Source organism: Furipterus horrens, unplaced genomic scaffold (assembly GCF_987537825.1).
Source record: "Furipterus horrens unplaced genomic scaffold, mFurHor1.1.pri manual_scaffold_1, whole genome shotgun sequence".
Classification (NCBI taxonomy): Eukaryota; Metazoa; Chordata; class Mammalia; order Chiroptera; family Furipteridae; genus Furipterus; species Furipterus horrens.
In genome coordinates this window covers 195208264-195352442 of record NW_028327171.1, presented here as the reverse complement: position 1 = coordinate 195352442, position 144179 = coordinate 195208264, and the positions used below count along the sequence as shown (strand labels likewise).

Here is a 144179-nt window from a genome sequence, read left to right as displayed (position 1 = left end):
CGTGATTAATAGCAATTCCACTTGTGGGACTTCTGGGTCACTTGGCCCCCTAAGGAAAAATGAGAAAATAAAATCAAGCTAAAATGCATTTATCTTCATTTCAAGAGTATGTGTTATTTGCCTCTTTATTTAATGGTGTGCTCTATCAGTCACTGACTGGGATTGCCTAATATTCTTGTGCCTCCTAGGGGGCTTACAGTTGCCCTTTCAGTGCTTGTCCCTGGGCTAAGCTTGTCATCCAGTCTGGCTTCCCACCCTCAGGTGCCCTCTAGTCATTTAAAGACATCTGCATTAGAGGGAGAAGCAAGTATGGACCCCTTGGTCCGTACCAAAGTGTGGGATAAACTTCAAGGGCTCTTGCTTTATGTAAGTGCTATCCTAGTCTGGTGTTGGAACTCTATACATGCTTATGAGAGCTGAGAAATCTGAATCCAGGAGGGTATTCAGCCAAGAAACAAGGTCTTCCCTTAAGTACAAGTGACTTTTGAGAAAATTGGCCAATATTTACCTGGCTTATCTGGAAAGAGAAGTACAACCTCACTTTTGCATGATATTTTATTGTTTATCATGAACTTTTACAGTATTATTCATGGAGTCTAATGAGAAAACTATAAAAGGGGTGGAACTAGTGTTATCATTTTCTTTATACAAACACCTTACCTTGCCTCACTCCCAGACACTTATGCCTCCTTGTCTCTGATATTTATGGATTTATATTTAAGATATACAAAGGAATTAACTAGTTCATTGGTCATCCTAGCAGAGCTGTGAAAATATCATCACACATCCTTTTAGACAGAATGACCACATCTGGGCCTTAGCTTCTTCATCTTAAAAATAAGGGGTTGTTATTATAGGATCACTTAGCATCCATGTAGCCTTATTTCTCTATTGGCATATAAAAAGCCCTAAACAGAGTACAGCCCTGGAGCAGTCAACAGTGGGAAACAATGACCGCAACATACAAAAGATGTAGGAAATTCTCCCATAAACACAGAAGAGCAGTGTGTCAACTGGACAGGAAACTGTGTAGGAAAATAAGCACCACGGTAAAGAGAGACAGCGTGTGGTCCAGGCTGTTAGTGATGCTATGCAGACCATCTGGTTTGGATGATGTGCCCATAAAATTTGTAATAGTGATGGATTAAATCAGGTATATGAGGATACGTAGGGAGGGCATGAATGAACCCAACTGGGGGATGACTAAAGAAGATTACGCATTTCAAGACTGAACAGACATCAATACAGAAGATCTGTTACTGACAATAAGATCTGGCTTCTGTGACAGTGGTGGAAAATTCCATTTTGCCATTTACCTTGCTGGTTTCCTTTCTCAGCCTCCTTTGCTGGCTCTTCCTCTTCTAATACAACCTCAATGCACAGCTGTACCCCAGGGCTCAGTCTCAGGGCCTTTACCTGTCTCTATCTCCCATCTGTCCATCGGTTAAATAGCATCTACATGCTGAAGACGTATTTATACCTTTAGATCTGACTGCTCCACTAAGTTTCAGTTTTGTATCCAATGGCCAATTAAGCATCTCAAACTTACCATGACCAAAGTACATGCATAATCTCCTCTCTACCTCCAAACCCCACCATTCCAAATCTCCTTCCTCCCCCAGTCTCCCAGAAAATGGCACCACTTTTCATTAGCTGCTTAAATCTCAAATCTACTCATCATCCATGACTCTTTTCCCCTCAAACTTATCAACAACTTAACTGCCAATCTGGATGTGAAAGAGATCCTAAATGCCTAGTCTTCCCCAATCAACTGCCTCTTATGTTTTCCAACTACTCATTTCAAACTGGTCTACTCTCCCAAAGTTCTTGACCTTCCTGTCCCACTTCATTATCAACAAAATGTAGTTCCTCATACTTCATTAAGAAAAGAGAACTATCAGACCAGAGCTCTATGGACTTTTTGTATCTATGCCCATCTTTTCCTCCTTTCATCCTGATATGTTGAAAGAGGTTTTCCAACTCCTATTTAGGGCTTCTGCCCCACTTGCCTTCTCCCTCATCCATTCACCCATCATTTCAAACAGCCCCTACTTCGTGCCACATACGCACATGAGTCACAAAGTTGGAAAAGACATAGCCCTTCCCCCAGGAAGGTCAGAGTCTGTTGCTGAGAAAGATAGGCAAGCATGCTATAAAATAAATTCTATTATTAGTGCTGTGGTAGAAGTGTGAAGAGAACCCTCAATGGCCCCAAATGGTTCTTTAGGGCTCTCAGATAGGAAATCCTAGTGTCTCCTATATTTCCAAAACCTAGGCCTTCTCAATTCACCAGCCCCAACCCATCAAGTAATGTCATGGAAGTCCTACTGAAAAATACCACTTAACACTGTAGAAGAAAACAAAAACCTATATTCTCTGAGGTACATTTGACTTAATGGAAACAACTTTATATTTTGAAATACAAATGCATTCCATATATTTTCTTTAAGTGTTAAATCAACGAAGCATCCCATTCAATTTCAAGTTTTGTTATTTATTTCTTAATAGCAAATCTTAATTGCCATGTACCGGGAACAAGATTGTGGAACAATACAGGAAAACTCTCAACATATATTCAGGCTTCCCTTGGTAAATATGATAGAGAATATAATTACCAGCACATTGAGATTAAAGTGTGTTCATGTATGAATAACTGAAATGTCTGAAATATTAAAATTGTACCAGTTTAAACATGACATTTGGTATATGTAGTTTTCAATAGCTTCTCTCTCAACAATGAACAGTCACTGCCTGGGCATCATCTATAAGATACAAGGAATCCTCCCCAAATACTCCATAAAATGAAACTCACTCTAGAGAAAGAGAGCAGTCACTAAGACAGATCAAAAGGACTGTGTGGCAGAGATTATCACAGGCCCTCCAATATCACTATTTTCCTCATCCTTCTTTTAATACTAGAAAACTCTTTGAGTTTTAGCTGGGCACTCAGTCATTTGATACTTTATTTTCCAGATTCCCTTGAAAGTAGGTGTGGTTATGTGATGATGCTCTGGCCAATGGGATGAGAAACTTTTGGGAAGTTTCTTAAAGGGAAGCTGGTTGCCCTCAATTCCTTCTTTCCCTGTTTGCTGGCACTGGAAAGAGGATCTGATGCTTATGACCTGGCTTTGACCATGCAGCTCAGGAGAACAGTCCAAGGGAAGCCAAAGCTACAAGGCAGAAGAACCCAGTGATTACTAAAACCTCTAGAGGATCACCAACACCCAACTTGAGTCTAGAGAAAGCACCCGAGACAAGGACAGAAATTGTGACATATTCATCTATAGCATACTAGTCTTGTGAGTTTCTGTTACATTCAATGCCAGAGAAGCAGTTAATTATTTTTCATCAATATGTTTAAGGGAGAAAAAGAACCAGGTGAAGGTATATGTCACCTCTTGCTGCCACATTCCAGCAGCCCACCAGTACAATAGAAATCTAGCAGTGAAGGATTTTGTGAGCAAAAATTACACAGAAGAATTAGGGGGATAAAGCCCCCTGTGTACATGGAATGGTGAGCAATATGCTATTATTTGTTCTAAGAGTTATTAGTATGGCACTCCCACACATGACCACAGCTTATATTTCCCGATGGCAGCCTCCACATCCTTTGCTATTATCCACTGAACATTATACTAAATACATATTGAAATATAATATTTTCTGAAACAAAGCTTCTGTTGCTAAACTGATACACCCACACATTTTTAGTTTTTATGAATTGGGCTTCATTGTTGATTATCAACCCAATAAACAAACATCCTTTTGTTGCCTCATTAACAATTGTACAGTATCTCTACTCTCTTACCTACTGAGTTTTATGGAAACTGCTTCAACAGAGTAGGCATTTGTCATTGCAAGAGAAACTCCCATTTAGACATTAACTACCTTAGCTTTATTAGAAACTCATTTTCTGCAGATGTCCAGGCATGATTTGCTCCTTTTTATCAGGAAATAAATAATATCAGGTAATAGCTTCCTGTAACAGAAGTTACATCTTTATTATACCCAGGGAAATAGATATCAACCAGTAAGAGAATAGCCAGATGGCTTACTCTTCTTATCAATAAAATTTAATTTCCACTAAGCCAATTTTGACCAGGCTTATTTCTGAATAGGAAGCAGACATTTAAGATTCTTATAAGAAGCAGCAAATATGCCATCCATGAGAGTCTTAAATTAGCACTAACCCAGATGCCAAACCAGAAACCAAGACATCTTGCTTGGCACTAAGCCTATCATTCATTAAGTCCTATTGGTTCTAATCCACATTATCACCTAAATTTGCCTACTCTTCATATTTCCAATACCACACCATAGTTTAGTCCCATTATCTTGTACCTGTTTCACTGAAACAATTAAATCATGCCTTCCTGTCCTTCCACTTTGCCATCACAATGCTCTTTCAAAATGGAAGCTCATTCTGTTTAGGGTTGAACAAAATGTTCAAATGTGGTTTTAAATTCTGTCTTATTTCCTGCTTCAGTTGCTACCTCCCTCCACTCTCTATTCTTTTCCTCCGACACTATGTTCCATTTACTAGCTGACTACTTGCAGCTCCCTCAGATAGACCAAGTTCACATCTACCTCTATTTCTTTGCAAACACTGTTTATTTGCCAGAATGTCTTTCCTTCTGCCTTCCCAAATCTGCACCTTCTCAAACTTAGTAGCTAACTTCTGTTGTCCTTTGTTATATAATCTTCCTAATGAAGATTTCCCGGTCCTTGAAGACAAAACTAGGTGCCTTCCTATATGCAACCCCAGTGTCTAAGTGAATTTTGGTAAATTTTACTAACAATCAGCAACACTATCAACATTTATTGGTTAGTCATGTGTGATACTGCACAGACGATAAATTTGGGGAGAGTAGGTTATCAGGCATAATTATTACTCTGATTTCTGATTCTGACACACGTACCCCAAGCCCACTGAAATTGACAATGTCACTAATATTGCTAAGGGCATCTGTTAGGAACTGCAATAAGCTGCTCCTATCAGACAACAGAAATAACAAAGGCTTAAAAAAAAAAATAGAGGGTCATTGCTCTCTCACAGAAAAGTCCAAAGACAGTCAGTCCAGCTGGTTCTGCAGCAAATTTCTGTCTAGTTTCTCTACCATCTTCAGCATGTGACTTCCATTGTCAAGCTGCAAAATATCTCTGGGTCTCTAGACATCTAATTTGCATTCCAAATGAGAAAGAGGGAAAAGTAGGGGGGTAATTGGGGACTCTCCCTGATGCCTTACCTTGCCTTCAGCTTATAGCACAGTGGCAACCCCTCTACATGAATACAAAAAGCGTTGCAAAATGGAGTCTTTTAGTTGAGCACACTGGTGTCTCAAAGAACATCTTATTTAGAAAGAAAGGGAAAGTGAATAGTGGGTTTAAATAAGCTAGCAGTTTATTTCACATTTAGAGTGGTTTATAATCCATTCTGTAAGGAAATAATTGTTATGCTTTATAAATTCAAATTTCATGTAATCTAAGTATCAATTGTTTGGCCAAAAGAATCACAGCAGGAACTTTCAAAGCAGTGCACTTCAACTATGAAGGAGATATAAAAAATTCAAATCACATATAATCCTTCAGGAACACATCTCTTATGCAGAGGGAGGGATACCTTCATGCAGAGAACTCACTTATTCACTCATGTATTATCCACAATGAACTATTAATGAGTAACATGAAATATATTATCTTATTTGCACCTCACTTTTTGAAGCAAGATTATTATTTCCACATTGTAGACCAAAACACTAAGGCAGATAGTAGTTAAGTGACAATGCTGGTGACAGCGCTAGCATTGGCACCCAGGTCTGTCTGATGCTCTCTGTTCTGTGATACAACTTCTCCACGAGCCTCCCCCTTTCTCTGGACTAATGATTCAGTCCAAGAATAGAATTTCCATCTAATTGTGTTTGTTACATTAAGATTGAAGTGTCTTTGTGTATGAATAACTGAAATGTATGAAATATTCAAATGGTATCAGTTTAAACATGACACCCAATAACGGAGCCCACGCTGGTTTATCCTTAATGGAAAATATTGGGCATTTTATGTGTTTAAGCATTTAAGCACATGATGAGTAATTTAATTAGGTTACTCAGGGTCATTAAGCTAGAAGGATCTGTACAGATCATCTAGAATCACTTTACTCATTTTGAGATGAGAAAACCAAACTAAGGGAATTGGTGAGAGTTGCACAACCAGTTCATTACACTGCCCAGGAGAGATCTGGCCTCTGGCCCTTATTATCTCTAGGATCTCTTCCTCTGCAGCATCCTTCAGCTTTCTGTTTCCCAAATATTACAGCCAAAGGTCTTTATTGCACAGATCTATTTTATTGGGTAGATATAAATCAGAGGTTTATGTCAGATTTCAAAGTCCAGCTTAAATTCCATGGCATCCTTAAGGTACTTCATGATTTTCCTAATGAGAATTATTCCTTTTGATTTATACTAATTCTGCATTCTGGTGTTTCATTCTAGATTATAAACCCTTTAAAGACTTATTTTTATAGCTTCCAAGCACCTAGTTTACTTTTTTGCCTATACTAGGTATTCACCATGTATTTAATGAATGAATGAACAAACTAATAGTCTGTATTTCTTTAAATCAAATGTTTTCATGAAAATGTGTGTCTCTCCAGATTTGAAAATAAACAAAACTGTGCTCATTCCTCTGCATTAGTCCACATTGGACTTTATTTTTTCTATTTACCCATTTAGAGTGTCCTCCAGTAGTCCAAAAGGTCTGCACAAATAGGTTTTTTTTCCCTTTGCTCCCTTCCCTTCCCCAAAGCCCAGGACCATATCTGATATAGAGAGAACACCCAAGCACCCAATAAATGGCAGATAAGTAAATGAATCTCCTCCTCCATTACACAGACATCCATTTGAGTTTTGCAGCTTTAATCCGAGCCTTTCAGAAGCATGTACCCACCAGAAGCAAATAACTCAAACTATTCTTCCAAAGAAATTATTGTAGAATATGTGAGAACATCAAGTGTGCAGACAAACACCATGTCTTAGGGAAAATGAAAGTGTGGTTGTTAAGGAGAAAAAAGTATGAGGACGGGAGTCTTTAAAGCTATCTCGTTCACTGTTCCCACAACAATTCTGACTCCCAATCACAGCACTTCAATGGAATACAACAATAAACAGCTTTTGCCCATGCCTCTGGGGTGGTTGATTAGGCAACTCCGCTGACTTTGGCTGGACTTGGTGGGGTGGTGCTCCTGGTCTCAGCTGGACACTCTCACATGTATAAAGAGATGTATTGATGAATGGGAGTCAGCTGCCATTCAGCTGATATAGGATGTCCTTGGTTGCAATGCCCAGGCTAATTCATTTCTGTCCCAAGTGTCTCTAAGCACTCAACAGGCCGGTACAGGCACTACTGTGGAAGGAAGAGGGTAAGAATGAGAATAGTGCTTTCAAACCTTGGGTTATGTCATGTTTTCCAACAACTCATTAACCTCAGCAAGTTTTATGGTGAGCGCCTGGCCACCTTGCTCTCTTATAGGGCTGACAGGCACTGGCATTGCTTTAGACTGTGGGGATACAATCTCAAGGGAGAAAGTCACCATGAACTCCCATTGTCCTGTCCGGATCCTTGAAGCCTTGCCTCCTGAGAGGCGATTCCTGGGTTTCAGGAATTAGTGCATATTTAAAAGACAGTTTTTAAAAAAATCAATACTAATGAAATAAGGTTTCCCATAATTAAAAACACATTAAAGCAAGACCCTTGGGAAATGAAACCCAGTCCCAGTGGCGACTCTCCAGGTAGGCGTTCCACCTCTAAGGACTCACTCAAATCGGTTAGCGTGATTGTCAGAAAACAGAATGTCAACAAAGAACTTCACACAGGCCAGCATTTGATCCAGGTGCTCTGGATTTTGACAGTTCTCTCAATTCTAGCAACTCCTATTTAGACCTTCTTTTAGATGGTGTAAGTACCACTATTACTGATGCTATAAATAATAAGAATAATAGAAAAGCATGTAGTTACCATTTATTTGTGTTTGCTGTGTGTGGTAGGTGAAATAATGACCCCCCACTTCTACTTCAAAAGATGACCTAATACTCAGAAATCATAAATATGCTTCGTTAACATGAGACAGGAGAATTAAGGCTGCTGCAGATGGAGCAAAGGCTTCTAATCAACTGACTTTAAAATAGGAAGATTATCATGGATTTTCTACGTGGGCATAACTTAATCACAAAGACCCTCAAAGGCAGTAGAAGGAAGCAGAAAAGTCCTCATCAGAATAATGAGATGTGAAAAAGACTCAACCAGCTATTGCAGGCTTTAAAGGTAGAGGGATGGAGTACAGGAGCCAAGGAATGCAGGCAACCTCTAGAAGCCAAAAAAGGCAGAAAGGAAGGCAACTGTGCCAACACCTCGATTTTATCTTGAGACCCATTGGGACTTCTGAGCTCCAGTGCCATAAGATAATATATATATAGGCGTTGTTTTAAGCCATTAAGTTTGTGGTGATTTGTTACAGCAACAGTAGGTAACTAATACACTGTGCCAAACTTTAGGCAAAGTGTTTTATGTCCAATTATCTCTAATTCTGATAAACAGTAGAAGAAAAGCATAATCACCCCATTTCTACAAATGAAGGAACTGAGGCTCCTGATGTTAAGTGACTGGCTAAGGCCTCAGTTAGTAAAATGAGGGGCTGAAATGTAATCCAGGTCTCTTTGACTCCAAAACTCCTATCTCTTCTCTATTCAACACTGACCATGTAAAATTAAATCCTAAACAACCTCTGATCCTTGTCTAGATATGCACTGCTTTGACACAGCTGTTAGACTAGCTCCATTGAAGCTGAACAACACACACACACACACACACACACACACACACACACACACACACACACACAGAGTCAATTACCATTTAAAAATAGCTTCCTATCCAAATCGCCAAATTAAAATATTATTTTGGCCTAATTGGTCCTCATCTATTCACTGCATAGGATTCTTCTGATAAAAAGCATGGGGGGGGGGTGGCTAGGGGGTGACTTGTGAATGTAGCCTAAAAGCTTGGCTGAAAGCACTTTGAATCAATAAGCAAGCCAGTGCTTTGGTCTGGGAAATTTACTACAGTTGGGTTTGAAATGCTTTCTTGTTTTCACTTTTATAATTAATTACTGTGGATAATGCTTTTTCTTGTTATTTTTATAATTAATTACCAAGTATTGCTAGTAGCCAGCAACTTTTCATACATTGATTGCTTAAACATATGGAGATAAGAAATCAGAACCATAACTAGAGTGCACGTTCATGGATTACTGAAATACTCACATAAGAATTACACACTAATTCAACTACAAAAAAAAAATTGTACTTAAAGAGCTTATTATATACTATTCCTTCCCTCTTTGAGAAACATTTTAGCAGAAGCCTAGCATGGTCACCATGGCAACTATAATGCAAAATTGTCAGTAACTTTATGAATTGCAAATTTTTCTAAGGGTGTTGGGGATTTTTTTTCTACTTCCATTTTTAACCATCTCATATGCATTATTCCAGCAATATGTTAAACAAGGTTTTTGAGAACGCATGCATCATTCTGAAACAAGATATGTTTTAAACTCTCAAATTCCATTATTCTAATAAGATCAGGCTAAACAGGGAACACCTGATTTACTGAATTTTAAATTGTCCATTGTTTTAAACTGAGTTCTTAACACATTTACCACCTGCACCTTTTCTGAAGAGAAGCCAGTCACGTAAATAAAATCACTATTTTCTTCATCACTGTCCGAATCTCTCTGAGAATGGAGAAAGGGTATAGTCCCAGTTTAAAAACAAAACAAAATGAAACCCCTCAATCCCATCATCTGATGTTTTCTCCAAGTAACTTCACTTGCATGCGCATCAAGCTTTTAGTCAAATAAGGGTCAATTTTCAGTGTTTTCCTTTCTCAGTCCCATCTTCTCTCATAGATGCTTCCCTCATGATCACATTAGAGCATGACAGTGAGCCAGAGAAGGTCCTGGAGTAACCAGTTTCCCCAACATGGATGGCATACCTTGGGAGGCTGGGAACTTGCAAGGTAGCCAAAACTATCGTGCAATAATGTGAATGACTTTTAATTTACAAATGTTTGTAAAGAGAGGTGGGGTTACCCTGATAATCATAACTGGTTCTGGTGTTAGCATGGCCATTTCCTAGCTAAGTGACTTTGGATAAGTCACTTATGCTCCATGGGCTTCATCTTTCTCATCTTTAAAACAGGATCTTTATTTTTGCCCATCCATTTCACAAGACTGTTACAAGGATCACATGAGACAATGCATTAGAAAGTTACTATGCCCTATTAAAGTAGTACTTTCAATGCTTCCAAAAATTTCTTTCAGATTACGGATACTAAGAATCTCAAAAATATAAATATTCTTTATTTCAGAATTTGGTATCAAGAAGACAGGTGCTGATTCATGGTTGGTGTATCTCAGAATTTAGGAAATACATTGAAATAAAGATAGGAACAAAAAGATTAGAATTGAATTCTTGTTTTATAAAGGAAGACCTGAATTATTGCCTCTGCTCAGTTTCCAATTAGGGAGACCTCAAACAACTGCATTCAAAGCCCATCTCTAAGGCAAGTGTCCATCCATATACTTAATGAGCTCAGGGAGCAACAGCATTTTATGAAGACAAGAAAGTCTCCTGATTTGATCCTTTCAGTGTTGTTTCATAGCAAATTCCCAAGGTCAGAGGATTAATAGTTGTTTTTCTGTCCTTGAACAAGTAGTCTTCAACAAGGATGTAAGTATGACAGGAACCCCAATAAACATAAAAATTTCAAGTGCAGGGTATCAGAAAAGTATGGTAGAGAAGCTTCGGAACCAAACCTGGCTTGGTTTCCGAGAACTTTCCGTTTATTCATTTATTTCTTCATTTGTTCACTCAGCAAGCATTTACTGAAAGCCAACTATACTCTGCTCATAAAAATAAAGAAAAGCATCAGATATATTTTCACTCATGAAGAGCTCTCTAATTTACTGGGGGGAGATTATACACCCCTCCTTTCCAGTCCCAATGGCATCCAAGGGCTATGGGAACACAGAAATGGCAAAAACTAACCACAAATGGGGCAGCAACATCCCGGGGAATGTGTTTCTTGAGCTGCATTGATTAGGAGGCTCCCAGATGGAAAAAAGGTGGCGGGGATTCTGCAGAGTAGAAAGCACACAGAAAGGCTCAGAAATACGAGATTGGAATGTTAGTGACAGTCTCCAAATGGCTAGATCACAGCATGTCAAGGATGGGGGCTAATGACCAAAGAAGCTCAAAAATGGGTTCAGAGTTCATCTCACCAAGATGCAGTAAGTGCAGAAGCAATGAGAAGACCTGCATATCCTCAATAAGGGAGAGGATCTGAGCATTTTAAATAGGCAGGCCCCTTAAGGAGTAACAGAGTGGACCATAGCCAGTCGGCAGCCGTCCGTCTCGAGAGACGATGGTGTAGCTTCTTAAGAGTCTATCTGCACCGCCGAGAATGGCTGTGCAGTCCGACTCGGGAGTGACATCGTATCTGTCTCCTCCTGTGTTGAATCGACATCTTGCGATGACGCTGAAGCTACAGAGCCTGGGCAGGGTGATATGGAGGGTCTGCTGTTGCCCATGCAGCAGACCCCCCCTCTCTTCGCAGCTGAAGGGTCCAAGGGAAAGACGGAGTCAATACAGCTTGGCTTCAGGTGCACCGCAGGAGTTGCCGGTGTTGACTACAACGTCAAACCGCCTTAGGGACTCCGGCTCCGGATTTTCTGTCAGGGTTTACTCCCTTAGCCTTTCCCCTGAAGAGGTATGCCGCAAGGCAGCGGAGGTTTTTTTGGAGTCAGAGTTTTCCTTCTCTGATGTACCCTGACTGGAAGATCGAACCAGCGACACTTAGCTCGCAGGCCGACGCTCAATCCACTGAGCTAAACCAGCCAGGTTTACCATAGCCAGTACAAAGGGTCAAAGTCACTGATATGTCCAGCAAGAGAGCCTAGTTTCAACAGAGCAGACTGAAAACCCTGTGGCCTCAAGGGCATGAGACCTCTGGAAGAGGAAGACAGGGTCTGCTCGACTCCACAACTTTCTGAAGGGTGAGGGAAAGTCTGGAAAATTGTCTGCATTATCCCAGAAGGTGAATGCACAGACGACACAGTATTTCTACCTTCCCCAGCTTGGTCATAATACAAAAATGTGGTCGCTTCCCTTCACTCCGAGTAACTCACACCAGATGTTGATGCCCTTAGACTCTTCCATAGCTTCAGCTCCCAAAATCATTTCTTTCCAGAGGTCAGGCATATGGAGCTCATTAAATCCATACACCAACATCTTAACTGTGTAAAACTTTATGTTTGCAGTGCAATTTAACGTTGAACTTGATTTACAAAGCACTGCGTATTTTTAGTCCTGGGATGACAGACTGCTACTCTATGAGTGTAAAACATGGTTTGGGGCAATAAGGAGGACCTTTGGCCAGAAGCTGGAATTGGAAATCTGGGATCATGATAATCATTTGTAAAGAAGAAAGGGCCTCATGTCTTAGAGAAGGTCTATCCAACCACCTTGTTCTACAGATGAGGAAACTGAGACCCAGAGAAGTTAAAGGAGAGGCTGGCACCTGGGACTCCTCATGCTCAGTCCAATGACCTTTCTTCTCTTTCCCTTTTCTCCCTAAAGTTAAAATACAAAATAAAAGAAAATTTAAAGAAAGAGGATGGGGTCTTTCACAGCCATGGTGAAATCCATTCAAAAGTGAAAAAAATTGCCCATATATAATGTATCTTTATCTCCTAGCATAAAAATGAGAGGAAAATTGATGATATTTGTTTGAAAATTACTTGCCTTCTGTTTGATTAGTATAAAGTTATATAATATATCGTACATGGCTCTGGAAGCAGGTCTGAAAGATTAAATAACTTGTTCAAAGTCACATGGCTGGTAAGACTAAGTCTGGGTTCCTTCATCTGTAAAGTGGGCACAATATATACAACTCAAAGTTGAGTATTTCATTTAATGAACCATTGAGAGAAATGCTTAAAAAACAGTGGCCATTATCATATTTTATATATTTGGATTTGGGCTTAAAATAGTTTCCCCGGGAGACTCACCATATATTTTTTCCCATGATGAAGTCATTCTTCAAAATATTTAGTGCATTTTTTTGGAATTGCCTTCACAACTAGTTTTTACATTTTAGGAGAACATTATCCCTGTATGCCTCTATTTTGGCCAAAAAGTGTGTAACTAAGTGTTATCAATTTCACCAATGTTAGCTATGAAGCACTTTTGTGCATGTATGAAAACCAAAGACAAAAGATAAAGTGTTGACATGATCGAGGGTATTTAAAAGAATTTTCTTCATCTGGTGGAGGGGACCCATGTTTTACTTGCTGGGTCAGGCCCAGAAACCTTGGGAAAGTCATAAGTCACTGAACCAAACTCAGTTCCAGAGCTGAGAAGACAGAAAGAGGATGTGTTGATGATGCAAGGTCAGACCTCGGTAGGCTAGTATTTTCTGGAACTTTTGAGAGAGAAATACTGCCTCTCAGAAAAAATTACACATGGGTTCTCACGGGCAGAAGAGATCATTGTAGTTCTGGTAATGTTTAATTCTCATTCTGTACGAAGGTTAAAAGGAGAAGGCTTGTGAGGGCCCTAAGCCCTCATGGCCTTGAATGCAAAGCAGCCTGTGGAAAATCTGAGAAGAGCACCTCACCACTCATAGCCCATCGTCATTCAAGTTAATTTATCCATTCCCCTGCCCTGCCCCTAAGCCACACACACACACACACACACACACACACACACACACACACACACAGAGTAGACCCCCTGCCTCTGAAATTTTCAATCTAGGGTTAGCATCTTGCCTCAAACAATTTGCACCTCATACATTTTTATTCTTTGTGTTGTCATCATTATAACCCTATCATTACAATGCTGGTTAATCATGAATAAAACAATAAACAAAGATAAGTCTTTCCCTGGTAAGCACACATAATTGCAAATGAAATGAATCTTGTTTGGGCCCCTCACCATGTAAGGTTATACACCATTACAAGCAGTACTGGAGGATGTTTTATTGCAAGAGATAATTTTTCTAATTGTCATGCTTACTCCCTTCAGATTCCAACCTCATCCTGAAGGCCCAACAAAGTCACCTGAAGGGTGTCCGCAGCTCTCGCCGGCAGTAAGAACCCTAAAGTGACAATGAGAAACCAAGCCTCAGAGGGCAGGGATGTTTCTTTACCAGCTGCTGGGGATGAAAGAGCAAGGAAAAGAAATTTTGGGGTTCCTCTGACAATATATTCTGCACGTGGAAGGCTTTTTACAGGTGAAACCAGCCCACCGTACAGGCCAGATCCGCAGGAGGTGGGAAGCAGCTGGATTCTGTCCCTCCCCCGCCGACCATCCCTCATGCAACAGAGATCTCCCAGGCAAATACTGGGGCATTTTTTGGCCCTACTCAGCTATTAGAATAACGTCATTTCCGGATATTAAAAAGTCCATCTACTGAGCTGTTCTCAAAACATTCATCCCTCACCCAGTTTAAGGTTCGCTTCTCCAGGCTCAGTCTCTTCCTTGGCTGTTTTTCTACTGTGTTCTTCTTGTCACTCCTCCTGCCCCACTCACTCCCCGTGCTGCCTCTGGCGTTGTGGGGTCAGGATGGAGGGGAGGCATAGGGGCAAAGGGGCCAGGTGACCTTGTATTCTGTAAAGACATCTTTTGCGTATTAGATGTGCAAACGCTGGCTCCTCTTCACATGATGGACCTTTGGGGGTTCTTAAGAGATTCTCAACCTCCCACCACCCCCTTCCCCTTACACTAGGTGCAGCTCTGATACCACAGCATCTCTGCCGGGATGCCCTGCATCTCCGCCCCCCACTGCCCCCTACCCCACCACACACACAATGCACTCTCAGGCTGCCTAAGAAGACACCACACAACCCCTTTTTGCAGGTTTGGTAGGGGGATGCCCTCTAGGACAGTGCCTTTCTGGATGGTTCAGCCTACCGCCTTCTTCTGCACCCATTTAATCAACGGGAGACCTTGTGCATCCATGCCCTCCCCCTCCCTGGCAAAACCTAGAAGCCTGAAGGCCTCTCACCCTGCTCTCTGCTTTTGCTCTCCCATCAGTAGCAGCTCCAGGCAGCCTCCTGCCTTTGGACTCTTTCAGGCAAGAGTCAGGGTCCTGTCTCCAGGCCCCCAATATTCAAAAGGTTCACATCAGGCTCTCAAAAGACTTCTGAGTTGAGGTTTCTGAGTGTCCATGAATCATGGCCCTACCTCTCTGAGTAAACAATGACTCCAAGCCAGCAGACAACCGTCTGCCACCCCCACCCCCCACCCCCAGGGATGTGGCCATCCCCCTACCCTTCCTCCATACACTGGCCTCCCTGCATGGCAGGTGGCTCTAGCTAGGATTACAGATCATGTTTCTCTTGAGATTATATCAGCCTTTGACTCAACTAAAAATTTCAAGCGTAACATCCTTCTCAGCCATCATTTTAGGCAGTCCGTGGAGATAAATTTATGATTTCATATCTATAGCACACTCAATATGGATTTTAAGGTTAATTTGAATATATAATTTGCACATATACAAGTTTATACTCATAAACACATTTCCACCATACTCAAGTCAAAGACAGTTCCTATATATACAGTAAAATGCATCTCTGATGAATTAAACTTAATCCTGAAAACTTTGTCAACCACACATTATGTATGGTACCGAATACATTCATAAACTCTTATGAAATGAATGAGTAAGTGGATGGATGGATAGATGGAGGAATGAAATATTTTTAAAGCACCAAAGCTAGTAAGGTAGCATGGAATTAGAGATGCATTTGGTTCCTTGTTCTCCAATGTAATACTTGTGACCTTGGGAAATGTCATTTAACTTCTTTGTGTCTCAATTTCCTCATCTGTAAATAGATCTAATAATCCCCAAGACCTGCTGTGAGCATCTGATGAGATCATCTTGGGAGCTCTATTGCTACCCATGGTGGAGAGGTGTTAGTAGGATGGGGGCAGAAGCTCTGCCACTCTGCTGCTGCTTTGAACAATTTCCACGTTTCTGTGTTTCACATTTACTACCTGCAAAATGAACATTGAAAGACTTCTCTCCAACTTCCCTTAGAAGACAGTGTATACAGGGCATATAGGAGGCCCTTTGATTTCAAGCAGCAGACCTAATCAGCTGTACAATCATGGACCAGTCATGAAAATCTCTTTGCTACAAACGATAAGTACTTTCCTAGGGTTGTTGTAGGAACCAAATGTCTTAAAATAGGACACTGCCTAGTACACAGATAACAGTACTCAGAATATACACAATTATTAGTCAATAGTGTCCTGTGAGTTTCCAGGGGAAAATACCAGGGGGTTACCTCTCCCATTATTGCCTAGATTCAGTCATTTCTGAATAAGCTGAGTTGCTATGGTTACCTTCCAAAGACACCACATTTGGAAATGTGTTGGGAGATGGGGATTGATGGCAGAAGGCTTTAGTGGAGGACACAAAGCAACTTCAGCAACTGAGACATTTTAATACACGTGAGCTCTTTCCCTTGGAAACCGAAGTCACATGTTTGCCAAAATGGAAATGAACTCAGGACATAGAATTTCAGAAGTTCCGCTTTTGGCCAGCCTCCTTCCCCCATCACCAGGACCTCAAAGACAGGTATACCTGGCCCTGAACCAACTCCTGAGCATCTCAGTTTCCTCCCGCAGGAGGGTCTGGCTGTCTGAAGGATGTTGGTTGCCAGACAGAATTCATCAGATTCACTTCCCAGATGCTATCGCTTCTGATACCGAAAGAAAAATAGGTTGCCCAAAAATGGAGGTTGGAAAGGACGAGGGTAGCTGAGACACGCACAGTGACACACAAAACAATAAAGGACTATTCTTGTTAAACCCATTAGCATATATATTTAAATATTGCAGGAGTCCTTACATCCCTCAAACCCCATACTCAGTCCCTGGAGGGGCTAGCACTAATATCCCAGGCTACACTGTCCCCCACAGCAGTGTTTAAATGGTATTCGATCTGTCAAAACCAGTCATGGCTCCAACTGCTAGTGAATAAAAGTTGGCCCAAACTCGCTTCCTGTTTCCAACTACAGCAAACCCAATACCCGAAGGGGCCTCACGGGCAAGAGTATTGTATACTCAGTTGTACTCAAAAGACTCTTTCTTCCTGGTCACTTTTTCCCAGACGTCCCGGGGAGCTGTCCTGCTCTTATTTGAAATTCAAACCAGAGGGAAGTCACCTCTAAAAATACTGGTTCCCACCTGCGTTTTCACGAGGATGCAGCGCCACCTAGGGGACATTTTCATTAATTTCTCCCCATTTCTACAAATTCCGTTTTTAAAATATTGTAGTGTCCCCCCCACCCCTGAAACAACTACCTCCCTATATTAACATGAGGAAGGTATAGAAGCATCTCTGCACACACTTTCAAAATTCTGCTGCAGACTTATTTCAGCTGAAAATCCTGGCTGATTAGCTTATTACACAATGTCTACCGCCAGTAGTTGTGGGTCACATTTACAATCACCATGGAAAATTTGCTTTATTATTATAATAACTACCAATTACTAAGTACCTACTACACAGCAACGCATAAATACTTATTTCTAACATACACAATAGTCATTCAAACTGGATATTAGCACCCACATTTTCCAGATGAAAAAACAGGCTCTGGGACGTTGAAACTTACCAAGAGCTCAGACAAGGGCTGCCTTGGTTTTTCCACTATAAAACGCTGTCTCTTTATCCTATGTTGTGCCTATATAGAAGGGAGACTGCTCACTTGAATGATTATAAGTCAGAACATTCAGATAAGTACTGTCTTTTGAAGAAGTCATTTTGAAGTCTATACCGTCATTCCAAGGACCAATGCTCATTACATTTCTGAGTGTCTGTTGTGAGAACTTCCTGCAAAGCTGTGAGCTTCACAATATGGTCCTTTACTTCAGATACATGTTACGTGTTTAACAGAAATATGGTGGAGATGTCATGAGGTCAAGCAGTGTCATTTTTTCAGGCCTCTTCTCTGCAGATTTTGATTCAGTATATGTGGGACTGGGCCAGGAACTTATAGTTTCATCAAGTATGCAAGTAACTCTAATTTCCAAGGAAGTTTTAGAAATACTGGTGTAATCATGCACACGTGAGCATGGGGGTCAGAAAGATTCAGGTTGCATGCCTAGCTCTGTCTCCTTTTTCTAATTGTGCACCCCTAGGAAAGTCATTTAGTGCCTCTGAGTATGTTTCCTCCTCTATAAAATGAATATTAATATTTATTAATAGCCACTAGACAGGGTTGTGGTGAGGACTGAATGAGATTATGGGTGTGAAATGCTAGTACAGTGCCTGGCATATAGTCGTCGGCAGCCATCCGTCTCGAGAGACGATGGCGTAGCTTCCTGAGAGTCTATCTGCACCGCCGAGAATGGCTGTGCAGTCCGATTCGGGAGTGACAATCCCTGCCGCACTTGGTACAGGTGAAGGCAGATGGCTGTTGTTGCTGCTGCTGACGCTGCTTCCGCCTCGATCTTTTCTGGACCGCCTCCTCGTTGCGCGCAGCCTCCGCGCGTGACGTACCTTGCCTGACCGCGAGCCTCCAGGCTAGGCGGTCGTCTGCTTGAACTTCCCATGTGTTGAGATTGATGGAGCATTGTGTCATGTCCTTTTTGCAGATGTCTTTGAACCGCAGTTTTGGGCGCCCTGTCATCCTCTTGCCTTCTGCTAGCTCGCCGTAGAGGAGGTCTTTGGGGATACGGCCTGCATCCATTCTTTTGACATGGCCGAGCCACCTGAGGCGTCTCTCGCTAAGAACTGCATGCAAACTGCTCATGTTGGCTCGCTTCAGCACCTCGGTGTTGGGGACCTTATCCTGCCAGGCGACATGCAGGACGCGTCGCAGGCACCTCATGTGGAAGCTGTTGAGTTTCCTTTCGTGCCTTGCGTAGGTGGTCCACGTCTCGCTGCCATAGAGGAGAGTGCTGAGTACGCAGGCTTGGTAGATGCGCAGTCTGGTTTTCTCAGTGAGGCTGGAATTGTTCCACGCTCGCCGGTTCAGTCTGGCCATAACTGTGGCTGCCCTGGCGATTCTCCGGTTGACCTCCAGGTCGACTGACAGAGAGCTCGAGATGGTGGACCCGAGGTAAGTGAAGTCGTTGACAACCTCCAGGGTGTATCCGTCGATGGTGATGCATGGGGGAGTCCCCGTGCCTTGAGCCATAACATTCGTCTTCGTCAGGCTGATGGCTAGTCCGAACTCCTTGCATGCGTGGGAAAGGCAAGTGACTAGCTGCTGGAGTCCCTCTTCGGAGTGTGATGTCAAAGCTGCGTCGTCGGTGAAGAGCATCTCACGGATGAGCACCTCTTTGACTTTGGTCTTGGCTCGTAGACGGGCCAGGTTGTAGAGCTTGCCATCGGATCTGGTGTGAATGAAGACACCCTCGCTGCAGTCCTTAAAGGCATATTGGAGGAGCATGGAGAAGAAGATTCCGAACAGCGTAGGCGCGAGGACGCAGCCCTGCTTTACTCCGCTGCTGACTGGGAAGGCCTCAGAGGTTGCGCCGTTGTAGGACACCGTGCTGTGCATGTTGTCGTGAAAGGACATGACCACAGCAAGCAGATGTGGTGGACAGCCAATCTTCCGTAGCAAGCTGAAGAGTCCGCTTCGACTGACCAGATCAAACGCCTTCGTGAGGTCAATAAAGGCGAGGTAGAGTGGTTTATGCTGCTCGTGACACTTCTCCTGCAGCTGGCGTAGGGAGAAGATCATGTCCACTGTTGATCGGCCAGCTCTGAAGCCACACTGGGACTCTGGGTAGACGCGGGAAGCAAGGGTCTGCAGGCGGGCAAGAGCGACCCGGGCGAATACTTTGCCGACGACGCTGAGGAGAGAGATGCCCCGGTAGTTGTTGCAGTCACTGCGGTCTCCTTTGTTCTTGTACATGGTGATAATGTTGGCGTCTCTCATATCCTGGGGGATGTAACCCTCCTTCCAGCAGCGACAGAGTAGATGGTGGAGCGGCTGTAGCAGGACTGGTTTCCCGCTCTTTAGGATTTCTGGAGGGATTCCGTCGCTTCCTGGTGCTTTCCCGCAAGCGAGGCGGTCGATGGCTTTGCCGAGCTCTGCCGCAGTAGGTGGGGTGTCTAGCTCCTCCATGACTGGCAGGTCTGGGATGGCGTTAAGAGCAGTGTCTGTTACGGTGTTCTTCGTTGCGTACAGCTCGAGGTAGTGCTCGGTCCACCGCCGCATTTGCTGTTCCTGGTCAGTGATGACCTCACCTGTCTTGGACTTAAGGGGGGCGATCTTGGAGGGGATTGGGCCTGTTGCCTTCTTGATACCCTCATACATTCCTCGTGCGTTGCCTATATCGGCGGCTTCCTGAATGCTTCTGCACAGGTTTAGCCAATAGGTGTTGGCACAGTGGCGGGCGGTCTTCTGGACTTTGTTCCTGGCAGCCCGTAGAGCTTGAAGTGTACTGGGAGTGGGCGTGACCTTGTAAGCCAGTAGGGCCTTCCTCTTAGCCTCGATCACGGGTTCCATTTCTTCCCAGTGAGCCTCGTACCAGTCAGCGTTCTTCCGCTCTTTCTTCCCGTAAGCAATAATGGCGGAGTTGTATATGGCGTCGCGGAGACGTGGCCAATTGGATTCGATAATGTCATCTGCCGCCACTCCCTCGCCGAGTGCATCTTCCATCTTGTTGATGAATTGCTGGGTCTTAACTGGGTTGCTGGCACAACTGGTGTTGATGCGTGGGCGACCCTTCATCTTGGAGTGGTGCAACCTCTTCGGCATTATGCGCACCTTGCTTACCACGAGGGCATGGTCCGTGTCGCAGTCTGCACTGTGGTAGCTGCGGGTGAGGAGAGTGCTGCCAATATCCGTTCTTCTGGTGATGACGAGGTCAAGCTGGTGCCAATGGCGGGAGCGGGGGTGCCTCCATGACACCTGGTGGATCTCTTTGCACTTGAAGAATGTGTTTGTCACGCACAGGCCGTGGTGACACAAAAGCTCAAGCAGTCGCTGACCATTCTCATTGATCTTTCCTCTCCCAAAGTTTCCAAGGCAGGTGGGCCAGGCCATGTGGTCGGCTCCTACTCTTGCGTTGAAGTCTCCAAGGAGATAGAGAGCATTACTTCTGGGAATCTTGGATAACGCTTCGTCCAGTGCATGGTAGAACTGTTCTTTCTCTTCGGTGGTGGCGCAGAGGGTTGGGGCATACGCGCTAAGAATGCTGACTGGGCCGAAAGTTGTTGACAATCGGAGGGTAAGTAATCTCTCTGTGCCTCCTGTGGGTGGCTCTATGGAGTTAACAAGCGTGTTCTTCACAGCGAACCCAACACCGTGCTGTCTTGGTTGGTCCGGAGACTTCCCTTGCCAGTAGAAGGTGTAGTTGGTTTCTCTGATAGTTCCGTTGTCAGCCAACCGGGTCTCCTGTAGAGCCGCAATGTCGATGTTTAGTCGTGCCAGTTCCCTATCGATGACAGCGGTTTTCCTGGCACCCTTGATCCACGGAAGGTCTGCAGTAAGTCCGGGGCACATGGTCCTGATGTTCCAGCTAGCGAGGCGAAGAGCCGGAGGCTTCTTTCTTGTTGTTTGCTTGGAATTAACTGGTGCGGGTGTTTTGTGGCCCACTTTTCGAGAGGCGCCTCTCTGATCCCCACGCACCCAGTGGGGCAGGCGAGCCATGGCGAGACGGTAGCTGTCCAGTGAGGTGCGATGACCTCTCCCACCGTCAGAGGAGACCCCTGGCGCTCGTTTCCTTCGCCAATCAGATGAGCTGATAACCGGTATCTGTCTCCTCCCGTGTTGAGTCGACATCTTGCGATGACGCTGGAGTGTCCTCTCAAGTGAAACTGAAGCTACAGAGCCTGGGCAGGGTGATATGGAGGGTCTGCTGTTGCCCATGCAGCAGACCCCCCCTCTCTTCGCAGCTGAAGGGTCCAAGGGAAAGACGGAGTCAATACAGCTTGGCTTCAGGTGCGCCGCAGGAGTTGCCGGTGTTGACTACAATGTCAAACCGCCTTAGGGACTCCGGCTCCGGATTTTCTGTCGGGGTTTACTCCCTTAGCCTTTCCCCTGAAGAGGTATGCCGCAAGGCAGCGGAGGTTTTTTGGAGTCAGAGTTTTCCTTCTCTGAGTTTAGAGATGTCCTTCCTCTTTCCTCCTTTACAGTCTTGAGGGCAGCATTTACAGGCTAAAATAGAAAACTGGCAGTGTAACCTTCTAAGCAGATACTACCAATACCCTGCTTGGGTATACTCACCCAACAATAAACATCTCTTAAATGTCCTCCAAGTGCCATGCCTCGTCCGCTGCGAACCACTGCCCGGAATATACCACCAGGGGGCGCTTTTGCCATGGGGAAGTGAAAACTGGCAAGAACATGGAGGACCCTATTAGGGGTGGGAGGCCGACATTGAGAGGTTACAGGTCGGTAATAGGGCTTAGAGTCAAGAGATCAGCGCGTTAGGTTCAGGGCTTGAAGTAGAGGTAAGAAGTCAATATTAAGGAGCGGGTATTGGAAATCAAAAATTTGACGGTAGAACCTGAGGTCAGTGTTGGACCAGTATTAGGGGTAAAATGTTGGGATAAGGTTAGCGTTAAGAATTGGAATCAGATGGTTGAGGGTCCAAAAGGGCTGGCCCATCTCTCCTCACAGGTGGGACACAAGTCACTTTAAGAAGACCGGTGGCCCCCAGAGAAACAACTATGTTGTCCACCCTGAGTTCGTGTCGGAGACCTTTCCTGACTACCGCTGCTGGTATATAGTAGGCACTTAATAAATGGTTGTTATTATTGTTATTTAATCACCCATTCAGTTAATCAGATTTGCCCTATATGGCTTTTTGCTATTACCAAAAATTAAATACACAGGGAAACGATCTGAGGATATGTAAATATACTACAGTAACATGTAGTTAATTTAAAAAATAAACAACTAAAGATTCTAAGGAGAAGAGAAGAGAGACAATAGATTAGTAGTTAGATACAGAGATCTGATCTTTAGGATAAAAACATGTTCTAGAAATGAGAAACCAACACTTAAAACAGTCAGACACTTAAGAGAATAGCAAGTTTCTGGGGGAAAAAAACACCCAACACATTGACAGAAAAGGTGGAAGCGATTCAAATGTCCATGGATGAATAAAAGAATGAATGAATAGAAAATGTAACATATACATACAATAGGATATTATTCAGCCTTAAGAAAGAAGGAAATCCTGTCACAGCCACCACATGGATGAACCTGTAGGACATTATGCAGAGTGAGATAAGCAGCCTCGAAAAAGAACAAATACTGTGTGATTCCACTTACACGAAGTGCCTAGAATAATCAAATTCATAGAGACAGAAAATAAATGGTGGTTGCCAGGGGCTGGCAGGAGGAGGGGTGGGCAGTTATTGTTTAATGGGTACAATTTCGGTTTTATAAGATGAACAGAGCTCTGTAAATGGATGGTGGTGACGACTGTGAATGTACTTAATACACTGAACTCTACACTTAAAGTGGTTAAGAAAGATGGTAAATTTTACATGTCTCTTACCACAGTTTAAAACTTTTTAAATAAAGACCTCACATCGACATCAAAATCACAGGTAAATGTGAGTCTGAGGAACATCTTGCTTGGTTTGTGTTTTGAGGACGAAGAGAGCCACATGAGACCCTGCAGCTTAGAAATGTGGATAGTCTGTCCTTAAAAATGAGCAAGTGAATTCATGGGCACTTTTCCATCCACATTCCCCTAAATGTGACCCGCACTGCGTTGGTTGCCTCTGTTTTTCTTTAAAACTATATGTTTCCTGAAGATCGCCCCAAAGATATTGGACAGAAGAGGAGGCCAATACCGGGAAACCTGTTCTAATGAACTCGCCTGGGGTGGGGTGGGGTGGGGTGGGGGGAGCTTTGAGGAAAATGGCTGTAGGGCATGAAGCACCCCCAGGAAACATGGAGGGAGAGGCCTGTGTTCCCTCAAAACACTGTGCCCTGTGCAGTGCACTGGGCAGCTGGGTAGACAGCAGGCATCGAAGGCATTGCCTGTGGATGGGACTCTGTGCGACCCGTCTCGACGACAGCCTTCAGCGACAGGAGCAACAGCTGTGCCTGCGGCTTCACTTGAGTCTCAAGCTGGTGAGGAGGGCATTGCCCCTCTGTTTCCATTCTCTTTGATTTTCTTCAAGGCTGGCATTTAATAAGAGTGATGAAATATTTTCTGATGAGTGTAAGCAGCATTGAAGCACTTCAAAGTTTCCAACATATGACAGCACTGGCTTTTCATCAAGCTTAAAAATTATGACAAAATGAAAGTCTCTGTATATTTAATAAATTCCATGTATTTCTCCATTCATTGCATTTTTTTTTTTCTAGTAAAAAGTGGGATAGATTTGCTGAGACAATTGGGCAAAGTTTGATGCTATTCTTTTTTCTCTCTCCAGGATGATGCCCATCTTGATGTAAAGAGATTGTGTGAGTTGAAACTGGCAGAGTTGCAAAATGGGGAAGTAAGTGAAAATTGGGTGCAAGGAGATCGGGTAGAAAATAAGTGCAGGTGGGCTGGCATTGTTCTTCACCTGCCAGGGAAGCTTTATTGCTGCCTGGAGAAACTTCCAGAGTGAGGTTCACGTAAAACCAGGCGTCAGTGTGCATGGATATGCCTCATGGTTCTTAGTAACATGATGTACATCTCTAACCTTGAGTGAAATTCTTTAGAAATAAAATCAGGAAGTTTTAGGAAAAGATATCCTTTTTTTTCCTTTTCTTTCTTTTTTGCTCTACAACATGGATAGATGATAGATAAATGAATGGTATCTTTAACAATCAGTATTCAGATAGCAGAAGCCATTCTAGTTTAAACACAATGTGTTTTCATGTTAACTTCTGGGCATTCACAGAACTGCCTGCTCACCTGGTGATTAGAAGGACTGAAGCAGCACAGTCTATAGTCTGACGTCCAGAAATGACTCTCAGAACACCAGCGCAGAACTGGCTGTCCAGAAGAGCAGCTATTTCTGCTTATAACCTGGAAACTAGAAAAACATGACAATGCTGCCTAACTGCTGGTCCCAGAGCCACATTACCTTAGCCACAACCACCACTAACAAAATGACGCCCCATATCCCGCCGCACCGCATCTGGGGACCTCTGTTATTGCTATTCCAGAAAAACCAAATGCTCCATGATGGATGGCAGAGAAAAAAACGGTCTCCAACTCGTCTGACCTTCTTAACCGCAAGCACACACATCTGCTTGGAGGAAGCTAGGTCACATCTGGAACTGAAGCTGTGAGGGGTTTGGGAAATGTAGAGACTTCAGTTTTCTGGGCCCAAGCGCAATCATGGGCCACAAATGGGTCACAAGTGTGTCGAGAGATAAGGATCTCCTCAGCCTTCTGGGAAGCCACAAAGGGCTGGGCAGCCACAGCTCTCTTGGCCAGTAATGTCCCTAGAAAGTAACCCAGAGTGGGATCTGACAGTTTACCCCTCAGCTCCTACTGAGAAGAAATATGGGAGGCATCTGGCCTTTGCTGCTCTGCTCTGATGTGTTATGTGAAGCCAAGAATGTACCCAGTCACCGGGACAGCTACTTAAGAGGCCTGCTGCTGAGGGAGCCACTGACCATCAGGAAGAGGGACAGACTGGCTGTTTAATAATTTCATGGTAAGGTGCAGTCAGTTGGGGTGTGTGGAAGGCTATCTCCTCATAAGTAAAGTCCCAGGTAGCTTCCCCAAATCTCTGTCTTATGTTTGCTTGTGTCTATTTGCTTAGAAACAGCCAAACTACTTGCAGGATGACTACTTTTACAACACACACACACACTATAAATTAGAACTTAATCATTATTTGAAAATATTTACTTGATACGAAAAATTTCAATTGCATTAGAGATCCATTTGTATTATCACAAAAAAATATCAACGTCACATTTGTCAATGACAAAAAAGAAGAGCTTTTAGGCTCTAAATACAGTTTTTAATTTTTGAATGGTTTTAAAAATAGTATAAAATTGTTTTACCAGCTACTTATGTATCAGCTACTTATCAATGGTCACTACTAAGAATTTGAACTCTGACTGATGTGGCTCAGTTGGTTGAGCATGGTCCCGCAAAGTGAAAGGTCGCTGGTTCAATTCCTGGTCAGGGCACATGCCTGGGTTGCAGTCCAATCCCTGGTCAGGGTGTGTGCAAGGGGCAGCCAATTGATGTTTCTCTCTCACACATACCCCTCTCTCTAAAAATAAATAAATAAAATCTTCTAAAAATTAAAAAAAAAAATTTGGAGAACTCATCATTAAACTGTCTTGATCAAGAATTGCACATTAGCCATTTCAAGCATACCACTTGATATTTAATATATAAGTCAAGAAAGCAAAATCAAGTTCCTCATAAAGGAGCTCTTTTTAAATATATTTGGGAATTTTACACACAATATTTAAAATCTTTCCTAAGACTTCGGATTTAGCTAATTTTAGCTATTCCTAATCATATAAGGAAAATATAACATTTTGTTTGACTAAGTTCCAAATTAATACTTAAAATACTCTCCAGCTTAGTACTATAAAAACAGTATCATTTTCTATGTGCACCATGACATATAAAAAGTAGGGCTTGGAATGGAGTAAAAAGAGCCAACTTGCAAGATATGCCACAGAATCACATACACAACAAGCCTTCACAGCACATCTAAGAAAATTTATGTCTACTTGTCCATTAACATTCTAAGCAGAGGATAATGCTCTTGGCTCCTTTCCTTTTCAGATTAGGTTATCTGAATTTACTGCATGCACCACCCACTACCACCATTGTTCCATCACATAAAAATCCTGAAATAATTTTCAGATCCTATATGCTCTCCCTTTGAATATTGTCAAATCTTGTCCATCCACCTCTGCACAGCAAGCTCTGAAAACCCAACCCCGTGACCCCTTTTCTCTCTGACCGCCTCTTATCTTCTGCTTTGGGCCTTGTCACACATCAGGCTATCTTCTGACACACAAAATAACGGCATCTGATCCTGTAAGCAACTTGAGAGGCTCTCTGGCTTCTTTATAGCCCCCATGGTGTTGCGTGTATATTAAGCTCTTAGCGGTTATCCCTAACTGCTAAAATGCTGTTCAGGGAGTCAAACATTAGAAATGACTTGTTTTCCAATTTTAAGTGTAATATAGAAATCATTCTTGAAAATAGGAAAAATAAAGTGTAAAGAAAATTAAAATCATTAGCAATTTCATTATTAGAAATCCCACTCTCTACCTTTTTATCCCTTTCCTTCCTCTTTAATCTGTACTTTTTACAAACAAAATCTGAATCCTACTAGTTAGTGTTTGCTTTACCATTGGATATAATTGTAAAGTTTTCCCCGTGTCATTAAGTAAATGATGGCACATCCAGATTACATTTTATGAATATTAAAATTATGTCTTAGAACAGTGCTTCTCAAATTTAATGAGCATACAAATCATCTGGGATATTATTAAAATACAGGTTCTGGCTCAGTAGGTCCGAGATGGGTCCCAAGATTCTGTATGGCTAGTATCCTCCAGGATGAAGCTGTTACTACTGGTCTGTGGACCACACTCTGTGCCGCAAGGGCTTAGAAGATAGATCTATTCCATTAACGATGAACATTTAAATAGCTCTCAGTGTTCCACTCTTATATGGGGAATACCATCAACAGAGTGATAAGAACCCTTACACAGAGTGTAGGAATAATACAAATATTTACCGAATATACACAATGGATGCGAACAGGCACAAAGATGATTAAAAATCTAATTATTGGTCAGTGTCAATAGATATCAATATTTTCAAGTCACTGGATGTGTACAAAGGGCATTCCATAGGGACAGAAGGCAGATCACTGGTTTCCAGGGAAAGGAAAAGGCAAGAAGGGAGGAAACTTTTAAGGATGGTAGATTTGTTCATTATTTTGATTGTGGTGAGATATATTTATAACATATATATAGTCTGTAAAAACTTATCAAATTGTATACTTGAAATATACAGACTTGTCAATTATACTTCAACAAAGCTATTTTTTAAAAAGAAGGGCGAAAGCCACAAAGTACATTCCGGAAGGGTCGTATTAACCTACATTCCACCAGCCGCATATGAGTGCCTGCCTCATTTTACCTTTGTCAGCATTGCAATTCTTAAAGAAAAAAACAACCACCTGCTAATTTGAAAGGCAAAAACATCTCATGTTTGAATATGCATGCTTTTGATTACTAGTAGACTGAATTTTTTTTCATATTGGTCAGCTCTTTGCTCATGTACCTTTTGCAATATGTGTTTCTTATCAATTATAGGAGCTCTTTATAGAGACATGTGTCATAAATATAGCACTTATTTTTCCCCTGACATTTACCTTTGTGTCCTTGATGTAATTATAATGTAAATTGATGTCTCCGAAAGGTTCAAGAATATTTTAAAAATGCAACACTGCTCTAAATGTGTGTAAACAACAACAAAACTTATTAAAGACAGAAGATAGAATTAGACCCCAAAAATCAAATTCTTCTACAGTCACCTAATCTCTTTCACAAGGTGGATGACTTAGTGTAAAACTACATCGGAAGCAAGCCATACACATAACCAGTTACTATCTTTCATATTCTCTCCTTTGGTTGGTTAGCACAGTAAAGCTAAAAGGTTTCAACCTTTTAAAAATGGAGATGGTACTAAGATATAAAATATTTTGTAATTTCATCAAGAGCAGTAGAATTTGGATTTATCAACTCAGACTTTTTGTTTCCTTGTTGTTTCATTGTATGAGAAATGAACCTATAAAATCAAACTGGGGTTGTAGTGGTTCGTAACTTTTTGGGGTTTTTTTTTTAGTCAATTGAATAAATACCAGAAAAGGAGAATGTTTACATATTCTCCTAAAGTGAGGAGCAAATCCTTGTTTACATTAGTAATCCTGAGAAGACATGTATTGTTACTTAAACTGTTTTCTTGATTCTGAACCTTGAGTCGCACAGGATTTTCTTAGACCATAGAGCAATGAAGATGCTAACACTAGTAATACTAGTAAAAGAGGAATGAATGTCTTAGCTGCCCTGTCAGGTGGTGCAAATGCAGGAAACTACTTCCCCAAAAGGTAGTTACAAGTGTTCCTAAACTGGTCCAATCCTTTGAATATGTCATAATTAGCTGTTAGAAGAAACAGATACACACTGAAAATTTAAAGAATGACTCTTAGTCTCTTTATTAACAGAATATTTTCAACTCTTGTTCTGAAGTTTGTAAGGGTTAAATCACTTGACCACATGCACAGACCTGGATGATGTCCAGAGTCTGGAACCAGAATTCAGATTCCCTAAGACTCGAGCTGAAGAGCAGTAGAGGGGAAATAATGTAGCAATCGGTGATGTGGCTAAGACTGCAGGAAAAGAAAATTCTTTTGAGTTTTAACTTCCTCATCCATCAAATGGGGGAGGTGGACTAAGGGATTGCTGTATTTCCTTTCGGCACGAACCTTTTCTAAATGCAGGCTGGATATGGCGCTGAGACCGCTGACAGATGCAGTCACTTTGCTGGGGTATATTTACTGGGATTTCTCAACTTCTGTTCTTTCTCCTGAGTCCATGTCAGCTCAGGTGCAAACTCTAGCCCTGCCCTACTACCTATGTAGTGTTGGGGAGTAATTTAACCTCCTGTTAGAGACCTAAGAGAATCCTAAGAGCAGCTGTACCTAAAAGAGAATTCATTAGTGTTAAGATCATGAAAAGAGAGAATAAATGTGACCACTTAGCAGTGCCTGACATAGAGCAAGATATCCAGTAACTGCAGGTCTGTATGGGGTATTTTAGTCCGTCCAGGCTGATGTTAACAGAATGCTGTAAGATTGGGTGGCTTATAAACATCAGAAATTTATTTCTGCAGTTCTTGAAGTTAGAAAGTCCATGATCAAGGTTCTGGCAGATTTGGTGTCATAGACGGTCAGGTTCTCCCTGGGTCCTGTCACAGGGCAGAAGCAAAGAGAGAGCTCTCTCAGGTCTCTTTTAATCCAATTCGTGAGGGCCCCACCCTCACGGCCTAATCTCCTCCCAGAGCACCACCTCCAAATACCATCACATTGGGGGTTAGGTTTCAACATACGAATTCTGGGGGGACATAAACGTTCAGTCTTTTGCATGGGGGTAAATAATACCAGCTTCATGGCACTCAGGCTTCACAGGTGAAACTACTGTCTCCCCAGTGAGTCCAATACGAGGTAGGTATGTGTACATTAAACTCGAACACACACAGACACACACAGACACACACGCACACACACACAATTTAGAAGTCTTTACAAAGTAGCGGGAAGGGGAAAGAGGAACGACCTCAATAATGACAGGAGTTCAGGGGATAGCAACCCACAGATGATAAGTTTCAGCGAACTTGGACTCCTTGCCATCTCTGTTATCGCATCTGTGTTTCTCTTAGCACACAAACCACCTCCACCTAGAATGTGACAAATGCAGACACCTGTTCCTCACCCATTTCTAACCAGCTACTGGATCAGGGTACAGATATTCCCACAGTCCATGGTTTGGGGGATGGGGGAAGCAGGTGATAGGTTTAAGGTACTGTGCATATCTATGGTAAGTTGGTAGCTGGCTAATAGCTGTGCTACTGCCACAGGGCAAAAGGTGTAATGACTTTCAGGATGTATCCTGACTGGTGAAGTAGCCAAGGGAGGTGAAGGCCCTCCCCGGAAGCCCCCTGTGAGGGGAACTCTGGCCCTGACTAAAAAATGTGAAGAATGTAAACAATAAAAGGAACTGGCACATGCAGCTCATTATGGGAGGAGTTGGAGATAAGGTCACAAAGGAAGCTGAACGTCAGGATTTAAAAGGGTGGCCAGCCACAAGAGGGGGAGCGATAAAGAAGAGGCCATGATGTAGGAGTGATGAGCAAGCAGCTAAGCAGTTTGGAGTCAGGATTCAGCTGTGCAGCCTGGGCTAGTGTGGAAGCAGGCACGCTGCTGCTTTGGTCATGCCAGCTCCAGCTGACTCCGGAGCCACCAAGGACTCTGCCTTGCAGACCCTGGCTCTGTCTGGACTCTTGGAACTCGGGACATACAGAGAACACTCCCTTAAGACTTGTGCCTTTCCTGGACTTCATCATGATCCAGTGGAACATGGCACATGCTTTTCTGGACTATTACATGGAGGCGGAGGACAACATACCCCAGACCCTGAAGGAGACAGCTGACAGATAAGGAATGGGTAACTCTTGGGCTTGGTTTTGGCTTGTAGTCTTTTGGGGAGAAAGGCAAGTGCTGGATCTCATGGGAGAACAGGGCTCCAAGCTAAAGTGCTCCCAGCCCCCTGAAGGTTGGAATATTGTAAATAAAGACCTGTTTCTCTCAACACTAATTGTTGGGTCACACACCAAGGTGCCAGGTGCACAGGCCCTGGGTTTGCTTAGTTACACTACCTCATTTGTTCTTACAGTCTACAATTTGAGAACTTGGTCCAATTGCTATGTGACCGATGCTTAAAATGTTATCAATGCCCGAGTCCTCAAACAGCCTATAGCAAGAGTATAAGCACACGGGTCCAAACACCAGCTCACCCGCAACCTACTACAACTAAGAAACCAGTTTTCAACGCATCAAAACTAATGAGGAAGAGTAAAACCTACAGCTCATGAATTTGTCAAATATCTGGGCAATAGAGGGGGTAGTTATGTTACAGAACCCCTGGGCTGCTCCAACTGAAAACAAACCCATGGGCTCTTTAGTTAGGGGCCCGATTGCCCGCCGCCAGAATTATAACTCTCAACACCAGAGTTTGGTGAAAAGAAAAAGAATTGTTTATTTGCACATAGTTCTGCCTCCCACTACCAGACCTGGCCAGTCTTAGGGAGTCAGAAACACCGTTTCCCTACTTCCTAGACACAGTTCAGCTTTACCAGTAGCTGCCAATCACTCAGTTCTGATTGGGGAGGTCCTTTCTGTGCTGTGGTGCCCTCCAGCTCTCAGTGCAGGACCGCTTGGATTCTCAGCCTCCTACAAGGAGTACACAGGCACCTAGGCTCAGTGTGCTTTTTCCATACCGTCCCCTGGTTCAAGTCTCCTCCCATCTACCTGAGGCTTTGGATGCATTAAAGCCATTTTGCATTAGAAAGACACTAGCCACCAGCCTCAGGCATGTGGAGGCATTCTAAAAGCTGCATCCCCCGGCTGCAAACTCTGGGGATTTTTGGACTCCCCTGTTTCTGTAACAGTTATAGCTGGAAAAGTGACCCCTCTGGAATTTTCTCAGCATTTTCTAAAATACCAGTGATAACAGTTCTTCCATTCTTAAAATTAATTTTAACTGAAGTAACACTTTTTATTATGTTGAGCAGTCAAGTGAATTCCATGGACAACTGAACTGCAATCTTTTATTAAAATTATTTTTACAAATTTTTATCTCCTAATATGAAAAAGTTGTTTCTCACTTTAACATGTGCTTTGAAAATTAACATCAGCAGTAGAAGGGACTTCAGTTGAGTAGATTTCAGACTTCAAAAATGTTACTGCATCCTTCATCTCTAGTTTTTCCATCTCCCAGTTATTAACCTTACCAAAGAAAGAGGAAAATAATCAGTTTGCAAGAAAATGATGACACATAAAATAAAAGCTAGTCCCTAGATCCAAACATTAAAAAGCTGACTGCTTTTTAAAAGCAAATGCTATCTTATAATTACTCACATTATTAAAGGCTTAGTTAGACTGTACCATGGTAGAATGCTCTAACACTGAAAATTATTAAAACTTGAAAGGTCCCCTGAAGGGTGCAAAAATTTCTTTCTTGGGATAATTATCCCCAGAATATCTATAACAGTCAATATGAAAAAAGGTCTTAAATAGTAGCCCATTAAGAGAAAGGGGCCATCTTAACCTCAGAATCCACGTGTAATCCATTTTTGAATTCTTAGGTCCCATAATGAAGATTAGGATGTTACATTTCACATTATGTACAGGACCAACAAGTGGCATTTAGACAGATCCCAACATTAACATAAATATAAATTCACTGTCAAGTTCTTGCTCCATACATCTGGAGAGGCTGTTCAAGGAAAGCAAAGAGGAAGGACTCGTGGACATGCACAACAGTGTGGTGATTGCTGGGAGGAGGGAGGCATAAAGGGACTAAATGGTAATGGAGAAAATACAATAAAGGTTAAATCAAAAAAGAAAAAGAAAAGCCATGGTGCTTGGAATAAAAATGAGCCTATGAGGGAAGAGGAAGAACCATTCTCTTATAACCATCAAGCTCTTTCTGGTGATAAACATCCTATACCAGCCTCACACTGGCCTGTGAAAACAAAACTTTAACAAAAAGGACTAAAGTTGATCAATTGTAGCATTTATAAAACCCCTAGTAAATGATAGCAATCACTTAAGTAGAAGTCAAATCATGTACCAGGAAACAATAACTAAAACATTTATTTCGATACTGCTGACAATTCCCCTACAATCCTAGTAACCAACTTCAACTGCAACATGCCTGGCAGAATGAACATCAGTAACTGAAGAATATGTCAGTTGCATTTTTTTCTTACCAAGATCACATGAAAACCCATTACTTTCAAATGACGCATTTTCATAGCAAGGAATCCTCTGGGGTGGGTTAAATCCAAACAGTAAGTAGATCTAGGAACACAGAGTATAGCTAATCTGAAAATGAAAACACACAGTATGAGAATAGTTACTAATGAGATCACCATTTACAATCTTGCGGTATTCCTGTTCTTTGGAGATTTCAAAGTTTAGCTCTCCACTAACCCCAGTCCTCACCATTCCCTACTGTCTTCTTAGTCCTTCACTTCCTTGGTACTTGGCTTCTCTACATATCCCATTATATGAAGGCTGCTTTAGTAACCAAAAGCTTATAAAAATGCTTCACAAAGTTATCCCTCAATCATCTTTAATGATTCCTGGCAAGGAAATGTTTCAAATACAAAAGCATCTATTTTAAGGCCTTGCAAATCTCTGACCTAAATATAATTGCTTATACCACTAGTAGAAGTATTGATGTCGATAATACCAAATGGTAAATGTCCTTCTGTACAGACTGTCTCCAGAGAGAGAGCATTTAAAAACCAGAACAGGGAGACCAAATGCACAGAAGAACACACTAAAAGACAAGGCTTAAAAAGATAAAATCTGTATGCGTAACAAAAATGTGGAACACGTATTTGATTTTTTCATTGCTCTTGGCCTTTGGGGGAAAGAAAAGACATTTGTATCACTACTATCTTCTGTTTTACTCTGGCTGTTATCTGAGATAACAGATAAGAGAAAAAAATTTATATTTTTAAAGGAATGCTCAGATTCCTCACTCCGCAGTACTTTATGCTGAAAGCTACAACGTTATATTATCATGCCCAAACAGTGGAGAACTTGAAAAAGAAAAATGATCTTTCAGTGATGTCAGGGAGAAAGCCTTTGAGGGGAGATGGGCAACAGGCCCAGAGAAGACAGCGGGTGTGAAGACGGCCGGGGAACAGGCTAGCTGCGTGCAGAAAGAGGGGAGCGTTACAGAGCTATACGTGCATGGGGGCGGGGAGTGGGGGGAGTAGGCAGATAAGAGTTTGAATCCTTACAGATTTTTTCTGTACTTCTCTCTACCATATTTATGAGCATGCCCTATAAAGCAACAGAGGATTAAGTTCCCTGGGGTCAGGATCCACGTCTGACCCCTGTGTGTGCCGCCCACAGGGCCCAGCGGACCTTTCCACAAAGGCTGCTGAGTACCGGGCGTGTGCAGCACCAGCTGATGCACCTCCCTACAGGACGGGACATTCTCAGGGTGTGGCAACACATTTCCCCCAGAGACACCCTACCTGTAGCGCGTGGGTCAAGGAAACAACTCAGGTTAACTTTGATGCGGTTTCACCCATATACAATATAGCCTAATGAAAAAGCTAAAGTTTTTCTATCTTTACAGAAGACTTTGTGGAAGAGAAAAATATTTATTGGGTACTTGATTTTTGCAGATGCCTTAATTCTTTATAATCACTATTACATTAGCTCGTCAAAAGTTTACACTGCACCGGTAGTTTCAATTACATGAACTTTTTTTGAACTGTTTAGCTTTAAAACTTAATTTTTAAAAATTGCCTGTTTCATTAAATGACCCAACTCTAGACCACTGTCTTCAGCCATTGTGCCCACACTTAACACCTAAGGAGTGGATTCCTGGTTGAGAAGTCTCCTGGTGTATTACAAGTTCCATACAAATACAAAGTCTTAGCATTGTTACTGCTATTTAATAGGAAGTTTTTGAAAATTAAGATGTAAAATAAGAAAGTTTAGCAAATGAACAGATGTTAAGTAACCTTTGAATATCTGTAGCAGAAGTTACCACATTCACATCAGAAAGTGGAAGCACTTGACTCCTATTAGAATCCATTCTGATTTCAAAATCTGAAAGAAAACAATTGATATTAATTTTTCAAACATGGCTCAATATGATTTTCTGTTTCAACAAACCCTACTACTACCAATAACGATAATGGCAGCAGCTAAAATATATGAAGCTTACCAAGTGCCAGACACTGGTCTGGATTTTACATGTACAATCTCATTTACTCGTCACGGGAACCCTAGGAGGCAGGTACGACTATTACTGCCAGTTTGTGCATCAGGAAGGGGAGGCTGGTACGTGGCTACAGCCACGGCATGAGCTGCGTGAGAACCCAAACATGGCGGGGCAGCTCCAGAGCTGGCGCCGCACTGCACTAAATGCCACACGCAGCTGCTGGTCTCTTGTCAGAAAGAAAGGAAAACAAACAAAATGAAATAGACGGAAATCATATCAACGTCCGTACCAATCAGATAATTGTGTGGCAACTCTACATTTTCTGAGAAGTATCCCTTCCCCAGGAGGTTACTGAGCACCGCAGCAACCTTTGCATTTGGATATAACGGTGTGGGCGGCAGCGATGGCAGGGCTAGGTCGGTGGCCTTGTGAGAAGGAACGTCATCAAGTTTTAGACAAGCAGCCAAAATACGCAGCCTATGAACATTCCTCTTTTGGTTACCTAGAAGAGAGAGAACATGTACTTAAGAAAAAACATTAATGCCACAATTAAGAAACTGTATCAATGCACCTACATTTCTGATGGCTTGTTTCTTATCAGAAGGAATCCCTCTGTATCCCCCTAGTTCCCACGGTGTCTAGATGATCAATACCCTGTATTTGATAATGTATTATGGTTTAAAATATCTTTCAAGGTGATTCACTCTACACGCTTCATTGAAGAGATGAGGAAATGCCCAGGAATGTTAAGACAACCCGTGATCAACTAAAGGCAAAGCTGACACTAGAACCCAGGTCTCCTCACTCCAGGCTGCCCTCCCAACAGGTTGCTTGAAAAATCTAAACGTGATGTTCTCTCTTCTCAATTCAACTTTGTAATTTCATATGTGTTTTTTAAAAGAACTTATACTACTCTATTCTCGGACACATCAAATTTTGTACACCTAGCCTGATAACGCTTTTTTTTGTTCAAAATCAACAATTTATTTGGTTCCTGGAGTAAATAATTCACCACTTTGGTAACTAGTTGGTTTCTTGATCTAACACACTGTGCCTTCATTACAGGCCATGAGGGACGAGGTACTTATAATTGAAAGAGTTGACTTAATTTGGCTTCAGAGGTGACACACAAGGATGAAGAAGTACAAACACCTCGGCTCAAGGCATAAAGTGTAAATCAGGAATGATGATGCTGTGTTTCTCACTGCTGCCTTCTCTACGACCTCTGACCTCACCATTACCCGTCCTCTCCTCAGCAGAATCTGTTCTGCATGTCCTCACACCAAGCCAACTAAGACACAGTCAGAACCACAAGGCAGCTAGTGGCATTGCTTATTTCAGTCACCACTGTGCCCTGACATCCTACCTGACGTCAGCAGCTCACTGATGATGTCCTTTTGGAGAAGCTGATTAAGAGGAGCCAAGGGAAAATGGTTCATCAAGCAAAATGAACACACAGCATTCAGTAGGTTTTCAGAAGTGATGTGGTGGAGGTAACCAGTCAGAGCACTGGCCATAAGGCTGAGGAACCTTCAAGGCAAGGAAGAAAAGTCAGCTTTCAAATATCAAGAGAAGATACACTCATGGTAGGGCAGGTGAGGATGCCATAGAACCAATGGCTTTATGGAGTCCAAAGAAAGAAGATTTAAAAATAAATCAGGCTTGAAATAAGTATTCACATGTCTTTTTAGGTCAGGTAGCTATCTCATAATAAATATATAACTCTCGGTAAAAGTTAGCTACCATTGTCTTGCACAAGGCAAGTGTTTTACAGGTTTTAACTCATTCAATTCCTATGAAAACTCTAGAGGGTATATATTATTATTTTCCTCATAATAAAGATGAGAATACAGGCTCAGAGAGGTTGAGTAACTTCTCCAAGAAAACACTGCCAGGAAGTAGCAGAGGTAGCACTGGAACCCAGGTTGTCAGACTCCAGAGCCTTTTACCCATTATACTAGATTTTTATCATGAGTATGTCCATAAGGCCTGGAACACCACTGCAATTTTATAACCAATTAACATCCTCTGGCTATCATATTCCGAGTTTTAAAAAATCATAAGCCTAATCCTATCACCCAGTATAACAAAGCCATTAAGCACAACAAGAAGAAAGATCAAAATTAGGGAAGGTCACTTGACCAGGGCGGCACTGCTCATAAATGGCACAAATACCCTTTGAACCCAGGTCTGTCTGACTCTTAGGGCATAAGCTGTATGTCATTATGTAAGACGAATTTGAAGGACATGCATAGTACTGTGATAGTGCACAGGACAGGAAGTAAACAGATAGCTCTGGGATAAGGAGAATTTCAATAACTGGAAAAGATGAGGAAAGCGGAAGTCATCTGAAACTGAGCAGAGAAACGGAGAGCTGACAGTGCCCCGTATCTGTCTACAGTAACTGGCTAGCTAGGCCAAAACACTGAGACGTGACTCTGACAGCAGGGCAAGTGTGCCCTGAAGTAAGCCCTTATTAACGATGCGGCTGGAAAGGAAAATGTTTGAGGTCAACTGGGAGTCCGTGAGTAGGAGCAGATGGGTGAGGAAGGGAGCGGGGGGGGGGCAGAGGCAGCCTCAGTAGGACTGTGGGAGTTCCAACGGGATGGGGACAATGTCATGGTTCTGCAGACACCAGTGAGTGGCACCTACTAACTGGTAAGGATCGAATGCGCAGCAAGGACGGGCAGGGCCGCAGGTGACTGAGTCTGGAACCCCAGGGTGACCACCTCTCCAGGCCCCTCTCATCCCGCCCCTTATGCCTCAGCAACACCAGCCCACATGTTGTGCCTGCACGTGCTCTGCTGCTTCCTTCCTCCCTGGCTGGAACATGGAGTGCTTCCACTCAGAAAGTTCCTTTCCGCTCATCTTCCCTCCTATCCAGCCATCTCCTAGGATATACGCAGATACCATCGCCTCCAGGCGGCACTACTTGGCCTCCACCTTGACCCTCCACTTTACCACGTGAGCTCTGGGCACATCCCTGCTCAATGCCCGTATGTCCTGAATAAAACTCTATCACTCCAATTTATGTGTCTGCCTTACTAATCACACAGAACCCCTGAGCAAGAAGGGTTATGTCTTTTTCATCTTTGTCCTAAGTACCCAAGGGCCTGGCACACATTTTCTGACTAAATGAACAAATACTTAGATGAGGACAGGAGGAGGATGAGCCAAGAATAATGATCTAAAAACTCACCAAGTTGTACACATTAAATATGTACAGCTATTTATATGTTCATCATACCTCAATAAAGTGGTTTAAAGAAGTCACTTTGCATGGTGGTTGCTAAATAGTAAATAACTGCCAAAAAAATAGAAGCCGACTTCCAGAATTATTGACCACAAGACACTTGTGGGATCTAGAGACCATACTGCAATCCACAGAGGTCCTCAAGTTCAGGAACAAACAGATGACCAGAGACACAAATCTGGCCGTAAGTACAGATCGAGAAGAAACCAAAGGACTGAAATAACAGTTTAAATGTTAAATGCTTTCTCCCTTAGGTTTCAGAGCCCAGAAGATACTCTGGATTTTACATACCTTCTTTCCCAGGCCATTACATAATTAAATGATTCATGTATAACATGTAGATATACAAGGTGTTAAGCCAAATTTTCTACCAATTTCCTATCTAATGCATCTCATCTAGTCAACTCACTCCCCAAGTGCTTTGAATCATCCTGCTTCTAAAACCTCTGCCATTGCAGCCTAAGGCGCCGGCTTCCTTTCTCCTTCCTCCACATAGCACTGGTGTGGTCCCTACCATTTACCCCTTCCTCTGGAGGTACAACACTTGCCTCCTTAACTGGACTAGGATGGAGAGGGAACACAAACTCCTTTTTTAAAATATAGTCTTCAGAATATCAAATTCAAGCAACTGCACGTTCACAGGCATTCAGATAATTCTAACGGATTAATCTTGACCTGTAGGCCATATCCTCTTTCCCCCATTTCCCCAAAGGAGAAATGCTGAGGTGGGAGAGCGAGGGTCCCTCACTCTCAGCACTGCTGACATTTGGGCTGGATAAGCATGCTTGTGCTTCCACCCACTAGAGGACAACAGCACTCTCGTCCCTACCCCTCTGCCCCCGTATGAAAACTAAAACTGATGTCCCCAGATATCAACAAATGCCCCCTGGAAGGCAGTCTTCCCCCAGTGAGAACCAGTGGTTTAAAGGAAAACAGAGAAGACAGACAAAAGTATAATGTTCATGAATCACCCTCTGTATGATCCTGCTCCTGATGTGTTTTATTGTATGTTCAAACCTCTATGTGACAACCTAGAGTTACCTTTGTTATTTCTCCCTCTGTTTCCAATATAACAATTTTATTGGACAAGGTTATTTCTTAAGATGTCTACAGCTGAAAAACTCCCTATCCACCTAGTGTCAGTCCTTCTAATCCCATGGAATCTGTGGGTCTGTTTCTAAAGTTTTTGTCAGAAGGGAGGGAGGTTGGGGGATTGGATGAAAGAGTGTGAAGGGATTAAGCAAAAAAAGTGTGTGTGTGTGTGTCACAAAGACACAGACAACACAGTATGACAGTCACAGGGGAAGGAGGGTGGGGGTAGGTGGAGGTGGGCAAACCGGGGGGAAACAGGGATGGAAAGAGACTTTGCTTGGAGCAATGAGCACACAATAGTGTGCAATATTGTTTTATTGAATTATACACTGAAAACCTATATGGTTTTCTGAGTCAATGTCACCCCATTAAATTCAATTTAAAAATAAAAGATAAAGTTTCAATTACCACTCAGGTTGACAGTACTAGTCAAGAAAGTATCGGAGGTACATGGAAGGCAGCCTCAGAAGAAAGCCAAGCCAGAGGAGTAGAGGGAGGTTGAATTTGGAGGACACTTTTCAATCTTCATTATTGTACATGCCTGTTCTGTGCCAGGCTCTGTACTAAGTTCAGAATAACAGGAACCTGGGTCTGACTCTATAGTTTTCCAGCTGAGGAGCAGAGACAGACTTGTTGACAAAGAATGACAACTATAGGTCAAGTCTTCCCTGGAGAGTTGTGTAAGATGTGACAAGCACAGGGACTCTGAGGGACAGTGGAGGTGGGGGGGCAGGAAACACAGTATAAACTATGAGTCTCTCAGGACCAGAGAGTGATTACCTGCCACAAAGATGGGCATGTGACCCAAACTCAGCCAATCAGATTCTCTCTTTGGGAAATCTGATTCCTGAGGGAAAACCAGAGTGACAGAACACAGCTGAAGTCAAATCATGTGAAGGCAAAGAGATGGCCCCTGGGTGACTCTTGTCATGGAGACCCTCAGAACTGCCTCTGGTTGCTCCACCAAGGCCTGTGGCATATACTCTTTTTTTTTTTTTTTTTAAATCCAACAATTACTGTGTGCCAGGAATTGTTTTAAGAACCTGACATAGGTCAACTCATTAATCCTCACAACAACCCAATGGATTAGAAATAACTCATTTCTTATTCCCATTAAACAGATGAAACAGAGATAAATAACTTGCCAAAAGTTAAGCGGCTAATGAATGGAGCTAGGTTCCAACCTAAGCAAAATGTTGCCAGAGTCTGCTTTTAACAAGTGACATTTCATATGCATTTCTCGTTTTTAATGAACCCTAACTGACTTAGAAAGGAAAGAAAGATGTGCTGGCCGGTATGTCTGAGGAACTGCTGCATGGTTGTGGGTAAAAATGCATGGTTATGGGTAAAAATGAAAAGAATAGAAAGCAATAGTTTGGAACCAAATGAATGGTCAAAATTGAACTATGAACTCAGGAGCTGAGGGAATAAGCTGAGAAAGTTTGAAATGACGACTCTTATTTCATTATATCACAACTATATCAGAAAGGACAAAGAAGTAAGCAATACAAAGAACAACAAAAATTTTAAAAAGCTCTGTGTAGCTTCATAAGTAAAAAATACTATGCTTTATTTCTTGACATGAACGATGGCCATAGATTTATCTACCTGTAATAATTCACTGACCTCGTGATGATTTGTAATCTTTTCTATAAATATGTTATGTGGCAATAAAAAGTGAAAAAAGACTAGTACATACTCTTGGGTCTGGCACCTGCCGAGGTGATTCAGAGAAGAATATACATTAAGAATGGAGACAATGTTCTTCATGTTTAGGAAGTCAGGTTCATCTACCACTTTCTTCATAAATAAGTCCATCAAACCAGCATGTCGAAAGGCAAGATTTTCAAATAAAATGAGGAGAAAAAGAACCTTAAAGAAAAGAGTGAGTTGAGGAAGAACTTTTTAATAATTATAGCATGTGAATAATAATTTATTTAGATCTCAAAAAATTTAAACAGCAAAAGGACTCTCCTGGTCAAGAGAATATTCCCTAAAGAAGGAACAATTATCTTTTTCTCATAAAATCTGTTCCAGTGATTTTTGAGTCAGGTACTAAGTTAATAAGCAACCTCTTTTTATAAGCAGAAAACCAGAGTATACAGTGGCTTCCATGTATCCGCTTCATTAAAAATAGATCCTATCCTACAGGCTTTTCATACAACAGACCTGAAGACTGCTTTAAATATACCTTTCCTGAAGTTTTTCAAAGTGACCAACTCAGTTTCAAACTGCTTCTCCTTCCAAACCTGGACACTTCCTAGATTCTTACATATCAGTGATAACTGAAAATTTTCTATATTCATTATGAATTTCTATAAATGAGAACAGGATGAAATAATATGATTAAAATTTCCAGTTCACTTCTCATTTCCCTCTTGGTCCTTCTTATGATTAGTAGTTCTCTTTCCAAAATCAATGTCTATGGCAAACTCAATATTTTTCTTACCCTCCAAAGTAAACTGAACCTACTGACCTAACAGTTATCACTGCTTAATTGCAAAAAGTTTTCACCGACTGCTTCTTTCATGTTTATATTGCTAACACAGCACCTGAATTTAAAGGTCCTTACTCTAGAGGAAATAAGCAAACATTCCATAACTAAGAAATAGACATGATCATTAAGTGATGACATTTTGTTCTTCAAACAGCACAAGCCTATCATGTCACCCAGATTTATTATTCTAAATCTAATCAAAAAAGAGAAGAAAGACAGAACTAATCCTAATTATCCAAAGTACCATACAACCTTTTAAATAACAAATAGAAGAGCAAACATTGAACAATATAATTTTTATTTCAGATAGAAAAAGTCAAAAGATTGAGTGATACATTAACAGGTAACTCCCAGACAAAAATGATAAGAAGCTAATTTTTCAAAAGTCAACTTAGCATTAGAATATTCTGTTGTCTCAACTACTATAAAGTTGATAGAGAAGTACCTAGAATACTAAATAAATTAATACACTTCTTGAATTTGTTTCTGAGGTTTATTCTAGCCTATTAACATACTTACTTGTTTCAACTTCCAGATGTCAAAAGTTGTGGTCACATAATCTGCTATTTCCTTGAAAAGATCTAAATTATGGTATCGGAGGTCTCTGCAAGACTGCACTATGTTGATCAATATTTTAATAGGACATCCATGGATATTACCTTTAAGAATCAATTAAATAAACAAACAAAAATTACCAGATAGTTTGTAATGGAAGATCGAAGATAGTCAACACTCAATAACTCTGCTTTGTTTTTTAAAAATATAGCACAGTATGGTATAAAAGAAAAAAAAAAATACAGGCAAAAATAAAATTTTGATCTAACCATATCATCAGATATTTTTATATGTAATAGCAAAGTTCTTAAAACAAACAAAACAAATAAAGCCCAAAGCAGTTGATCAGGTGCTAAAAATCATGAAAGAAAAATTTCCCTTACCTGTGACCATCTTACTGCATTCATTCAGAAGTATAATAGAACGGTGATCCATGGCAGCTAGTACCTCAAACATGTGCTGGCTATTCAAAATAGAAAATCTGTCTAATTCCCTCAAAGCTTTCATCTAAAGAAAACCAAGATTAAATTTAATGTATCATTTGTGGTAAAATAACTTATTTAGTTTTATATTAAATAAAAAAGGATAAAATTTGAGCAAAATGACTCATAGAAATTTAGAGTACATATATATTTATATACCCGAATTAAATATAAATCTACTTCTATTATTTCACTTTAATAAAGTTAAACACATAACAAAGCATAACAATATCCCCCTAAAAACTGACTATAAGAAGTAAAGGTAGATCACAGGAAATATTTTTTTCAAAGCGCATCCACTAGAGAAAATTCCAGTCTTTACCTCCAGTTTCCTTTTAAGAGAAATAGGTGCATCTTTTCCAATACTTCTCATCACAGCTTGCAATGTGGAGACATGTTCTATTTTCCAAATTTGTTGATCAACTAGTATCCTGTAATCAAACACAATACATATCACAGACCTAGAATCTTAAAACCAGAAGAGAAATCTTAGAAGTCATTTGGTCCAGCTCCTACTTCTAGGCAAGAAATATGAGGCCTACAGACATGATCTACCTGCCGAAGATAGTGTAAGTAGTTAATGAAAGATCCACTAGAACTATGTCCTCTACATTATTCTGCTATCTTTATGAATGAACAAATCACATCAGATTATAGTAAGATATCCCAATGCACAGTCAATGCAAAAGGGAATTAAGTATTATTCTCACTGGCTTACGACATTTTATCACTTGCATCAATTTTGTAAATTATAAAACTCGAGCTCCTTTTTAAGCCAGGCCAGTGTTGTGTAACCTCCACATAGTGTCCAAATAATCATTACGAATTGAACACCTGTCACTTCTCTCCCAGCTCACATCGGAACTATATCTTAAACTTAGATTTCAATGTTACTCTTGCCTTTCTTTCTTATGGTGGGCCCCAAAAGCAGCATTATTTCCACTTTTACCTGATCCAGAGCCAGATTTTTAAGCTTAATAAGGTTTTAAAGACGATAACTACCACCCAAGTTTCCCCAAACAAAAAAATAAAGCCGTTCAGCTTTCAGCTGGGTTTTGATTTGACATATTAGAGCAACAGAGATTGCCACATAAGGGAGTTCTCACCGCAATCCTGCTCGAAGAACATCCACATTCTTGCATGGCTCCATTGCCTCTAGAACAGTTGACAAAACTGAAAGACATTTCTCATCACACTCATTGATACGTTCCTATTGAAATATAATTACAAAAACATTACAGATGATGAACCCATAGTAGACTATTGTGCCCATGCAAAATCACTGAACTGATGCTTTCAATTAAAGGATTAAATATGAAACCAATAATTCATATAGAGTCAGTCCTCAATAAACAGCATCTTTGGGAAATGCCATACATAGGGAATTTTCCAAGTAACTAACGCATACTCTTTTATGCATTAAAATGTCTTAATATTCACCATTATCACTGAAAATCCATTTGATATTGATTATATTCCTCCACTTCTGAAATAACTTATATCAAACATTATTTTTACCTCTTCTTAGGACCCTAGGTCATCATGAAACGAGTGGTTAAAAATAAATTATTTAAATTATTTAGTTATGATCACTGAATTTAGAAGTCTGAGATGTTCGCTTTCAAAAGGAAAATGATTATTTTAATAAGCTATCCTTCCCTCATCACATCTGGTGTAGTTTCAGCGACATCAAACAGGACACTGACTCGCTTGTTTAAAATAAAACATGTCTCCCCCACCAATTTTATCCTTCCAATCCATTCTCCACTCACACAGTGACCTAAAATACAAATCTGAGCATCCCAACCCTTTGCTTAAAATATTTCAATGGATCATCACTGCCTACAGGATAAATCCAAACTCCTTAGCTCGACACAAAAGGCTCTTTGATTTCCCTTTTTTCCAGCCTCAGGTCTTGCCCCTGTCCCCCTAATCCCTCCTCCATGACCACCACATTCACAATTTCCTCCCCACTCCCTCACATACAACCCCAACATTCTGTACTTCAGCCATACTTAACTACTTTCAGCTCCCCAAACTTGCCAAACTTTTGCTCTGGGATGAACATGCAATCTTTTCTGCTTGAAAATCCACCCCATTCACTGCCAGCCTCTCACAAACTGCGGTGCATTCCTTGGATTCAGCTTAGACATCATCTCCTACTGGACTTGAATCCTAGCTCTACAACGGACTAGGTGTTTGTTCATTCATTCAGGTATACTTATCGAGTACCTACAAATAGTGACATTAACAGATATGTGACCTTGGACAACTTTTTTAACCTAAGCCTCTATTTCCTACTCATTGGTAAAATGTGAGTAACAGTACTTATTTTAAAATGCTACACTGAGGATTACATGAGGCAATGCTGTTTTCAAACATATCTCTGTCTCAAACACTTAATCCTGTATCCTTCTCCCCCATCTCCTCTTGCCATCATGAAGGTCTTCCCCTGACTAGACTGGAAGCCCATTATATATATTCTCCTAAGACTCTATATTTTTGTTTCATTGCACTGAAAGGTCTATGTGGCTATTATTTTGTTCACAATTATAATCCCTTGTGCTCAGTACAATGCTTATAACACAATTAATATATGACTCAAATAAATGTTGGTTCATCTTGTAATTGCCTAGGAAATATATATATTCCCTCTAGATTATAAGGGCAAGATTTGTGCCTTCTTTATCTTTATATCCCTAGAGCCAAGTACAGTAACTGATACATAGTTGACACCCAATAAATCCCTATAAATGTTTATGGCATGAATGGATCCACTAGTTGTATGACTTTAGCAACTTGCTTAACATCACTAAGTCTGTTTCTCCATCTGCACAACTTAGGTAACATCAACTTTGCAAAGGTGCTGAAAGGGTTAAATACAATTATGTAAGTAAAAGGTGTAGGTACTCAATAAATATTAGTTCCCTTCCTTTTTCTCCTTCCTTCAACTGCCCAACTTTCCTGTATATTTTATATCGCTCCTCATTTTAGCTTATTACTCACTATCACTCAACTCTGGAGACGAAAAATGGGGCAAGCTTTCATAAATTCCCATAGCAAAAGGAAAGAAAGACCTAGCTAATTTAAGGACTCTAACTCATATACAGAAAGAAACAACTATAAAGGGAACTACCATTTCCACTGATAGTCTCTGTTTCCCCTCATTATTTCAAGATATGCCAAGACTACATCTCTATTTCCTTTCATTCTTTCAACATATGCAAACCAAGTCCAAAGATATTTAAGTCTCCTTCTGAATTTACCTGGACCACCCTCAGCAAAGTTTGCACCAGCAGAGTGTTCTGAGGAATACCCAGCTTCACCACGGCGAGGACACTGAACAGCAGGTGGTCACAGTGCACGACCTTGGCGTCTCTCATCATGTGCTCACACAGCTGGGTAAATGCAGGGTGGTTCAACATCAGATGTTTTTCAAAGCGTTTCTGGTCTTCGGACATCCTTTTGGCAATTGTCCACATTGCTGAGAAATACTTACCACTAGGAAATGTAGGTGCTTCTGAAAATGTATCTAACACATCACTCAGGGAATTACACTCCTGAGACAGTTTTCTCCAGCTGCCAGGGGTTGGCTTTGATTCCTTGGTGAGAACATCTTCATTGGAGGCCTCATGATGAAAGTTTATTTTCTTCAATCCGCTATCACAGACAGGTGACTGTTTTGAGTCCAAGGACAGTCTTTTAGGACAAAGTAGTCTGTTGACTCTAAGGGCTGCTACAGTGCCTCTACCCTTTGTTTGGAAGTCATCACCTCCTGATTTAAAAAACAAGGCATCCTGAAAGAGATACCTAATAGATGACAGCATTCTATCATCGAAGTTATTTAAGAGATTTCTTGGGTTCCAGTTTGAATAAACAATTTTTGGTCTGCAAAATCCCAAACGATACGGCCTCACAGTTCTGCTTGTTGGAGCTAAAGTGCTGAACTGTCTGAGGTTCCATAAAAACGGACCTGCTCGGTTATTCATTTTGCTATCCTCTCACACAGTACCAATGGCTGTCAAGTTGTCAATAGGATACAAACGTCGCTTCTACCAGTGAAGGAGAAGACATGCTGTTGTGTTTTCTTCCTGTAGGAGAAGGGGTTATGTATGTAAGGAATAAAAACTGAAGCGGAACTTTTACTTAAGTAAACGAAATGCATTCAAACAGAGACGGAGTGGGAACCTAGGGAGATATGAAAGATTTACACTAAAACGGTAAAACTCTTTTACTAATATGGGCTTCCTCCACGTCTACCACAATGAGTACAGTCTCAAAGGGACTAGGTTACTTTGGAAGTAGTCTTTGTATAAATGATCTTAAAAAAAAAAGAAGTGGATTTCTAGTAGAAAAGTGTTCCCCAAAGCCTCCTCTCCAGGGGACGGATTTTACGTTACCATGGCCTTGGAAATGTCTTCAAAGAAACTTCAGGGTTTAACGTTGGTGGATACTTTTTAACATGAGGATTTAGCAATCACCGAACCCGGATTATTAAGAAGAGGGATTTGAACCAAGTAGACATGTGCTTGGTGGGGACACAACCAGCCAGTCTCCACTAGACTTCAGAAAGTGTCAGGAGTCTGTCCTTCCGCAACTAGGCCATCCAGTATTGACCCACCTCCCTACACTTAATGCCCGGTTAATTCCTGAGATCCGTCTCCGAAAAGCAGTAAGTATACGGTGTAGCACCGCCAACAGTTCCGCCTTTGATCGTCCACGACTCACCTTCGATCAGGACCCCGTGGTTACAGTCAGGCACAGCCAAGCGGCCGTTCCCGCGAGCTGCTCGTATCGCGAGATTGGACGGATCCTTCATCGGTCCAAAAGTGCTCGCTCGCAGCGATTCGAGGAGCCACTTAGTGATACGAAAGCCTACCAAAAAGAATGGCTGGCTTTCTTAGCTGCAGGGTTAGGACGGGGGGAGACCTCAGAGCTTTTAAAGGTTATGTATGATCGTATACCCCAGCATCTAACTTTTTCTACTGGGCGCCAGACCCCGCGCTCAGCGCCAGAGTGCGCCTGCGCCCTGCCGTTGGCGGCGTGGTTGCCAGGAAACCGTCAAGTCGCTGTTCCCACCTGGGGATCACACAGCTTCACCATGGCCAAATTTGTGCTTGCGGGTGAGTGATCCCTGCGTGAGCCCGCACATCGCTCAAAACAGCGAAAACTGCTCGTCTCCTACGGCCACTTGGCAGTGATCTTCTTAAGTGGCTTCTATTCTAGCAACTTCAGTCTATGTGGACCACTTCAGGCTTTCTCACGCAGGCATTCAAAGATGTTTACTGGGCGGTGACCCTGTGCAAAGCACTGCCGGACACGGGAGATGCAGTTGGGGGGAAAGATACGGCCCTGCCTCGAGGAGCTTTCAGTCCAGTGGGGTACAGAGGCATGTGAACAAGTACTTTTGATACAGTGTGATTAATACAATGAGGGTGAGGTGCACAGGGCTGGGGGGTGGGGGAAGTAAGGGGTGAAGTACAGGGGGGCCTTCCAGATAAAGGCACAGAGGCTGCAACCCTCATGGCCTAATAGACCATCTGGAGAGGAAGTGACTGGATCTGAGGCTAGAACGGGAGCTGGAACCGGCTTCTCAAGTACACCAAGCAAAGGTGTTTGAACTGTATCATGAAAGCAAGAAGGAGCCATTGAAAAAATTTAAACAGGAGAATATCCTTGGTGAGCTTGCACTTTTGGAAGCCCACATTGTCAGAAATGGAGGGGAAGGATTGGGAATGATAACTAACGTCCAGAAAAGCACTGAAGAGGCTTTTACTACAGCTTCTATGGTACCTGCCTCCTTCCCTTCTCAGCAAATTTCTTAAGTGCTCTTCTATCCCTAGGCCCTCCTTCCACTCAGTCTGATTTCTACATTTGCCTCCTTTCCGAAATAGTCCTCACAGAGGTCACCAATGCCTTTAGAGAGTCTGTCCAGTCCTTGTCTTATTTGACCTCTTTAATGAATTGCCATGATTGGCACCTCCCATCTTCCTGAAAAATCTATTTCCTTTGCTTCTTTATTCATTCAGAAGAATGTTTTTGAGCACCGACTGACTGTATGCTGGGAAAACAGTGGTAACCATACAAAGAATGCTGCATGTGAGCAGCGTCAGGGCAGAGTTCTATGGGAGCAGTGGCAGAGGACCTTATTTAGTCAGGGGGCTTCCCAGAGGAAGTGATTTTTAAGCAAAGACCTGAAAGATGAGAAAGAGTTACCTAGCAGAGAGGAGGTAAGAAGGAAGAGAGTAATTTAGGCATAGGTAGAAGGAAGTGGGGTTGGAATGAGAAGAGCTAGCTTGATATTGATAGAGAGTATACAAGTAGAAGAAAACTGAAATAGATTTAGTAGGACTGGAGCAAAGAGTACAAGGAAAAGAGTATTGTAGCCTGAGGCCAGAGTTAGGTAATGTAGATTCTTGTGAGCCATGTTCATTATTTTAAACTTGATCCAAAGTACATGGAAGGTTTTTGGAAGGGGAGATATAATCACATTTGCATTTTATCTGAGTGTTATCTCTGCAATGTGGGAAGAGAAAGACTGGATGCCAAGAGCCCAGTTAGGTGCTCTAGTCCAGTAAGGAGATAATGGTGGCCTGACCTAGGCTGGTAGGCAATAGAAATGGAAAGAAGTGGGTGGATTGAAGAGATGTTAGGAAGGCAGAATCCATAGAACTAGTTGTCTTAACTGGGTGGAGGATGGCAGGTGAGGGAAAAGAAAGAGTTAAAGTTATTCCCAAGCAGTAGTTTGGAAAATGGGTAGATGAAGGGCTATTGACAAAGTAGAAGAGCAGGCGTGATACCTGGATACCCTTAATACTCTTAGATAACTGGGTAAATGGACATGAAGAACATAAGAGAAGGAGCAGATTTAGTGGGGAGGTGGTGGCATAATTCACCATAGATATGCTGAATGTCTAGGGGACAGTCAGAAGGAGATGAAAGAATACAGGAAGGTATAGACTGAATAAGGAGATGGGTCTGAACTGGAAATACAGATTGCTGCTCGAAACCAGGAGGGTGGCAGAGATTGGCCAAAAAGAATATGTAGGGTATGAAGATAAGATAAGAAGCCTTGCAGAATACTTACCTTTTAATGGGCTGATAAAGAATAAGAACCTACAAAGTATAGTGAGGAGTGGCCAGAGAAGTAGAAAAAAATCTTGGAGAATGCCCAAACATAATGGGTGTTCCAAAAGTGTAGGAGGGGGCCAAATACTGCCAAGGGTCAACAAGAAAAGAATCAAAAAGTATCCATTGGAGCCCTGGCCAGTGTGGCTCAGTTGGTTGGAGCATCATCCCGAAGACCAAAAGGTCGTGGGTTTGATCTCCTGTCAGGGCACATACCCCAGGTCCAGGTTCAATCCCCTAACTGGCCAGGTACCCAGAAGGCAATGAGTTGATACTTCTCACTCACATCTCTCTCTCTCTCTCTCTCTCTCTCTCTCTCTCTCTCTCTCTCCCTCGCTCTCTTACTCTCTTCCTCTCCCTCTCCCTCAGCAATGAGAAAAAAGTCCTCTGGTGAGGATTTTAAAAAAAGGAAGTATCTGTTAGATTTGGTGACCTTCTGGAGAATTATGGGAAAAGCCAGATTGCTACAAGATGAGAAATAAATGGAAGTGGAGAACTGAAGATGGCAAGTGTAGAGAACTCTTCCAAATTTTAATAAAAAAAGAAAAGTTTTAATAGAAAAGGTCAAATGGAAGACAATAGCTATGGAGGGCATAGGCTTTTTGTTTTTTAGTAGATAAGAAACTTAAATATAATTATTACATTTAAATACAAAGGAAAAGGGTAATTAGAAACAGAGATAAGATGCAAGAAAGAAGGTATAACCAAGTGAGCAGAATCAGTGAAAATTCTGAAGTCAGAAGAGGGTAGTAATCAGAGCATAAGTGGTAAGACGACCTGGACAGGAGGTAGGATCCCTCTTCCGTTGAATAGGAGAAAGAAAGAAAGGGATGAGTCCAAAAGAAGACAGGCTTGTGCATGTGATGGCAGGAGATTGAGGGATTTCCAAACTGATGCATTTTTCTATGAATTGCCTTTATTTTTGTAAAGTAGAGAGCAAGGTTGTCTCTTGTCTTTTGAAGGTCCGGAAAAATGTTGGAGGGAAGAAAAAGTTTTAAAGGAAGTTGACAAAGTCTGGAACAGCAGTTGTGGAGAAAAGAAGAGAATGTTGCTAAGGGAAACGGATCTCTAGGCAGAGTTGAGGGCCAGCTGAGGCTGGTGACCATGAATTTAATGGCGCCCCTCTGCTTGGGTCTGCCATGTTCCTCAGCACAGACAAGGCAGGTGAAAGGCCTTTATCAGGCTGATTTGTCAGAGCACAGTGGAGCAAGATAATTTAAGACATAAGCCAGAGAGTGGTTTGGATTCATGAACGATGGATTTGAACTAGACAGGGAGGCTACTAGACAGGAGGAGGTCGAGAGGGGATGAGGACGTAGAATTCTGTCTCCATGAGATTGGAGAACTGGTAACTGGGGAAGAATGCTATAGAGAGACTTCTGCACTTGGCTCCTGCCTATCAGACACCCAGTGCCATGCACAGTGGTAGCTTTAATTTCCTGTGTGTTGATGGCACCAAAAATCTACATCTTGAGCCCTTACACACGGCTTGCACTTCACACTTATACATGCAGCTCCGTGCTGGTCACATCCACTAATATATACTACAGATACCTCCAACTGCACTTGTCTATAATTAAACTTCTCACCTGTGATTTCTCTCTGCTAAGCTCAAGGTCATCTACAAAAGTCAGAAAGTAGGAAGTTATTCCAGACTCTTCTAGCTCCCTCAAATTCTACTTCCCCCAAAACTCCCTGCCACATACATCAAATCCACATGTGATTCTACCACTTCTCACTTCATATTTTGCCTGTTCATGGCTACCAACAAATAGTTCATTGTTAGCAGTTCATGCTTAATTAGTAGCATGGAAGCCTCTAAGAGGAAGTAAATTCTGACATAGTACTGGAGGAGAATGAATATTCAATAGTCTTTTTTTTCTTTCCACATCTTATTACTTAAGATTCTGATCTCTTTTCTGCCAATACAATAAAAATCAAAACTTTATGCGGTGGCAACTTACACTATAAGTCTATGTTATAAAATATCGCTATGTGATTAATTCTGTAATTACACAGCATGATAATTTCTGTATAGTAAAAGAAAGCATTGCTGATTTAAACTCTTCTAGGTAGCGCGGATTGCCCATATTATGCTAAAGCAGAACTTCTAGCAGACTATTTACAAAAGAATCTTCCTGACTTTCAGATATATAAAATTACAAAGCATCCTCATGTTTGGGAGGTAAGAAGCCTTTATAATTTGTTAAACTCACTCACACACACATACACAAATGTATTCTAATTTGATTAATATTAACTAGTATATCAGATAGGCTTCCAGTAACTAATGTTCATGTACTACTGATATTTTACTACTAATAAATCCTCACTTATCGGTCTCAAAACATTATTTCCCCCCTAATAGCTAGTAGAACAAATGAGACCTTACTCAATAAGTAGAATAAATGTGGCTGGTGTTTTATCCACAAGAATCCAGGTAACTTATATTGCACTTTTAAACATTTCGTTCGTATTCATATTGGTTTCTAATGGGATGAGGTGCTTGTTTATTTGAAATACCCTTCCTTGGGACTGGCTTTCCCCAGAAACAGACTGAGATGGAGATTTAGGTGAAGGAATTTCCTTTACTGAGGGGGGGCAGGTGCTCTTGGGAACAACATTCTGGGAAGGACTAAGGGCAGCAGCATTGGACAAGGGAGAAGTTGAATTGCCCTCCAGCTGCAACAGAGGGCTCAACCCACCAGACAGGGAACTCTGAAGCTGGGTTGGCCCTTCAGAGATAACCCTAAAACAGGCGAGGGGGCTGGGCTTTTGTACTCCCCCAGCTAACAGTCACTGGATGCTGGTTGCCCCAGGAAACGATTTCACTTAAGGCAAGGGAACTTCCTTGGCTAAGATCAGTTGCTGGAGGGAGACTCAGGTAAGACACTGAGTGTCTTGGTCATGAAGGGGAGATCTGGGCTGCAATGACAGGATCTGTGACAGTTTACCAGTCATGCCTTTGGGATTCACATGCTCTGTATAATAAGTTCATACCATCTGGAAACAGCTCTTCGAGGATTCTGGTTTGCCTGTCTCCCTAGGAAAACTATAAGGAGGTTAGTCAAATGAACTAGAGCCTCCACTGCACATGTTCAGGGCTGTACCAATGCTCATCACCTTTCTTCTCTACTATTTCTTACAGATTGCCTTCACCCTCTGATGGTCAAGATGACTTACTAGCTGCAATGACCTATACCTGCATCCTTAAGAGCCCTTAGCTCTAGTCTCCATTCCCTTTTCAGGATGTCACTGCTGCACTTGTCCATTTGCTATCAGAATTGAGCAAGATAGTGCTAAAGACACACCTATAAATCATCTAGATAACAAACATTCTTTTCTGCTCACACTAGGGAATAGCTGTCCTACATGCTACTGATCACCAGGACCAGTTATCTCTTCTGGCATGGTAACTTCCTTCTTTGCCTGCTGGTCTCTTTGGGACAGAAGTTCAAAGTGACCAAAGGGCAACCATAACTCAAAGTTTAATGGGAGTCTTCCTGATAGAAACGCCCCCCACCCCAGGATTTAGAACCTGCAGACCCACAGAGTCTAGAGCAGGAGGTGTCTGGGAAGCATGAGTTCCCCACGTGGGTGACTGGAAGTAATGGTAAGCAGGGTCACTCTTGATTTCACTCTGGTTCCTAGATTCATGCATCCTACTTATTGGGCAGAACACTATATTGATTTGTGGTATTTATCGCATCCTGAAAGATGGTGCCCTGACCTTGCAAGGCGTCAGTCTCCAAGCCGATGCCTGTCCCTTCAGTGGGCTGTGCCGTCCCTCTATCAGGCTGCTTGGGCCAGTGGACCCCTTGGTTATGTGCCCAGCACCATGCGTCCTTTACACTAAAGTGGGTTCCTTGGTTCGAAGTAATGTTATGCAGGATCCCATGTTGGTAGATTAAATATTGTGTGAGCTCTTGAACAGGGTGCTGGGCAAAACCCTACAAGCAGGAGAGACAATTCTTTACCCAGAATATATTTGATTCGAATCAAGGTGAATCACTGTCATGTCCAGATTGGAAGGAGTCCAAGTGTAGTCAACTTGCCACCACGGGGCTGGTTCATGTCTTCGAGGGATAATGCCATTACGAGGGGGTCAGCATTGGTTCTGTTGCCACACATTGCATGTTTAGTAGCAACAGTAGCTGCATCAGCTTTGGTGGGTGGCTGCTTGATCTCTAGGATCACTGCATACCTTCTCTCTCTTCCTGAGCCCACTGTGTCTTCAGCTGCCTAAGTCATCTTCCTGCTGGGTTGTTTAGTGCTTCTTTTACAATAGCTATTCTCTGGTGGGCACTGCCTCCTGCCTCTTATTCCAAGGGTCTATCATCCCAATGGCCTGGAGTCCGGCTCTGTAACAGCGTGTGCTTTCACAGAGCTGGCCTAGAATGAACAGCCACACAGTCCTTCTTAGCAATACCAAGACCCCTTTTACCATGCAGTCCTTATTGCTCTAGAGTATGTAGTCGACTAGTATGTTTCCAGCATTCTACAGCAGCTTATCAACTCTTGTATGCCCATTTTCCTAAGCTTTTTGATCCCTTCTTCCATTGTCTTCCAAGGCAGTTCTATTTCACGTCATGGGAGCCACCACCTTCTCCAAGCTTAGGAGAACCATCCTAGCAACAGGTTATCACTCTCTCCTGAGGTCCTTGCCAGGGTGTACACACTTGAATTGCAGAGGAGTGATTCATATTGGTAAATCCTCCCTTGTCCAACTCTCTGTCTCACTCTTGATTCAGCATCCCAGGGACCAGTCCTATACATACTCTCTCTGCTCTTGCTCTTGATGCTGAAGGTCCTTTGGGGTGCATCCCCTTCCTTCCATAGACTCAGCACTTCATTGGTTAGGCTGTGTTGTGAATAGAGGGGTGATGGCGGAATCTTCACAGCAGCACTGTTTGTTTTAATGTGGGATACAGGCAGAGAGATTTCAGCAGCAGAAAGAAGATTTGTTTCTAAGACTTTATTTGTAAGGTAGCCTCCTTACACATGCCTGCAAAGACAAGAATGCTATCCTGTACTTCACCCATAAGAATGTTGCTATCACTACTCAGCTCTTCTCATTGGAAGATCTGATCTACACAAACCAGATAATGATTTAAGCTTTTTCTAATGAACATTATCAGAAACCCCCAGGTAACTTTTAGCTCATAGTTTAATCTGAACAATATAAACTATAGTCAAAGATTTGGAAAGCAATATCAAATTCATATGGCCCTAAGACTGGAAATATCTCGTACAGAAGGCAAAGGAAAAATCAGTTGAATTGTTTTTGAAATCAGTTTAGGAACACTTGGCTCCTCTTTAACATGAACCTTCCAGATCTTCTCAGCAAAGAGAGCAACTTTCTGTACTCTTGTTTGGTCAGTGGACTTGAAGAATATTTTTTATTTGATTAATTTGTTACTTAACTCATCACTATTTTCTATATTTACATTTTTACAGTTTAAGGTATCTAAATTTTATGTACGTATATAGTAATAGTAAAAACCAAGCTAGTATTTTAGGGATTGAATTCTAAAGTGTTGAATTCTGAGGCAGATTTACTGTGTGACTTCGCTTGGAATATCATTCAATAGGAGTGGCTGAAAGATTTGTGTGAAAAGAACAATTGGAGCCACAAAAAATCCCCCATCATCTGGAGAGAGCTGTTGGATCGTGGAGGAAAGGGTTTGCTTTTGGGAGGATATAATGAGTTCCTGGAGCATGCCCAGGTATATAAATTAAGTTGATGTAGCTGTTCAAAACATTATCATTCTCTCACATTGTTTTATGTTTCCAATGTCGTGCTTTCTAAAGTATTCTCTCAGCTCTCCATTCTGGCTTTAAACAAGGACTTTCCATTAAAGCCATGATCAGCTAATTGTCTTTTCTCTGGTGTTGACTTTTTCTTCTGCAATGTTTAGCTTTACTATGGGGTCACCTCTAGCATGACGACTGAGCTGATGAAGGCAATTGCTCAAGAGAACCTGGGGACACATGTAGAAAAAGAGCTGGAGAAAGAGGCCCTGAAAGACCTCATTGACCCCTTGCAAGTCTGGATCACCAGGTGGGACAGTCAAACCCCAGGATTTGTGAGATAGGTTTGTTATATATAGAAAAGGGGATAATGTGGGATTACTTCCATGATAGAAGACTAACGTTTGAGAATTGTGTGTGTGTGTGTGTGTGTGTGTGTGTGTGTGTGTGTGTGTATCGTCGGCAGCCGTCCGTCTCGAGAGACGATGGTGTAGCTTCTTAAGAGTCTATCTGCACCGCCGAGAATGGCTGTGCAGTCCGACTCGGGAGTGACACGGTATCTGTCTCCTCCCGTGTTGAATCGACATCTTGCGATGACGCTGGAGTGTCCTCTCCAGTGAAGCTGAAGCTACAGAGCCTGGGCAGGGTGATATGGAGGGTCTGCTGTTGCCCATGCAACAGACCCCCCCTCTCTTCGCAGCTGAAGGGTCCATGGGAAATACGGAGTCAATACAGCTTGGCTTCAGGTGCGCCGCAGGAGTTGCCGGTGTTGACTACAACGTCAAACCGCCTTAGGGACTCCGGCTCCAGATTTTCTGTCGGGGTTTACTCCCTTAGCCTTTCCCCTGAAGAGGTATGCCGCAAGGCAGCGGAGGTTTTTTTGGAGTCAGAGTTTTCCTTCTCTGATGTGCCCTGACTGGAAGATCGAACCAGCGACACTTAGCTCGCAGGCCGACGCTCAATCCACTGAGCCAAACCAGCCAGGACATATATATATATATATATATACATGTGTATATATGTGGGTGTATCTCCCAATATAGCCCATGTATGATCTGTAGATCATATACAGATTTAGTATGTATACACACATATTAAATCTAAGAGCAACTTTATTGCAAAGGTATTTACTCTGATAAATCTGTCTCCAGCTCTCATCCCCGCATTCTGTCTCTCATGCTGTCTCCTGCTCATTCTTGCACTTACCTTGCTCTTTGCCTTGGGGTCCTCCCTTCCCTCTCCCTCGCTGACTTTCCCCTCCCCTCCCCCCGCTCCCCCACCGCACTGACTGTTACCCTCTTCTTTCCCAGCTGCCAGAGCTGCCTCCACTTGCATCATACACTCATCCTCTGTATCCTCGCACCCCTCGCTGTTGCTCCTTCTTTCTTTTTCTCCTTCTCAGCTCTGCTCCTCATTGCTCCCATCCTGGGCACTGTAGTCTTTGTCGGTGCTTGTCCTTCTTATATCTCTGCAGCCTGTCTCTCTCTGTGTCTCTCTCACTGCCCATCTTGCTCTGTCTCTCTCTCCCTCCCCGTTTCCTCTCTCTGCCGCTCAGTCTCTGTCTCACACTGCCCTTCTGACCACCCGTGTGTGCACCCTAATGGAGACATTCACTGAAAAAATTAGGTTATTATTAAGTATTTCAAATACAGAAAAGAATTGAGAATGATGTAATGAACCCCCATGAACTTAGCACCCAGATTTCATAAATATTACATCAGCTTTCGGTTTTCTAATGGGTTAAAATGGTACTACTGCTGAAACCCCATTTTATCCCTTCCCAAACCCACTGCGAAAGCCAAAAGTGCCCAGATGCATTTCTGAACTCCCTTCAAGAGTCATTACAGCTCTCAGTGGGGACAGCACACTGCATACAGAGTACCCAAGTATTTGCTGAATTATGGGTACAGATACTGAGACCTAGACTGTGTAATCCTAGGCTTCTTTGTAAGGATTTAGGCAAGAGTAGTCCTTTCCAAAAATTGCCATTGCTTTGTAGACAAGGGTATACCATACAAAAGAGCTATGGTTAAAAGAAACTTGTTATTTCTTTATCATTTAAAGAGAAAATGTAAGCATGTAATTAGAGTCATATGACACAGTTCTCTGAAATTTTGTTCTCTGCATATTCTATTTTAATTTGAAAAGCCTTATAAACAGGTGCAGTTCTTATTTGGGGGTTGTTTTCAGATGGCCAGAAAAAGGGTTGGTAGTGAGAAGTTTTTGTTCCACTTTTGAATTTTAACCTCAAAAATTAAGTGTTCTCATAAAAAAAAAAGGAAGGGTTAAATATGTGAGGTGATGAGCATGTTAATTAACCCGATGGGAAGAATCCTTTCACAATATATACATATGCAAAATTATACACTTTAAATATTTTACAAATTTGTCAATTATGTCTCAATAAGGATAATATTTTTAAAAATAAACAGCATATGCAAAATGTAGAAAAAATATTTATACAGCTGTGTATGCCTATTTAAAATATTAAATCACCCTATTAACGCCCAGGCAGAACTATCTGTTATGGATAAAGACTTAAAAAGGACAAAAGATTTAACCATTCCTAACCCGGCTTCACATTGTTACTAGTGCGTCTGCCCCTGTCTGTGACCACCTCATTCCCATCCTGACCAGCGGCGAAGTGTTTGGAACACACACGGAGATTAGCATAACTCTATTTGACAACAAGCAGACAGAAGACACTCTCCAAATCCTCGCGACAGAGACGCGGGACTTGGTGTCCCCCTTCTTGCGGAGCGTGGCCATCTGCACGAGGGTGGAGGAGGCCTTCCACCAGGCCCACGTCGTCATCATCCTGGAGGACGCCATGGACAGGGAAGTGGGCACGCTAGAGGACTGCATCCGCAGCAGGGTGCCTCTCTGCAGGCTCTATGGCTACCTGCTCGAGAGGAACGCTCAGGAATCTGTCCGAGTCATCGTAGGAGGGAAAACCTTCGTCAACCTGAAAACGGCGCTGCTGACGAGATATGCCCCAAGCATCGCGCACAATATTATCGCTGTGGCGCTGGGCGTGGAAGGGCAAGCCAAGGCTGCAGTGGCCAGAAAACTGAAAACAACCCCTTCATGTGAGTGAACTCCTGTTTCTGGTTTTGTTTCTAAACAGCATGATTTCAGAGCAGCTAGGAAGAACACTGAACCCTCTAAGATCCTTCTGGAATCTGGAGTAGGAAGTGCAAAGCAGATACAGAGAATCTACTGTGTGATTTGACTACTGTGCAAGAATTTTTTTTTAACTGGTTTTCATGACTACCTGACTTTGCCTGTGATTATAAAAATTAGTAAGCAAATATAATATAAGATTCGTCTATCCTTTTCCAGTAATAATAATTTGAAACCTAATATTCCACTTTTTCCATGATGATAGTTAACTAAGCTAATCAGTGTTTTTTAAAAAAAATAATTTAAAAAAATTTAGAGTGAAGCCCTATGTTAAAGTGGCTGAACCCCACTTCCTAATTGTGTGACCTTGGGCAATTACTTAACGTGGCTGTGCCTCAGTTTCCTCACCTGTAAGATGAGAAGGTTAGTAGCAGCTAGAACTGATGTGAGGATTCAAGGAGATAATATTTCTGAAGTGCTTAGAAGGGCACCTGGCATATGGTAAACATATGCAAAGGTATTAAACTTGTCAGTGGGATTATGGTACCTGGTCAGTTTCTGCTCCTATTAATCTTTGGACTAATAGACATCAGAATCAGGATGAGACTGGAACAGAAAATGGATTGTTGTATTTAAAACGCAGGTTGCTATATTTTAAAATATCTGCCATACTTGACAAATCTTAGCTATTTGTGGCCTTAGGTGGAGAGGCACAGCAGAGTCCTTGGAGAATGCAAGGAGGTGCAAGGCAGTCCCTCCAGCCACTGGGAAGATATTGAAATATGAGCCGAGACTGCTCTGAATGGGGCTATAAAGGACTCCAGTGAGCCCCTAGTGCATTATAGCAAGAGCTGAATTATCCATTTCTCTACCATGAAGCCCTGGAAACATAACTTCTGGTATTCTTGCATAAATACAGATCTTTGGTGTCTTACCCCCGGGGTCAGTGCTTGCCTCAGTCAAATTGACACTAAAATTATTCAGTAGGAAAGCAAAACATGTTCTAGTCATTTTATCTCTGTTGTCAACCAACCTTATATGCATATGTGCAGATACTGATTTATCACAAAAGGTCTGTGATACACTGATGAAAGGGGAAAGAAGAGGCAGTGAGGTGTGGGGTGGCAGGGGCTTTCAACCCGAAAGCTGCTCTCTGGTGGGTCTGCCGGTACCATAAATTCTAAGCCCTGCTATACTCAAAGACAAGCATATGAGAAGCAGAAAAGAGAAAAACAAAGAAAAGTTGGTAAAAGGAAAGAGACACATAAGAGGGACAGTAGTCCAAGTAGAATTGTCAGTGGGGTAACAAGGTGAAGCTCAGCAACAATGGAGACAGAGGAACCAAATGCTGTGAAATACAAAAACCACCAAGGAGAATCACTCAGGGAAAATTCCAGATGCCAAGAGGGTAGCAAACCTTTTCAGGATGTCCCCTGAGTTCAGTTCACACATAACTCAGTCTCTCAGACTATGTGCTTTTGCTTAATTGGGAATCTTTCTGTTGCTGGCGATAGAGCATCCACTCAGAGTGACTAAAGTCAGAGAAGTCTTTCACATAACTGAAAAGTGCAGGAGGCAGTTCTGATTTCAGGCAGAGCTGGATGCTGGGGCTCAAATGAGGATGTCAGGACTGGCTTATGCTCTCTCTTGGCCTATTGCTCAGCTCTGCCTTCCTCAGCGTTGTTTTGACTCTCAGGCAGGCTCAATAAGAAGTAGCAAAATGACCCCTAGTGTCCCTAGTCTCACATGTTCAGAGCTTAGCTACCCCACTTTAAGGATGGCTCCCTCTCTCGCCCTCTCTCGCCACCCAGCCCCCGCATCTCTCCCTCTCCCCCTCGCCCTATCTCTCTCTCTCCCTCTCTCTCTCATTCCCTCTCTCTCACTCTCTTTCTCTCCACTGCCCCCACCCCTGCCCTCTATTCTTTCAAGTAGAAGGATAATAAATACCTCATTGGCCCAGCCTGGGCCACAGGCCCAATTCTGAGATCACTCATTGTGGCCAAGAATCTGGAATTTTGATTTCATGCCTATTGATAGACCTAAGAAGTGAGGACAGCCCCACTCACACCATATGGACTGGAACTGGGGATCAGTGGTAATTTAAAGGAAAACCAGGATGCTGTTAAAGAAAAAAAAGTAAGAAGAAATGCTGGGAAGGAAAAACGCAGATGTCTAGTATAATTTAGGGCACTAAAGCTATAAAGAACCTTAAAGCTGATAAGAAAAACAATACCCAGTGAGATTTAAAGGCTTTTTAGACTTCAGGAAGAAAGCCTTCCATATGCTTACTTGGGGCTGGAGAATTATTTTTCCCATGTGGGATCCCATGAGCTCCGTACCAGACTACCACCTTCCCTTCCCTCCTACAACATGAAGCTAGTGGAAAGGCCCAAGTGCGTAGCACTAGCTCTCTTAGGAGTTGGGTGATTGAGGGAGCACAGGCTATTCCTACTTCATGCATCAGTCTGATGAGAGAGAGAATCTCAGAGGAGCATGCTAGACACTGATAGTTGACTACACAAGGTCCATTTCTCATCCTCCCAACCCCCTCCCTCCAACCTGTCTCTTGCTATAAAGTTCAAAAAGACACTCATTTTTTCAGCTTCTCTTGCATCTGGGGGTGGTCAAGTGATGTAGTCTACTTAAAGTCCCTTGGAAAAGATATTTCACTCCCCGAAAAGGCAAAAGAGGAAGCCTCTGTTTCATTCTCTCCCCAGCTGCTTGCCTTTGAACACAACCGTGTGAGTGTGATACTTGAGCTGCTGCAGCCATTTTAGCACCATGAGGGGAAGGCCAAGAGAATAGCAACTGTGAGCTGCTGAACAAGCACCAGCATCACTGCTTACCTTGACATTTTGTTATCTGAGAAAAGAAAATTCCCTCTACTTAAGCCAAGTCGGTAGGATATTCTGTTACTTGAAGTCAGTGGTAATCTTACCTCATACAGCAGGATAGAAAAGAATCTCATCTTTAATATAGGAAGTGGTGTGGCCTTATAAGAGAATTGTTTGTAAGCATATATGCAAGTTAATAAATCAATCAATAAAACTACTTATTTTCACTTTGGATACTGTAGTCCTAGAAAATTTACAATTCTAGAATCATAATTAATACCAATCTCTATTTCTCTCTAGTCCTGCCCTCTTGTTTTTCTTTAAAGTACACATCACTTTGCATAGTAGTTGTTTTCGCCCCCACTCCCTTCCACCCCCGTCATGTTGCAGGGATTTGGGCTGATTGACTGTTTTCTAAGCCTACCACCTAGAAGTGCCTCACACATAGAAGCTAATTCAGTAACTACGCATTGATTAAGATATTCCTCAGGGTCCTCTTATTATAACACCCTCATTCTGTAGCAAACAAAACCCACCTAGGGAGTTCAGTGATTTACCTAAATTTCTATTCCAGTCTAGAATCAAGGACTTTTTTTGTCAGAACCAATGCAGATAACAAGTTCTCTTAAGGCAAGCAGAATAATGAAATCAGGACCAACGCCAGTGGTATCATTTTCAGTAGCAATTTCTTCAGGTAGCATTTCCATATTCCTTGATATCACTTATATGCCCGCACCATTCATAGAGCGTTAGTAAGGATTGCCAACCCCAGTTAAGGAGATTATTGATCCACATCATTTACACACACAAGAAGATCTGTTTTATAGCAAAAGGACCAATCCTGAAACATACACAGAAACAAAAAGTAAGCTGCCAGCACTTTTTTACATTAACGTTTATTATTGTGTTAATTTTTATTTATTTTCTTCACAGGCATCAAAGATGTGATCATTTGGGGAAATATTAGTGGAAATAGCTACGCTGATCTGAGGAAAGCCAAGGTGTACAGACATGACAGTGCTATCTGGGGACCCCCTCAGTTTTCCAGGCCCGTTTTAAGCTTGGTTTTTGATAGGTACTGTGGACTTTTAAGTAAAGTATACTAACAATATTGAATAAATGTTTATAGTTACAGTCTTTTAAATGGTCTTGGAAATCTTTGTACAAAAATAACTGGACATTGTTCACACTCATGTTTGTTTATGCTCTCCGTTGAAGAAACATAGGAAGTTCCATAGGATTTCAACTAGTCAGTCCGCATCCCCAATTTATTTGATTTTGAAAGGAATTGTTATATTTCAGATTACCTTAATGTGGCTCACATATTCCATTAAAGATATCTCTAAAACAAGCATATGTAAAGTACATCTTATTAACTTAAGGACAGAGATATGTATCCCGGTTGAAATTAGTTGTGAACATTTTCAAGAACAAGGAATTAAGCTAGTGAGCAATCCCAGTCCAAGCCAGGTGCCCTGTCCCAGGAGATGCAGAATGGAGAAGTGTGAGAACCAAAGCCTGGAGAACCAAGCCACCTGAGCTGAAATTCTCACGTAGCCAGTCATTAGCTGTGTGATTTTAGACACGTTACTTCCCCTCTCTATTCCTCAGTGTTTTCATCTACAAAGTGAAAATGGTAATACAGTATGGGCCTTCTAGGGTCACTGGAAGATTAAATGCATTCATATCACAGGTAAAGCACTCAGATCTGTGCCCACTGCAGTCAACGCTACCACTGTGTTAGCGCAGAGGAGAGAAAGGGGCAGGGAGCCTTTGAAGCATTCTTCCAAGCTTTGCAGCACTTTCCTTTCCAATGCCCCTCCCTTTCTTTCCTCTGACCAGAGGAACCTGGCCCATCCCTAGAAGGCGTAGGTCTCCAGGTTTACCCTGTTGGAGTGTGACTCCTCCGCATCGGCTGCCTGGGCGCGGACAGTATCTCATGGAGCTGTGTTGTGATGGCTGAGCAGGGCAGCCATTCAGGGTTGCTCTAGTCCAGCTGATGAGTCCCTGACTTTACATTAAAGATTATAAAAACATAATTATTTCCCTAGTTCTCAGTATGAATACCTCAATGTTTTATGATGTTATTTTATTTAAAATAAAGGATACCACTGGTTCCAAGATAGTATCTACATAGAATACATTCTTCCTAGTGAAAGTATTTTTTTGGCAGTCTTTGACCACTTTTCTGGGTCCCATACGTATATTATCATTCTGAGTTTGACATTTGGGCTTTCTTTCTGCTCTTTCATTACTTCTCAATTGACTCTTTATGGGATTGAAGAATCTTGAAGAAAGGACACAGGAAGTCATATCTCTATTGTGTGGAGATGATTTCTTGTAGTCAGATTCATTGACGCAGGAAACAGTCTTTTTCATTTCCATTTCTCCCTCCATTGAAAAATTGTTTCTTTCTCTCCCTATAGCGAGTGGGTAAACAGAGAATTTGTGGCAACTCTTAACGAGTGGACCTCCACAGGGAGACACTTTGGAGGCATCTTAGCTGCACACAGTATAGCCACCACGTTGAAATACTGGTACCATGGCTCACCGCCTGGGGAGATCGTGTCCTTAGGAGTATTGAGTGGAGGTAAACCTGGGCCTTTCATATCTTGTAATAGTGGAAAAACCTGCACGTATGCCTTGTGCTCCGACTTCTGTGTCCCCTCCTGTTATCTCTTAGCACAATCTGTAAATTGGCTGCATTTTCGCAATTTCATAATTGTGTTCCTTGTATTTCTCGAATGTTATTGGAACCACCATCCTCCCCAAATCAAGGAAATCTCCCCAATGCCCCCAAGTCAGATTAATCTGTCTCTCCTCTGCACTCCCATAGCATTATGTTCCTCCATCAGAAAGCATATTTCAGCCTGCCTTCATTGACGGTGTGGTTAATTGCATGTTTCCTCGACTCGAGTGCGTACGCCCTGCGGGCAGGGCTTTGCTGCTTCTTCACGGGTAGACACGCAATGAATCTTGTGTGAATTCCAATCAGTATGTTACCTTTTTAGTGAAATCAGCATTTTAAACCTTATCTTTATTTGTAGAAAATTTAATTAATCTCTTTAGGAATTCATCAACAAACAATGCAATATTGGGGAAAAGGAGCCAGTGGCCATTGTCTCCCTGAAGCTGCTTGTAGGTAAATTCTCCTATGTTGTTCACCCATAAAGCTGGCTCTTTACAGAGAAAACAAATAGAGGGCCTGGGACACCCTTGGAGGAAACGTTGTTTAGATTCTAGTTTCTGACTACCTGCATTTTTTTGCCCTAGTGGCAACATTTTGATGACTGAAATGACAAGCAAAATGTTCTTACTCGATTGAGGCACAAAAGGGGGGCAATTTTATCTGAATGTTTTTCAGTGAATAAAAAGTATTGTCAGTCTTTTTTTTTTTGGAGCACATTCAAACTGGGAAGTGGGAGCTGGGAAGAAATCACCAACTTTTCTGCCCCCTCTCTTACCCTTCCCAGTCCTCTTTCCTTAACTCTGTGACTGCCATAGTTCCCTAGAAGAGCAGAAGGCCAGATTGGACAAAGGCCTGGGGCTCATGGGCTACATATGGGGCACAAGAAAAAGCCTTGGCTAGTAGACAAAAGGAACCAAACAAGACGGAAGGGAAAGACTGCAGAAGCCCTCCAGGCAGAAGGGGGGAGTCTGAACCCAGGACAAGGGGGATGAAGAAGAGGGAATGGTGGTGCTCCCTTCCAAGAGAAATGCAGAAGGGGGATTGTCAACTTGGACAGGTGCCTAATCAATGCTTCTAGAGTGTTTCAGTTCTCCCTGGGCAGGAATCCCCAGACATTTAGCCCCACTGTTATCATTACAAATCATGTACTAAGTTTGTTCCACAATGCTTAATAGGTATGTATGACTTACTTTTCTGAATGCTTTTGTTTTGCTTCGCTTTGTGTTCGCTCACTGCAGGCCAGTTTGGTATTCCTGAAGGGGTCGTCTTCTCTATGCCTGTGAAATGTGAGAATGGAACTTGGGTGGTTCTCACAGATCTCAAAGATATTGAATTAAGTGAACAAATAATGACAAGAATGACAAGTGACCTAATTCAGGTAATGTCAGAACAGATAAAAAGCAACTGACTTGGGTGATGATCGTAAACCCATTCCTTTAGGCCAAGGCATACATTTGTTTTTTGGAGGTTCAGTTTGAATCTTATTCCCAAAAACAATAAGGATCCAACACAAGTTTGAAAACACTCAGCAAACATACACCACTTATTTGGTTATATAATTTCTGGTATGTTAAAAATTTTAGTTGGTTATTTGAAAATCAAGAATCAACATGTTTTTCTATTAATGATTAAGTTCATTGTGATCATTTCATTTTTGGTTATAAAATTTTTCAACAGGAGATACTTGTTGCACTTGGAGAGTTGAAAGATTTTCAGCCATATCAACCAGGTAATCTTTTAGATGTGTTGTTTCATTGGGCTGCTCTTAAAAGAGTATTAAAATATTTGTTAGAACTGAGTCACTTTAATATAGATAAATCCATATCTTATCACCTTTAAACCAAATTACTCATAAAATAAACTGCCAAGTTTACTGTGTCCTTTGAAATATGAAATTTCATAAGAATGCTAAAGAAATCACATCTCAAAAACACTATGACCTTATAAATTTTGTTCATGCCATTCATATTAGTTTCCTAGGGCTGCTACAGCAAATTACAGCTGACCGATGGCTTAAAACAACAGAAATGCATTCTCTCATGGCCCTGGAGACTAGAAGCCCTAAATCAAGCTTAGGGCAGGAATATGCTTCTCTGAAAGCTGTAGGGGAGAATCCTTCCTTGCCTTTTCTAGCAGCGAGTGGCCATGCTTGTCATTCCTGCCTTGTGGCTGCATCACTTAAATCTCAGCCTCTCTTGTCACCCATCTGTCTTCCCCTCTGTGTATCTGTGTTTCCAAATTCAAGAACGCCAGTCATAGCATGCATTTAGGGCCTACCCCAATCCAGCATGACTCCATCTTAACTTGATTATATCTGCTAAAACCCTATTTCCAAATAAGATCCCATTCACAAGTATGTACCAGGAATTAGGACTTTAACAAATCTTTCTGGGAACACAGTTCAACCCCACAACACTACATTTATTATAGATAGCTTTTAAAATGAAAAATAATTACAATAAGCTTATTTTTCTTACTGGCATTTTCTCTAATTATAAACTCACAAGAAAGTGCTATCATCTTTCTTTCTTTTGCCTGAGAGGAAATACTATCAAATATGGAAATAGGATCATAGAAATCAATTTATTTATCCAAAGAATTTTACTTAAATGCATTTGAAAGTCCAGCATTCTTTCCTTCTACTAATAGTTATGATAGACCAACTACAAGCCAGTTCTAGGAGCTACAAATATGGGGTGAGAAAGGTAGACCTCTTCTTGCCCTTTTGGAACACACAGTCCATCAAGGACCATAAATTATACAGTGATTGGAGTCATAGTGAGTCTTAGGCACAATAGGTACAGGGTGCTGTGTTGTGAGAGCATATACCTGAGAAGATAGGGAAAGAAGTTGAGGCAGGAAAGCATCAACTTATTTGAAAAACTAAGGTGAAGCTTGTGTGGCCAAAGCCTGAAGAGATGAGGCCAAGAGACAGCACCTTGAAGAGCAGATACGAGAGTGACAGAAGGCTGCTGGATGGAGTGTGACCTTATCAGGTTTGTGATTAGTTTGGCAAACAGGTGGAAACAAGGCTGGACTGGGTACAGAAAGGCTAGTATGAGGAGGATATGGAGTGACCTAAGGAAGAGTGATGGCAGCCAAAGCTAGAGGCAGTAAAATTTGGAGAGAGATTTGGGACAAGGAATTGTCAAGACTTGATGACAGATCAACTCTAGGGATGAACAGAGGACTCAGGCTTCTAGTTGAGCAATGGATGGATGTGCTGGTGTAGGAGTGGGCAAGGGGAATAGAACATTATCTGAGAAAGAGGATGTATGTGTATATTAGGTGGCAGAGGAGGGCACGGTGTCAGAGTAGAGGAAGAGTGAGTTTAATTTCTTACATATGATTCTGAATTATCTATGGGATATCTAACATGGAAATACATGTTAAGAGAACTGCATACTTTCTGGGGCTCAGAAAGGATCTGGACTGCAGTTGTCAAACCGAGAGTTGTTGCCTCATAAATGAAGCCATGAGCGTGGTGGATATTGTCTAGAGAGAGTATGTAAGGAGAAGGCCTGGAGGGACTTAGTCTTTCGTGATCAAGCAGAACAGGCCGACTGTGAACAAGGGTCGTCACAGAGAAAGGAAGATTCCCCAGAATCTGATGTCTTGAAAGGGCAGAGAGTGTTTCAGGAACAAGGACCAGTCTATACTGTCAGGCCTGACTAGTACCCAATAGATATATGGCATCGAGGTCACATGTGACTTTGATGAGAGCAATGTTGTGGAATGGGGAGGGTAGAAATGAGACCACAGTGGGAGGGGAGGACCTTAGCTTCAGGAGCCACAGTCTGGCTGTGGAGCTGATGTGCTCAGTGCTGTGGGCCAGAGGAATGTGCTGGGTGATGAGAATACTGGGAAGGGCCAGTGGCATGGACCTTCTGGTGGAAGTGACATCTGTTAGGTTTGTGTTCAGAAGAAGGGAGGAGTTAGATGGACCAGTTCAAAGCCTTTACTGAGGGATGTTGAAGCAGGCAGCTGAGTCCAAGTGGCCTACAGCACTAAGGGAAGGGACAGTGGGATTTTTAAGGGCTTGGAGGAAACCCTTGGGGAGATGGGTCACCCTGCTGGTCGGCTCCAGAGTCCAGGGTGCAGGTGTTTGTGAAAGAACAATGTCCCCTGATTAAGGATGACTGTCAGGAGACTTATGGTCCTTGTTTCTGGGAAAAGATTAAAGGAGAGAGAAAGGGACCACGGGGGGTGTAACTAGTAACCATGTAACCATGGGGGATGCCGGTGGTTGTGCCTTAGTTTTATCTGTTAATGGAGACCTTGTAATTGGGTGGATGGCCAGTGCCACAGACCCTCTTTGTTTCGGCACAAGTAGTGGCTCAGGTCCTACGTGACTGTAGGTCACACTTCCCAAGAACACAGTGACCACTGGCCATAGACTTTTTTGCAAGGCCTGACTTGGGTGGCAGGTTCCGGGGCAGGCAACATGGGTTCTGTGGCCCTAACAACATTTAAATCCAGTCATGGGGGGAAAGAAGGCATTAGTTAAGCTAAATGGGAGGGTTATTCCATTCAGAGGGAGCAACATATACAAAGGCAGAGAAATAAGAATTTTTTGTGACCTGCCAATGTATTTTATCTGGAAAATAAATTGAGTTTTGAAACTTCAGGAGCCAGACAGTTTACCTACTTTGTTGATACCAATGCAACATTTTAGGCAGTGAAGGGACAGGAGCAGATTCTAACTTTAGAATGATTGCTCTGTTCAGTGGGTGAGGTGTGTGGAGCTATTGATCTTCTTGGCTCCAGGGTCTGAGTCTGGGGCAGCTGGAGTCCCCAGGTTGGTTGTCTCTATTGTCCTTGTATTTGCTATGCATACAAGTCATGGAAAAGATTAGTATTCGAACAAAATTCTGAATATTTCCATGATGTCTTTATTCAGAATACCAAATTATTTCACAAAAGTTTGTATTTTTCTCATATTTTTTTTCTCAACTTTTTCTTGTTTTATTGGCACCCTAAATGTGCTAAGCTAATTTGGTCATTGGCATTGGACATAGAAATGGAAATTGAGCAGTTCTGATATTTTACTTACCATTTTGGAAGGAAGGAAGTGAGTCAGAGAAGTTGAGGATAGTTGCAAGAAAGCCATGAAATAATGAACTGTAGGGGTCTAGACTGGATAAGAAGGAAGTAATAAATAGAAATAAAATTAAAAGCTCCAGGCAGGGGTGGTGTTGAAAATATTTAACAACCAGTATGGTATCGATTTCAACCAATTGCTCCCTTTCAGAATGGACTAACTGGTTTAAAAAAAAACTGGCAGGGGACAGGATGACTGCTGCCCTGGGTCCAGTACACAGAGGTTAGGGAGGTCCAAAGTCAAAGTACCTGAAGTGGGAGGAGGGACAGAGAGACTGCAAGGAAAAGAGATTATGGCAGAGGGTGGGCTGTGAGAACTCAAAATCAGTCTGGCTGGTGGTCGGGTCAGCGGGAGTGAGCCAAACTGAAGTCCAGAGGCAGTGCAGAGGCAGAAGGTGCAGGCATAGAAGTCTGATGAGCAGCTGATTTTAATGCAAAATCTTTTATTCTCAGAATTTAGAGGCCTTCGGTGTGGCTTCCTCCATTAGGCTGACTTCTAAAGCTGTAAATTCCTTTCATGATAATGGGCTATAAAGCAGTCATTCTAAATTTTACTCCATTGACTGGTAGTTAGTCCTAAATTTCCCATAACACATGCATCACAGAGGATTTTGTGAAAGAAAGTGACCTGATTTCATGCTATTTTTATTAGCAAAGGTTAAGGTGTATATACAGTTGATTGATCTTGACTCTGTCACCATTGGACTTTTCCCAAAACACTGTTCCAGAGATTCCAAGATCAGAGCATTGAAAATAATTACAACTTTGCAGTTTGGGCAGCTCTGCTTATTAACATACCAATGAGATAATTCATGTAAGAAAATTGTTTAATCTTTTCAATTAAGTTAATACTTAATTCTCTGACTTTCAGAAACTGAAAAGATGACTTTCACTGCCACGAAAAACAACCAGGAAAACCAGCAAGTCTCAGATGGTAGGCATATCAATTGGAAGAAAGAAATGCCGCTTTCATCCAAGTCTTAACACAAAATTTCAAAGGAATTTAACTACCTACTAGCCATAAAACAGGAGTTGAGTCCTTCATCAACCTCTTCCTATACTCAAATATGAGATCATATTTAAAACCTATTAAAATCTTTGGAGGAAATTGCTAGATATTCATTGAGCACCTCCTATGTGCTAGTCACTGTGAGAGACACTGTGGGACACAATAAGGGACTATGGTCACACCAGCACATCTGGGGAAAGAGCCATGAGAATATGAGAAGGTAAATGCCAAGATATGCAGTAAATTAAAAAGCTCAGTAACACTAAGGTCAAGACAGGTCAAAATGAAAGAACATCTTTCGTAAGTAATCTAGAAACTTATAAGGAAAGGAAAGGAAAGATTCTTATAGTGTATGAAGGAGAAAATTTAATCTATTGCAATCTAACTGTGACCTGAGATGGCTAAAGATAGTCAAATGGGCTTGTATTCAGGAACTGTACTAGTTCATTCACACACAATGAAAAATTTCTAGAGATCTACCATACAACGATGTGCATATAGTTAACAATACTATACTGTACACTTAAAATTTTGTTAAACAGGTAGATTTCACGTTACATGCTTTTATCACACACACACACAAAACTGTGCTAGATGCTAGAGAGATAAACATAAATCAAACATTGCTCTTGTCCTCAGCGTGCTCACCATCTAGCATGGGAAACAGCAAAACCACCTTACTGAGAAACGTAACAACACAGAGAGGCTCAGTGTATAATGGGACCACATAGGAGCCTCCTGATGTAGACTGGGAGAGTGATGAAAGGCATTCAGGAAGAGATGAAATGGGAGCTGAGTCTAGAAGAATGAGTAGGAATCACTCATGCAACACAGTGAAAAGGAGGTGTGCAAGTGGAGGGCTGGCTCAGAAAGAGGTTGTGAATGTTATCCCACCAGAGGGAAGCACGTGAGCAAAGGAGGCATATCAGGTGACCAAGACATGGCCAGAAATATGAACCTAAGAGAGTATAAAATTGTACTCAGAAGACAGTAAGTAGGGTAGCTGAGCAAGAGCCAAGGATCCAAAAAGAATGAGTACAGCTGGAGAGGGTAGGTAGGGAGCATCTGCTGTGTGGTTGACTGGTTGGTTGGGAGCTCAGCAATATGGCTGGTGGGTGGTGGGACAAGCATCCAATAGATGAGGTCAGGCTCAGGGGACTAACCTGCTCTCTCACTAGCCCTCCAGAGTATGATCAGTGGCCCAAACCACTGTCCAGAGGAGTGTGGTGAACTCAGTCCCAGACAGACAAGAGATCTTAGGAGACTCACTCAGACAGGCAGTGTCTCTAGGCATCTAGGTGGCAGCACTATTATGCCTGCTGGCCTAACTGGTGTTACACTCAGTAGACGCGTGCATCCTCAGGGAAAGGACTGAGGGTATTAAGGCTCTAGTGAGAGAACTGAGAGCCCTATAAGATCTGTCAGGAAGAGAGTGATGGGCAGCTTTCCAGGACAGAGGAAGAGAAGCCAAATTGTAGAGTATGTATTCCCAAGTCTCTGCATTGGAACAATTTAAATTGTTAATTAAAATTTTGGGTTCTTAGAACCTGTAGTAAATGATAATCTTATGGAAACTAAAGAAATTTAGCGGTGATAAAGTGGAGAAAATAGGGTTGATATCAGGTTGCTTTGGGGCTCTTGGTTGATGAGCATTAGAATCAAATATAACATTATACCATTACTTCCCATTCTGTGGGTAGGTGGGTTGTGAAAAAATTTAGTGGGTCATGAAATAAGTTTAATAACTAGCATTTCTAAAGTAGAATAAAATTAATAATAAAAGGGTAAGGAAATCAGGTTTATTTTTTTCCCCAGTGAACTAGAATTAAATAGAAAGAAAAAGTATAAGTGGAAAAGATAAGAAAGGGGTAAGAAGTTTGGAAAAGGGTAAATGCTGTGTCACATAAGTTTTTGTTTTATTATATGCACATAAGTGCATGTACTGTACTACATGAATGTAACATGCATTTTTTACTGTGAGTCATGGTCAACAAAGTTTGAAGATCCTGACTTAAAACACCTCACTTGTTGTTAGTTATATTCTAAACCAACAGGTTTTATCTTGTTTTGGTTTCAGAACATAAAGCTAGTACTTCTTCTGATCTAACCGAAGAGGAAGAAAAAGATCTACTTACGCCAGACGGTAAGTCAATCAAGTTAGAAGCCATCTCTGTAGAGCCTAGAGTCACGACTCATGGTTCAGTCTTAGGGAACGATGTTTTAGTCAGAAGAACATAGTTCAGTAACAAAGCCATTTTGGAATAACTTCATTTCTTTTCTTATACTTCATAAACACTTTGAAGGAGGAATAAAAATATCAACAAGTTTTTAAAATTTAACTATTTTTTAATTTTTTTTCTTTTATTGGTCCTAAAGAGAGGGGAAGGGAGGGAGAAAAAGGGAGAGAAACATGGATGTGAGAGAGAAATGCTGACGGGTTGCCATGGATAAGCCACTGTTGTGAGTTGAGACTCCATATCAAAGTGACCTGGCAGCTTGCAACTCCCAAAGAGAGCAAGACATTCAGAGGAACTTGAAGGAACAAGAGAGAAAAAAAAAAGAGAATAACTGCAAAAAATCAATGTGCTTTAAATATTAAAAACACTGTTCTTTTCATTGTCTATTTACCGCAGTGGATTTTTCAGATCTGATTCCTAAAATCAACTCTGGAAAACCTCTCAGTCAAGAACCCATAATTGGTAGATGGTAAACAAAATGTTCAATAACCTTTTCTTATTCCATAAATGGAACTGAGTAGAAGAGATCATGTCCCTGTGACATGGTACTTTCCAAATCATATCCCCTCCCACATCCCCCTGGGATCAATCAGCCTTGCTGACTCTACTAGAACCATAATCATAATCAGGACTATGAAAGTGGCAACCCAATCCTTCCCTGGGAATGAATGAATAAGGAAATGGACAGAGAAACATCTGTGAGACCAGATTTTCAAAGTATGTAACCGAGCTGTCTCGATACTTTATGAAAACAAGGTTGAGGTGGATTTCTTTGTGGTTGACCAGTCAGGATATTCACTCACACCTAACTTTTATTTGAATATCAAATAAAATGAACAAATCCATTGCACCTTCCTTTCCAAAAATGAACAGTATAATGGGCTTTGGAGTGCGGCTAACCAGGGGGAATTAGATTCATGCACAGAGGAGAAGCAGGACCAAGAGAGGAAATGGAACTAACGATATAGCTTCAAACAAAATTCAGAATGAGAAGCAAAGGAGCCAAGAGAGGCTGAACAAAATGGAAATAGATTAAGGTCAGCAAAGAGGGCAGAATTTAATTTTGTTATATGAAAATATCTAATGATGGTCTTATAGTTTGATTCCCTCATAGGATCCCCCTCACAACACTTTCCCTCAACTGTTGAATCAGATTGAGCACAGAAATTCAGAAAACGGGACAGGGGAGCACAGAAAAGCTTATAAGAACAATTGCTACTAATGTATTTTTTAAATTGTTACATCTTTTCCTTTTTCTTCCTTTTACAGACTCTGAAGGCAACACCATGGAACAGTAACAAATCAAATTAGATCAACTATGAAAGTATTTGGTGTTGTAATAAATATAGAAAGAACCATGATGTCTGTGTTTAGAGAAGAATAATTTGAAAGACTTACTTCAGTCGTCGTCGTCGGCGGCAGCCGTCCGTCTCGAGAGACGATGGTGTAGCTTCTCAAGAGTCTATCTGCACCGCCGAGAATGGCTGTGCAGTCCGACTCGGGAGTGACATGGTATCTGTCTCCTCCCATGTTGAATCGACATCTTGCGATGACACTGAAGCTACAGAGCCTGGGCAGGGTAATATGGAGGGTCTGCTGTTACCCATGCAGCAGACCCCCCCTCTCTTCGCAGCTGAAGGGTCCAAGGGAAAGATGGAGTTTTGAAAGACTTACTTCAGTCTTAGATAATATTATGCTATACAAATAACAGTTTGACAGCACACACACCAAAAGATCAGAGTTCAATTATTTTGTGTATCCACTCATAGATTTGTTTATTATATCAATTTCTCATAAATAGTTTGGTGTCAAATGTTGTTTTTGGAACTAAAATAAAATAACTTGTCCCTCATTGTGCCCTGGCCTGTACATCCTTCAGGGAGAACTGCTTCCTCCTGCAGGTTGTACATAAGACATGAGCCTAGGTGGCCACGTTTGCTCAGATTTTCTTACGATGTTTGCCTCAACTGATTGGGCCAGAATAGACACACCTCACTCAAGCAAAACCAATCAGATTTTCTCATGCTCTCTTAAAAAAATAATTGAACTGTGAAAAGTGAATGGGTAAGTTGCAGTGTGAGTGATGGTAATGGTAGTGAACCAGACAGGACCACAAAGTTCTCTGCCTGTGTCGTCTTCGGAGCTGGTCAACCCCACCACCTCCGTAAGGCCTGGGGTACGTAGCCTTTCCTGGATTTGCTTGGTTTTATTTATTATCTTTACAGTAAATCACAGTTTTACTTTAGCTTAGATTGAATAGCTTTCTGTTTTGTGACACCAGATGTGGCCTGAATTTTTTTTTTAAAGCATAGTATTTGTACCATTTCATGGCATGGTTTAAGTAAAAAAATTACAGTCTTTTGTTAAAGCAGTAGTAAACCAATATGCTCAATATTTTCAAGCTAATAGGACCCTTTACAAATACCAGTTAGGAACTTCTGAAAGCCTAGTAGTCATGTGAAAAACTGCTGCTATCTGCTTTCTCTGTACTTTTAAATGGCTCTTAAAATACAAGTTACTTTCTGAAAATTCGGTGAAATTTCAAATGCCGCTCAATTGCTTCTAACTTTCTCTTGTTTTCAAAGTCAGCACTTCATTTAATGTTGTTGTAAAGAAATCTTAAGGTCTGTGTTGAAGATGTTGGGTGAGGTATTGTGCCCTAACCCTGCTATTTCCCCTGCCTCTCCCATGGGGACCTCAACCAAAGGAGGGGGACTGCAAGAACTGGGTGGGAAGACCCCACTGCTCTGCTCAGAGCCGGGCATGTGGTGGTTGCCCCTAGATCTGCAGGGCTCATTCACAGTAAAATTGAGCTAGATTGGACAGAAAAATCCAAGCAGAGCTTCCTGTTCTGTTCCCCTGGCATCAGATATGCCAATCACTTATCAGCAGACACCAGGCGGAAAAGCTGGAACAGAGAAATGAACCGTGAACGCAACTTACCTTTCAAGGCAGTGGCTCCGCTGCTTAGAGATACTCTTTCCAGAAGATGTCAGACTCTGGCCAATCAGATAAACAGCTGCTTCTGTAATAGGTGAACATCTAGGAAGAGAGACATGGGCAGAGTTTCTCCTCATTAGCGACTGTAGGAAACACTAAGCCCATCCCCAGCAGGATGTACTTTCCAGGGTGAATATGAACTAGCCATCTTTGAACCACACTGCAGGATGATCAGGTTGCTCTAGCAGATACTCCCACTGGAGAGCAGAGCAAATTGATTTTAATCACTATACCTACTACCATGCATTTGTCCCAGATTAATATAAAATACAGAATTACACCAGGAGTAAAGAGGAGTCACCCCTCCCTCATCCACGGTTTTGCTTTCCAATGTTTCGGTTACCCAGAGTCAACAGCAATCTGAAAATATTAAAAGAAAAAATCCAGAAATAAACAATTCATGAGTTTTAAATTCATGTTGTTCTGAATAGCATTATGAAATCTTGAACTATCTTCCTCCACCCCCTGGGGACATAAATCAACCTGTTTTCCATGGTCTTCACCCTGTATTCACAACTCCCACCCCACCTTGGTCACTTAGCAGTGTCTCAGCTATCAGATCTACTGTGGAGGTGTCACAGTGCCTGTGTTCAAGTCTCTCTTATTTTACTTCACAACGGCCCAAAGTGCAGGAGTAGTAGATGCTGGCAATGCGGAGGGGCCAGAGAAGCAGGAACGTGCTTCCTTTCAGTAAAAAGGTGAGTACAGGATGCTGTACAATAAGATATTTTGGGAGAGGTGGGGAGAGAGAGAGAGGAGAGAGACCACATTCACATAACTATTATTATAATTGTGTTATTTTTAGTATCAAGATTCCTGACCCACATAATTAATTCCAGAAATCTGCTCAACTCTCAACACCGCAGCATTCAGGAAAACATTCCAACCCCTCTCTGTGGCCAAACCTCAGCTGGATCGTGATGCAGATGTAACGGAACAGAAAAATTCTAAATAGGATTTCAATTTTGAGTCTGCAGCACTTGGGTATACATTTCATGTGAGAGAGTCCTCCTCTCTTCCTACATTGTCTTATCTGTTCCCAGAAAATCAATAGATGTATACAGAGAAAAGCAATCTGTTGTTTTGCTCCCTCCACTTGACCCCATTTTTGCCCCATGACTAATCAATTTTTTTTAAAGTCCCAAGTTTCAGTTTTTCAGCAACCAATACTGTGATACTAACACTCTTCAAGAACAAAGACTGAGTTGGCTAGGCTTGGATATCATACTCACTTTTCAAGGCAGGTTTTTAATATGGGTCATTCCGGAGTGGATCAATGACCATTTACCACAGGTGTTTTGAGTGTCTCCATTGGCACCACAGACTCCCAGACAACCCTGGCTCTCCAGCTACTTATTACTGCTTGTGGCGTAATATGCCCATGCTTTGGGCTCTAACTTTTTTGAAAAACATGTTAAAATAAACTTCCTACGTACTTGGCAGCCCAACGTTCCAATACATTTGGTTCATGTGACAAGTTTTTATTTTTTAACCCTATTAGGATTAGAACATACTTATTTTAAATCCATGCTTCTTTAGAAATATAGTTTCAAATTATACTTAAATTGTAAGAGGAAATGTACCTTAGATTTTGTGCCTTTTAAAAATATGTGGCTGTACCCCTGTATTTGTAAAAGAATTAATCAAATAAATTAGATTCCAGTCTTAAGCTATTCTCACCTGGGATGTTCAGGAAGGTGGCTGTTACCTGGAATGTAGAGCCCCTCTTACTGTTTTCTAACCTCTATGCTAACCGTGGCTCTCAATAGCTCCCAGAAGATGTTTTACTTACCTCCCCTCCACGTGAAATTAATATGGAAATAGTCCCTTGCAACAGAGGGGTTGGAGTGGCCTTAAATTATTCAAGATCTTTTATTACTAATGCATGCACTTCTCCGAACCCTGAAAGATGGTGTAGATTCAATGTCACTGTTTTGCATGCAATTGCTGGGCAGTCAGGACAAGACATCCATGCTTCTTAGGAATGCCACATCTGGAAATCTGTTATTACTCAGCTTTTTACTCTTCCAAAACTGCTGAGTAACTTATACAGAATGTTTGACTAAGTGCTTCTCCAACAAAACTAAGAAAGGTAAGGGCCTGGCATGGAAGCAGATATATCTCCTGCTCTATTGTTGATGGGACAAGAGGCTGGATCCTTCTGCACCTGCCTGGGGATTTTAGGAAGAAATAGCAGGGGGGCATTTCTACACCAAGAAGAGTTCTTACCTGATTTCATTTAATGTGACTTTTAAAACAAATCTTACTTGAATATATTTGAAACCTTCCTAGTTTTGACAAATCTGCAATCACTATTACTACCATAATTTTAAAGAACTAATGTAATCAGTTTTGGCTTTAGTTTCTCTGTTTGTAAAATATTACTTATCTGTTCAATAATTTGTCCTTAGTTGATTCATTAGAAGTGGATAGAGTACTATTTAAATTTAATTATGTTACTTTTAAAAACAGTTTTCAACTGCTCATGTTAAGAAATGTCTAAGAACTGTATAATGTTTTCTTATAGCATAACTCATCTTTTGTTAAATGCAATATATATACACACATATATATATATATATATATGTGTGTGTGTGTGTATGTGTGTTTGAACAATAGTTACAATGTGAAACAACAGGTAAGTAGCTAATTTACCACTCTTTTTCAAATAAATAATATAGAATTGTGTGTGATAAGGTGTTTAAACAGCATTGGTCAGAAACTTAATATGTAGAATTGTTTAGCACACTGATATTAGACATTCAAGCATTGAAAAAAAGCATTGAGAGATTCAAATTTTGTCTTTCAAAATTCAAGTAAAATTACATTTTTTCTGAAGTGAGAATCCAGTTCACTCTTTAACTTATAATGCCTCAAAAGTTCTAAGTAGTCACGGTATTAGTTTCAGGGGCTGCTCTCTGTTTCAGAGATATAGCTCTAAATTCCCAGAAGTATGACCGGTATAAGAAACTTCTACACCTATGTTCCTTATTTTTACCCCCCTAAGAGACTGCAGAGTCTCCCCCAACCACCTCACATTCTTGTTCCACAGGTGAAATGACTTTGAGTTGACCTTTTGTTCCCCCGCCCCCATTCTTCCATTGCAAAACTTTCTGCTTAGGATATTGGTTTGTTTTCAGCCAGGAGGACCTTCTTGCCATCTGCCTTTCCAAGAAATTCCTGAAATGGACCCAGATAAACAAGGTGAGTATTTTTTGTCCAGCTTCTAAGCACAATTTGTAAACAAAAAAATTAGGCACAGATGTTGTATTTTCAGACTCCTGAATTGCAGCAGAGTAGACATTTTGATGGGCTGAAAAAACATCTGTTGGCTGATTTAGAAGACTTTTTCTTCTAAACAGAAATTTTTGTAAGAGTATTTGGTCTATTGTCTCCAAAGCACCAAAATAATTTAACAAAAGACTTACTCTCAATATTAATTACATTTTAATTACAAGAAGGGGCTTATTTTTTAAAATTACTCTCATAATTTACTGTTAAAATGACATCACTATAGGTATTTTAATGTCAGGGGTTAAGTCACAGTATACGTGGGCCCAAAGTTGGGAGAAAGAGCCCACAGCTGTTATTATATGTTTGATAAATGGGTATGGAGGAAGCAATTTCCCTTTCTTCTAACACATCTGAATACCAGCTTAGGCCCAGGACTCGTCTATGACACTTTTATGGCTGGATCAAGTTGCAACCTTATTCCCCTAGCTAAAATCTAGATTGTTAACTTCACTTGTTCTATATAAAATTCTGTAACAACTCAAGTTATTTCTCTCAAACAACATCATGAGAAATTCGTATTATCCTTGGGTTTCCCAAATTTAGACCCCCATATTAATAAGCTTAACACAGAATGCTCGCTAACGCAGCAAAGCCCAATTTTCTCCCCCTAAAGATATGTGTTTCAAATTCAGTGTGTGTCAGAATCACCTGCAGGATTAGTTAATGTGCTGGGCTTCACCTCCAGAGTTTGTGACTCTCTTGGTCTAGGGTGGGGTTCAAGAATGTGCATTTCTAACAAGTTCACAGGCAATATTGATGCTGCTTACTTGGGACCACACTTAGACAACCACTGGCCTAAAATATCTATTTCTGGATCATCAAACTAGATGCTGGACAGTTGAAAGAGATTTTATTATATTCTTAGCACCTGTAGAAAATGATGCATATTGATTTGGCTAAAACAAAATTAAAGAGTCATTTAGAGAGAAACATGTTTCCCAGGCGAAATGCTTCCATGAACAAGACCATATTTAGCATGTGTTATTATTTCTTTAAGCATCTAAAACTACTTTGTTCATAGCTTTGGGCCTGATCTATCCAGAGATTTATTTCTTTCTTGAATTTTCTCCCACCAGCAGGAAAAATAAAAGAGCCTTGAGGAAGCAGGGCTGGCGGTGAATCACCTGGGACACACATTCATGTTTCCCATTGCACTGGATCGCAGCTTGCCATGTTATGCTGCATAACTTTCTCAGATGACGCTGCAAACAGAACTTGACAGGAGGGTGGCGGTCCAGATGGTAGAGCAGCATCTGGGAACCTGTCGAATCCCTGGTTTGCTGATTCTCTGTATTCATTTGGTACATCTGAGAGGAACCAGGGCACAAAAATGGGCCAATTTCCAGAAGGAAAAAAAAAAAAGTTGGGCATTACACTTTTGTAAACTATTTCCAGACTGTTATCTTAATTCTCAGTTTGTTTTACTTTGGACACAGCGCAGAGGTGTCTCTGGCTTTTCCCATACTCTAACTTTGAACTCCTATCTGTAAAAGAAGAACTTTTTACAAATAAGGAAATATTCAACAGCAAAATATTTATAACAATTTGCAGGGGTTTTGGTGTGGGTACATCTGTTCAAAAAAGAAAAACTTGGGAGTTTTTAAACAAATCGCTTGTTTTGGTGGCTTTTTTATGCACAGCTCACATTCACTTGAGGTGGGTTCTTTGACTTATAATCATATATTGATCATTGAATCAATATATGTTCATGGAGAGGCCTTCGAAGTGGTCTAACTCCTCTAGGGTGGGTCTGACTGGGCTCAGTGCTATAATCTGATCAGTGATTAACATAGTGCCTAGCACTCAGTCCCCGTATGTGCAACACTTCGGACTTACCCTACAACATTCAAGGGCAAGAAGCATCCTTTACCAAACCAAAGTATTTGTAAAGTTACTGCTTGGTATGAAATTTACAGTGAGTTAAGTCCGAAGAAGCCACCCCTTTGAGAGAGACAGACAGACACCTCTAAGGTTTTTATCCCAAACATCTGGTCTAAAATGTCATGGTGACCACCATTTGCCATACGTCGTGTCTTTGGCTGTGGGGTCCACTTGTAGACGAGGGACTCCCTGTCAAAACTGGACACAGAAACCCTTGTCAAGCCTAGCATCTGGTCTCTAAGATTACAGCATGCAGTCATTCTCTCCACCCAGGGAACTGCTAGGAAGAGCAGCCCTGGAAACCTCTCCCAACTTCCTGTCCAGGCCTCAGCCCCTCCACCCTCCCTCCCCCAATAAAAAAGGGGACAGAGCCATAGCTAGAACAACGCTGAAATCAAGATGGGTTTGCAAAGGCAAGGCGGAGTCCAGAATGTAAATATGGGTCAGGGACAAGGAGCCAGGAAATTGAATGAGGCTGAGGATTCAGGATGTGGGGGTCCAGGTGGTATCTGATGTGCCAAAGGCCCTCTCAGAGAGAACCTGTTCCTCTGGCCACTCAGCATCCATTCGCCTTTCTTCTGCTTCAGAAGAACAACTTACCCCTGATTTTAGTCCATGAACTTCTAGTAGTGTTGATTCCAATGCTCCCATTGCTGTGGGTGGCATTAACTATTTGATAGGCCTTTTAAACTGAGGCCTGAGCGGCGTTTGCTTCAGGGCAGCCCCTCAAACACAAAGAAGCTGTTGAATCTCTCAAGGGAGTAAAAAGAGCAAAGACCTTGGAACACACACAAGAATGGACATCAAAACATTCCCTTTCATTCTTTAAATTCTCCCACTGCTTCAAGAACAAGAAAGTAAGTAATGTCACCATAAATTATCCTGCTGCATTTGTTTAAACTGATAAAACCCACAGGGCAACCCATTATTCACTTTCTTAGAGCCTGCTTAGCAAAGGCTAAAGAGCTGAGTGTGTTTCTAGTCACAAATACTTCTTGAGCATACATACTACTCACAATTTTTTGAGTTTTAAGGGTAATCAGCTGATATTAAACTTGAAAATAATTTTATTTTTCCAGGACATCTTTCCTGCAGCATAACAAATACACATAAGTCCTGAGCTTAAAAAGCTTGCTTGCATGTAAAATCTTGCCTCCAAGTGAGTGTTAGGCGAATCAACTTATTTAATTGAGATTTGTTATTACAAGATACATTGGAGATGCGAAGTTGCTTGGCAGTTTTTTCCAAAGTTTGTGGCTGGTATCCTCTCTCACTTCCTCTTGTAACAACTCAGTTCTTCGTGATTCCTTAAGCGCTCTACTCTGCCACCTTCTCACCACTCACTCTGCAGGAACTTGCCCCAACTTCATAAAGAAAACAGAAGGCCTCAGACATGCATGCTCCCCACACCCAGGACTTTGTTATATCAAATGCCACCTGGATCCCCACTTCCCAAATCCTCAACCTCGTTCTTTCTCCTGGCTTTTCCTCCCCAACCCAACATACATTCTGGAATCTCTCTTTCTGAAAAAGAATTTTGATTTTATGTGTGATTCTAGTTATGGCTCTCTCATCTTCCCTTCAGATTAAAGATCTTGAAAAACTGTCCTCTTTTATGTTTTTCCTTCACCTACAGTTATTGGTTGATCTTGTGTAGTTTGATGTTGACCTTCATGACCACACTAAAATTGCTTTTGCAAAGGCTTCAATAAACAAGGTAATCATACACACACACACACACACACACACACACACACACACACAATAGAGACTATATTTAGCCCATAGATGATCTCCTTGTGCCTTTCAGATGCTGAAGTATTGGCTTGTCTCGATCTTCTGAAACTCACCTTCCTTGGCCTTTTTACTATTATTATCTCTGGTCTCTTAGGCTTTCCTTTCTCATTCTTTCTCTTAGGTTTCTCTTCCTCCTCTGTTACTTAAATATTATGTTCTTTAGGGGTTCTGTTACTTAGCCTCATTTTCTCTTCACTTATACCATTCTACTTAAACAATCTAATAGATGGACATGGTTTTGCCCAAATCCAATGCTAATGACCAAATCTCTGTGCCATCCCTGATAATGACCCTGACCTTCAGACACATAATCAAAAGTTGAGGCAAGATTCTTTATGAATTCAGAGGGCCTTCTGTCCTCTCTCCCCAAAGTCTCTCTTACACCTTCCAGCATTCTGACCTCTGTAATCCTCATACCCTGTACCTTTGCTCATGCTCTTCTTCCCTGCACTTGTGGCCTCATTTCCGCAAACCTTTCATTCCACTTAATATTTTGAAAATTGTATGCTTCTCTTTCAAGAGCCAGCTCTTACTTCACCTTCTCTAGGACATCTTCAGTATGCATTCCTGTATGTTTAGCCCAGTGAGCTCGTATCTCTCTGGACATTGAGAACTTCTGAGTCACCTTCAGGTCCTCAGGACCCAGCATAGTGCCTGGAACCTAATGTGCACTCAAGTCTTGTGTGTGTGTGTGTGTGTGTGTGTGTGTGTGTGTGTGTGTGTGTGATAACTGAAAAAATTAACACATATTAATAGCTATTTTGTGATGACTTACTTACAAACCTCTCTAGAAGCATGGCCTGGTGCATGGTAGAAACTCAAGAGCATAGCTCCCAAGCTTGCAGTTTTGAGAATTTTAAGTCTAGATAATGAAAGTCATATGAGCTCCGTGGTCCATGGCATTTTTTGAGTTTACTTTTTCTGCATATGAAGACTAATCATTTCCATCTTAGGCAACAACAAGCTCTGTTGTGAGATTGTTATGAGTCTCTTCAACAAAATTAAAATCAAATTTGAAGGATCAATGAAACAAATTTAAATTGTCGGAAATTGGGAGAAGTAAGAAAGATAATTTAGTAAGTATATTATCTACATTTTTGTATTAAATCATGCAAATACCCTTGAAGAATGTACTATGCTCTCTATTTATCTGATGAAGAGACAGAAGATAGATCAAAAAGTAAATTTCCCCAAAGGAAAAAGGAACTGGGTGTGTGGCTCCAGAGCTTTCTCTTTTCTTCCACACTGCGAAATGGGTAAATAAACATTCAGTGCCTGATAAATGTTCAGAATTGTTAGCCATTTTTGTAGTAGAAGCTCTCAAAAGAAGGTATATTAACAATTCTGTCTTGACTATAAAAATAACATATGCTCTTCATTAAAAATTTAGGTAATATCAATAAGCAGGGAGAAAATAACTATGAACACTCGGAATTGAAGCACTAGGAGAAATCCACTATCACCAGTTTGGCAAATGCCACTAGAATTTAAGCTCCCTATGGCAGGGATTTTTTTATCTGTCTTGTTAACTGCTATGTTTCAAAGGCCAGGAATCATGCCAAGGCCATAGTGTAAGAGCTCAATAAATATTTGCTAAATGAATGAATAGATGGATAGCTTTGGGGTTTTTTAAAAATATACACATAAATACATATGTGTATATTCTACATTGAGTTTTTTATCCTGTTTAATAAGGCTGTTTTGTTTTACATAGAAAAGTGGGCAAGCCCTGACTGGTGTGGCTCAATGGATTGAGTGCTGGCCTGTGAACCAAAGGGTTGCTGGTTCAATTCCCAGTCAGGGCACATGCCTAGGTTGCTGGCCAGATCCCCCATTGGGGCGCATGTGAGAGGCAACCACACACTAATGTTCTCTCCCTGCTTTCTTTCCGCCCTTCCCCTCTCTTTAAAAATAAATAAATAAAATCTTTTTTTTTTAAAGTGGGCAGATTTGTGGATGAATCCTAACTTTTTGGTGAATTCCTTAGTTTGGTGGACTCAGAGGGTGGGCCTAGGGTCCCCTGAGCCTAAGATTCTGTAGACCATTATTATTTGTTCCTAGACAGGAAAGAGAACTCTATCTAGACTTTCATTTCCATGCCTGAAAAATAAAGGACAGCTACCTGATCTCTAGGTCTCCCTTCTAGGACATGGGATTTATATAATGAGACTGTCACTTATCCATTATTTTGTGTGTTTTTTTTACAGATGCTCTTAATAGTATTGAGAATTCCATTTATAGAACAGCCTTCAAATTACGATCTGTGCAAACCATGTGTCAACGTAAGTAGAACACTTGAAATAAAGTGATTCTGAGTTAGATGGAAATTCACAAAGAAAACAAAAAGAAGCTGGATCTGTGCATCTCCTCCATTTGTAACAGAAGACAAAGGGAGGAGGAGATGCACTTGTGGTCAACCTAAGGGGAGCTTCACTGATTGAAAAAGAAAATAATTTTTGGATGAAGATTTTTTAAAAGTTTTTCCTATTTGGTTGCTGAAAGAAAATTAGTTTCTTTTTCAGGATACAAAACAAAATAAAATTACAAAATAAGTTAGTTTAGAGTCTGTACTTGTAGATTTAAGTTTAAAATTTTTAAATTTTCTCTACCATACAAGATTTTCATTTTCAATCTATACTTCTTATCTCTCTGAACATGCAGAAGTAGGTTCAGATGAATAATCCTTGGGTCATAAATTTTAAATTTATGTCTAGAATTTCCTGTGAACTTTTCTTTTGTGTTAAATTTATATCTAACTGAAAGCTATGGTTTTCTTTTCCTATACTGTTATCTAAGCAAAATAAAGTAAATACTATAAAAAGATCTACCCTGTAAAAATTTTCCAACAGGAAATAAATTGGGTCCTGGCTGTGGAAAACAACAGGCATTCAGCATATCTACAGTTATTGATTTCTAATAAGTTCTGTATTATATTTTTAAAAATCCCTTTATGTGAATGATTTATGACATTATCATATCAGGCCTAAAAGAAGCTGTGTTCTATATATGGCATTTTTCTTAAAGGTTGAATTTTTTCATATTTTACTTTCTACCTAATTATATAGACCAATGAGTTTCAAATTGTGCTTCACAACGTGTTCATGGGTGTGATGAAGGACACAAAACTTGGGAAAGGAAGAATAGACAACCTTAGAAAACTCAAAACCATCTCCTCAACCAGAATGACTCTATTTTTTCCATTTTCCATAGTGCATTTCTGTATAAGGGTCTTTTGAAGCAGGGATTCTTGACTTAAAAACAAAAAAACTTTAAAAAATTACTAATGTAGACAAATAAACTCACTTGTAATGATTATTTGTTATTCCAGAGATCAATTAAAGGCCAAATAGGCACATTAAAAATATATCCTCTGTTATGCTATTTCCCTGAAAAATTTCTCCTATTAAAGAAAGTGAGCAGCAAATGTTTATATATGCCTCTGTCATTATTGCCTGGGTACAAACAATGTAATTTGCAGATGTACCTTTTTGTACTTTTTTATTATCCCTTGTATCAGAAACAGTGAATATAAACAATACTCATGGGAAATATGAATAAGACACAAAATTAGTAATTGAAAATCCTACTTTGAAAAGCTATCTGAATAAAAATTTGAAACCAAGAGAGCCCCATACAGAGAGGTAAAACATAGTGCGAGTTCCAGGCAGCAGGATCTGGAGAACATCGCTGCATAAATCTTGCGGTGAGATGAATGGATACCAGCACTATCTGTTTTGCTGTAATGCAGAACTCTCAGCAGAAGTCACGAACGTCCCGTGTGCAGCATGCCCGGCTGAGATGATAGGCTTTGCGATTGAGTAACGATAAAAGATCTGGCAGCCTCCACCACCTGCAGCCAGGTTTTTATTAAAGTCACATCCCGGAACCTACTCTTCACTTCTTCAGACACTCCCCTTAAAAGCAGTATCAGAGAACAAATAAAAAATTTTATTATCCTTGCTAGATTTCTTATCTGCGAGATTGATTTACGAAGTAGAGAAAAGTGCAGGGTTTTATCATGTCACAGGCTGAAGCATTTTAAATGCCAGCAGCTCATGGTGCTGCTGCCATCCCATCTTTCACATGATACAATTGGGTGTTTATTAATTTTGTCTGTCATCCTCCATCTGTAAGAAGCCATAAGGTTAGTTCTATTTCATTCTTCCTTATATTCACTGCCTTGTAAAATGTTTAGGAGGTAGTAAAAAATATATAGGAAATAAACCATTATTTTTTGTAAGCAACTTCAGTTTTATTTCGTGCCTCCCTCAGATAATAATACTAATGGAACCAAGATCAAAAAAGAAATATTACTGAGGCAAGGGTGGGACCTAAAGAGTCTGATACTAAATTCAGCAACTGCTCTTATATAAAGATCACTGGGTTTTTAAACTAAAACAATTGTATTTTGACACACAATATTGCTTCTGAAGCTAGGCTGCAGACAATATTTGAACATGAAAAGTAAATTTGCTCAATCGATTTAAAGAATATAAAAGTGTTTTCTGCAGCCTTTCACCAGAGTGTCTTTAATTCCTTGGAAGGTTATTTTTTTAAGTTTTTCACTTTTTCTCCTTTCAACTTCATTCTATAAAACAACATCCTAAAGGTTATGCTGAAAATAATGTTACAATATGCTTTAATAACAGATGCACTTTTCCAGAATCAAACTGGCTGTCAGAATAGTAGCATCTGAATTATGCACAAGAGATATGTATCCAAACAGTGGTCATATCTAATTTTCTTTAAAGGAAATGGCTGCCATAAAAAAAAAAAAAAACAGTCTTATTAAATACTAACTGATATTTGCTTTATTTGAAGCCTTTTGTTCCCATCAGAAAATCAGGCTCAACTCTTCACTTGCTTTCCACAGTGGACTTGATTGGCAGTTCTCAGATTCAGCATGTCCTACTACGCCCAAGTCTCTGGGAAGCAAGAGAGAGCCCCCTCTCTGTAAAGCATCTTTTCCAGACCCTCCAGGACCTGTTTCAGAAAGTCAGGGTGGAAGAGCCAGGACAGGTACACCCCAGAGCTGCAGAGCTCACTCTGAGCCTCCTCACTGCGATGTATGACAGGTGAGGATGTAGAGGTCACACCACAACCTCAGGGGCAATGTTTTTTTTGCCACTGATCATTAACCATTTGGTGTTGTCTAATGATTGCTTATGGTTTAATGTATAAGATGGCTTCTTTGTTTTCCACAAATGCATTATTCATTCAGGAGGGGAATGAAAAAGTTATGTTAATTAGTTTCACTAATATAAATGACCCATGGACTGCAAAAAGAGAAAAAGTTTCACATTACTTTTTTCTATACAAATTCATTTCCACTTTAGAGACCATGCACACCCTTTGCTATGACAATTATACATCTACACTTGTGAAAATGTACACTTTTCTCTTAAGTCCCTACTAGTTTATTTTCTTGCTTATTTCTTTGTAACCAATTATTAGTTTTTGGTGTTTTTTTTTGTTGTTGTTGTTGTTTGTTTGTTTGTTTCTACAGTGGGTAAGTTTAAATAATCTGTGCACGAATGGCTAACCTATTGTCTTATCTGTTTGGGCTAGTGCGACAAAAATACCATAAGTAGGTGGTATAAACAGCAAACAATTATTTCTCATAGTTCTCAAGGTTGGAAAGTCCAAGGTCAAGGTGCTGGCCAGTGCATGATAAGGACCTGCTTTGAGGCTGATCTGCCCCGTGTCGGGCACCAGATGAGGCTGAGCTGCCTCCAATGCCCTGGCTCAGTTGGAAACTACTCTGTCCAGCAGAGGTTTCACAACCACGGTGGAACAAATTTATCCAGGACACTGTATTTTGTCTGGGGGGAAAAGGAGGTGGCAGTTCCCTCTAGTGGAGAAAGCGCAAGACCTCCATTCCTCATGCTTTATATTGAGAAGAGTATGCATGGGAGATACAAGGTCAAAATTCATAAATCATCAATAGCTTTTAGGTGCCTAGGTTACAGTTGACAGTTACAGATTACATGTATCAATATAGAGATCACAGTGACCAGCCTGTGTTAGGGTCTATTAAATATCTTGATGCCATACTGGCATTAGGTACAAGGTTTCACACATTTCTTGCTAGAAATTGTTTATAGTTAACTGAGAGGTAAAAAAAGCAGAGCAAGCTCTAAAGCATAATAAGCATTCTTTAAATCCAATTCCCATGGAAACCCTGTGAGTGGCTTTTGGTCCTGTCTGCCTCCGCCTTCCAGTTTTCTGTTGAGACTTAGAGGCTTCTGGGGGTGAGATGGGGGTGGGTGCGGTGCCTGGCTCATGGCTTGGGCTACAATTCCTGAAACCACAAGGAGCAGTACCCCACACTGCTTCCTGGTTCATAGAGGACCATGTACTTCGTGTGTCCTACATGACAAAAGGGGTGAGGGAGTGCTCTGAAGTTTCTTTTGTAAGATCACTAATCCAACTCATGAGGACTCTTTCCTTGTGATACAATCATCTCCCTAAGTCCCACCTCCAAATTCCATCACACTGGGGGTTAGGATTTCAATGTGTTACTTAGGTAGGGACAAACATTCAGTTCATTGTACCTACCAACCAGTTTAGACCATGTCAAAGGCTTGCTTATGCATGCCCTGGAGTCAGTGCATGCATGTATGTCTTCATGTGTGTGTGTTTCTCCATGTCTTGCTGGCTCTGGGGTTTACCATTCTTCTGTCTCCTTTCATTATGTTTATCTTATGTGATTTGACCCAGTGAACCTCATCCCTTAGAATGGGCTTTTCAAAATTCATAATGAATATAATACACTTGGAAAGTGCAGAAAAGAGTAAAGGAGAAAAATGTCACCCAAAAGCCTGCCTCACAGAGGCAAGCACAGTTTAACCGTCTGGCAAATTCCTTACAGTGTTTCCTTTTCTAGTTTATTTTATTTTTATTGCACAAATAATGTATAAACATGTTCCCAAGTGATATTTTCATGATTTTGACCTCCTTAAACTTTAAACTTTTGACTGTGATTTCTGATATCAGCATCTGCCCTTAATAATCCTCTTGCATTTACTAGAGGATCATGAGATTGTCACCCATTGTCCTCCATAAGCTTATAAAGGGTCTCAATTTGAGAGGGGGGGAATGTTATTTTTTATTGTTATAAAAATTAATTAATTAATCAATTAATCAATTTAAATAATAATAATATAGGAAAGGGAGAAACCAGAGAGCTTGTATGCATGACCCATGGGCATGGACTGGGGGTGTGGGGGGCATTGCTGGGAGAGGGGGGTGCTGGGAAGAGGGGAGCAAAGTGGAAAAAAATGGAACTATTGTGACAATATAATCAATAAAACATACCTAAAAAAAATCCTCTTGCTTTTAATACATTGTTTTGTAGGTGTGAAACCTCCACAGCCAGTGGGCAAAGGATGGTGAAGCTCTAAGTGAGGGCCTGTGATTTTTTATGTATAAGTGTTTGCTCATTTTGCATGCCTTTTGGTCCTTGTCTCTGTTGTTTGGTTTCCAGGCAAGTGAGTCTACCTGCTCTGTGAAAACAGGGTGGACCCCTATATCCCCAGTGCTAGCACTGTGCTTAGCAGAGTGGAGGCACCCAAAAAATATTAGCTGAACACATAAATGAATGGTGAAATATTTTAATTAGTTCTGTCAAATTCTAGATATAGGAAAACAGACCACAAAGAGCTTGAACTGATATTATGTCAGAAACGTCTATCAACAGTTATGTTTTTAATAAACCACTTCACCAAGTATAACCCTGCCTTTCCGATTCTTGTCTCTGTGTTTTGTTGCCATACAGCACAGGAACAGGTTTTCTCAAGCTTGCACCTGCAGCCGCTGCCTTGATTGCCCTCTCAGGAGACAGCCCTCTTACAAAATACAGAGGTAAGAGATGCAGGAGTTTTCAGTGTCTGAAATGCAATGGTCTCTAAATCTCCAATGCATTACCTTCACTCAGTCCTATATCTCAGCCATGTGGCTCTTATTTGGCATATACTCAGCATGACTTAGAATTTTTCAAGATGTTGAGCTATGCTTTCTACTTATTGACAATGTGGTTATCCTTGATATTCTTTGTGTAGGGATTGTTCAGACACCAGTGGTTACTATTACTCTAAAGGCTGAGACTCTCCTCATATTGCTGTTACCAACCTCCTGGTATTCATCATAGACTTGCTGAATTATCAAAGGATTGAAATGTGAATTGAGTTTTCAGTAGTTATCAAATTATCTAGTTTTGGAAGCCTTCAAAATAGAACATGAAGAATCAAACAAAGAACTTTCCAGACTTCCAGCCAAGATGGAGACCTATTCAGACACGTTGCATCTCCCTCCACAACTAAGAAGGAATACGACTACCTCAAAACTAGAGACAACCAGAAGTTCCAGAAAATTGAGCTGCATGGAAGTCCAAAAAACAAAGATATAAAGAAGAAATACTCATCCAGACAGGTAGGAGAGGCAGAGCTGGGGTGGAGAGGATGTGGTGTGGTGGCAGCAGCAGCAGGCTGGCAGAAAGCACAGTCAAACATTTTAAAAAGTTGAGAGGGACACCTGGGAAGCACTCCCAGAACCAAACCAGACCACACAGCTCACAGTTCCAGTGCCAGGGACAATAAAGCCTCATTGCTTCTAACTGTGCAAACCATTGGGGTTGGGGCCGAGGAAGAAGCTGCTGGTCTCTCAGCAGTGTACACTTGTTTAAAGGGCCCCCATGGTCCTAGAATATTTGCAGACCTGCTCACTCTGGGAACGACAGCCAGGGCAACAACTAGAGAAGTGCCAGTCCCATATGGAAGTGGGAGAAGTGTCTGGAAAAGGGGCGAGTACTGAGCAAATGGCATTGTTCCTTCTCAGACCCCTCCCCAACATACAGCGTCACAACATGGTGAAATGGGTTGCCCTGTATGACACATACCTAAGGCTCTGCCCCTTACTACATAGCAGGAATGACAGCTCTACCTAAGACACAGAGGCAAACAAACACAGGAGCCTGTCAAGATGAAGATACAGAGAAGTATGGCCCAAAAGAGGGAGCGAATCAAGTTTCCAGTGGGAGAACTAAGTGATGAGGAGATAGTCAACCGAACAAATGAGGAGATAGTCAACCTAACAGATGCAGAGTTCAAAACCCTGGTGATAAAGATGCTTACAGTATTGACAGATATACTTAAGTACAGCAAACTCATAAGGGAAGAAATGAAGGCTGTGCTAAATGAAACAAAGGAAAATCCACACAAAACCAGTGGTGAAGGGAAGGAAACCGGGGTTCAAATCAATGATTTGGAATATAAGAAAATAAAAAACAGTCAACCAGTACAAAATGAGGAAACAAGAATTGAAAAAAACGAGGAGTGTCTTTGGAATCTCTGGGACAACTTTAAACATGCCAACATCCAAATCACAGGGGTGTCAGAGGGAGAAGAGGAAGAGCAAGAAATTGAAAGCTTATGTGAAAAAATAATGAGGAAAAACTTCCCAAAATTGGCAAAGGAAATAGACATACAAGTCCAGGAAGTACAGAGAGTCTCAAACAAGCTAGACCCAAGGATGACCACACCAAGACACATCATAATTAAAATGCCAAAATTTTAAGATAGAGAGGGAATCTTAAAAGCAGCAAGAGAAAAGCAGACAGTGGCCTACAGAGGGGTGCCTTTAAGACTATCAGCTGATTTCTCAAAAGAAACTGCAGGCAAGAAGGGAATGGCAAGAAATATTTAAAGTGATGAAAAGCAAGGACCTACAACCAAGACTACTCTATCCAGCAAAGCTATCATTTAGAATGGGAGGGTAGATTTCCCAGAAAAGGTAAAGCTAAAGGAGTTCATCATCACCAAGCCATTATTATATGAAATGTTAAAGGGACTTATTTAAGTAAAAGAAGATCAAAACTATGAACACTAAAATGACAACAAACTCACAACTATCAACAACTGAATCTAAAAAATAAAAAGAAAACAAACTAAGCAAACAACCAGAACAGGAACAGAATCATAGGTGTAGGGATCATTTGCAGGGTTATCAGCTGGGAGGGGGAAGGGGGAGAAATGGGGAAATGATGCAGGGATTAAGAAGCATAATTGGTTGATACTAAATAGACAGGGGGAAGTTAAGAATAATATAAGAAAGGGTGAAGCCAAAGAACTTATATGCATGACTTATGGACATGAACTAAGGGGGGTGGGATTGCTGGAGGGAAAGGGGGTACTGGGAAGAGAGGAGTTAAGGTAAAAGAAATTGAGACTACTGTAGCAACATAATCAATAAAATATACTTAAAAAAAAGAACTTTCCATTTTCTTCACTTCATACCCACAAATACACTGTTTAGAATTCAAAGCATATACTCTTCAAAGATACATTGCAAGAATTTAAATTAAAGATTTCTTTTCCCCTTATGTGCTTAGCTCTTTTTCAGCTCTATGCAGAAAATAAGAGGGGAGGTTATGATTCTGGGGCACGCATGACTCGAAGGGTTTTGAGAAGCCTACTAACAGATCTACAGCAGGTAAATCTCTAATACTTCAGAGTTCTAAATTTGTTCCAGCTATTAGCCATATTTGTTATTAAAGAATCTAATTTTTACAATATCAATTATATCATAATATAATTATCCATGCAACTCCTCTGCTCTATAGTCACTGCTATTATTTGAATATAGGTCTGATCTATTACAATTACTTCCTAACTGATTCTCTGAACTCAAGCCTCTCCTTTCTCCAACTCTACTTCCATACTACAGCCCACGACTTTTCCAAAATGATCATCACCTAATTCTTAAAATTCTTCATAGGCCATTTATGTGTATAGAGTAAAGCCTAAAGTCCTTAGCATCATAAGCATGTTACTTAGAAATATGCTTTCCCCACTAGAGTGCTTCTTAAGGGCAAGGATTATATTTCATTCACATTTATTTCTCCAGTGGTTTGAAATGTGCCTGGTACTAAGGCCTTCAAGAAATGCTTAATGAAAGCATAAATGAAATGAAATGCAGAATACTCAAATAGTTAAGAATTCCATGATATTCTGTGCTTTAAGATGTGCAAATTTAATATTGTTGTTAATCTTTGCTAGACAAGGGAATTTAACTTCCTTAAAGCAAATATGTTACCTAAATGCTAAAATTATGTAAACTGTTGTAACCAAGCAAGAATTTCTGCAAAAAGATTAAGCAGGCTCTGAACTGTTGTGTGTAAGTGGATGCCGTTCCACTCTACCTCTATGCATTCAGAGGATGTCTCTATTCTTTGTCCAGCTCCTGTAAAATCCCCACACTAATTTTCTGCACAGGTGAAGCCATATTAACTCTCTGCCATTACTCTCCTGGGTGTAGGTTATAGGAAAGGAAAAAATTATCTTTTTTTACTCTACCCATCTTAGGTTATCTGGTTATACTCTGTAAATTAGACTGACGAAAGACAGATTAACAAGAGAAAAAACAAACAAGTTTATTAACATGTGCATGGTGCATCACATGGGAGCACCCAGTGATGAGTAACTCAAAGAAGTGGTTAGAACTCTGGCTTTTATACCACCTTAAGCTAAACAAAAGAAAAGAGCTTCTGAGCCTCTGAATGGGAGAGGCAAATAATGAGAAGGTGACCAGGGAAAGTATGATGAACAGGGTTGTTTAGTAAGGTTTATTATTAAGGTTTAACTCTATTTCTTATCCACTAATAAGCATTGTTAAGAGTTTTTTCTCTTCCTGGTACAGAGAGAGAGAGAGAGACACCTTTGACACATGGAAATTTCCTTTATAAATTACCTTTTCTTTACAAAAGAAAACCTTTGCCCTATTTTTAGAGCTTTCCCTGCATCTACTGGTTTTCAATGGCTTGTAGCTTGAATAATATGTGGGCCAAAGAGGCATATTTTGGAGTGACATATTCTAGTACCCTTCTGCACCAGGGATCTGACTATGATGGGATGGGGATTGGATGTAGAGGAAGTTATCAGAACTCTAGGACAGAGTGCATGGTTTGTTTTGGGAAAACGTATTCAAAATTACCTCTGTTTTGTTTGGTCTTAATATAAAATGTTAAGTTCTTACTGATCATAACAATTAATGTTTAATTTATTCTGAAAATCCCAAACAATGTTTGAGATGTTTGTATTTCTTAAAAGTGTAATAACTTTTTATAAATTAATAAGGTTAAAACATCAGGTGTAGTTATTTCAGAGCTGTTCTGGTGGTTGTGGCAGCACACAGATATTACTGCCTGTTTTCTGCTGAATCCCAGCCATGTCTCAAGGAGCTACTGTAGCAGAGGCACTGCCTCAGCAATCCCCACATCTTAGGACCCAAGCTGGTGGAGAACCAGTGAGTGGAAAATCTGTCCACTCATTTACACAGTCAGACTTCTAAGACTGCCATGTGTAGATGCATGTGATGAAAGAAGATGGATTGAGGGGCATTTTCCTTCTCCTGTAGAAATCCTATACTTGCCTCCTGACTATCACAGCTGGCCTCAGGCTAAGGCCACATCCAACAGGCCCGAAAAATCTGTCCTTGTTTCAGGCTCAACTGAGGTCAATGAGATGCTGAAATGGCAGCTCCTGCAGAGCTCTGTCTCCCACCAACACATTATTAAGCTCCTGAGAAAGCTGTTAGGAAGGCAGAAATTTGCATAGCAAATTACAATCCCATTGACTTCCATTAAGAACTCAGAGATGGAGTCCCATATAAAATTCTAGGTCTCACTCTGTAATTCAAACACCTCCCCCAAGAATTCTAATTATCATTTCAAGTGGTGTTCCAACTGTGCCAGCATGTCATCTAGTCATGTTTAATTCTTCCATAGAACACCTGCAAGAAATTAGTCAAATGGGCAATTAATCCATAAAATCTCTATGCACATGCTTAAAGCCAAAAATGTAGGTTAAAACCCACTACAGAAGTGAATTTTCTTTTGACTGGTGTCAGAATCACAGAGCTGGCAGATCAATCCCTTCTGATACACTTCCCTTATTTTGCAAATTAGGTTAAACCCCCTTCCCAGGGCTCAAGGACAATGTCTATATCAGTGGTCCAGTTAGTTCACTGGCATTCACAGGCCAAAGTATGGGTAATGAGTTATTTTTTCAGACAAAAGCTAAATAACATATGGAGTAGTTACGCATGTTCAGCTGGTGATGGGGTCATTATCAATTTAAAGTTCAAGCCATCTTGTCACTATTAGGCAAATGTTTGTTGACTTCTGCCTGGCTAATTGTCAGCAAAGTGGTTCTAAGTGCCACTTTCCTGATTAGACGAATGTTTATTTGAGTTGATGGACTCAGCAGGAGGGTCTTAAAATTACTCTTGAGTTTACAGGGAGTGCCTGCTGACAGCCTGTGTGGTTGAAGACATCAGACACAAAATTAGGATCCGCACCCAAATGGGCATAAATGGAGGTGACAGGAAAATGTAAATGTGCATATAGATAATGTCAGATCCAAGCTCCTGGCCATCTTGGCAATCACAAGGGGTTCTTAGTCCCTTGGCTAAACTCCTTATGATGAATATGATTGAAAGATGGAAACCCTTGAGTGGGTGTAGACTGAGCCATTGGAATACACATAAGGTTGGAGTGTGACAAAGCTTTGGGAGAACCCCTCAAGAGAGTAAGGAGTCTAGGAGAGAGACTTCCGTTCTGTAGCTATAACTCTTTGTTTAACCTTAAGCAAAATAGCAAATCTCAGTTACCCCTTGTTTTAAACAAGGATAATGATTCCTGCCCTGTGCCGGAAATAGGCATTTGTCAAAATGAGATGATAGGAAAATGTTTGAAAAAGCTTATTTTAAAACTACTCTGAACTTTAATACAGTCTCATTATATGTAATTCATAGGCAAACAAGAGCAAAAGGGGTTAAAATAATTTGACCGAGATCGTAAGCAACAATGAACACCATCCCTGTATTGCCCCAATTACCAGACTTTCTTCTCTCCCTCTTTTCTCCTCCCAGCTCCACATCTTCCCACTTGTTCACCTATTGTCTCTATTCATACACTGCACAAAACCTACATATTTCTTGTTTGCTTGGATTGAGGCAGTTCATCCAATCTCAGGCACCCAATTCTCATGACTCCATGGCTATAAGCACCACCAACCAGACACGCTGAGGTCAGTGCCCAATATTTCTCCATTTTCTAACAGGTGACATGGGCTTTCTTCCCTCTTATAGATCCCGTCCATCGTGGGCGAGAGTCGTGCCCTGTGCTCTGTGGAAAGTGCTATACGCAGTTGCTTCCAAGGGGTGAGTGTTATGCAAATGTCCCTGGGGATTGGGGGCAGACACAGCTGATAACCAGTTTAAATTACAGAATTATTACTCCATACAGCATCCCAGACAACCGAATTGAGGAGGTAGACTTGCCTCTGACTTTTCAGGCTGTGAACTTTTTCAGCAGAGCTCACAGAAACAGAGCCAGAAAAGGAAAAAATATTTTTCATCTATACAAGAGACCAAATTCACTTCTAGAAACACATCAAAGTGTGCCATTTTTTTTCAGGTGTTGAGCCCAGCAATCAAAGAAGAGAAATTCCTATCTTGGTTACAGTCTGAGCCTCCCATCCTCCTGTGGCTCCCAACCTGTTACCAATTGTCAGCCACTGAAACGGTCACTCATCCTGTTCGGTGCAGAATATGCAGGAACTTCCCAATCACAGGACTGAGGTACAGTCACTCATCAGCATTACACAGACAGTTGTTCCCAGATGGGTCTAGAGCTGTAGTTCTGTCTCTCCAGATTTTTTTGTGGTCCTTCTCACACATCTGAAACTCAGTTGATTTGGGGAGTGAGGGGTCAATAATTTCCTGCATGAGGGATCCTGGTTGATATCCTGGTATTTTACCTTCTATAATTAATGGAACATTAAATTCTTCCATTGACATATACTCTAACCAGTAGACATTTTTATTCTGCTAAGGAAAAAAATTTTCATCTTTTATTACAAAAAATATATATATATTTTTTAATTACCTTGGAGCCATCCATAAAATAAACAATAATAATAGTTTGTCTTTATTAAGTGTTAAATAACTGTTAGGTTGTGTGGTTCCCATTATTTCACTTAAAACTTGCTATAATTCTCTATAAAAGATAGTATCATTATCTCTGATTTCAGAGAAGCTAAATAACTTGCTGAGGTTCACATGGTCAGCAAGTAGCAGAGGCTGGCAGTCTGAATACAGAACCTTGCTTTGCAATCATGATGCTCTGCTGCCTCCCTGTGCAGGCAACTGGGAATGTTCCTGGGACCCAAGGGAATGATCAGGTTTTGAGGAAGCAGCTCACGCCACATCTTTTCTCTGCCTAGAGAAAGGGCATATTTGAAAGCTAGGTTTGGAGGTAGGAGAGTCAGATCTCTGAGAATGACAACCAAAATCCCATCTTAGGGAAAGGATGTCATAGGTCTCCCATAAATGCAACTATAAGGAAGTGAAATTAGAAGTATTAATAAAAACTTGGGGAGGAGAAAAGGAAACCAACAGCTCTAGACCAGGCAGAGGGGACACCATTATCCTTGTGAGTGAACCCGGGTGTAGGGGGAGGTGTGGAAGGACTGAAGAGCTGAGACACCAGGTAGCTATGGGAGCAGAAAAATAATTTTTCTTCTACCCTTCTAGGTTTTTCTGGCTGGACTAATAATCAAATTAACACAAGACAGATTAACGGGAGAAAATGACCAAATTTATTACATATGCGCATATGGAGATTCCATAAGAATATAAGACTCAAAGACACATTGTGCAGTTGAAGCTGATATGCCATTCTGGACCAGAGAGAAGGAGGCAGAGGCCTAAGATTTCAGGGGGAGAGTGGGCGATTCACAGGTGGATGAGAAAGAGCAAACATGTGGAAAACAAATACTTGGCCACCCAGAAACTAAGGGACATGCAGGGGAATAGAGCAAATGGACTTGCTTGGGTCCTTGCTGTCTGGCACAATTAGTTCATACATGCTGAGGTGGCTGTGCTAAGGATCGCTTCCTGAAGCAGGTTTTTCTATCTGAAATCCTTTAGGTAGGTAACAGGGAAGAAAAAAAAAAAAAAACAACTCTTCTTAAGCTTTCACTGTTTTCAGCTCAAAACAACCTGTATGGCAGGTCGGTACATTCTAGAGAGACTCATTCTGGACCTCTACATCGCTAAGAACAAGTCAAAGGAGGGGTGGCTAGAGGGGCAGGAAGAGTAAGGATCCAGGGCCTGGCCCCTGCTCTCTCTGTCTCTTGTCTTCTCAGTACTTTCTGATTTTAACTCTAGCCCTGAATCTTAAACATGCTGGGCTCACTGAAAAACTGGAAATCAGGTTTTAATTTTGCTGAGAAAATAAGTTGGGTTTGAAAAGAATTCTTGCACAGTGAAACTTCACTCATGAAAACCTCTTTGCAAATAACTGAACTTATAAAACACGTAAATGAACAAGCCTGTTGAAAACAAGGTGAGCCAAACTAGGAAATCTCCACATTACAATAAAAAATAAGCTCTTTTTGTATTGGGCAGTAGAGGAACATGAATATTATTTAGTATGTTATATGTATATTATAATCATGTAACCAACAGACAAGTATCAATTAAGCAGTTACTACATGTCCCACACTGGGCCAGATACAGAATTCACTTTGCAATCACATAAAACACAGCTTCTACATTGAAATTTTTTGCAAAATCATTATGTGTAACATACAGCAGATATTATTTCTATTTTGTGAAAGAACTTCAAAGAGTTTGAATGACTTGTTCAGGTCACTCAAAAAATAGAGGCAGAGGGCAAGCGTGCCACATTTTACCTTTTAGATTATGTCCCTGTCTATTCAGAAGGAGATTAGGCTTCCTCTTAGAAGTGCCTCCATGTGAACCCTCTCCCCTCCTAGACATTGAAGGCCACGTCCAGCTCTCATATACAACAGAGCTGGCTGAGCCGGGCAAGGCCCGTAACCTCTCTGGGCCTCGGCTTCTTTGTAAATAAAACAAGGAGGGGTGGGTTAAATGATGTCATAGGACCTCTTTTAGCTGTAACCTGAATCTATGAGAAATTGCTTGAATGTATTACAATCCTGACCTCACTCCTGGGTTTTTCGCTCTGGTAAACTCAAGCAATAGCCTCAAGGCTTTTCGTTTAAGTGATCTTAATAAAGCCATTTTAGAGAAGTGTTCTCAGATCTGGAGGTAGAAGGAAGAGGGCAAAGACCTGACCCTCTATAGTGAGAGAAATTACAAAGACTAAGAATTGTTCCTAAACCAAGGGTTAAGCTTTAGCAGTGCATGTCACATGCATGCTCTGTAATAGCCACTTAAGGCTGAGATGAGATTGGGGGGAAAACTTGGTTCTCTTTGGGTAAAGGCAACAATGACAACCCAGTCTCATTATCCACGCTATGCCCTTTCTCATAAGCCTGCAGGTGATTTCAGAGCACAGAAAACTAATGCAAGATCAGGGTCAATGTCTTGTCCTGTACTGCAGCCATATGTAATGCCAGACAAAGCTGCCAATATGGGTGACTTATCAAACAAGCCTTACAAAAATACTTCATTATGTTATATATTTCATATAAAAAGTGAAAGTCTCCCCATTTATGCACAAATTAAAGGATCTGTCATAAATGTAGTAGCAAGTATTACCCTGTATTTGTAAGTATTAGGGGGTGGGGGGTGGGAATGAATGAGATTTCTATACTATAGTTTGTTGGATAAAACTATATGAATATAATGCTATATTATAAAAATACCATCAAAAGAAGATTTCTTTGATTAGATTAACACATCAGAGTCATTTAGCATTTATCCCTGCAAAATTTGGGAGAAACTTTATACTCACTTGACAGCTCAGACATTTTCTGTGTGTTTCTGCTCATTTTCCGCCTGAATATTATTTTCTTTGTTCACCTACTGGTAGTAATGTCAACCGCACTTCCGTTTTAATCACCAGATACCGCTGTCTGAAGTGTCTCAACTTCGACATCTGCCAACTGTGTTTCTTATCTGGCCTTCACAGCAAGTCCCACCAGAATTCTCACCCTGTGATTGAGCACTGTGTCCAGGTAACACTTACCCAGTGTATCAAATTCTTCACGAATCATGTTAATACAGGCTATAGCAGTTCAAAAACTTTCCCTCCGTAAAACCATGAATTCTACTCCTTTCATACTTGATAGATATCTAAGCTGAAGGGAGTGGCAAAGCGAACCTTAAAATCTCTCAACATAAATATTTTTTTATATTGTAAATTTTAATAAAGACTTTTGGAGATAGGAAAAGGCTAACCAGAGTCCAGTCGGAACCCATCAATCTTGGATTATGTTGTAGAAAATGTCTGAGGTGTAAGAGGGGTGAGGCATTGGAAGTGGATATGGATTTAAAAGAAAAGGCTCTGGTTTGGGAAAGATGATGCAACAAGGCTTCTAGTTGCCAGTACATTTTGGGGCGTTTTTCTTTTTAACATGTCTTTTCCTGAGCCCTAAATGTCAAGTTTTTTTGTTTTTTTTTTTCTTTAGGAAAAATCAAAGAGAAAGATAACTATCTCAATTTTGATTAGAACAGTATAAAAGTAAAACTTTTTAAAGAAAATTTTAAATATTCAGCAAGAGAATTCAGACCTTTCTAAGAAGAAAGAGAAAGGAGATAGTGAATATTAAACAAAGAGTATTTCAGTATTTTTAGAAAGAATGCTTTCTTCGCATCACAAAGTTTCTGTGAATCAGCTTCCCCATACAGACGACATCACCAGCAAGTAACACAATCGTGAACGAAGTAGCTTTTCAGAGGACAATTTCCTCTCCTCCCTTTTAGCAAGAATGGGCTACAAAAGTCAAGTGCCTGGATCTTGCCAAGTAATTCTCAGTGGGCTTTGCTTTACTTCACTTTATTAACCCAAATCCTTGGGTTCTTTGGCATGTGATCGTCCTGTTTCTGAAAGCCTGGGAAGAAACAGGGCTTATCGGTGTTAGACTGACACCGTGTGGTCACTGTGTTGTTACACTTCAGATTCCAAGTGCTGAAAAATTTTAATGACTCATTGCATTCCTTCTCGGATTTTTTTCTTTTTTCTTTTTTTGGGACAGATGTTCTTAATATGGGGTTGATGGATGGACGTTAGGGGGTCTGGTAATCTACTGAAATTTTACACACAATTCAATATATAAGCATTTTTATGGAGATAAATTCACAGCCGATCACCCTGTTCTCAAAGGAATCCACAACCCAAACATTAATAACCATGGACTTGGTCCCCCTCATGTCCCGGTTCTCACTTTCAAGTTCCACATTACTGGGTTGCTCTAAGGAAGAAAAGTTATTTTGGAAGCTGAGGGGTATGTAACTTGGAATCTTATGCTATGTGTACACGTGGACAGAGAGAACGTGATGAAATCCAGGTAGTAAGAAAGTAAAATGATTTTTCTGAGGACGTAAATGTGAGTGAAGTAATGCAAGAACCTTGTGCGGCAGCCCGTCTACCCAGATAAGGAAAGAAAACCACGTTGAGACTGATCTAACACCCTTTGTAATGTTGGCCATTCCAGCAGATGTCCGCAAAGGAGAACACCAAGCTGCTCCTCAGCAACCTCAGAAACAACCTGCTCCAAGCGGGCTATCGGAGGCAAGAGGCTGCGCGAAGGCAGTGGCTTCGCGACCAGGTGACTCCAAAGGGCATGACTGACAGCGCACAGGCCAGGTGAGTGCTGTGAGTGACAGTCTCATGCAGTGGCCCGCCGGGGCTGGGCAAGACAGCAGCTACTCTCACGCTGCTGAGGAGCCTGAGGAAGGCAGGAGGCGGGGAAGGAGGAAAGGTGCTTTTCCCTCTAGAAATGAGCTTTCATTTTCAAGTAGAACAAGAAGCAAAAATACCTTCAAGTGATCCATCCAATAATTGAGTTATTCCAACTAAAGGCATCAGAGAGAGATTTTTAGTATTAAAATATTGGAATAACTTTGCTTTTTATCTGTACCTTTTTGTTGATTTGCTTTTGAAAGCTTAATTCAGATTAATACTTGATTTTTTTTAAAAGGAAAAGACACTCAGTACTGTATTCTATCACTCACAGATGAATGCTATTCACATTTTAGTATTCCAAAAAGGAATTGGGCCCTAGATACAATTTTTTTATTCTTCTTGTCAACTACACTAAATGAAGAGCATTTTCCATGTCATTAAGTTTACAAAATCTCATTTTTAATGGCCTCACTCTCATCCTGATAAGAAAGTGCCATAATTCACAAGCAGTCCTTTATCTCATTGAAGATTTTATTTTCAAATTTTGTCCCCCTACAGTCTGTTTTCAACATTCCTAACACATGTACCTTCTCATATTTTTAAACATTTTATTAAGATAAATTTACTCAAGTAAAATCTTGGGCCAAAAGTTGTGAATTTTGTTAATCCTCAAAATTCAGAATGCCAGAGTGTGCTCTGGAGGGTCCTCCCAAAGCAGACGGCACCCATGCTGCGTGGGATCGCCCACCGCCTCCCTACCTGACCGCCAACCTAAAGATGGGTTTCAAAAAGTCTTTGTGACCCTAGTTTTTGAAGTGACCCCTTCTTCATAATCTAAAGTTTCAAAAGCTAAAGAGAAGACATAGTGTTCCCTACCCCTTATGATCATTCAAATTTTGGGTGGAAAGAAAACAGAATTATTTATTTACTCCTTTTTTATCTGCTGGGAGGATAAGAAAAGATCAGCTTAAATTGGTATTAATTTATTAATTTCTTTTGTAATTCTCTAATCTTTTCTCAGACATCCACTAGTATATTTCTGTGGTTATTTTGTCACTTTATTTTTTTTGTGTAACTTAAATATATTTTTATACCTCTTTAAATGAAAATGTACATATTGGCTTCGCAACTTGATGGCATTCATCATATCTGTGTCACATTCTCTGGCAGGTTGATAGCAAGATATCCATATAAAATTTGTGTATCATGTGGGTATATAATTTTAATAGAGTACAAAGAATTTGAATTTTAATATAAAAGCAAATATATCAGGTTCTAATTTATCTGTCTTCTTCAATCCATTTATTTCACTTTTCCCTAGCAGAATAACAATAAAATATGTCAATTAGCCACCAAGATTTATTGAATACTTAATATCTTGTCTAAATTCCTACATTCTCATTGTTAGAACACAAAGCTCCACATTCTTTTTTTTAAGTATATTTTATTGATTATATTGTTACAATAGTTTCAATTTTTTCCCCTTTGCTCCCCTCCGCCCAGCACCCCCCTTCCCCGACAATCCCCTCCCCAAGTCCATGCCCATGGCTCACCCTTTCATATATTCTTCTTCTTTTTTTTTTCAATAATTAATTAATTAGTTAAATATTTTAACAATAAAAAATAACAATCCCTCCCTCTCAGACTTGAGACCCTTTACAATCTTATAAAGGACAATGCACGAAGGTCTCGAGCTCCTCTAGCTGCTTCAAGCTGGACATGGTCGTCATCCTACCTACCCTTGGGTCAAGAAATCCCTAATAAGAGTGGGGGTGTGGAGGGGAGGGTGACCTTCCCACAAGGGGAAGGATCGTGCAGACTCCAGGTTGGTTGGCTGTCTCTGGACAACGGCATGCTTGGTTTAACAGGCTGGCATCCTTGTTGTATTCTGGGGGCATCAGTGTTAAAGGACATCATTCAATCTGTAACCACTAGATGACAAAAGACAGGTATTAATTTTTGAATGTGCCACATTAGGAAGAAGAAGGGTTTCTTTGGAGGAAGGTATGCCAGGTACATCTCACCTGTCCAAAACCCTTTTGCCCATTATACTTAGTTTGGACTGAGGGAAATATTTTAGGTATCCCCCTTCTCAAGCCTCTGGGCTCTTTCTGTCCAAGCCATTAGGATAGAAAAGAGAAACCAGTTTTAAAGTGAAGCCCACAGACCACCCCGTTCTTCACCAACCCAGCCACTTAGTTCAGCCAAACCATTGAGTCTCAGGAGGCAGCATTGCAGACAGGATTAAGTGAGGCCTATACGTATGGACAATCACTCAGGTATTGAGATCGTAGGCTTATGCCCTTTGAAAACAGAAAACACAGGTTAATTTATGTAACATAACCCACATACATGTCTCTAAATCTGTAGGACTGTCTTATCGGAAAGACACCCAGTTGCAAGGCATTTGACATTCTTCTTGCCTGTAAATTAAACATCTTTGATAATGCCACAGACATAGTTTAACTTTCAAATGAAAACAAATTTTAAATGAAAAGAAACTTTAAAGACGGTTAGCTGCACTACTTTATAGTCTACCACTGGGCATTGTGACCTTACTTGAATCTTGATTTTTCTCCCTAAGATTACCCTCCTTGTCATTAAAAGGACTGCATTAAGTTCATTTTTAATTTATCCCATTCATTTGCATAAACACAACAAGCAAAGCTCCACATTCTTATTTGTGTTTCTTTTGACCACTGAAGCCTGACTCATGTTTTAAAAACACAAATATGATTACATTCCTCACATGTTCATCTCCCCCAAATTCCCATGCCTTAAATTCCTTCAGTATCTTCCCATTGTTTTTAAGCTAAAAAGCTAAAAATTGGAACATGACTTAGAAAAGTCCTGCGTATTTGAGCCACGCTGATAATCTATTTCACCTCCATGTCCCAGTCCCCACCTGCATGCCCTCTGCACCAGCCCCGAAGCCTCCTTCCTCCCCTAAGACTGAGCCTTCTCTTAAAATTTAAACTTTTACTTTAAAGAATTGGTAGCCCTAAGCCACCTCTCTGGATGGCTTGACTCCTCACCTCCTAAAGGCCCACAAAAGACCTTTGCTCAAATGTCATCTCACCTTTGCTGACCACCTACTTAACAGTTCAGGCCCTGTCCCCACTCTGGCACTCCCAATACTCCTCCTTTGCTTTATTATTATTTTTTAAAGCTTTGCACCAGTATCTGACATCCCATACATATTACTTTTTTTTTTTTTTGCTATAATGTAAGCTTCATGGGGGGAGAAACCTTTTATTGTTTCCAGTTATATTTCCAAAATCTATAACAATGTCTGAATATGATGAATGAGCAATTAATACTTGTTGAGTGACTGACTGAGTGGGTTATAAAATGAATGGGTGGATTTTGCCAGCTTTGGCTGAGTAGGATGTGAAGGAGCAGTAGGTGTCGACAGAGTTCGCCTCACACTTCCTGTGGGTGCTGTAACCATGACAGGCCTAGGGACCTAGTCTGAGCCGGAGACCCTCTTAGGCAACCACACACCCAGAAGCAGCGTTTTCAATTGTGATAATGTCAATATGGCCATATCTCCAAAAGATTGATCAGACAACTGGTGCAAGTTTTTTGGGCTGGATTATTGCTTCATTTAGTCTTGGCCAAATGGTAGTTTCACCTCTGTTTGGTTTGTGGTCTAATTATAGACCAAGAAAAGAACCTCTTATTGTCTCTATCTCTATTTCGGTGGTAGCCAGCTGCCTCTGTGTGTATGTGCACATCCAACTTCTCACAATAAGTACTACATTTTGGTTGCTCATGGATTGGTGGGATTTGGAGCAGGAAATGTAGCAGTTATTAGATCATGTATTGCTGGTGCTACTTGTCTTCAGGAAAGAATAAGTTCCATGGCAAATACAAGAACATGTCAAGCATTAGGTTTTGTATTAGGTCCAATTCTTCAGATCTGTTTTGTACTCATTGGAGAAAAGGGTGTGACATAGGAGATTATACAACTTCAGATAAATACGTATATAGCACCAGTTTTACTTGGTGCTTTCCTGGGAGTTTTAAATATTATTCTGAATATTATTATAATAAGAGAAGATTGTGTAGATGACTCAGGACAACAGTGTATAAATATTAGTTTTGAAGAAGCATATACAGATAAAGCTCAGGTTCCCCAAGGAAATATTGACCAAGTCGCTGTTGTGACTACCAATGTTCTGTTTTTTGTTTGTTTTTTGCTTGTTTGTTTTCAGTGGTCTTATTTATCTTTGCCCTTTTTGAAACCATCCTTACTCCATTATGTATGCCTGGACTTGAGAATAAGGTGTGTCATATGATGGGATAATTCTTGCTGCTCTTGAAGTTGAGGCCATTATTATTTTCATGGGGATTAAATTACTTTCCAAAGAGACTGGCGAGTGTGCCCGTCTACTGGGAGGACTCATCGTTGTATGGGTTGGCTTCTTTATCTTGTAACCTGGGGGAAATCAATTTCCCAACATACACTGGGAAGATTTGCATAATAATTCAATCCCTAATACCACATTTAGGGAAATTATTATTACTCTTTGGAAGTCTCCAAGAGAAGATCACAGTAAAGAATCAACTGGTTGCCCAATTGAACAAGCCTGGTGCCTTGACACCCCATGATCCATCTGGCTCAGTTCTTCACCTCAGCTGTGCTAATTGGAATAGCCTATCCATCCTGCAATGTTATGTCCTATATGTCGTATTCAAAAATTCTGGGATCAAAACCTCAGGGTGTATACACGGGCTGGTTAACACCTTCTGGAAGTGCAGCATGAATTCTTGGACCTGTGTTCATCAGCCAAGTGTACACTTCCTGGGGCCCACAATGGACATTCAGCCTTGTATGTGGAAAGTGGTGCTCACCATCACACTCCTGGGAGTGGTTTACAGAAGACTTGTTACGTTTTCAGTAGGACATGGAAAGATTCAAGAGTAACATAGCTAACTAACACTGGGGTGGAAATTACTTGCTGTGTGGGACTTCCTTTATTAAGACTGATAGACAATGCTATGAGTCAGTTTCAAAAGTCTGGCTTTGGGTATTGTATATTTTGAATAGCAAGAACATATATTGACTAGTACATGGAATTCTATGAGTAATTGTGAATAGTAAGATAATACAAAAAAAAAAGATTCTGGATCATAATTTCTTTATCTCAAAAAGGAAATATTCTTCATTCAACACATTTTGGGGAGTTGCATGAACTCATGAGTGAATGAACAATGGTCTACAAATGTGAAATTGTATTCTTAATTCAAACTGCAGAGGTGTCATTTAAAATAATGAAAGAATATCTATGCGGTGAAACCATAGTGAGCTCTGTAAGAATTACCTATAACAGAATGAAATTATAGGAATTGTTTACCTAAATAGAGGTACTTTATTCAAAGATAGCTACTTCTGATTTATTTAAAAATGTATTTTATACTATTTCTATCAATTTTCCTTATGAAACAAATATCATAATTCTTTTTTTTTTCTACGTGTCATGACTGCCATCCTACCTTACCTTCTTTAATACACCTTAGGTCTTATCTCACTTAATAACCCCTAAGTTAGTAGAAGAGTAAGAATAATGCTAATATTTAAGCAAAAAAGGGGATTAAGAGATCAAGATGGCCAACTTCTGGCGAAGATGGAGGCCTAGACAGACACGCTGGGTCTCCCTCCACAACTAAGAAGGAATACAACTACCTCAAACCTAGAGACAACCAGAAGTTCCAGAAAATCAAGCTGCATGGAAGGCCAACAAACAAAGGTATAAAGAAGAAATACTCATCCATACAGGTAGGAGGAGATGATGCAGTGTGGTTGTGGCAGCAGCAGCAGCCGCAGAAGGCCAGCAGAAAGCTCAGTCACACATTTTAAAAAGTCAAGAGGGACGAGACTTCCGGCCAAGATGGAGGCTTAGACGGACACGCTAGGTCTCCCTCTACAACTATACAGGAATACAACTACTTCAAAACAAAGGATAACTAGAAATTCCAGAAAATAAAACTACACGGAAGTCCAACATATGAAGTTATAAACCAACGGTGCCATTTGGGCAGGTAAGAGTTAAAGTGGGCAGTGCTGTTTGCGGTCGCACCCGGAGCGGCAGGCGGCGAGGAGTCCCGGTGGCCAAGCCCCTGGCCTGGCGGTGCGCGACCCCGGCGAGGAGTCCCGGTGGCCAAGTCCCTGGCGGTGCGCGACCCCGGCGAGGAGTCCCGGTGGCCAAGTCCCTGGGGGTGCGCGACTCCGGAGCTGGGGAGAGCGGCTACGCAAGCCCCTGGCGGTGCGCGACCCCGGCGAGGAGTCCCGGTGGCCAAGTCCCTGGCGGTGCGCGACCCCGGCGAGGAGTCCCGGAGGCCAAGTCCCTGGCGGTGAGCGACCCCGGCGAGGAGTCCCGGTGGCCAAGTCCCGGGCGGTGCGCGACTCCGGAGCTGGGGAGAGCGGCCGCCGCATCGCCTTGAACAGTGAGGCCCAGGGGGGCGGGAGGACGGATCCCGGTCTCCTGGCTGAATAACTGTGTGAATCCATCTTGGACCCCCGCCCCCACAGAAAGCACCACAGGGCTGTGAAATAGGTCGCGGACAAGCAGGCGCCGGTCGCTAATTTGTGACGCGTACGCAGGCACTGCCCCCACAACCAGCCCAAGAAAACAAAAAGCATCTGTCAAAATGAGGCAGGCAACTTTAGAAATACCGGTAACACAACTCACCAGGCAGCAGATAGAGAACCTGACAGATGAACAGATAAGAAACCTGTCAGAGGCTCAGTTCTGGGCCATTGTTATCAGGTGGCTTACAGAATTCACAAAAGAGCAGGAAAAAGATATGAAAGAAGCGAAAAACTTTCATAACGAAAGGAACAAAACCCCATACGAGATAGAAGGAAAGGAAATAAAATCCAGAGTTCATTTCAACAAACTGGAATTTGGAGAAGGAACAAGCAGTCAACCAATGCAGAGAGCGGAAATGGGAAGCAACAACGAAAGGATCAGAAACCTCTGGGACAGCTATAAAAGGCCCAACATAAGAATCATTGGTTTGCCAGAGAATGAGGAAGATGAACTAGAACTTGAAAAATTGAGTGAAAATATAATAAAGGAGAACTTCCCAGACTTGGGAAAGGGAATAGACCTGCAGGTCCAGGAAGCAAGGAGAGTTCCCAAGAGACTGGACCCAGGGAGAACCACTCCAAGACACATTATAATCAAAATGTCAAAAATTAAAGATAAAGAGAGAATCTTAAAAGCAGCAAGAGAGAAGAAAAGAATTATGTACAAAGGGGTCCCAATTAGACTATCAGCTGACTTCTCAAGGGAAACCCTACAGGCAAGAAGAAACTGGCAAGAAATATTCAAAGTAATGAAAATCCAAAACCTACAACCACGAATACTCTATCCAGCGAAATTGTCATTCAGAATAGAAGGACAGAGAAAGTGTTTCCAGGACAAAATAAAACTGAAAGAATTCATTAGATCCAAACCACTGTTATATGAGATGTTAAAGGGACTGGTTTAAAAAAAAAAAAAACAGAAGCTAGGGAGATGAAACAAAGGCAAACTAAATAGGCAACGAGAGGGAAAGAGGAACTGTGGGTACGGGAAGCATATTGGGGGGAGGTCAACAGGGAGGGGGAATGGGGAAAGGGAGGGAGATGATATAGGAATTGGGGATCAAGGTAGGAGGGAATGGAATAGACGGAGAGAGGTTGGGAGGAACTGTATGCACAACTAATGGACATAATCTAAAAGGGGGGGACAACTGGAGGGAGGGGGGCCACCGGGAGGAGGGGAGCAGAGGGAAGGGAAATTGGCACAAATGTAATAATTTAATCAATAAAACACATTAAATCATTAAAAAAAAAAAAAAAAAAAAAAAAAAAAAGTCAAGAGGGACACCTGGAGGCATTCCCAGTTCCTGACCAGACTGTGCAGATCACAATCTCAACACCAGGGAAAATCAAGCCTCATTACTTCTAACTGTGCAAAACAGTGTGTTTGGGGTGGAGGAAGAAACTGCTGGTCTCTCAGCAGAGTACACTTGTTTAAAGGGCTCCCACAGTCCTAGAATGTCTGCAGACCCACTGACTCTAGGAACAACATCCAGGGCAACAGCTAGAGAAGTGCAAATCCCATACAGAAGTGGGAGAAGTGCCTGGAAAAGGGGCAAGTGCTGAGCAAGTGGCATTGTTCCTCTCAGACCCCTCCCTCACATATAGTGCCACAACGTGGTGAAACAGGTCGCCCTGTACTGATGAATCTCTAAGGCTCCGCCCCTTATAATGTAACAGGAGTGACAGCTCTACCTAAGACACAGAGGCAAACAAACACAGGAGCCTGTCAATATGAGGAGACAGAGAAGTATGGCCCGAAAGGGGAATGGATTAAGGTTCCAGTGGGAGAACTAAGCAATGAGGAGATAGACAACCTAACAGATGAGGAGATAGATAACCTAACAGATACAGAGTTCAAAACACTGGTGATAAAGATGCTCACAGGCTTGACAGATACGCTTGAGTACAGCAAACACATAAGGGAAGAAGTGAAGGCTATGCTAAGTGAAACAAAGGAAAATCCACACAAAACTGATGGTGAAAGGAAGGCAACCGGGGTTCAAATCAATGATTTGGAATACAAGGAAGGAAAAAAAACAGCCAACTAGTACAGAATGAGGAAACAAGAATTGAAAAAAATGAGGAGAGGCTTAGAAATCTCTGAGACGACTTTAAATGTGCCAACATTCAAATCATAAGGGTGCCAGAAGAAGAGGAAGAGCAAGAAATTGAAAGCTTATGTGAAAAAGTAATGAAGGAAAACTCCCCAAATCTGGAGAAGAAAATAGACATACAAGTCCAGAAAGCACAGAGAGTCTCAAACAAGCTAGACCCAAGGAGGACCACACTAAGACACATCATCATTAAAATGGCAAAGGTTCAAGATAAAGAGAGAATCTTAAAAGCAACAAGAGAAAAGCAGAGAGTTACCTACAAAGGGGTACTTATAAGACTATCAGCTGATCTCTCAAAAGAAACTGCAGGCAAGAAGGGAATGGCAAGAAATTTTCAATGTGATGAAAAGCAAGGACCTACTACCAAGATTACTCTATCCAGCAAAGCTATCATTTAGAATGGAAGGGCAGATGAAGTGCTTCCCAGACAAGGTAAAGCTAAAGGAGTTCATTATCACCAAGCCATTATTATATGAAATATTAAATGGACTTATTTAAGTAAAAGAAGATCAAAACTATGAACACTAAAATGACAACAAACTCACAACTATCAACAACTGAATCTAAAAAATAAAAACAAAATCCAACTAAGCAAACCAGAATAGGAACAGAATCATAGGTATAGGAATATTTGGAGGGTTATTAGCTGGGAGAGGGAAGGGGGAGAAATGGGGAAATGATGCAGTGATTAAGAAGCATAATTGGTTTGTACAAAATAGACAGGGGGAATTAAGAATAATATAGGAAAGGGTGAAGCCAAAGAACTTATGTGCACAACCCATGGACATGAATTAAGACGAGGATGGGATTGCTGGCAGGAGTGGGGTTGGGGGCGGGGGGTACTGGGCAGAGAGGCGCAAGGGAAAAAAATTGGGACTACTGAAACAACATAATCAATAAAATATACTTAAAAAAAAGACATCAAGATGGATTTCACTACCTTTAGTAGGCCTACTTTTTTCTTTCAAGTGCTAATAAGTAATTTACTTTAGAAACATAAGCCAGGTATGTTATCGTATACATATACTAAACAGCAAACTGTTTATTGTAATTACTGGCATTTTCAACTCCCTTAAATTCTGGAGAAAAGCTATCACTTTATTTATTTTTCCATTGCTTAGTAGTGTCAGGGTAGACACAACAGTTTTCAGTCTATGTCTGCATAGCTATTCAGATCTGCAGACTTTCACAGTTGGATGGACCATGACAGTCCCAATCTACTCAAGCTAATAAATACTTGAGGCAAAGTGGCTTTAATCTTACAGTTTACTGAGTGTACTTAAGTATATAGTTTCTATGTACACATCTCTACCACTACATAAGTTGAACACTGGTAAAAGGAACTAGTACAGAATTATGTATGTGGATAATCATTATTACCAAAAAAAGTAAAGATATTTCTAAGTATTTTTCCAAATGGTTTCTACTCTTAAGTTGTAAATATTTTCAAATCTGAGAGTAAAATTAAATTAAATTAAATTAAGTGAATGGATGCATGATGAACTGATGGAATAATCTGCCTACATGGAGCTGTCATTCTAGTGGGGAAACCAGACAATAAAAAATAACCATGTAAGTGAATTACTCACTATATTGGAAGCTATAAGTACTAAAGTAAAAGAAAAAAAGGAGAACCAAGTAAAAGGAAGCAAGACTTAGAAGAAATTTGGTAGCAAATTTAAATAAGGTGGTTATAGTGGGCCTGAGTGAGAGGTGATACTCCAACAAAGCCTTGAAGGAGCTGAGGGAGATGAGAAATTGAAGATACTACATAATACATTTTTTCCAGAATTTTTTACTGTACAGGAAGCAAAGAGATAGTCTAGGTGATGGAGTGACTCAAGTTAAGAGAATATTCTGTTGTGATGGAAAAAAACAATACACATTAGTATACTGAATGGAATGAGTTTGTAGAGAGAAAACTTGATGATTTGGTGCAAGAGGGAAGAATTGTTGGAGCAAATCCACTTAGCAGTCAAGAGGGGATGGAATCTAGTACACATGTGGAGGGATTGACTTTAGAAGAGTGGTATCTACTCAACAGAAAGATATACACAAGATTTGGCCCTTGATCCACTTTTGGAACTCTGTCTTATAGGAATAAAAGCAACTCTACATAGTAAATAAGGATAAATATTGTAGCATTTCAAGGCAGGATAATAAACGAGAAACAACCTCCTGGTCCACTAATAGAAAAATGATGTAACACATATACTACAGACATACAACAGAACATAATCTACTTAAGAACAAATTTTAGCACCTATTTATTATACTAGAGGGCATTCACCATCATACATTAAGAGAAAGAAGGCAAGTGACCAAATACTGCATATAGAACAATGCCATTATTGTTTCAAAAACAAATCCAATATGCATTTTGATGTTGGTAAATATTTGTATGAGTATAGAAAATAGTGTTGAACAGCCCCAAGTAATTAAAAACATCTCAGATGGGGTAGAAATAGAGTGTGTCAGTCACAAGATGTGTGACAAGGAAGTTACAGATTGCCCTGCTTTTCTACCCCAAAATGCCCACCCCTTAAATAATTGGATATACTATAGAATAATTGCCTCTTTTCCTATACTCTACTTGCATTCTGTGGAAGGAATCACATTATGTCAAAAATGATTGTACATTTGTCTGTTATTAAACATGAAGTCTCTATGAACAGGGAGTTCTCTGCTTTCTTTAAAAATCCTTTTTTATCTGCAATAACTCAAGATGGTAAGAGGGTTTAAACAGTTTTTGAGCAATGGGATGAAACTAAATGGAATTACATAAAGTGGGACATAGCTGACCTTAAGCTAGTCTGCCCTATTCTATGTCTTTTCTCATATAACACAATAAACCCACAGATGCACTTAGAACTGCTAGTATCTGACCAGGACACGATGACCTGGGGGTTTCCTACAGTCACCCCTGAATATCTTCACATTCTCATTTCTAGATTGTCAAGAAAGGGGGAGATGGAATTTTCATTCCTATTATTAGCTAACTGACTATCAACTGAGTAGGTGGAAAAGAGCACGGAGGGAAAAATAAGTGGGGCTATTTTATTGGTATTGTTTGGATATTAAACTTAATATCTGATTTTAACATTTTCTAAGGCTCCCTCCCCTAAATGTCATATTTGATAATTAAAAATTATTACAATCTCTCATAAAACCTCTCCATCCCATGCAACAGCTCTAAAGTGCCAAGGTATGTAAGTCCATTTGGTCCAATGGAAACAGCAGCCATGCTCACCTCCAGACGAATACGTCAAAGGGCCCCTCAGGCTCAATGCACTGACGACATCAGCCCACATCATCAGGTGAGTCCAAAAGGGAAAGGAACTGTTGTTAAGTCACAGTCGGGATCATTCGTAACAATGCAGTCAGATTTGATGACTCATTCCTTAGTTTGGGGAATATTGCCAAGATGTTACTGTGATCAAGGAAAAGTGTAGAAACATGTTTGTAATGGAACTTTTTAACTTCAGTCATAAAGTGCTACATATTTACTGTAGAAAATTTGGAAAAGTCAGAAAAGAGCAAAGACCAAAATTAAATTGCAATCAATCCATAATATAACCATAGTTAATATTTTATATATTTTTCCTGTTAACATTTTTAATATATACAGTTTATGTCATACTGCAAAATATACTGATTATGTAGTTCTTTATCAATGTAAGTTATATTGTGAGCATTTCCATTGCCATTACAATTCTTCAAAAACATGTTAATGGTTGTATAAATTTTATTTAAATGGACTTAACATTATTTAAACCCCTTCTCTGTTATTACGTATTTGGTTTATTTCTGGGTTTTGCTATTATTTTAAAATTTACTATTGAAATTCTTGTACATTATTTTTTGTACATGATTGCCCAATTATTTCACTAGAATGTTTCTTAAAGTGAAATCATTAAATAAAGGTAGTAATAGTTTTAAAACTCTCTTTACTAATTACAAAATTGATGTTTGGAAAAGATATACCAAATTAGATTCCTAGATCATTTAAGTAATGATCTCATTGATCCTTCCTAATATTGACTATTAATTATTACCATATTTTAAACTTTGTTAATTTTTATGAGCAAAATATGTTTGATTTGCCTTAATTTCTACCTCTCTAATTAAGAGAGAGATGAAACTTCTTTTCCACATGTAGTTTAAAGGCAGTTTTTTTTTTGTCTTCTGTCATCGTCCTTTGCCAATGTTTGCTGATGCATTGGTTTGATTTATTTATGTATTTGAATTTAAAAATTTTTAAGTTTAACTACGGGAAGCCTGTCTTCACAGTTACTTTCTTTTAGTCTTATTTATAATGTGACTTGCTGCTTAGACATTTTCAATTCCCATGAAAATACTATCAGTTTTTTCCTCTCTTCTTATACAGTATTATGCTTGGAAAAATTTCCCTTGTTTTACTGCCATCTATTCAGTTGCTTTTAATTTTAGCTTTACCTATAAATATTGTTTTAATTATTCTAGCTTCATGATACCATTAACATGTTATAGAACAAGTTTTCTCTTTATTATTTTTTCTATTCAAACTGTAATTCTTTATGATCTTTTATATCATCAATTTAGCTTATATGAGATTACTTACAAAGTAATATAATGTTGATAGTTTCCTTTATTGATTGTTTGTTTTTCTGAGATAGAATTGACATATAACATTATATTAGTTTCAGGTGTACAATATGGTTTGATATTTGTATATATGGGATTTTGCGGTACTGTATACAAATGTTGTTAAAGTTATGTAGGTTTAAGAGTGTAGAATATGTTTAAGAACATAAGTAGTATTTATAAAAGTGTGGAAAAGGTTAATAAGGGAGTGGGAAAGGTTAATAAGGGACTGGGAACGGTTTATAAGTGTGTGGGAAGGGTTTATAAAGCCTTAAAATATATATAAATACTAAAATAAATGTAAGGTTCCTACTTCACAGATTTTCACCTGTCGCTGGGGGTCTAGAACGTAATAGCCATGATAAGTGAGGGAATACTGTATTATAAAATGCTTACCATAGTAAGTCTAGTTAACATCCATCAGCACCCATAGTTACAATTTGTAAGATCTACTCTTTTAGTAGCTTTTAAGTATACAATACAGTGTCACTAATTATAGTCACCATCCCCAGGACCTATTTATTTTTTAATGGCAGTTTGTAACTTTGGGCTACCTTCCCCAATTTCACCTCCCACACCCACCTCACATCTCTGGCAACCACTATGTGCTCTGTTATCTAAGAGCTCAGGCTTTTGTTATTTGGTTTTGCTTTTTATCCCTCATAAATGAGACCATACAGTGTTTGTCTTTCTCTATCCCAAATAGCTCACTTAGCAAATGCCCTCAGAGTCCACCCATGTTGCAAATGGTAATCTTTCCTCCTTTTTCGCGACTGAATAATATTCCATTACAAATATGCTTCCACACCTTGGCTATTATAATAATGCTACAATGAACATAAGGGTGAATATATATCTTTCAAGTTATAGTTTTTGTTTCCTTTGAATAAACACCCATAAGTGGGAATGCTGAAACATATGGTAGTTTGATTTTTAATTTTTTTGAGGAATCTCCATACTGTTTTCCACAGTGGCTGCACCAATTTACATTCCTACCAACAGTGCACAAGGGTTCCCTTTCCTCCACACCCTCACCAGCACTTGTTATTTTCTGTCTTTTTTATAATAGCCATTCTAGCAAGTGTGAGGTTATAAATCACTGTGGTTTGGGTTTGCTTTTCCCTAATGATTAGTGGTGTTGAGCATCTTTTCATGTACTTGTTGGCGCTTTGGATAGAATGTCTATTAAGATTTTCTGCTCATTTTTAAGACATATTTATTTATTTTTTTCAGATTTAATGTGTTTTATTGATTAAAATATTACATTTGTGCCAATTTCCCTTCCCTCTGCTCCCCTCCACCCGGTGGCCCCCCTCCCTCCAGTTGTCCCCCCCTTTTAGATTATGTCTATTAGTTGTGCATACAGTTCCTCCCAACCTCTCTCCGTCTATTCCATTCCCTCCTACCTTGATCCCCAATTCCTATATCATCTCCCTCCCTCTCCCCACTCCCCCTCCCTGTTGACCTCCCCCCAATATACTTCCCGTACCCACAGTTCCTTTTCCACTCTCGTTGCCTGTTTAGTTTGCCTTTGTTTCATCTCCCTAGCTTCTGTTTTTTAAACCAGTCCCTTTAACATCTCATATAACAGTGGTTTGGATCTAATGAACTCTTTCAGTTTTATTTTGTCCTGGAAACACTTTCTCTGTCCTTCTATTCTGAATGACAGTTTCGCTGGATAGAGTATTCGTGGTTGTAGGTTTTGGATTTTCATTACTTTGAATATTTCTTGCCAGTCCCTTCTTGCCTGTAGGGTCTCCCTTGAGAAGTCAGCTGATAGTCTAATTGGGACCCCTTTGTACATAATTCTTTTCTTCTCTCTTGCTGCTTTTAAGATTCTCTCTTTATCTTTAATTTTTGACATTTTGATTATAATGTGTCTTGGAGTGGTTCTCCCTGGGTCCAGTCTCTTGGGAACTCTCCTTGCTTCCTGGACCTGCAAGTCTATTCCCTTCCCCAAGTCTGGGAAGTTCTCCTTTATTATATTTTCACTCAATTTTTCAAGTTCTAGTTCATCTTCCTCACTCTCTGGCAAACCAATGATTCTTATGTTGGGCCTTTTATAGCTGTCCCAGAGGTTTCTGATCCTCTCATTGTTGCTTCCCATTTCCTCTCGCTGCATTGGTTGACTGCTTGTTCCTTCTCCATATTCCAGTTTGTTGAAATGAACTCTGGATTTTTTTTCCTCACCATCTGTCTCGTATGTGGTTTTGTTCCTTTCGTTATGAATGTTTTTCGCTTCTTTCTTATCTTTTTCCTGCTCTTTTGTGAATTCTGTAAGCCACCTGATAACAATGGCCCAGAACTGAGCCTCTGACAGGTTTCTTATCTGTTCATCTGTCAGGTTCTCTATCTGTTGCCTGGTGAGCTGTGCCACCGGGATTTCTATAGTTGTCTGCCTCATTTTGACAGATGCGTTTTGTTTTCTTGGGCCGGCTGTAGGGGGCAGTGCCTGTGTACGCGTCACAATTCAGCGACCGGCGCCTGTCCGCGACCTATTTCGCAGCCCTGTGGTGCTTTCTTTGGGGGCGGGGGTCCAAGATGGATTCACACAGTTATTCAGCTAGGAGACCGGGATCCGTCCTCCCGCCCCCCTGGGCCTCACTGTTCAAGGCGATGCGGTGGCTGCTTTCCCCAGCGCTGGGGTCGCGCACTGCCAGGGGCTTGACTGCAGCCGGGATTTTTCGCCGCCCCGCCGCTGTCCCAGGTGCGACCGCAAACAGCGCTGCCCTCTTTAACTCTTACCTGCCCAAATGGCACCGCTGGTTTATAACTTCATATGTTGGGCTTCCGTGTAGTTTTATTTTCTGGAATTTCTAGTTATCCTTTGTTTTGAAGTAGTTGTATTCCTCTCTAGTTGTAGAGGGAGACCTAGCGTGTCCGTCTAAGCCTCCATCTTGGCCGGAAGACCTCATTTTTAAGACATATTATTTAGATTTTTTGCCATTGAGTTTGTGGGATATATGTGTATATCTATATTCATATTGATATAGATATAGATAGATATGTGTTCTCCTGAGTGAACTCTCAGAACTTTATGCTATGCTCTCTTTGTTCTCAGTGGCCCCCAGCATCTAGGGCATGCTGGGTCCTTTCAGCATTCCAAGATAAGTTTACTTCCTATCATTCTTTTTCTCACTGAGAGCTCCCTGGGCATCAAAGAGTGGGCAATTCTAACTGCTACAATATAGACCACCTGTGATATGCACTGCTTTAGTGACCAAAGTTGAGCTTTGAGGGGACAGTTCCCAGGTCTATATCCAAAGGGTAAATTGCATTCAACTTTGATATCTTCAATTTATTCTAGTGTCCATAGATATGAAGACTACCCAAAACTGCTGAATATAACTTACAGGTGAAACATTCTGTCCACAGAGCCTTAACCTGGCAACTCAATATCATTAAGATTTGATGTTATTAAAAAGTAAGAGAAAGGGGGGAAATTGGTTTATCCGTATATAAGAAAGATGTTCAAGAATTTTAGAAGGTAAGGGATGAAAGAAGAAGGTGAAGGAAATAAGAATGGGAACTTTAAAAAATCCCAATGATGAATTGTCACAGAGTGGGGGTCCCCCCAAAATTAAATTAAATTTAAAAAAAGAAAGAAAAAAGGAAAGAGTAGGACTATTAATATAAGGGTGGAGGGAGAGGGTATATCATCTTTGGACCTTCTGAATTGAATTAAATATTTTAAATTAAAAAAGAAATCCCAATGACATGTTTTCATTGAAGGAATTAGAAATGCTTCATGGTTCTTGGGTTTTTTTAATTGTATATTCTACATATACTTTATCATATTTTCATCAGTTGTTTATTTGTCTTCCCATGTGTACCTGCCTTTCCCTCAATCATTGTAATCAATACAGTCTGATCCTAAGGCAGGTCTTTAAAATGTGATTGTCTGTAATGCTTTTCAATTATCGCAGAGAAATGAAAGTTCCCATTTTGCAGCCGTTCTGAGTAGAAGTCTCATGACCACCCGGTAACCTGGGTGCATTTTCATCATCAACTCATTAACTGGAGTCACTCTGACACCCCTCATAGCACAGCTAACTCTGCCGCTTACGGGGAGCGCTAGTCAGAGCGATGGAATTATGTGTGAGCACAGATGAAAAGCTACTCTTTTTCAGCTTCAAAGGAAAGAGGAAGGAAAGCCATTTTCACAATGCAGAATGTTTTCTCACTTTAACATGTATTTGTTCTGAGGGAAGGAATTTTTAAGAGGTTTTGCTGTTCTTCCTTTATTCTACTTTCCTTTTACTCCCTCACACCTCTTTTTCATTTTTAAAGTTGCTGCAGCCTGTCCTGTGTAGGCGGTACATTTCTTTTCTTTGATTAAAAAAACCACATCAGTAATGATATAAGTAAGACCTGAATCAATTTGTCTTATAAATTATAGGTGAAGATAAAATCCTTGTCAGCCATAATTCCCAACCCAGGTCTTGTCCCTAGTTCCCCAGAAGTAAACTGCTTGAGGTATACCTTTGCAGACTTTATTCCATGCATTTTCAAACATGCATGCATGACAAAGTATTTGCAGGATGTACACTTTAAATGCACCAAGAGGCATTTCTAATCCCTTTGCTGAAAACATTTCATTGGGAGAAGGTCATGGAGTATAGCTGCAACTGCTTATAAATGGAGAACAACAAAATCCAGTCTCCTGTCCAGATGTGTGGGAGCCAAAGGCTGGTACATGGTGCCCCAGGAGCCCGAGCCAGGCTGGGGTCAGATCAAGATTTGCACTTGGGTTGCAGAGTGTAATGTGAGACAAGATTTGGTAGAAAAATCCTCAATAAGAGCTGAGCTGACCATTATGAATTCCAAGGGAATTGATGAATTCAAAGAGACTTGATGACTCTAAGTACATGTATAACTAGGCATCAGTGGAAAGATAAGAAAGTTTAAGAAGAAGGTGGAAGGTAGAAGGTAGACATGCAAGATTTCTTGAGCCAAAAGAACGTAAGTGACCCAGTGCTTTTGTAGACGCCTTTGGGGAAGGAGATGTTCTGGGCAGCAACTTAACTTGAACAAAAGACAATTGTAACTTACGTAAAACTCTTTATGTTTAAATCTCTTTAAAGAATACTGTCATGTAAGAATAAGATTATGTGACTGTACTTGGAGCATATGAACATTTAGATGCATCATGTGTATGGACCCAGACCCAGATATTAGTCACTTTTTGAAACAGACTGAATCTTTTAAAATATCATTATAATATTCCTATGATTTTTTTAAAATGTGGATTACATTCAAACCAGAAAACTTGTGTTTCCTCTTTCTTGCTTCTTTAGACCAGACTCAGCATTAAGAATGAACTGTGGAGGACTCACGAACGCATTAATGCTCTCCATAGGGAAAGAAGGTAGGACCCACATGCGTGCACAAAGGCAACAGACACAAATCAATAGCATTTCTTTGTGCTTTCATAGAAAAAATGTATAAAAAGATTTTACCATGGTTTTTTTTAAATTTAGAAGACATTTTTTAAACAGAGAAATCTTATGATTCCAGTATGAAGCTACAAGCAGGCTTTGTCTCTATTTGAGTAATTAAGCAAAGCAAAAATCATCTAGCTAATTAAATTAAGTTTTGATTGCATTCCTTGAAAATTAGTTAAGCATTTTCAGTGAAGTATGATTCTGTGTGTGTCTGTATGTATGTTTTCTCTACTTCTAAAGAAATCAGGTCACTTTCTCCAACAGCATCTATTTTTCTACCAGGTTTATTAGGTTTGTTGGTAACTGTCTACCATCCTATTGTGTCTCAAGAGACTAATTAGTTCTTCAATTCCTATCTTTATTTTCAGGCCAATGCTTAATAAATTACTAAATATACTTATATGTGTATATATAGATGATGAGATGTGCTTCATAATATAAATGTAAAAAACATTTTTAAGCTGTGATAATTCATGAAAATAAGCTTAATAACACTTTCAAAGTAGTTTAGTAATCCAAATATTAAAAGCAATTTTAATTTTTTTCATGGCATATGAAAAAGAAATTAGAAATAAAATTAAGGAAAGTAGTATAGCAATAAAAAGGCAATTTTGAAATATAAAATGTAAAAAAAGAAAGGAAATTTTGAAATTTAATTCTTTAAAACTTAATTTTTAAAATAGTTATTTCAGAATAACTATTTTAAACTAAATTATTTTCTTTTAGAGAATTCATACCTACTACATACATCATTAATTTCCTGGTGAGGTATTTATCAACATAAAGTATACCAAAGTGTGAGGTTGATTAATGAATAAAATATATGTGAAGGCCAAATCCTTGTTTCTGTCTGCCATTATTTTTATTAATGAATTAGATAAAATAGTAGAGGGCATGCTTCTCTAATGTATGTTAGATGCTACCAAAAGGCATAGACAATAAGCTGAATGACAATCTTGTATCACTAAGATGTGATAGTCTGGAAATTAGGGCAATTAATAAAGACCAAATTTTAAAGGATTAAATGCAAGCCCTACAATGATAGGCCCAGATTCAGAACAAACAGTGTAGAAAAGACCTGAGATAGATAGTTTACTGTAAATTCAATAACAACCAATAGTGTGTCACTGATTATTTAAAAGGCAGCTCAGACTACATTAGAAGAAAGCATATCATTCAATCATTAGTTACCTACTTATTACTCTGGACTCTGCGAGGTGGTGGTCAAGGAAAAAAATGTTTCACTGCTCTGTGCATGATTCACTGGGCCTGGAGTGTTCAAGTCCTATTTGAAGGCCCAAGTCCTATTTGAAGGCCCAAGCTCCTTAGGACCAAAAAGTAGAGTTACAGATAAAGATTTTTTTAAAGTTTAGTAAGGCAGATTTCAGATCATTTGAAAGAAATTATTTCTCCAGTAATCTGAATTGTTTGTTAACAATGGATATTTGCCTGGAAAGTATTGGGCCCCCAGTGGCTGGAAATCTTGTTATCAGGTAAATTATGTTCACCAAAAACTCTGCAGGAGAATTTCTCCTTAAAAAAATAAAATAAAAACAGAGTAAGAAAAAAACTGTAGTTCTGATACGGCTTTGGGAGAAAGAGAAACTAGTGGTCATAACAAGTGCAACACTGTAAGTACAGAAAGTAGTGTCAAAGAGGCCTTCTGAGAAGTTTTAATTATCTGCAATTCAAGTCTCTGGGCCGACTCCTTTCTGAAAAGCTCATCACAAAGATGTACTTGAAACTTCTATTATGATTTAGGATTTTAGAGTCAGACTCCTACTTTTCCTGGGTGTGGCTGTCCAGAAGTTTGAGGGTTTGCCTTTAGAAATGCCTGCTTCTGATGGAAGCCCAAACTAAATTTCAAGCCCTCTCCAAGGCCTACAGCGATTAGAAATTTCAAAGGCTCTAACATGGAAAAACATTGCATTTCTCACAGAAGAGCACATTTCTACAAATTCTACCAACCTGCAGACAGCACTGATCACAGAGTAAGATTATACTTCAGTAGGCCGCTCTTAATTGTGCACATACTCTGTAACAAGCACTATGTTAGGCCTCAGTCTAAGGATATGGCAACAAGCAAAATAGAAAAATAATGTTGCCAGAATAAAGAGACAATAAGCAGTTATTAAGTAATAGAGTAAATAATATATAAGTAAAATAATAAGTAAAACAGGTTGTATAGCATGTAATGTGACTGTCCAAAAGTTTGAAGGCTGGAGACTTAAGTCAAAATCTAAGATCTGTTCACACTCTGTAGCAATTAGACATCACAAAAAGCCATAGAGACACATAAAGTGGGGGAGGAGAGGGAGGTGCTGGAGCAGAGGTTGGGTGCTCTGATTTGCAATTTCAAGTAGGACTGTCAGGGAGGGCTTCCCTAAAAATGTGACGCTGAGCAAAGAAGGAGCGAGCCAAGCAAGATCCTGAAGGACCGAGCGGCCAAAAGAGCAGACTCTGAGGGGAGAACATGCTTAGTGTGTCAGAGTTGCTGAGGTTTCTGTAGCTGAAGAGCAGTGAATGTGCCTGAGAAAGCAGAGATGAGGTCAAGAAGGGAAAGAGGGTCTTGACCATCTTGTCTGCCTCTGTAAGGGCTTTGGCTTATTCAAAATAAGTAAGGAAACCACTGGAGGGTTATGAGCTGAGGAGTGACATGATCTGCCTTAAGAATTACTCCAACTACTTGGTTCCTTCTTAAACCAATGAACATCTAGACTTAGGAAGAGAAGCCAAAACAGATCCACAATTCATGAATTCCGTCATTGCTTCTTCCTTGTGGTCTTGGTCAGGTGTTGGTTGTTCAGATATAACATGTATACTATCCTTCTACATAGAGTGTTTCTAGACAAAAGGATAATGAATAAAGTCAATATTCAAATTTGAGTATATGGTGAAGGTATGCATGATGAGTTTTCTAAAACCTCTGAAAGCCAATGTAATTCTTAGTGGAATCATGTATGTAACAGACACAAAGGGCAGCCTTTCATGGTGAACAAACAGGCTGAAGTAGTAGAATTGATCAATGTTTGGTAATAGTGGAGGCACGGGCTTCTCCAGCACCTTCTCCCACGGAGAGGACCTGGAGTACATCTTGATACCCATGCCTTTACTTAGTCTGCTGGATTCTACTTAGTCTGCTGGTTTCTTGCCCTCTCAACCCACTCAGACCTGTCCTCTTTCCAGGCTCCTTAAAAAACAGTTATACCGATACAAAGACAAGTTGCAAGCCATATATGCCTTCCAAGAAGAAAAAAGTTGCAGATTTGAAACAAAGATTCATGAACTCACAGCCAACCAGGATAGTCTGTGGACCAAGCTACAGCAGATGGGGCAGGATTTACAGGTATAAAAATGTGGGAGACCCTGGCCCTCCCAACCATCTGGAAGTCTGACCTTGAGTCCTCCGGCCAAGGGAAGGCTGCAGCCTGAAACTTCACTTCTCACTTTGATCAGCTTCTTCCCTTTCCCTCTCCTCTTTATATACCCTGACCAACTCCCACTGTCATTCCTCACACTGTGTCCTCCCCTCTTTGTGAAGGTAGTGCCATCGGGAGAGAGCAGTGTCGGTGCCGTTGAGAGACAGTAGGTCTGGGGAAAAGTGGTTGTTTACAACTTCGATTCTTAAACCTTTTGGTCTCAGTATCCCTTTTACATTTATTTAAGTAAATTTTATTGATTATGGAGTTACAGTTGTCCCAATTTCTTTTTTCCCTTTGCTCCCCTCTGCCCAGTACCTCCCTTCCCTCCAGCAATCCCACCCCTCTTAGTTCATGTCCATGGGTCGTGCATGTAAGTTCTTTGGCTTCACCCTTTCCTATATTATTCTTAACTTCCCCCTGTCTATTTTGTACCAACCGATTATGCTTTATTAAAAAAATATGCTTTATTGTTTATGCTATTACAGTTGTCCCAATTTCTTTCCCCTTTGTTCCCCTCCACCCAGTGACCACCCCCCTCCCTCCAGTTGTCCTCCTCCATTAGTCCATGCCCATTGGTTGTATATTGGTTGTCCATATAGTTCTTCTCAACATCTTCCTACCTACTCCACTCCCTCCTACTATGCTTCTTAATTCCTGTACCATCTCCTTTCCTTGCCCCTCTTCCCCCTCCCCACTGACCTCCCCCCAAGATGTTCCCCATACCTATAATTCTTTTCCCACTCTTGTTGCCTACTTAGTCTGCCTTTGTTTCAATTCCCTAGCTTCTGTTGTTGGTTGTTGTGACACAGTTTTCATTTTAATGTTCATAGTTTTGATCCTCCTTCTCCTAAACAAGTCCCTTTAACATCTCATATAACAGTGGTTTGGATCTGATGAACTCCTTCAGTTTTACTTTGTCCTGGAAGCACTTTCTCTGCCCTTCTATTCTGAATGACAGCTTCGCCGTGTCCTCTCTGCCCCAGCTCCGCCTCTCCTACCTGTCTGGATAAGTATTTCTTCTTTATATCTTTGTTTGCTGGACTTCCATGCAGTTTTATTTTCTGAAACTTCTGGTTGTTTCTAGTTTTGAGGTAGTTGTATTCCTTCTTAGTTGTGGAGGGAGATGCAGCGTGTCTGTCTACACCTCCATCTTGGCTGGAAGTCCCCTTTTACATTCTTAAAAAAATTGAGAATCCCATGGAGCTTTTTTGGGTTATAGCTCTTGCTATTCATCATAATCAAAATTAAAACTGAAACATGGTTTTAAAATAAATGTATTAATTTTAAAATGAAAATAATAATTCTATTACATATGTAACATTTTAAAACAGTGACTACTTATTTTTTAAACTTAGAAGAGAGGCATCATTTTACACTCTTTATAAATCTCTTTAATATCTGCCTTAACAAAATAGATGGATTTTCATGACTGCTTCAGCATTCAATATGTTGCAGGATGTTTGGTTGAACTATATGAAGAAACCTGGGCTCACACAGATTTGCAGTTGAAAAGAGAGTATTTTAATAGTCCTTTTAGATAACTGGAGGTCTTTGATACTACACCAAAGCATGATTAAATAATGTTTCTTAAATGATAGTTGCAATATTGAAATTGAAGCCATATCTATTTTACACTCTGTTTTATTAAAATACAATGCTCTGTTCTCTTTGAATGAACTTTCTACCCATGCTCATTCTATAGCATCATGCATTGATCATTTAGAAGTTCACTGAACTATGCTGAACTTCCTAATGCTCACCCATTTCATTATACAAGGCAAAAAAAAAAACCCTGTCTCATTCATTTAAAAAAAAGTGTCCCATTAATATCACCACTAATCTTATTAGAAATGTCTTTAAGAGTTGGAAAACTAGCAAGCTCATGGTGGTGAATGCAAGTTCTCCAAAATTTTAATTTTTACTTAAAAGCTCAACTGCTGAAATTGGCAACACATATTGTTAACTGTTATTCTTACTGTGACAGTCACATTTCATTTATTTTTGAGATAATTTTTGCCAAATACCCAAGTCTGAATAACAGTCTGTAAGTAAGTCTTTTTGCACAGAGACCATTTTTATATTTCAGTGAACATCAGAAGTGTTTTACGTGTTCTTCCCATTTCATCACAGGCACTATTAAGAAGACATGTTCTATTACTTAAAAAATTAAGGTTTTTCCTATTCCTATGACATCAAGGATATTCTTAAATAGAACTTGCTCTTTTTTTTTTTTTTTAATGGTAAGTGCATGATGACAAATACCATGTTGATTAGCCCTGTTTGCTGATGCTGTCTGGACCTGTGCCATGGCACTAACAGTTTTAGCTCTACTTACTCTTAATTTTGCATCTTCAATGCAAATATCCACACAATGATCAGGCGATTAACATCTAAGTATAACTCTGAAAATAATTTTGATCTCATGGACCTCTAAAAGGGTCTTGGGAACCTCCAGGAGTCTGTGGACCACACTTTACAGGGAGCACATCCCCTAGATTTTATACTTATGAATTATCATGAAACTACAATCTACCTACCTAGATAGATTATAAACATGTTTTATTATAAAACTTTTAAATTTATTAATTCAATATAAGTTTGTGTTTTCAGAAATCCTTATGATGTTTTTAGATTCTGAGCTTTTAGAACCTAGAATTTTTCAAACTTTTTATGATTAATCCCTGTGATATTTTAATATCTGAGCTGTTTTAACTTTTGTAGACAGTTTTAGGTTGACATTGAATTAACAGCATAAAATAAATGAATTATAATGTACTTAGAGAGCATAAAAAAAATCTTGCATTAGAATTTCTTATTGGAACTCTAAATGCATTTATGAAAAATAAGATAAATGTCAATTTATCCATAAATAAAGCTTTCTTTCTTCAGGCAATGTTGCAGCCACTCCATCCATCTTCTTCTTGTCAAAATATGGTTTCCAAGGATGACCATGGAAAGGGTAAAAGGTATGGGAAAGGAGAAGATTCTTCCCAGATGAAGAATGCCATTGAGGATGGTTCGGAATGGGAACCTCTCCCCAACTCCACTATGGTTGACAGAAGTCAACAAAGTCAAGCAAAAGTAGAAGATGCTTTACCAAATTCAGAATCACCACAGGCCATTTTGCAGCCAAAGTCAACACAAAACACCGGAGCACAAAGTCAAGCACAAAAGACCTCCATGGAAATCTTTAGCTCCTCACCCAGTTCTCAGGAAGGACTACTGCAGGACAACCCCCAGATTGCTCCTACTGAAATAAACAGCCCTACTCTGGCACCCATGGAAAGGAGAAGTACAGTTAACATCCACGAGGAAAAGGATGAGCTGGAGGAGGAAGAACTACAAGAATTGTTATCAAAACTTATGGATGCCTTCACTTTAGAAATGCCATCGGGTAAGATTTTCACAATCAATAGAAATAGTGATGACCTTTTAGGCTTTCTTTTAAAAACACTTGATTTTATAACATTAGCCCAATAGCTGCAATTCATCTAGTAAGTACAACTCATCAACAGTCAGAGTAGTGACCCTTTTGGATATCAGTAGCATCTCTGAACTTGTTTTCTAATATTGCTTAATTCATAGGTTTGTTGTGAGCATGAAAGGTGAAAAACCATATGAGATTTTAGTATAACACCTGTCACATACCAAGAATTCAACAAATGCTTATTAGTTCGTTATTGCAATTATTATTATCAATAGTATTAAAACATCTATAACTGGGCAGCCAGATGTTACCATTAAAAAATGGGGATAAGAACGATGCTCCCTTTCTAGAGGATAATTGGTTAGGGTTTCTATGTAATAAGTCATTCCACTATTATCATCCTTTTCTTCATAAGCTATGGCTCATTGCTAAATTCTGAAGGCTCTGTTTTTCTAATCCTTTTTTTGTTATACTGATTTTTTCTGTTTTGGCATGACATTGCCTCATTTATAGACTCTTCTGTTAATATATTAGTATTTCTATCTATATCTATTTCTTTTTAAGAAGCCCTAAGATCCTTTATGTTGGTGTAATTATCTGGAGACTTGTGATAAAACAGAGGATAATATTCTCATGTGTTTCTGAATCAAAAAAAGGCCTCAAAATATTTTATATTCATTTGCTGGAGCTGCCATGACAAAGCACCACAGCCTGGGTGACTGTAGTATTTATACATACATAAATGTTGTTCTAAGAATCCTGGAGGCTAGAGGTCTGGGATCAAGGTGTCAGCAACATTTGTGTTTCCTGAGGCCTGTCTCCTTGGCTTGTAGATGGCTGTCTTCATATGTTTCACACCATTTTCCCTTTGTGCATGTCCCTATTCAAATTTCCTCTTCTTATAAGGACACTACACATCTCAGATTAAGGCATACCCATATAACTTCATTTTAACTTAATTAACTCTTTAAAAATTCTCTCTCTAAATATAATCACATTCTGAGGTACTGAGGGTTAGGACTTCAGTATATGAATTTGGAGAGGAAGACACAATTCAGCCCATAACAGTTGGTGAACTGTAAAATAGGTACATAATGTCAGTTGAATGTTGAATTTGGTAGAGCCAAGTCAATGAAGTAATTATTTCGTGACTTTAAAATCTCTATTGTGAAGGGACTTGGAGTTTAAAACCTTGTATTAGAGAAAGAAAAATCACAAAGATGCCAGAGCATGCTCAGGCTGCCTGAGACAAAGATGGGATGGGAACTCCTTGTGCCTGAGTCTTAGGCTAACACAAGGTTCCATCCACTGTATTTCCATCTAAATAAACATCAGCAGGGTCATGATAAGTATTCAAAGCAAAGTCAATATCCACTTGACCTTTTTAGAAAAATTTCCTGTAAAAATTTGGTTTTTATTCCAGAAATTATTTAGTATTCTATATCTTTATCTCATTTTAATTTTTTTGTTTTTGTTTCTCCAACTGAGCTTTTGAAAGCTGCTGATTTCCAAAATGTTGTGTTGGGTTACCCATCACAAATGTAGTCAGCTGTTTTGCACAGTTTGGACTCCTAATAGATGAGGTTTCCAACACATATTTGAAAGACAATATTCCAACACTGTGTGCAGTTTGATACCTAAAGATAAAAGATTTGTGCCTGTATTAAGTTATTTTATCAAGGTCTATCAAGGTCTATCAAGGTCTACCTTTAAAGGAAACCATGAACCATGAAAAAGTAAAGTTTGTTTCTCGAATCAGATGATGTAATAATGTATAAAGATGCCATTAGCATTATTTGATATTGTAGAAAATGTAAAAATATGTGTCTCAAAAATTTTCCCTCTACTTTCATTTACAATCAAAGTAAAACCTCTAAGATATTTCTACAGAAAGTATGCATTACTATACAAACTACTTATGATATTAGCAGAAAGATGCACATTTTTCCCTTTTTGTTGTTAGAGTAGTGTATGCATCATGATTATTTAGCAAGTACTAATTGATAAGATTTAGATTTATAGTATTATTTATTTTATATTAGTCTTATTTTTTTTTTTTTGAGGCTTTAGGCATAGTATCTGTGTAAACCTTCATGGCCACTATTTGCATTTATTAAACACTGTCATTGCTCACTCAAATATTTATTAAGTTTTTATTCTTATTCAGTCTGGTATTGAATATGATCATTTTTGTAAATTCTACCTAGCCATTGGCAATCTGGATTATAAGAGTATACTCCAGTATTTATGCATAATCTACTCATGCTTATCAGAATTACCCCGAACTTAATCAGAGACAGAAGCATAACCACACTGATGAAGATGTGGAAAGGCAAATAAATTAAATTAAGGTATTGATTACCTTTGCTTTATTTCTATCTCTGTCATACTTGAGTCAGGCAACAGCAGAGTTTCTAGTCATTTTACTGCCTTAGTTTTTTTTTTTTTATTTGAGAATTGTTGTGAATATTAGAAAGATCTGTTTTTAATATGCTAAGATTTACTCAGATAGTATTAATGTGTTCACCCAGTGTTGTGATTATCCTAGTAGCTTACTACCCTTTTGGATTGGAGCTTTACTAGGGAGTCAGCACATTTTGGAAATTAAAATGAACTTTATATTAGTTGAGACTTAATAAGATTAAAACAACAAGCCTGATGATTAGTTTGGATGGTATTGTTGATATTAATTGAATAGAGTCATTCAGTGTCAAGGTCTAGAATAATAGGATTTCAAGAGCCTGTGAAGGCTTAACAGAAAAGAGAAAGTATAGAAGGGGTTCCCCAAGCCCCTATAAAATTCCAAATGTTGAACTGAAAATCAATAGCAAACAATTTGTTCAAACTTTCAAGGAAGGGAATAGATTTGAAAGAGCATCTAACACCACTTGGTTATGTGGTGACAAAAAAGGACATAATACACTGGTCTTACTTTCTCATTAAATTATTTTCTTTCTTATTTTGAGGAAAATTTCTTGGGTAAATCTCTGAAACCCTTTTCCCAGCATATCTCCCATCTTTTTTTGCTATCTATTTGTCACTGTATGTTTCAAGGAGGAGAAGGGAAGGGGAGGGAGCAGAGGGATGAGATTAGGGGGCATGGTTGAGGGTAGAGGTGTTGAAGGACTACTTATGTTCTTTTCTTCCCCTCTGGAACCAACATCTAAACTATTATTTTAAATAATCAGGAAATGAAGCTTGAACTTTAGCAAATTATAAGAAAATAAAGAACAGGACTTTAGCAATCCCAGAAATAGACACTCAGCATTATATTTTTGTCTCATTTATTAAGAAGGTAATCTTCTCAAATGTTGCTCCTAGGAGTGATACTGAAACCTTAATAAATCTCCAGGAAGGCAGAAAAGTGTCTAGTTGGTTCATCACGCATTCATTCATTCATCTAACAAATAGTCATCAAGCATTTACTATGTGTCAAGTGCTATGTTGGATGCTGGGCATTCATTTTGAAATAGATAGATACATGTTTTTGAAACACTCTGGCATTGTGTGGAAAGTGATTGGAGAACAAGGGTATGAGCAAAGAGAACAGGCAAAAGCCTGTGGTAGTCTAAGCAAGAAAAAATGGCGGCTTGACCTGAGTGGATGGTGGTACACAATTGCATTGAGGAAGGTCAGGAAAGCTGAGATGCAGGTGGACAGGTCAAAATCTCTGAGCATGTTAAGAGTGAATTACCTGAGAGACATCCAAATGGATACTCCAGCATAGCAATCAACATGTACCATCTGGAGCTCAAGGGAGAGGTCGTTGTAGAGTAGATACTTAAATCTATTGGTTTGCTTAATTAATTATTGTAAGGAAGACATGAGCTCAGTATTTCAGTTGCCCAGAAAAGTAATCATAGCTAGATAACTTTAAATCTCTATATCTGTCATTCTGATAGTCTTCTCCTTCATCCTTGATTCATTCAGCAACCAGATAGATTTTCAGTAACATTCAAGTAAATTATTTTCCCACTGTGATATCCTCTGAACTGTTGATTTCACAGGTATTTCTAACATCTCTTTAGGCCTTCATCTATGTCCTGTAGCAATTCAGTCCCTATATGTATGCCCAACAATATTGCTAGGTGCATATTTTTGGCAATTTTTAACATTTCAAAAGTCTGGAGCTTAGAAAGAAAACCAAACAATGAGAGAAACTCCCATGTACGAAATGAATTGTTGCTTCCCTGTTTCTTTATTGCTATGTCTTAAATGTTTATCACTGTGGGACAAGAAACAGAACATCCTAAAATAAGTTTGGTTTTGGGATAGGATTTTCATTCAGGCAACAAAATACTAATTATTCAAGGTCCTGTCTCTCTTGGGCAATGTTAGAGAATAGAGTAAATAAGGCATAAAGCCTTTCTTCTTATGCTCAACAGAAAGCAGCACAGATGGAGCTACAATGTAAATCATATTACTCAAGTGTATACCTAACAAAATAAGCCTTTTCATATGTTCATTGGCTGTGATATTTTTATTAATCAAACAAACAATATTTTGTGATATGTCCATTGTAAAATTAAAATGTCTAAGCAAAGATTTTTTTTTAAAAATGAATTCATTATCATGTTTTCCTCTCCTTACTACCTGTTTTGCAGAGGTAACCAGTGTTAACAGTTTAGAGTTTGCCTTGAAACTTTTTTCTCTACATATATGTATGTTTTTTCTTTCCAAATATAAGTTAGATTATTCTTACTTTTGCTTTTTTCACTTGACAATATATCTTAGACATTGAACAATGTCTTTTTTTAAAATGTGGCACAATATCTCATTGTATAAATGTACCATCATTTATTTATTGGTGTGTAATTAAGTTGCTTCCAATTTTTACTGTCATAAAAAATGGTTAGGTGAGTATCCTTGTAACAATTATCTTCATACTTATATGTGAATATGTTTGTAGGATCAATTCTTAGAAATTAAACTCTTAGGGTAAAAATTATTCATATCAAACTTTGGGTTGGTAACTGCCAAATTGTAGATCCTTCTACAGCACAATTCCTACAACAGGTTATAGGGGACCACTCATACTATGAATTAATAGCTACAGAGTAGGGGTTCTCAAAGTGTGGTCCCTAAACCAGCAGTATCACCTGGGATCTTATTAGAAATGCAATTTCTTGTGCTCCATTCCTGATATACTATAGGATATAGATAGTAGGTAGATAGATAGATAGATAGATAGATAGATAGATAGATAGATAGATAGATAGAATATATATATATGGAGAGAGAGAGAGATTGATTTTAAAGAACTGGCTTACATGGTTATAGAGGCTGACAAGTCCCAATATCTGCAGTCAGCAAGCTAGAGACCCAGAGGAGTCAATGAATAGTTTCAGTACTAAGCTGGCAGACTCAAGACTTAGGAAGAGCTGATGTTTCATTTTGATTCCAAAGACAGAAGAAAACTGATGTCCCAGCTGGAAGGCAATCAGACAGAAGAAATTCTCTTATTCAGACTTTTTCTATTTAGGCTTTCAGTTAATTGGATAAGATCCATCTTCAATGTTAATCGTATTCAAAAACACCCTTACAGACACACACCCAGAATAATGTTTGATGAAATGCCTGGGCACCTTAGTGCAATCAAGTTGACACATTAAATTGACCATCATATATACTAAATTGGAACTCTGGGTAGGAACTAGCAATCTTTTTTAACACTCCCCATGTGATTTTGAGGTACACCAGAACTTGGAAACCACTGCTCTAGAGTGAGTGTGCTTTGTGACTACTCAGATTTGTGCTTGAAGTCATGGCAAAATGCCCTTTGAGAACACACAACCTGGTTTGATTAGTAATTGATCCTGGTAAATAACAGCCATTTCATTTGCTAGCTAGAGAAAGGGCATTGTCATCAGGAACTGAGGAGAGATGGATCCTATTCTCCCCTGTCCTAGAGCTGTATCAAGATCAGCTTAAGAACTTACAGGTACCTGTTCTAAAGGACTCTCCTGTTTGTTGTTTTCAGACCCACAGTCTTCAGTAAACATGGACCTGTATCATGGAGCTGAGCGAGTAGGCAGAGCCTTCTCTGCCCTTGTTGATCAAATCACCTTGCCCAACTTGAAGTGAAAAGGAGTCCAGTCACAAAGGCCCCTTGGAGTGATGACAACATGTATTTTCAAAATCTGTACTGAAAGAATTAAGCCTTCTACCCTCTTTCTCACTAGTCTGGTGTGAAGTCTGAAGAAAAGTTTAATTTTCAATATCCTTACTCATGTGTCTCAGTTCTTCAGAGGAAAGCCTTTGAGAGTGAGAGGTGGTGAATGGAAATGGAAAGAAGCTGGATCAAATCCAAATGTGCTGAGTTTCCAGTGGAGAGCCATTCTTACTTTGAAAACCTTGGAAATAATATCCAAGTGCATGATCTACATGAGTTTGTGCAACTATCTTCTTTGGTATTATTTAAATTACTGAATTAATGACCTAATTTTCTATCTAGTTGCTGTTGCTAGAGAATAAACTTACAAAAACTATATACACACACACACACACACACATACATGATTGAGTGCATACAGAACTGGTGTAATCTGAATAAACTGTGGATTGGACCAATTTCCTGGTTGAATTATTATACTACAGCTATTCAAGAGGTTATCATTGAAGACAACTGGATACAATATATCTCTGTATTATTTCTTACAACTGTCTATAAGTCAACAATTACCTCAAATTTATTTTTAAAACATGAATGTTTCTCATTAAGACCCCACATTCAATGAGTCTGGCCAAAATACTGTGTGCTTCCTTTCTCTATATGTATATAATTAGGGTATAGATGCTTGACTTAATAATGTCCCAAGTGATAACTAATGTTTTTGACTATTAGAGCACTTTGTTTTTAAGCACCTTGTGTATAGTAACTCATTTAGTCCTCACAACAAACCTAGCAAGTAGATATTTTATAAGAAAACTAAGGTGGCATAAAGAGGGTCAGCAACTTGTCCAAAGTTATTTTGTTGGTACTTAAAGAAGTTGAGATTCAAACCCAGCTCCTGAGCTTGTACTCTAAGCACTGCTCTGTATTTTCTCTAAATAATTATTGTTATGATTTCATTATTTTACCTATTATCTTAATGTGCAGTCCATGTTTAGAGAGGCTTTAGATTTTTATTTATATGTTCTGTAATTTCTAGTACTATTACCAAAGTTAAATGATGTCCAATTGGATAGGATTAGTACTAGGTTATCTTTGCTCAATCTCATTCTAATATTTTTGAACTTGCTTTTCAATTTATCACAATTTTTTTTATATTGGTTTTATTGCTCAATGCATTCCCTCTCTTTACTTCATCCTAGCTTGTTCTTTACAAGTTTGATAAACATGCCCCAGAACACAGGTCAGCAAGCTATAGCCCATGGACCAAATCCTGCCCACTGCCAGTTTTGTACAGGCTATGAGTGAAGAGTGGTGGTTACATTATTTTTAATAATAAAAAATCACAAAGAATAATTATTTGGTGACACTTCACAATAATATGAATTCAGATTTCAGGGTTCATAAACAAAGTTTTATTGGAACACAGTCATGCTCATATATTTATGTATTGTCTACAGCATCTTTCATTCTGCAAAGGAAGAATTACTGGATGGCTCATAAAGCATATAGTATTTACTCTCTGACCCTTTACAGAAAAAAATGGGCAGCCCCTATTGTGTATACCAAGGTGAGACAGGAATGAGGAGCAGACATTGAAAGCATTGTAGAAAAGAGTGGCATTTTTTTAAATGATTTACAAGAGATAATGAGTTTATGTGATTTTTTATTTAAGAATATGCTCCTTCTCCTAACCAAGGAAAACTGAGAATGGGCCCCTCTTCACTTTCTCCCCGAGACATGCTTCTGCTATTGTAGGGTTTGGCCAATCTTCAGATGCAGCTGAAACTTCTCATAATAACCCTTTAGATAAGAATTTTTGCTTATGGGGAGCCCTAGACCTTCAGTGAAAACATTTATCTAGGACCTGGAAAAACAAGTGGATTGGTAACACATTTGAAATTCATACTGGTTGTCAGTCATTGGTTATATTAGAATGATTGGAGAGATGAGAGTAATTATATGAGATAAAAAGAGCAATGTGTCTGGAACTCAAATAAATTTACTGACTTCTCTGCTGTGAACCTCATTCAGGTCTGGTCATTTTCAGAGAAACAAATTTTATGGGTAATTTTCTTACAAAGATGTTCATTTTACTTTTAGCTTTCTTTTTAATGTAAAGTGTAACCAACTACAAAGTTTTAATAGTTAATCAGACAAAAAAAATGTTGATTTGGAAGTAATGTACTTAATGCTATTTTATTCAAGATTTGATCATCATTAATGGTAACATTAAGTATTGAAATAAAGAGACTTCAATAATATCACCTGGGGTCCAGAGCTTTTTATTAATTTTGTTTCCATTAGAAGAACTCTTTATTCATCTTTTTTTTGTTTTATTTTTTTTGCTTCATTCAGTTCAAAATATTCAAAAATATTCTTTCAAACAAGATTTGGTTATTACAGGTCATCAGTAACTGGTACTTAATAATTATAGTCCCTTATATGACTGTGCTTAAGCAATTCAGGGGTTAATGGCCTGGAAGTCATGCTGTGTCTCCAAGTTAAATGTATATTACTCTAGTTCAGTAATAATGTCATGCATCTCAAAACAAAGGATCAACATGAATGCAAAGAACCTGAGTATCCCACAACCCTTACTCATCTTTGAAAGCTCTTTTAACCACTTCAGACTGTGGGATGATCTGGCAGTATGCCCCCATGTGAAAGAACGTGCTAGCAGCCTAAGAGAATGAAACTAAGCACTCTGAATGTGGCTTAATATTTATCTGTGGACATTCCCACCATTTCAAGTAGATAAATATTCAGTAGTCAAGAAAAATACATATTTTTTAATTCCAAGATTTGAGTTAGCTCTGAGGTTAGATTTATTTTCTCTTTATTTCCAGGCCACTGCTTGCTTTTCCAGTGACCTTAGCCCCACTCCTGCGCATGTGCATGTTTAGCACGTCTTCAATCAACTCTCTCTTCTTCAAGAAAAGGATTCTTAGTTGTTGAGAATATGCACCTAGTAGAGAAAAGGAATGAATCATTAAGTCACAAAATCTTTTTCAGGTTACTAAATATAAATATGTTGGTTTTAAAAAGAAAATCTGCTGTATCTGCCCCTCTACTATTAAAATTCTGTATAAATTTTGCAGAGGTGTATATGTAAATTTGTGTTTATGCAAAGTTTTAATTATGATGTTTAGTTACATAATGTAAAGTAAGTAAATTAAAATAAATACATTTATTATTAACATGTATTAAAATGTTTCTAATTAAAAAATAAAAATGGTCATTATGTAATTTTTAACATAAAATTATAAAGAAAAAACTTTAATATAATCTTCCAAAAATAACTATAGTTATATGCATACACACGTTATACCATAATGTAATTTACTATTACCCTATTATGGACATTTAAACTGTTTTCAAATTTCCTGGTACTATAAATAATACTGCAGTGAATAGCCTCATACTGCATCATTAGCTACATCTTTGAATGTCTCCTGAGAATAGATTTCTAGATGGATAATTTCTGAACGTGTTGTTTAGGAAATTTCTTGAAGTAGAAAATCAAACATTATATATCCTAAGCATTGTTTTCTCTTCTGTTTGGTGTTAAAAAATTTTGCCAGCTAGTTAGACACCAACTGCAAAAATCATCAAATTATAAATCTAAATGTTAATTTTCTTGTCATGGAGGAAAGCAAAGGCTCATAATTTTTAAAAAACATATAAACTCCCCACACAGGCAGGTTTTTCTGTTCCTCTCAGTAACAGAGCAATATTTTTTAAAGGAAGAGTCTTTAAAATCCCTTCAACTGCACTGAAGTGTTTACTAATTCATAAGTTAACCTCAACTCTGTTATTTTCTATTTGGGAGTTATCATCAGGATATTCTTTTCCTAAATCAATTAATCTAATCTCTGTCTCTGTCTCTCTCTCTGTCTCTGCCTCTCCCCCTACCTCCTTCCTCTCCTTCTCTGCCTTCATGTAACCATCATAATTTAGTGGTTAAGCCTTGGTATACTGTCCTCACACTTTCCAGATATATCAGCATTCAATTATTAGCTCATATTGTTCCAGGCTAAATAACAATGATATTTGGAGGGTTTTTTATTTTTTTTCTCAAGTGATACCTCTAACCCTCAGATTTCTTTTTGGAATTCTCCTTCCGTTTCTGGGCCTCCTCTTTTCTGCTTATCATTGTTGTAAACAACCATGGTGTCCAGCTCATCCATCACCCAAGTCGGTAAGCTGTCCTCAGGGTAAAGCTCTTCCAGATTCTTTCCAGAATTAAATACATGCCTTCTCTACATTTCTTTTTATAAACTCATAACATTAGAACAGAGGACCTGCAGAGACTTTTTGGTCATCTAATTCTTTCCATACCCCTTTTTTTCAGATGAAGAAACTGAGAGATAAATAAGTTAATTAACTTGCCCAGTTACATAGCTATTCAATATCTACTGTTTTTATATTTGTTGAACCATATTAACAAATATGATATATTAGCATACAAAATTATATAGGCATGTCATGTTTTTTAACAAAGCATGACTTATAGCAACATTTCTCAACTGTATTTAAACCATTCAAATACATCAAAACAACAAGAATCTTTTGCACATTAGGCACTTATTTTAGGTCTTTTCTCCATTCTGATTATGTGATTTCTGTGAGAACAATAGAGACTAAACTTGTACACGTTCCCAACTTCGTGGGATGTTAATCCCCCAAAGACAAAAGAAAAATTAGTGCAGAATTTGTGCAGGTACATCCAGGACCAGTTGAGCCACTAGAGATTTAATCAAGCCTCTTGAGATGAAATCTCAATGTTCCTGCCATGATTTAACTTTTAGACATGGTGTCTTTCTTCTTAACCCAAGGCCTTCTTTGACTATAAGTGTATCAACCAAATGGAAAGTCTTGTTTCCTGATCTGCAAACAACTGCTTATGTCAAATGTTAAAATAACTTCAATAAAGTGAAATGTTTGCTCTTGCTACTTGCATAGCTAAAGTTTGCAGAACAGCTGGGTCAATAGCAACTCAGTAAGCAAGGTGAAGGAAGTGGTTTCAAAAGCTGAAATTAAGTGGATAGAAATGCCATGTTGAAGTATGCTCAGAAAATAGTCTCAGACTATTCTCATAGCCCTGTTGCAAGCAAGCAAACTGAAAGCTGTTTCAAAGAATATGTGTGCGTGTGTGTGTGTGTGTGTGTGTACACACATATATACACATTTTAATGTTCAGCTAAACACATGTCATTTTAATTTGTTCTATATATACTTCAGAAATTCAAAGTGAATGCAAAATACAAAAAAAGTATTTGAGTACAACAGCTAAATATGATAAGAATGGAAGAAAGGGCTCTACAGTGCAGATGAAGAAAATATAGAGTCCTTAATGATGCTGACATCTTGGCAGCCTCTGTTTAAAATGTTTTTCAAAATTTTGGTAACCAACATTTAAAGACACTTATTTTGTCTTCTTACTTTAGTAGCTTAACTGATGAAAGAATATTTCCTCTAAAAAAATTGGTTTAAGTTACAATAACACTTGCTAAAATAATAAATTTAAAAATAATATCAGTGGATTATCTGGTGTTATGGATCAGGAAACCATGAGGATTTTTAGTTACTAAGGTTAAACCAAACTAGATATATAAAGGACTTTCAGTATCTTGGGAAAATGTTGTTCTAAAACTATTATTGTCAATTGTTACTTTAATAGATCATGGAAGTATATAAGAAGGCTCACAATGAAATGTACATATGCAAATATTAGCTGTGCCTTAGTTTTCCACATAAATAATCCTAAGAGTCACTACCACTGAAACAGCCTTTGCTTCAAGCATTGGAAGCTCATGAGTTGAAACACCACCAAAAAAGGAACACGAGCAGTACGTATAGGGCTAAGGTAGCTCTCAACTTATAGGCTAATTCTCCCACATTCTAATTTTATAAAAGATATTTCTTCTAGAGTTCCCAGAGAAGACTTTACTTTAATATAATATTTACTTAAGTAAAGGCCTCAAGTTTTGTAGGAAATTCCAAATTATTAAATATTAATTATTCAGCTTGCTGGAGGTTAATTACTTAAAATTTGTTTAAAAAGCAATGAGGAGTGAATCTGCAAGCCAGACAACTTTTCTACCCTCTACTTCATCAACTAAGTACATCTCAGCAGCCTTCCATTTACATAAAAGCAATGTGTGGGGTTTTTTTGATTGTTTTTTGTTTAGTTGTTTACTTTAAAAGAGCAAGAGTTTATGTGTTGCAAATGTTCCCCAGGTTTATGTTCAAATCTTCCCAATTCTATAGTAGCAAGTAAACACAGGTTATGGCCCAATGTTCAGGCTAATGGTTAAAAAATAGTATTAATTTTGAGGTATCCTTTTATAACTTCATGTTATATTTTGGGAACCATGCTTTTCCCTTCCTTGTTTTTCTGACTTTTCCTTGCTGCTGTTCACATGAAGCATACGAATAAGAACAATATATGAATATAAACAGCTACTATGAAATATAAAAGAAAATACTATCTACCTTCCTATCATGTGTGCTTTTGGGGTTCACCCCTGAGAGAAATATATGTGGCAGTGGATTCTTCTAAAGTCATTTCCTTATTCCTCACAATTCAGCACATTCATACTTGATTGACCCTTTCAAGATTTGGGACCTGGGGTTAACCACCTTGTTTTTTCCTCCCATGCTGTGGACTCACTGCTGAGATTTTTTCTTCCTCTCCAGACAATTGCCTCCTTCCTAAGCCATGGTTTCTGGAGAGGATGCAGTCCACATAGATGTCCCAGAAGAGTTGGGCCAGATCCCAAAACAATGCCCCATGCTTCAAGTTCTCAGATGACTTCAGATAGATCATAAAATCCCAGAAACCTGATACAGTATTGGAAATCCGAGGCTTCCGCATTTCTAGAAGGAGCATTGAGGAAGACTCCCAGCACTGAGGATCAGCTTGGTTAAGAGCCAGTAGGTCTGTCTGGCTATGGCAGAAGAAAGGAGACACACAGCACATTCCCACAATGAGCAGGGAGCAGGTGAGGCTTAAGGGGTGGTAGATCCCTCCTCTGTTTCCAGGATCGGCCATGGTCCTGAAAATGCACATGATGGAAATGTCTCATATAAGTCCCTGATTGTGCTCCACACAGGAAAGAAAATAATTATGCCTTTAAGAACTTTGGTGCCACCATTGTCTCTAGGAAAAGTCTTATCCTTCCTCCTACATTACAAGCCCCATTGTATCTTAAATGATTCATTTTCTGGCCACATAGCATAAAACCAAGTTATATAGCCTAAGAAATATGAATTCTTGAGATGTGTTCCCTTGTAAGACGAATCAGTGAACATGTTTTTCCTTAACACAGAAGAATGTAATTTAAAAGAAAATAAGGAAAGTTTAAAATCTTGTTGCATGGCTTTCATTATTCTACAATATTGTAATTTAGCTTAGCTATCTTAATCAAGGACTCTCACCAAATTAAGAATTTTAATGTATCTTACCTTTGAATGCTTTCCTATTCAGGGTGATTTTAATTTTTTTAAAGGGTATAAGAATTATAAACTTGTAAATAAAAAACAAACACAAGATAGTGAGTTAAAAAGTATGCAAACCAAGGGACATATATTTAACCCATTAGCATAGACTCAATAAACATTTTACCAACACTTAAAATGTTTTCCAATTCTGATCTAAATTTTATAAAGGTGATGTTTTCTCATCTCTCTACTCTTGCTATAAGTCTCAAGAATTTTAACAAGAATAATTTGCTTCCCATTCAATTTTTCTGGCTATCAAAGCCTGTTGCAATAAAATCAAGGCATCCATATACCACTTTGAAATTGTTACACTTCAGACAAGTGCAATGAGAAATGACATACTTAAAATAATAATAACCTAAATTTCTCCCAGAAAACATTATTTGACTCTTCATAGACTATACAAAATTTTGTATCATTTTATAACTCTAATGTAAAGGAAAAAAACAAGAAGGCTTATACAGCTCACTTTGAGCTTTATCTTGTATTTCCAAACGTTTTAGATGTTTGTATCATGAAGGCAAGCAGGGCACAGCTCATGGGAATACATCTATATTGAAACATGTAATAATAACACTATAATGTGGAATTGTTTTCTTCTCCACAGCACCAGAACACCCTTAAATTGAGGCACCCTTATATTCATATTTCATAAACCATCTTTGAACATGTGTGTTCCTGTTTTAAGAGGTATGTTGAGATACAAAATTATTCAAAAATATTCACTCTTTATTTCAGATCATTTACACAAGTCTCTGCCTGAACAAAATTATATTCACTATGTCCTCTTCTGAACCAAACCATCAGAACTGAGGGGCCCCGCAGGTCCTTTTCTCATAAGGGACAAGTCCAAGATAGTGCTAAGTTTAAGAGTGGGTGCGGGGCGCTGTCCAGCGTGCTGAAGTTGGCGTTGTCGGGGCTACCTGCCTGCTCGCGCTACAGAGCTCCTTTAGGTTTCCTTGGGGAAGTACTCCTAGACCTTGGAAGTTCCTCAACCCTGGGGTCCTCCGTGTATCCTGCAACGAGTCCGGCGCTAAGTTCGATGAGTGTTGCTCCCGCACCTGGTTCCACGGCCTCAGCTTCCTCGGAGCCGCGCTGCCAGGGACCCTCTGTCCTTTGTGCCCCACTAGCCTCCTTACTCCACGCCTTTACTCCCAGGTGGCAGAAGGGAACCCTCTGCACTTACCTGTTCAGCCCCGTCTGGATTCCCACGAGTGCGTGGAGAGAAAACGCGCAGGCTGCTCCCGGATCGAGTGAAGGTCCCCGGCTTCAGCGTCCTGAAGGCTAGGGTGCCTGTTCTTAAGTAGTGGGAGTGTTCCGCGCCTCTTCAAATCTACGTCAAAGCGCCGGGGAACTGCCGCCACCTCTCGCCCCCAAGTCCATCTCCCACACCCTCTTCCGTCCCACGCTTGAAAATCTCACTTCAGGGAATAAGCAGATTTAGCCAAACACATCCTCATTAACTGTGACCCATCACCCCACCCCCACCCAACCCCCTCCACTCGGCGGAATTGAGCCTTTGTGTGGTTTGGCTTTTCTCTCCTACCTTGGGAGGCGTGTCGCTGCAGGCAGGAGCTAGAAAGTAGACATCCAGCCCCGCGCCGGTCTAGGGTTGAGAGGCATTCTCCTGACCCCAACTCAGCAGGTGTGCCCTGTTTGAGACTAAAGAGATGTGAGAGAAAACCCGCGATTCTTAAAGTTGGGGAAGGCACATGGGCTCCCTCCCCACGATCAGGAAGGTCTGCCAGGAATAAGGTGCTTCCCAGATACATCCTTAGTGTGAATTTCTCCTGCTTGCCTGTGGTCTAGCGCTGGAAGGAGAAAAAACACCCTTGGGGCAAGGGTGTATGTAGAGGCGAGACACTGCTTCAAGCTCCCCCTGACTGGAGACAGGAGATCCCTTTATCTCCAGGATCTGGGACTTCAGGAGCTCAGGCCATTGCTGGCCTCATTTGAGTCAGCCCACCGCT

General features: G+C 40.1%; 4 protein-coding genes and 1 pseudogene across 5 annotated transcripts; 3 read left to right on the top strand and 2 right to left on the bottom strand.

Annotated features, from left to right (window-relative positions):
• Window positions 1–29224: 29224 nt before the first annotated feature.
• On the bottom strand, window positions 29225–48250 carry FASTKD2 (FASTK mitochondrial RNA regulator 2). 2 transcript variants are annotated; one of them, XM_090282923.1, is made up of 13 exons: window positions 48177–48250; window positions 46715–47539; window positions 44555–44658; window positions 43771–43879; window positions 43350–43473; window positions 42931–43070; window positions 41614–41786; window positions 36936–37099; window positions 35859–36071; window positions 35367–35454; window positions 33588–33702; window positions 32481–32601; window positions 29225–30005 (listed from the first exon to the last, which is right to left on the bottom strand). In XM_090282923.1, exons 2-12 carry the CDS (start codon window positions 47435–47437, stop codon window positions 32482–32484), a joined length of 2073 nt encoding a protein of 690 aa, XP_090139049.1. In that variant the 5' UTR covers window positions 47438–47539; window positions 48177–48250; the 3' UTR covers window positions 29225–30005; window position 32481. The 2 variants fall into 2 exon arrangements, with proteins under 2 accessions (XP_090139049.1, XP_090139046.1); XM_090282920.1 differs by lacking the exons at window positions 29225–30005; window positions 48177–48250 and adding an exon at window positions 48070–48170 and having other exon boundaries at window positions 32410–32601.
• A 66-nt stretch (window positions 48251–48316) lies between these two features.
• MDH1B (malate dehydrogenase 1B) lies at window positions 48317–74658 on the top strand. Its single transcript, XM_090268683.1, has 12 exons — window positions 48317–48571; window positions 52649–52761; window positions 56168–56302; window positions 56495–56637; window positions 58920–59416; window positions 63218–63359; window positions 64711–64874; window positions 66212–66351; window positions 66651–66702; window positions 70945–71007; window positions 73160–73225; window positions 74589–74658. Exons 1-12 carry the CDS (start codon window positions 48397–48399, stop codon window positions 74615–74617), a joined length of 1719 nt encoding a protein of 572 aa, XP_090124809.1. The 5' UTR covers window positions 48317–48396; the 3' UTR covers window positions 74618–74658.
• A 4846-nt stretch (window positions 74659–79504) lies between these two features.
• Window positions 79505–134675, top strand: DYTN (dystrotelin). Its single transcript, XM_090268671.1, has 12 exons — window positions 79505–79523; window positions 85499–85573; window positions 88165–88366; window positions 91069–91154; window positions 93679–93779; window positions 97437–97508; window positions 97765–97928; window positions 101185–101296; window positions 102779–102927; window positions 124929–125088; window positions 128054–128558; window positions 134572–134675. The coding sequence occupies exons 1-12, from the start codon at window positions 79505–79507 to the stop codon at window positions 134673–134675; spliced, it is 1749 nt and encodes a 582-aa protein (XP_090124797.1).
• LOC150022570 (major facilitator superfamily domain-containing protein 8-like) lies at window positions 103648–107896 on the top strand (annotated as a pseudogene).
• Window positions 134676–137008: 2333 nt separating the features above from the next.
• Window positions 137009–141925, bottom strand: FAM237A (family with sequence similarity 237 member A). The gene is made up of 2 exons (XM_090268658.1): window positions 141349–141925; window positions 137009–137671 (listed from the first exon to the last, which is right to left on the bottom strand). Exons 1-2 carry the CDS (start codon window positions 141776–141778, stop codon window positions 137532–137534), a joined length of 570 nt encoding a protein of 189 aa, XP_090124784.1. The 5' UTR covers window positions 141779–141925; the 3' UTR covers window positions 137009–137531.
• Between the last annotated feature and the right edge of the window lie 2254 nt (window positions 141926–144179).

Bases quoted from the DNA above. Each gene is read 5' to 3' on its own strand.
- FASTKD2 (XM_090282923.1), bottom strand. From the start codon at position 47,437: ATGAATAACCGAGCAGGTCCGTTTTTATGGAACCTCAGACAGTTCAGC. The intron at 36,072-36,935 runs GTAGGATGTCAG...TCTCTCTTCTAG, and splicing joins CAGTGAGCTGCTGACGTCAG to GTAACCAAAAGAGGAATGTT. The intron at 35,455-35,858 runs GTACGGACGTTG...GTTTTCTTTCAG, and splicing joins GCCACACAATTATCTGATTG to ATTTTGAAATCAGAATGGAT.
- MDH1B (XM_090268683.1), top strand. From the start codon at position 48,397: ATGTATGATCGTATACCCCAGCATCTAACTTTTTCTACTGGGCGCCAG. The intron at 52,762-56,167 runs GTAAGAAGCCTT...ATCATTCAATAG, and splicing joins AGCATCCTCATGTTTGGGAG to GAGTGGCTGAAAGATTTGTG. The intron at 56,303-56,494 runs GTATATAAATTA...TGCAATGTTTAG, and splicing joins AGTTCCTGGAGCATGCCCAG to CTTTACTATGGGGTCACCTC.
- DYTN (XM_090268671.1), top strand. The intron at 88,367-91,068 runs GTGAGGATGTAG...GTTGCCATACAG, and splicing joins CTCACTGCGATGTATGACAG to CACAGGAACAGGTTTTCTCA. The intron at 97,929-101,184 runs GTACAGTCACTC...TTTAATCACCAG, and splicing joins TTCCCAATCACAGGACTGAG to ATACCGCTGTCTGAAGTGTC.
- FAM237A (XM_090268658.1), bottom strand. From the start codon at position 141,778: ATGTGCATTTTCAGGACCATGGCCGATCCTGGAAACAGAGGAGGGATC. The intron at 137,672-141,348 runs GTGGTTAACCCC...TTTCTCTACTAG, and splicing joins GCATGGGAGGAAAAAACAAG to GTGCATATTCTCAACAACTA.